This window comes from Elephas maximus, chromosome 19 (assembly GCF_024166365.1).
Source record: "Elephas maximus indicus isolate mEleMax1 chromosome 19, mEleMax1 primary haplotype, whole genome shotgun sequence".
Classification (NCBI taxonomy): Eukaryota; Metazoa; Chordata; class Mammalia; order Proboscidea; family Elephantidae; genus Elephas; species Elephas maximus.
Genome location: NC_064837.1, coordinates 44595058 through 44738508, shown reverse-complemented (window position 1 = coordinate 44738508; position 143451 = coordinate 44595058). Strand labels below are relative to the sequence as shown.

General features: G+C 42.5%; 5 protein-coding genes across 7 annotated transcripts; 3 read left to right on the top strand and 2 right to left on the bottom strand.

The window, feature by feature from the left end:
* The first annotated feature begins 13192 nt into the window (after positions 1-13192).
* Positions 13193-36598, top strand: CALCOCO2 (calcium binding and coiled-coil domain 2). Its single transcript, XM_049858923.1, has 13 exons — positions 13193-13283; positions 21424-21613; positions 25343-25445; positions 25606-25739; positions 26774-26899; positions 27099-27196; positions 28231-28300; positions 28926-29048; positions 29328-29414; positions 31844-31939; positions 33531-33666; positions 34631-34659; positions 35204-36598. The coding sequence occupies exons 2-13, from the start codon at positions 21434-21436 to the stop codon at positions 35381-35383; spliced, it is 1362 nt and encodes a 453-aa protein (XP_049714880.1). The 5' UTR covers positions 13193-13283; positions 21424-21433; the 3' UTR covers positions 35384-36598.
* A 39960-nt stretch (positions 36599-76558) lies between these two features.
* On the top strand, positions 76559-79588 carry ATP5MC1 (ATP synthase membrane subunit c locus 1). Of its 2 annotated transcripts, none has more exons than XM_049861198.1 (5): positions 76559-76635; positions 77221-77268; positions 78183-78260; positions 78683-78861; positions 79372-79588. In XM_049861198.1, the coding sequence occupies exons 2-5, from the start codon at positions 77230-77232 to the stop codon at positions 79484-79486; spliced, it is 411 nt and encodes a 136-aa protein (XP_049717155.1). In that variant the 5' UTR covers positions 76559-76635; positions 77221-77229; the 3' UTR covers positions 79487-79588. The 2 variants fall into 2 exon arrangements, with proteins under 2 accessions (XP_049717155.1, XP_049717156.1); XM_049861199.1 differs by lacking the exon at positions 76559-76635 and adding an exon at positions 76638-76705.
* Positions 79589-86929: 7341 nt separating this feature from the next.
* UBE2Z (ubiquitin conjugating enzyme E2 Z) lies at positions 86930-103741 on the top strand. Its single transcript, XM_049859938.1, has 7 exons — positions 86930-87371; positions 89419-89491; positions 91462-91649; positions 94381-94492; positions 97307-97419; positions 98319-98409; positions 100364-103741. The coding sequence occupies exons 1-7, from the start codon at positions 87049-87051 to the stop codon at positions 100532-100534; spliced, it is 1071 nt and encodes a 356-aa protein (XP_049715895.1). The 5' UTR covers positions 86930-87048; the 3' UTR covers positions 100535-103741.
* A 134-nt stretch (positions 103742-103875) lies between these two features.
* On the bottom strand, positions 103876-114814 carry SNF8 (SNF8 subunit of ESCRT-II). Of its 2 annotated transcripts, XM_049859939.1 has the most exons (8): positions 114656-114814; positions 114253-114303; positions 111875-112013; positions 110808-110912; positions 109943-110015; positions 106878-107019; positions 105915-105989; positions 103876-104106 (listed from the first exon to the last, which is right to left on the bottom strand). In XM_049859939.1, the coding sequence occupies exons 1-8, from the start codon at positions 114707-114709 to the stop codon at positions 103969-103971; spliced, it is 777 nt and encodes a 258-aa protein (XP_049715896.1). In that variant the 5' UTR covers positions 114710-114814; the 3' UTR covers positions 103876-103968. The 2 variants fall into 2 exon arrangements, with proteins under 2 accessions (XP_049715896.1, XP_049715897.1); XM_049859940.1 differs by lacking the exon at positions 114656-114814 and having other exon boundaries at positions 114189-114280.
* Positions 114815-119634: 4820 nt separating this feature from the next.
* On the bottom strand, positions 119635-124049 carry GIP (gastric inhibitory polypeptide). The gene is made up of 5 exons (XM_049861346.1): positions 123964-124049; positions 122523-122669; positions 121651-121740; positions 119971-120072; positions 119635-119644 (listed from the first exon to the last, which is right to left on the bottom strand). The coding sequence occupies exons 1-5, from the start codon at positions 124047-124049 to the stop codon at positions 119635-119637; spliced, it is 435 nt and encodes a 144-aa protein (XP_049717303.1).
* Positions 124050-143451: the final 19402 nt, after the last annotated feature.

Sequence of the window (143451 nt, the reverse complement as noted above, 5' to 3'; positions counted from 1 at the left end):
CCAGCTGCTAATAGAATCTGGTGCGCACAACTATCATCACTACTTCTCGAGGTGGATAGGTGTTAGGGTGCAGCACACACTTGATGACCCAAAATCAGATTCTACTCAAGAATAGTGAACAGACTCAGGCATATATACCTGGCAACAGCCCAAACCAGCTGGTAATAGGTCATAAGTAAGTCAAGGGCTACAACAAACAAGACAGCATAATCTAGTAGCCCATCCACGTATATTGAAAAAAAACAAAACAAGATAAGACTCAGTGAGCAAATATAGAATAAATCACTACTATTTATATCTTAGTGATGGCTCGGACACAACAGTCGATATCAAACCACGTAAAGAAGCAGACCATGACAGCTTCTACAACCCCCCAAACAAAAGAATCAAAATCTTTCCCAAATGAAGATACAATCCTGGAATTGCCAGATACAGAATATAAAAAACTAATTTACAGAATGCTTCAAGACATCAGGGATGACCTCAGAAATGAAATAAGGCAAACTGCAGAAAAAGCCAAGGAACGCACTGATAAAACAGTTGAAGAACTCAAAAAGATTATTCAAGAACATAGTGGAAAAATTAATAAGTTGCAAGAATCCATAGAGAGACAGCATGCAGAAATCCAAAAGATTAACAATAAAATTACAGAATTAGACAACGCAATAGGAAGTCAGAGGAGCAGACTTGAGCAATTAGAATGCAGACTGCGAAATCTGGAGGACCAGGGAATTAACACCAACATAGCTGAAAAAAAATCAGATAAAAGAATTAAAAAAAATGAAGAAACCCTAAGAATCATGTGGGACTCTATCAAGAAGGATAACTTGCGTGTGATTGGAGTCCCAGAACAGGGAGGGAGGACAGAAAACACAGAGAAAATAGTTGAAGATGTGCTGACAGGAAACTTCCCTGACATCATGAGAGACGAAAGGATATCTATCCAAGATGCTCATCGAACCCCATTTAAGATTGATCCAAAAAGAAAATCACCAAGACATATTATCATCAAACTTGCCAAAACCAAAGATAAAGAGAAAATTTTAAAAGCAGCCAGGGATAAAAGAAAGGTCTCCTTCAAGGGAGAATCAATAAGTTCAGACTACTCAGCAGAAACCATGCAGGCAAGAAGGCAATGGGATGACATATATAGAGCACTGAAGGAGAAAAACTGCCAGCCAAGGATCATATATCCAGCAAAACTCTCTCTGAAATATGAAGGCGAAATTAAGACATTTACAGATAAACACAAGCTTAGAGAATTTGCAAAAACCAAACCAAAGCTACAAGAAATACTAAAGGAAATTGTTTGGTCAGAAAACCAATAATATCAGATACCAGCACAACACAAGGTCACAGAACAGAACATCCTGATATCAACTGAAATAGGGAAATCACAAAAACAAATTAAGACTAATTAAAAAAAAAAAAAGCTCAAAACAGGGAATCATTGAAGTCAATATGTAAAAGATCACAATAATCAAAAAGAGGGACTAAGTACAGGTGGCACAGAACTGCCATATGGAGAGGGATACAAGGCGATAAAGGACATTACAAGTTAGGTTTTTACTTAGAAAAATAGGGGTAAATATTAAAAAAAAAAAAATATTAAGGTAACCACAAAGAGGTAAAACAACTCCATAACTCAAAATAAAAGCCAAGAAAAACGTAACGACTCAACAAACATAAAGTCAAATACTATGAAAATAAGGAACACACAATTTACAAAGAAAAAGTCTCAGCACAAAAAAGTAAGTGGAAAAATGACATTGTCAACAACACGCATAAAAAGGCATCAAAATGACAACACTAAACACTTACTTATCTATAATTACGCTGAATGTAAATGGACTAAATGCACCAATAAAGAGACAGTCTCGGACTGGATAAAGAAACACGATCCGTCTATATGCTGCCTACAAGAGACACACCTTAGACTTAGAGACACAAACAAACTAAAACTCAAAGGATGGAAAAAAATATATCAAGCAAACAATAAGCAAAAAAGAAGAGGAGTAGCAATATTAATTTCTGATAAAATAGACTTTAAACTTAAATCCACCACAAAGGATAAAGAAGGACACTCCATAATGATAGAAGGGACAATTGATCAGGAAGATATAACCATATTAAATATTTATGCACCCAATGACAAGGCTGCAAGATACATAAATCAAATTTTAACAGAACTGAAAAGTGAGATAGACACCTCCACAATTATAGTAGGAGATTTCAATACACCACTTTCGGAGAAGGACAGGACATCCAGTAAGAAGCTCAATAGAGACGCGGAAGACCTGATTACAACAATCAACCAACTTGACGTCATTGACTTATACAGAACTCTCCACCCAACTGCTGCAAAGTATACTTTTTTTTCTAGCACACATAGAACATTCTCTAGAATAGACCACATATTAGGTCATAAAACAAACCTTTGCAGAATCCAAAACATCGAAATATTACAAAGCATCTTCTCAGACCACAAGGCAATAAAAGTAGAAATCAATAACAGAAAAACTAGAGAAAAGAAATCAAATACTTGGAAACTGAATAACACCCTCTTGAAAAAAGACTGGGTTATAGAAGACATTCAGGAGGGAATAAGGAAATTCATAGAATGCAACGAGAACGAAAATACTTCCTATCAAAACCTCTGGGACACAGCAAAAGCAGTGCTCAGAGGCCAATTTATATTGATAAATGCACACATACAAAAAGAAGAAAGAGCCAAAGTCAGAGAACTGTCCCTACAACTTGAACAAATAGAAAGTGAGCAACAAAAGAATCCATCAGGCACCAGAAGAAAACAAATAATAAAAATTAGAGCTGAACTAAATGAATTAGAGAACAGAAAAACAATTGAAAGAATTAACAAAGCCAAAAGCTGGTTCTTTGAAAAAATTAACAAAATCGATAAACCATTGGCTAGACTGACTAAAGAAATACAGGAAAGGAAACAAATAACCCGAATAAGAAACGAGAAGGGCCACATCACAACAGACCCAACTGAAATTAAAAGAATCATATCAGATTATTATGAAAAATTGTACTCTAACAAATTTGAAAACCGAGAAGAAATGGATAAATTCCTGGAAAAACACGACCTACCTAAACTACCACAATCAGAAGTAGAACAACTAAATAGACCCATAACAAAAAAAGAGATTGAAACGGTAATCAAAAAACTCCCAACAAAAAAAAGCCCTGGCCCGGATGGCTATACTGCAGAGTTCTACCAAACTTTCAGAGAAGAGATAACACCACTACTACTAAAGGTATTTCAAAGCATAGAAAATGACGGAATACTACCCAACTCATTCTATGAAGCCACCATCTCCCTGATACCAAAACCAGGTAAAGACATCACAAAAAAAGAAAATTACAGACCTATATCCCTCATGAACATAGATACAAAAATCCTCAACAAAATTCTAGCCAATAGAATTCAACAACATATCAAAAAAATAATTCACCACGACCAAGTGGGATTTATTCCAGGTATGCAAGGCTGGTTTAATATTAGAAAAACCATTAATGTAATCCACCATATAAATAAAACAAAAGACAAAAACCACATGATCTTATCAATTGATGCAGAAAAGGCATTTGACAAAGTCCAACACTCATTTATGATAAAAACTCTCAGCAAAATAGGAATTGAAGGAAAATTCCTCAACATAATAAAGGGCAGTCAACAGCCAACATCACTCTAAATGGAGAGAACCTGAAAGCATTTCCCTTGAGAACGGGAACCAGACAAGGATGCCCTTTATCACCGCTCTTATTCAACATTGTGCTAGAAGTCCTAGCCAGAGCAATTAGGCTAGACAAAGAAATAAAGAGCATCCGGATTGGCAAGGAGGAAGTAAAATTATCTCTATTTGCAGATGACATGATCTTATACACAGAAAACCCCAAGGAATCCTCCAGAAAACTACTGAAACTAATAGAAGAGTTTGGCAGAGTCTCAGGTTATAAAATAAACATACAAAAATCACTTGGATTCCTCTACATCAACAAAAGAAAATTGAAGAGGAAATAAGCAAATCAATACCATTCACAGTAGCCCCCAAGAAGATAAAATACTTAGGAATAAATCTTACCAAAGATGTAAAAGACCTATACAAAGAAAACTACAAAGCTCTACTACAAGAAATTAAAAAGGACATACTTAAGTGGAAAAACATACCTTGCTCATGGATAGGAAGACTTAACATAGTAAAAATGTCTATTCTACCAAAAGCCATCTATACATACAATGCACTTCCGATCCAAATTCCAATGTCATTTTTTAAGGTGATAGAGAAACAAATCACCAACTTCATATGGAAGGGAAAGAAGCCTCGGATAAGCAAAGCATTACTGAAAAAGAAGAAGAAAGTGGGAGGCCTCACTCTACCTGATTTCAGAACCTATTATACAGCCACAGTAGTCAAAACAGCCTGGTACTGGTACAACAACAGACACATAGACCAGTGGAACAGAATTGAGAACCCAGATATAAATCCATCCACATATGAGCAGCTGATATTTGACAAAGGCCCAGTGTCAGTTAATTGGGGAAAAGATAGTCTTTTTAACAAATGGTGCTGGCATAACTGGATATCCATTTGCAAAAAAATGAAACAGGACCCATACCTCACACCATGCACAAAAACTAACTCCAAGTGGATCAAAGACCTAAACATAAAGACTAAAACGATAAAGATCATGGAAGAAAAAATAGGGACAACCTTAGAAGCCTTAATACAAGGCATAAACAGAACACAAAACATTACCAAAAATGATGAAGAGAAACCAGATAACTGGGAGCTCCTAAAAATCAAAACACCTATGCTCATCTAAAAAAAAAAAAAAAAAAAGACTTCACCAAAATAGTAAAAAGACCACCTACAGATTGGGAAAGAATTTTCAGCTATGACATCTCCGACCAGCGCCTGATCTCTAAAATCTATATGATTCTGTCAAAACTCAACCACAAAAAAGACAAACAAGCCAATCAAGAAGTGGGCAAAGGATATGAACACACACTTCACTAAAGAAGATATTCAGGCAGCTAACAGATACATGAGAAAATGCTCTCGATCATTAGCCATTAGAGAAATGCAAATTAAAACTACGAGGAGATTCCATCTCACCCCAACAAGGCTGGCATTAATCCAAAAAACACAAAATAATAAATGTTGGAGAGGCTGCGGAGAGATTGGAACTCTTATACACTGCTGGTGGGAATGTAAAATGGTACAACCACTTTGGAAATCTATCTGGCGTTATCTTAAACAGTTAGAAATAGAACTACCATACAACCCAGAAATCCCACTCCTTGGAATATACCCTGGAGAAACAAGAGCCTTCACACAAACAGATACATGCACACCCATGTTTATTGCAGCTTTGTTTACAATAGCAAAAAGCTGGAAGCAACCAAGGTGTCCATCAATGGATGAATGGGTAAATAAATTGTGGTATATTCACACAATGGAATACTACGCATCGATAAAGAACAGTGACGAATCTGTGAAACATTTCATAACATGGAGGAACCTGGAAGGCATTATGCTGAGCGAAATTAGTCAGAGGCAAAAGGACAAATATTGTATAAGACCACTATTATAAGATCTTGAGAAATAGTATAAACTGAGAAGAACACATACTTTTGTGGTTACGAGGTGGGGAGGGAGGGAGGGAGGGAGAGGGTTTTTTACTGATTAATTAGTAGCTAAGAACTGCTTTAGGTGAAGGGAACGACAATAGTCAATACATGGAAGGTCAGCTCAACTGGACTGGACCAAAAGCAAAGAAGTTTCCAGGATAAACTGAATGCTTCAAAGGTCAGCGGAGCAATGGCGGGGGTTTGGGGACCATGGTTTTAGGGGACTTCTAAGTCAATTGGCAAAATAATTCTATTATGAAAACATTCTGCATCCCACTTTGAAATGGGGCATCTGGGGTCTTAAATGCTAACAAGTGGCCAACTAAGACGCATCAATTGGTCTCAACCCACCTGGAGCAAAGGAGAATGAAGAACACCAAGGTCACACGATAACTATGAGCCCAAGAGACAGAAAGGGCCACATGAACCAGAGACCTACATCATCCTGAGACCAGAAGAACTAGTTGGTGCCCGGCCACAATCGATGACCGCCCTGACAGGGAGCACAACAGAGAACCCCTGAGGGAGCAGGAGATCAGTGGGATGCAGACCCCAGATTCTCATAAAAAGACCATACATAAGGGTCTGACTGAGACTAGAGGAGTCCCGGCGGTCATGGTCCCCAAACCTTCTGTTGGCACAGGACAGGAACCATTCCAGAAGACAACTCATCAGACATGAATGGGACTGGACAGTGGGTAGGAGAGAGATGCTAATGAAGAGTGAGCTAATTATATCAGGTGGACACTTGAGACTGTGTTGGCATCTCCTGTCTGGAGCGGGGATGGGAGGATAGAGATAGTTGGAAGCTGGCAAAACAGTCACGAAAAGGAGAGACTGAAGGGCTGACTCATTAGGGGGAGAGCAAGTGGGAGTACAGAGTAAGGTGTATATAAACTTATATGGGACAGTCTGACTTGATTTGTAAACATTCACTTGAACCTCAATAAAAGTTAATAATAAAAAAAAAGAATATATCAAGATCATCAAGTGTCTAAATACCTGAATAGTAATTAAATTAACTTCATAGGTAAATGATGTGAAGTCTCCTACCAAACCATTGGCTTTAATGATGCTAGATTCAAAATAAATAAATTTGTAATGAAGTTAGAAATAAATAATAATAAAATTATGACATAATATTATGTTTTTGCTGTCTAATATTAGGCAAAAACACAAGAGGAAGTACTTAACGTATAAAATTTAACCCAAAGAGAAAGAATCTGGCACTGGATTTTAACAATACGTTCCATGTAATTTATAACATGTTAAATAAACCTTTTTAGCACTTTTCCTTTATAAAAATTTTGTGGCTTCCCAACTTGTCAGGAGTTTATCATAAGTTACCAAGAAACAATAGTTATTTAACAAAAAAATTGAAAGTAAAAACCTTAGTTTTTTTTTTTTTTTCCCCTAAAGCCATGTGGTTTGGTTTCTGACTCAGGAATCTTATTCTAATGACAGATCGAACTTTTCTCTTTGAAGTAGATTACACAAAAGAGAGATTAACTCTTTAACTCAGTAATCAAAGAAAATTTTGTTATTTTAACAGCGAGGAACTGAATTCTTTGTTTTATATGCTGTTTAATATTAAAGCCTTAAAATCTCATAAATTAAACCATTAATCTTTAGTCAGACATATAAAACTTTTGACTATTATCAGTAAATTTATTTTTTCAATAAACCTCTTAAATGTTCTTTGTTGTATATCTCTTATAGTAAAAAAAAAAAAAAAAGTACATCCCTTTAAATGGCAAAAATGAACTCACTCATTAGCACACCCAAATACACACATATATATTTTTCTGGCTTTTTGAAGTTCTCTTACTTGTTTACAGTTGAAGATTGGGATTTACCCAATTTCTGATAACTATAGTAAAACTTTATAGTAAAACAGCAATTTTCCTTATCTTTTGTCTTAAAAGGGTCTCCACCTAGTTGGAAAAAGTCTTTTAAACACTTCCCTGGAGCTGTACGACCCTGGAGAGTAGGGACTGGGGGCTGAGAAGGCCTGATCTTGCCCTGCCCTACCTACCTTTTAATTCTTTGTAGAAGACAAGATTAGGTCATTCTAACTCATTTACATATGTTTAAGTCAACCTAGATGTTTTTGAAAGGCAAAAGACAGCTAATTTCTTTCCCTTTTACTGTTCCGGAACTTTTACTTTTACTTTAAAACAAAATTATCCTTTTTTGTTGTTGTTGTTGTTGGTATTTTGTACACTCTCACTTTTAATGTCCTTTTTCTTTACTCCAGCTGCACTGGTCTCTTTTTAAAGGGGTGTGGAGCCTTCTTGGCTTCTGTGGCCTTGGTCTCCCTTCTTTTCTTTGTTTTCTTGGGGGATGGCCTTTAGCCCGCAAGGCAGCAGTTAGGAAAACTGCCTGGCATTTTTCTCTGTAAATTTTTTTTTTTTCTTTTCCTTATCTCAGAGTAAACTTTGACAGGCCAATTCTATGAAAAAAAAATACTTCCTTCTTTTTCTGAAGCTTTTTCTTTAATTGATCATAAGAAAAGAATTGCCAGTGTTTAAGAATGCACCTTAGGGGTGAATCTCCTGGTATGTTCTCTTGATTTCTCATTCTGTCCAATTAACTGTTCCCAAGAACCTAGGTTTTTATTTTTATAGGTAGTTGATACCACCAGCACTTTTTTTTTTTAGTCCAATGGGAATTTATCTGTCTCTCGCACTGCAGCCAAGAGTTTTCTCAGCTCCAGGAGAGAACTTCTTTTTAAAATCTTAACACTGCCGGAAGTGTTCTCTGTATTGTGATTCAAATCCCAGTCTAGACTGAAAATCTGTTCTCCCCTTACATCCCTTTTCTTCAGCGCAATCAATAAATTCTCAGGAGTCTCTATATGTTCTAGTTAAACCTGAATTTCTTTTCACCAATCAATTTTCATGAATCACACATAAATTACACATAAGATGAACAGACAGAGGGGAAGGAGACAATCTTGCAGTCTCAACCTCCCAGACAGCCAGCCAGGTTATGGAGGTGATCTTGGCAGCCTCAACCTAACAGACAGCCCCGGTCACACATAAGATTCACCCATAAGACAGAGAGTGCTTGGACCAGACAAGGCAGAAAAGAAAGGGGGAACAAGGATGATCTTAGTGAGGTCTAACACATTTTTAAGGAATGTCTGAATCTCCACTTCAATCCTCCAGATACCTCCTATCCCCAATACCAGACAGAGGGGCTTCAATCTCCCGATCCAAACAGAGATGTCTACATCCACGCCCCAGAACCAGGGTGCACCAACCAGAGACAGACAACATCCAGACACACAAAAATGATGGCCGCCACACACTCATACATCTGCCCAAACTCTAGAGTCACCAAGAGTCCCTCCTTGTGATCCTACTCAGAGGTATGGTCATCTAAGATGTCACTGGCCTTAGAAACCAAGGGCCTGGATCCAGATCCAGAAGCCAAGCTGGCCAGCCCTATCTGCCCCAGCCCTGAGTGCAATGGGAGAGAGGGTTGTGGACTCATCTCAGGATTCGGGTTAGGTCTTGCCTTCACCCACCTCTTTGGCACGGTTGGGGACCGGTGGCACTGCAGCAAGCCCAGGTTTGGGGACAGCTTCCAGGGACAAACAGAGTCCCCAGCTTCCACTTGGTAGGAGAACTGTTGATCAGGCCCAGGCCTCGCCATGGGGCCACCATGTCTTAAACTGCTAGAGATTCCCATACAGTCCACCGAATCGTTACCGCAAATTCTTGAGTTAGAGCTGCCTGCCACGAACACCCAATTCTTGAGACAGGGGTGAGGTGGGTGGCAAGAGCTTTATTACATATACTGGTATATCGAGACAGAGGGTAATGATCTCCTCCTAAAGCTGTGTGTCTTGATAAAATGCAGTCCAGCTGGAGTTTTACAGGGTAAAGGGGACATAGGTTTTAGGGACCTGTGGAATGTCCATTCCCTTTCTGTGTAGTTTAGGTGATCATGTCTCAAACATGTTGTTCTTTCCCTGCCGTTATCCCGTCAGCCCAGGGGGTGAGTGGTGCCATCCTGATGAGCATTGCCTGGTTTGACAGGCTTAGATAGATATCACTCGTTTTTCCACAGTCTTAGGGGAAACACTGGTTAATATTTAACTTTTAGAGGAGCTAACAGCAAAATCATACTTGGAGACAGAGACAGGCTAGGGAAAGGAAAAATGGCACAGGTTCTGTTCAAGATATGACTGAGCAGTCTGTTCCTACTGCTCCCTCCCTCCACCTCGTATTTCTCTCCCACACCTTTTTCTGCTTGCCGAGATTTTATTCAAATAAATCAAATGTCACCTCTTCTGTAAAGCTTTCCTTCTTTGCCTCCTGGAAGAAATAATTCTGTGCTCTCATCGTACCGTGTAAATTCCTCTTCTAAAGCCATATCATGTGGTATTATAACTGTATATGAGTTTGTCTTCCGTGAGGGATCAATGGACTCCTCAGGACAATCGCTCAATTCAGAATGCTAGCCGCTGGAATTGCTGGGCAAGTAACTTTATGTCTCTAAAACTCAATTTTCTCTTCTGTAAAATAGGGATAATAAGAGTGCTTTCCCTGTAAGGGTTAAATGAGATTAATTTAAGGCACTGTGTCTGGTGCGGAGTAAACCCCCCAGCCCCTTCTCGGTCTTTGCTTACCCCCATGCCTAGTACTGGGCCTGACACCTAGCAGTTTGAAGATAGGAGTGGAAGATTTTTCCCTAAAGTCCAGATATCAATTCTCATTTCTTCAATATTTAACTATAAAAGGTTACGCTTTCAGCCTTCCCTTGACACTTCTATTGGAATTAAATCAGACTAATGCATTTTTTAAAATTCCATCCTGTTGATTTTGAACCCATTGCTGTCAAGTTGATTCCTACTCGTTGTTGTTAGGTGCTGTTGAGTTGGTTCCAACTCAAAGTGACACTATGGACAACAGAACGAAATACTGCCCGGTCCTGTGCAATCCTCACAACTATTCCTATGCTTGAACCCATTGCTGCAGCCACCGTTTCAGTCCATCTCATTGAGAGTCTTCCTCTTTATCGCTGACCCTCTACCAAGCATGGTGCCCTTCTTCAGGGAATGATCCCTCCTGATAACATGTCCAAAGCATGTGAGACGTAGTCTCGCCAGCCTTGCTTCTAATGAGCATTCTGGTTGTACTTCTTCCAAGACAGATCTGTTCATTCTTTTGGCAGTCCACGGTATATTCAATATTCTCTGCCAACACCACAATTCAAAGGAGTCAATTCTTCTTTGGTCTTCCTTATTAATCGTCCAGCTTTTGCATGCATATGAGGCAATTGAAAACACCATGGCTTCGGTCAGGCACACCATAGTCCTCAAGGTGACATTTTTGCTTTTTAACACTTTAAAGAGATCCCTTGCAGCCTATCTGCCCAATGCAATGCATCTTTTGATTTCTTGACTGCTGCTTCTATGGGTGTTGATTATGGAACCAAGTAAAATGAAATCCTTGACAACCTCAATCTTTTCTCCATTTATCATGATGTTGCTTATTGGTCCAGTTGTGAGGATTTTTGTTTTCTTTATGTTGAGGAGTAATCCATACTGAAGGCTGTGGTCTTTGATCTTCATCTCTAAGTGCTTCAAGTCCTCTTCACTTCCAGCAAACAAGGTTGTGTCATCTGCATATCACATGTTGTTAATGAGTCTTCCTCCAATCCTGATGCCCTGTCCTTCACATAGTACAGCTTCTTGGATTATTTGTTCAGCATACAGATTGAATAGGTATGGTGAAAGGATACAACCCTGATGCACACCCTTCATGACTTTAAACCACTCAGTATCCTCTTGTTCTGTTCGAACGACTGCCTCTTGATTCATGTATATATCGCTCATGAGCACAATGAAGTGTTCCAGAATTTCCATTCTCGGCAATGTTATCCATAATTTGTTATGATCCACACAGTCGAATGACTTAGCATAGTCAATAAAACAGTTAAACATTTTTCTGGTATTCACTGCTTTCAACCAGGATCCATCTGACATCGGCAATGATATCCCTTGTTCCATGTCCTCTTCTGAATCCGGCTTGAATTTCTGGCAGTTCCCTGTTGATATACTTTTGAACGATCTTCAGCAAAATTTTGCTTGCATGTGATATTAATGATACTGCTCAATAATTTCTGCATTCAGTTGGGTCTCCTTTCTTGAGAATAGGCATAAATATGGATCTCTTCCAGATGGTTGACCAGGTAGCTGTCTTCCAAATTTCTTGGCATAGACAAGTGAGCACTTCCAGAGCTGCATCTGTTTGTTGAAACATCTCAATTGGTATTCTGTCAATTCTTGGAGCCTTGTTTTTCACCAATGTCTTCAGTGCAGCTTGGACTTCTTCCTTTGGTACCATCAGTTCCTGATCATATGTTACCCCCTGAAATGTTCGAACTTTGGTCAGTTCTTTTTGGCATAGTGACTCTGTGTATTCCTTCCATCTTCCTTTGATGCTTCCTGCATCATTTAATATTTTCCCTGTGGAATCCTTCAGCATTGCAACTTGAGGGTTGAATTTTTTCTTCAGTTCTTTCAGCTTGAGAAATGCTGAGCATGTTCTTCCTTTTTGGTTTTCTATCCAGGTCTTTGGACTTGTCATCATAATACTTTACTTTGTCTTCTCAAGCCGCCCTTTGAAATCTTCTTTGCAGCTCTTTTACTTCATCATTTTTTCGTTTTGCTCTAGCTAGTCAACTTTCAAGAGCAAGTTTCAGAGTCTCTTCTGACATCCATTTTGGTGATTTCTTTCTTTCCTGTCTTTTTAATGACCTCTTGTTTTCTTCATGTATGATGTCCTTGATGTCATTCCACAACTCATCTGGTCTTCAATCATTAGTGTTCAATGCATCAAATCTATTCTTGAGATGGTCTCTAAATTCAGGTGGGATATACTCAAGGTCATACCTTGGCTCTTGTTGACTTGTTCTAATTTTCTTCAGTTTCAACTAGAGCTTGCAAAGCTGTCAAGTTAATTCCTACTCGTAGCGACCCTATAGGACAGAGAAGAACTGCTCCATAGGGTTTCCAAGGAGCGGCTGGTGGATTCAAACTGGCAACCTTTTGGATAGTAGTTGAATGCTTAACCACTACACCACCGGAGATCCTGTAGACCTTAGCTTCCCAAAATATCTCCAAAAAAACCAGTTGATTAGGCAAAACTGGTGGATTCCAACTGCCAACCTTTTGGTTAGCAGCCGAGCTCTTAACCACTGTGCCACCAGGGCTCCTTAGGAGCAAGCGAGAGATGATTAAATGCCAAAGAGACTCACTTATAAGGTGAAGTGTGATGTGGAGGCAGGAAAAAAATGGAGATGACCTCTCAGTCCCCTTCCAAGGTATAGATCTTTCTCATTCCGGACTGAAAGAAATAACAGTTAAAAAAAAAAAAAAAAGAATAAACAGCTCGTTCTAGGAGATTAAACAGGCTTCTTGGTGTGAGATCGCTGTTTTCGACTGGGGAAAGCACTACAAGTCCCAGCAAGCAACGCGATGAGGGCGGGGCTCGGTGGCCGCTATGACGTTATGGGCGGGGCCAGACGGATCAGCTCTCGGTGGACTTTTAGCCCCGCCCCTGCCGCCTGCCGTGCCCCGCTGTTGTTGCGCCGCGGACGGCTGCTACCCTCGGTGAGTCCCTGAAGTGGAAGGGGTCAGTTAGGCCATCGGGTTCCCCAAATTCAGACTTCCAGTCCTGAGAAAGCGCCATGGGTGGGTAGAGGTGGCTCGGGTTTCGTTTTCATCTCTCACACCTTTCTAGGGCAATAAGTGGGAGTGACTTCATGGAGCCCCTTCCGTGGCTGTCGAGAGTTAGGGGGCAGCCTTCTACCGAGGAAGGCAAGGCTCCAGTGCTTGTGGCCGGTGGGAGGCTCCTTGGGCAAAGAAGTAACTCCGACCGGGTTGAGGGTAGTGACAGCACGGCAGCCGCCCCGACGCGTCATGGCGTCATGCCCCTTCCCGATGGGGCGGAGGTCGTGATGGTCCCCATAATCCCTTTCCTTGATCTCATTGCTGTTTGCGTTGAGGCTTGAGGCGGGCCTGAGTCATCCCAGCTTCCCCTTTGGGCCTCAGTTTCCCCATCTACGAGTAGATTTGGTTCTTATAGCCCCTTTTCTTCAGATCAGACATTCTGTAAGTGAAGGAAATATTCTAGGCAGCCAAGAAGAAAAAAGGAGGTATAGTCACAGGGTTGTTTGGGGCCGATCTCCCATTGCCCCTCCGCATGGCCTCCTTTAGCCCAATTTAGTTTGAGGGCTAATGTCCCCACCCACATTATGATTTCAGCCCCTCCCAGGCACGTTAACTTTCTCTGCCTCTCAGATTCTTTGCTCCTGATCTAAGCCAACAAATGGCCATGGCTGGAGCTGAGTAGAGCAATATGGATGAGTCATTATAACTTATGTCCACTATTGCACAACCCATTTAAAGTAAAAGCTTTTTATGCAGTAGGCCTTTGCAAATTATGGAGGGCACATGATTACGGAATATCCAGATGGCTTACTTTCCCAGGTATTTTCAGGAGGGGCTTGAAATTCTACTTTTTGCAGGCATGACAGCACTGGAGAGTAAAGGACCCTGAAAAACATAGTCGGTAATCCTGAGTTACCTGGCACGAACAAGTTGTATTGTCTTCATGGTCAGATAATACATCTAGGGCTCTTTAAAAAAAATGTGGCTGTGCTTGTTGATATAATATCTTGCTTCCTTGTTTTCTCAGATGAAAAGAGAGTTAAAATGAACTCTCTGACTTAAGATCATTATAGCTGGAAAGGCCCTTAGACATTACCTAACCTGATCCACGTATTTTACCAACAAGGAAACTGAAGCCTAAAATCAGGCAGTATCACTTGACCAAGGTCTCAGCTAGTTAGTGGCATAGCTAAGACAGGCACATAGGTCCCTTGGCTCCTAAATCAGTCTTCTTTCCGCTATACTTCAAATATGGTCACTGCCCATAATACTTCAGGGGTTGGCAGAATCACCCCTTTCAAGGAAAAAGTGGATAATCTTAGCAAAATGGAGACTTACCACACAGCTTTGAGCTTTTCATAGTTTCTTCCACTTGTCTGAATCCGATGTTCCAGAACCATTTTTCTGTTCTCCACCTAGTACAGCTGGCACTGCTTGGTGTGGTATGTGGACTGAGAACCTGCTTAGAAGAAGTTAGGCAGCCAATCCAAACAGTTGTCAATTAATAATATTAAAAGCCTCATGGAAGTATAAAATTTTTCTAAGGTACTCTGAAAAATCTTAGGTAAGGAACTAGAATACATTTGGAAAGTTAGATTAGACCAAGTGCCTCAGTAATTTGAGATAAGTGATTGTGTGTCTTTGCTTTTGCTCCCTGTCTCAGAATCATCTACAAACCCATAGTATCCATTGCCAGTGTTCTTTAAGGGTGGTTATGTGTAAGCATCTCTTCCAGGGCCAGAGAGGAATGGGATTCAAATCAGTTTATCCATTTTGCTAATTGTTTAGAAAACAAAGCAAGCAGGATAAAGGGATTAGATTAAATGTGGGTTTTACTTTTACTTATTTTTGTTCTCCCTGTTCCCAGACAAGGAATTGATTTGCATTTCTCCTTGGCTGCGCAATCATTTGGTTTCCTTCTGTAAACTAAACCAGAGAAGCAACCTATAGTTTTCATTTCTCTTGAAACACTGGTATAAAAGACTAATTAAAAAAGGTAGGCCATTCTTTAAGGTCAAATTTTAGTTATTTCTAATAGTTATTTCTTATTTGTGGTTCCGTATTTGTTGTTAGGTGCCATTGAGTTGGTTCCAACTCATAGCAACCATATGTACAACAGAACGAAACACTGCCCAGTCCTGTGCCTTCCTCACAAAATCGTTGCTATATTTGAGTCCATTGCTGCAAGCACTGTGTCAGTCCATCTCTTGAGGGTCTTCCTGTTTTTCAGTGACCCTCTACCAAGCATGCTGTCCTTCTCTACGGACTGGTTCCTTCTGATAAAATGTCCAAAGTATGTGAGACGAAGTCTCACCATCCTTGCTTCCAAGGAGCACTCTGTCTGTATTTCGGAGACAGATTTGTTGTTCTTCTGGCCGTCCATGGTATATTCAGTATTCTTCACCAACACCATAAGTCAAAGGCATCAATTCTTCTTTGGTATTCCTTATTTATTGTCCAGCTTTCGCATGCATATGAGGCGATTGAAAAATACCATGGCTCGGGTCAGGTGTCCCTTAATCTTCAAAGTGAACATGTCTCATTCACCATACATGAAGGCAAATCTTTAGAAAAATTGATGAGTTGATTTGGTTGAATGTTTTGCATTGTTAGAATCTGAACCAGAAAGTTTTTCAACCTTTTTTTAATTTTCTGCTAAAAAGTCTATCAGTGTAGTTTTTGTGGATTAGCTAGGAGCAAGAGTAGACCTGGCTGTTGTTCCTTTTCTTGAAGAGGACATAGAGGATCTGTACTCTCATAGAACAGTCCTGGGAGTAGAGTATTAGGCTCAAAAAGCTCATTAAATGAAAATGTGCCAGGCTTTCTTAGAAGCCAGGAGCCAGTCCTGGGGACTCATTTTAAAATACATTGCCTGTTATTGCCTGCTTCCTCTGAGGACCCTAATCCTTTTGGAAATTTAACTGAAAAGAAACACTATGTCTGAGACCAAGTAAAGTGCCTCTGACAGTTTTTGGAATCTCTGTGCATTATTTTCCCATGTCGATGGTTTTGTTTTTAAAAATCTGTTTTCCCAGATCACTTCTTATGTGGCCAGTCTTTGATTTTGGGGAGCATTGTTGTTGTTGTTAGGTGCCGTCGAGTCGGTTCCGACTCATAGCAACCCTATGCACAATAGAACGAGACACTGCCTGGTCCTGCGCCATCCTCACAAACCTTGCTATGCTTGAGCCCATTGTTGCAGCCACCGTGTCAGTCCATCTCGTTGACCCTCTACTTTACCAAGCATGATGTCCTTCTGCAGGGATTTGAGATTTTGGGGAGTAGAAGTAAGGAATTCGGTGGAATCCAAGCCCCCTGCTGTCAATTTCGACTCATAGTGACGGTATAGGACAGAGGGGAACTGCCCCATAGGGTTTCCAAGGCTATAATCTTTATGGAAGCAGACTGACACATCTTTCTCCTGCAGAGCAGCTGGCGGGCTTGAGCCACCAGCCTTTTGGTTAGCAGCCAAGTGCTTTAACCACTGCACCACCAGGGCTCCTCTTAGGTGGAATAACATTCCATAATTCTAGGAGGCCTAATGCACCCCACTGCTTTTTCATGAATCAGTAGTTCTCTGGACTTCTAAATTTAACTTTTGCTCTTCTTATGTTTCTTCTTGCTTCTTTGCCTCTATGGTTATTTCCAGAATTCGAAATGGATTGTGCACAGTGTTTCTATAGTGGAAAGGGTGGCTAAAGGAGAGGGACGTTGATGGTCAGATCATTCCAGTTTTCCTCACACATATACACACACACACACAAACACACACTCACTTCTAGATTGCTTTGTCAGAAAGGTAATTTCCCAAAATGTTCTTCTGAGCCCATTTCTGCCAGAGAATTTTGATCACTGGGAGGAAGGAAAGGCTTTAACGATCACTTGACCATAAAAATCAGCTGATATCTATCTTACTTCCAGGAAAATGAATGGAGCGCCTCCTCACTGACTTAGCTCAGATTAGCACCTTTATGCTCTAGGTTTACCCCTGGCCCTTTCTGCTCTCATTTTTGATAAGGAGAGAAGGGAAACCACTGCTGTGCTCCACCTACCTACCTCCTTGACCCCTTCTCCAGTCTTGGCAGAGGAGAATTTTCACCATTATTTCAAGAATGGTCGAGTTAGGAATACCTGGAGTACCATTGGGTGCTGTAATCTCTGAAATAGGAAGCTTTATGAACCCTTTTGCATTTTGGATAATCAAGGTGACAAGGCTGTTGACCTTTCTAGAAAAATGGCTAGGTTTTTAGATAAATGAAAAGAGATAGCATTTTCCTTGGCTGTACACTCAGAACATAAGCTCTTTCATGTCATTTGTATGTATGTGCTGTCCCTTCTTCAAGCTGACTTCAGTTGGCTTGAGATTTGGGTTGTTTTTCTAGTAAGGGCAGAGAGGTTGTACAAAGCCACCCATACCCTTTTTTGATCTTGCCTTTCAGAGTAGCACCCATTTGCAAAACAGCTTGCCAGAGTTTGAGTATACAGAAGGTTGGTAATGGAGTGTGAATTTGATGGGTCCTTAAATCAAATCTGTGCTTTTTGCTTTCTTGATGCCATGCTGTATGAACCAGCCATGCCACCTGAACCAGCCGTACCAAGAGTTGGCACAGCACTTGGGGATTATCATCTTCTCGCCCTATTTTAGAAAAAAACAAAACAAAACTGAGGAATAGCAGCTTCTCCAAGGGTATCCAACAAATTGAGGGCATGGCTAGAAAAAGAACTCTTAGCCCCACCGTTGTTTACCTCCAAAGCCCCTTCCTTTTACATTTTGATGGTTGGCATGCGTATATTATTTTTTCAACAAATAACTTGGTCAGTGATTACTGTGAGTGTGGTGTAAACCGTGGTGAACAAAGTAGCTGTGGTCCCTGCCCTTGCGGCTCATAGTCTTAAGTGGAGAAGAAAAATTATATAAGCCTTACGGAGGGAAAAGGAATTCCTGGGTGGTGCAAATGGTTAACCAAATGAAAGCTGAGTGCACACCACCTCGGGAGGAAAGTGTAGTGACCTACTTCTGAAAAGTCAGCCACTGAAAGCCCTGTGGCACACAGTTCTATTCTGACACACATGGGGTCACCATAAGTTGGAATCATCTCGATGGCAACTGATGGATGAAGGAAAAGAACAGAGAGTAAGGTATGGTACTTAGATTAACTGAGGGGCAGGCCCTGGAGTCACTCTTACCTGAAAGTTCTGTGTAATCCATAGTCAAAAGAATAAAGTCTTATTACAAGCTCACATAAATTGGTGCTCTAGGCTTGAGAGAGGGGACATACTGGCCTCAACATAACTGGAGACCAGTAGTAAAAATAGGAGTCAGTAAGCTGAGACCAGAGCCCTGGTGATGCAATGGTTAAGAGCTTGGCTGCTAACCAAAAGGTCAGCGGTTCAAACCTACCAGCCACTCTGCAGGAGAAAAATGTGGCGGTCTGCTTCCTTAAAGATTTAAAGCCTTGGAAACCCTATAGGGCAGTTCTATTCTGTCCTATGGAGCTATGAGTCAAAATCAACTGGATGGCAGTGGAGGGGTTTGAAGCTGAGAAACGTCCCTGCCTACCTTTCGGTCATCTAAGAGAAACCATTGCACAGGCAATGGCTTATCATAGGGAACGAGACTTGACCTGAATGGAATGTCACCTCCACACTCACACACATACTTAGAAAAACGGATTTGAGGTTTGAGGTTGAGGATGTGGCTAAGCCGTATCACTAAACAAAAGCCAATGCATTTCTTAGTTCTCTATCTCAATCCCAAGAATAGACAGTTCACTGCCCAAAGCTCCCCTGCCCTTCTGTGTGACAAAACTAACTTCTGGAGGAGCTGGAAGAGGTATGGCTGCTTACACTTCAAAATAAAACCAGGAAATAGGTAGGGTGGGGAGGGCTAGAAGAGCTAGTGTTTTTTGATTATTGAACTTTTTTTTTTTAATTGTGTGTATAGCAATCTTCCTTGTTTCAACAGCTGGATTTGTAAGGTATGTAGTATTTGCATATATGCAGCTGTTTCCTCATCCACTGTGCAGTGCTGCAGTATTTTTTAATTTTCCCTGTAAGACCCTGCTTTGATTATCCTGGACCCACTAGGTGTTAAACCAGCAAAGGCATTTAGAAAACAATGCATGTTACTTGTTTGAGGGGCAATGCATGTTACTTGTTTGAGGGGCAGGAAATATCAGATCTCAACAATTGAAAAGACTTGGTTCTTTTCTATATTGTTCTTCCTCCAAAACACTTTCCCTTCGTTGGGGACTTTGAAAGATGAAACATAAGTTATTGTCCCTATTTTATAAACAGCGATCCGAACTTGCTTGTTGTCCTCCAAATGTGGGCTGCGTTTTTCTTTGCTTTTACTCAATGCTGTTTCCTTCACATGGAATGCCACCACGCCCAAACCCACTTGTCAAAATTCTAAGCCTTCTTTAAGGGCTTATCTGAATCTGCTTACTCCCTGAAGCTTTTCTTCATTCCCCTAACCAGTTTCCATCTCTCCCTCTTGAAGATCCCAGAGGCAGATGTTCTTCTCCCTCCATATTAGATTGGGAATCCTTTGAGGGCAAGGATTATGCTAAACCAAAACCAAACCAAACCCAGTGCCGTTGAGTCAATTCTGACTCATAGCGACCCTATAGGGCAGAGTAGAACTGCCCCATAGAGTTTCCAGGGAGTGCCTCGCAGATTCAAACTGCCGACCCTTTGGTTAGCAGCCATAGTGCTTAACCACTACGCCACCAGGGTTTCCAAGGACTAGGCTAGGAAAAGAAAAAAATACCCACAATAATAATCATTAAAAAATCCTGTTGCTGTCGAGTCGATTTCAACTCATAGAGACCCTATAGGACAGATTAGAACTGCCCCATAGAGTTTTCAAGGCTGTAATCTTTACTGAAGCAGACTGCCGCAGCTTTCTCCCAAAATCAAATGCATTACCATTGAATCGATTCTGACTCATGCGACCTTAAAGGACAGAGGAGAACTGCCCCATAGGGTTTCCAAGGACTGGCTGATGGATTCAAACTGCCAACCTTTTGGTTGGCAGCCAAGCTCTTAAATTCTGGCGGCATAGTGGTTAAGAGTTCGGCTGCTAACCAGAAGGTCAGCAGTTTGAATCCACCGGGCCCTCTTTGGGAACCCTATGAGGTAGCTCTGCTCTGTCCTTTAGGGTCACTATGAGTGGGAATTGACTCAATGGCAATGGGTAGTAATCACGAACATGTGTTAAACCCTTTCTCTGTGCTAGACTCTGTGCTAAGTACTTTGTCATTCAATACCCCTTTACTTTGTATGAAGTGCCTAGCACTGATTTAAGGGCTAGACACTTCATATTATTTCAGTTAATCCTTATCCACCCACAAAAAATGAAAAGATAAAAACGGATGAGGTAGGTATTATTATTAACCCCATTTTATAGATAAGGAAACAGACACAGCCAGGTGGATTAAGTAAATTGCCCAATGTCACACATTTAGTAGCTGGTGAAGTTGGGGTCTGAATTTTGCCACTTTGTTTTCAGAACCCACGCGTGTCACCACTGCATGTCAGTCTTCTCTTTCATCCTCATCTTTCTTCCCATTCCCATCCTCAGCTCCCAGAAGAGTACTTTATATATGGAAGAGCTGTTAATTATAGGAATTATGTATGGAATTGAATGCTGAAGCTGAAATCCAGAGAGCTTGGCTTTCTTAAAGTTACAGGACTTGTTGGGATTAAAAATCTAGGTTTTAAGATTCCTGGCTCAGGCCATTGTTCCCCAGGCTGCCTTAGTTAGTTAAGGCATTTAGAGAAAGGGAAGCAAACTAGCTATGAGCAGAGAATAAGGATAAGTGAGGGTGGTGGTATAGAAATGTCCATAGTGAAGAGGTCAGAGATATTCTCAGAAAAGTCTTACAGTAGAGGAAATTGTGAACTGCAAAATGGCTCAAAGTGAAACAGAAAGCAAGTTGTATGACCTAAGTATTTGTCAGACTTTTACTTTTCCTGACTTTACTTGAACGGAATGTTCTCTGGGTGAGTGCCCAGAAATCTCCAGGATTTCAAACAATCCTTTCTGTGCCTTACTTTATCTCATATCTTATAACAGGACCCACACCATGGAAGAGATAATAGAAGACCCCCCCACATCAGCTGTCTTGCTGGATCATTGTCATTTCGCTCAGGTCATCTTTAACAGTGTGGAGAAGTTCTACGTTCCTGGAGGGGACATCACATGCTATTACACCCTCACCCAGCATTTCATCCCTCGCCGAAAAGATTGGATTGGCATCTTTAGAGTAAGTGGTTAACTTACTACCAAGTGATCAGGAGCTGGAGGTGAATCTCATAAGCATGATTTATATTATGTCTGGTCAATTTTAAAATCCTAGATTAAGCTTCCTAACACCCCTTCATGTAACAATGCGTGCTGTTTCGCTCACATTTTAAATTCAGTCTCAAAATAAGGCTTACAAATTTTATGATCCCCAAAGTTTATAATGCATTCACCGACCGATTACAATTTTTAAAAATAATCCTGTTTCGAAATATCCATCTATAACTTGACTGGGAGGGATGGTCCCTTCTTGTGTAATTTCTGTGACTTTAAACAACACTTACTTAATACAGTGTTTAATTTGTTTTAATGTGAATATCACAAATCTGGAAAAGATGTTGAGAAGTTACCTGGTCCAATACCCCACATCCAAGAAATCTGTTCCTGAGTGTGTCTTGCTTCTCTGTAAAGATTTCTAACAAAGTTTATGAGCTCTCTCAATGACCTCTTCCAGTGTCTAATCACCCTGTCAGTTCAAGTACAGAACTGTTATATTTTAATAATCAACTTCCTCTCAACTACTTCTCCTTCTCTTATCCTCCCTCCTCCTATCTCATTGTCCGTGACACACACACGCACACACACAGACATACACACTCCATAATGACAAATATTCCTGTTTGCAGAGACTGGAGATAAAGGTCAGATTTAAGTAATTTACACTGCTGAGTTGCAACGTCAGTGACCTTTGATTTGACACCCCAGTATGTCATACGCCTGTTTGCCAGTGCTGCTCATTCTGAAATCAGACACCATTCTTCACTGCACTGTGAAGGAGCTGTTCCTTACTCACATCTCTCATTAAATTCCTTTGCCTTAATCGTTTGAAATACCACGCTCCTTTGTGGAGCTATGGAAGCCGGAGGTGTGTTAGACTGGTGTTTGGAGGTAGGAGTAGTTGACAACTAGAGGGACACTGGCAGGTGTCATGACAGTTCTGAGTCTGTAGGATACTGAGTCATCAGACTGAAAGACGTTCTAACACAAAACCAACACAGCAGACTCGGAAGGAAAGAAGATGATAGTTGTTTTTTTTTTCCCTTCCCTATATATAGCAAAGCATCTTAGCACTGTCCAATAGAACTTTCTATGATGGAACTATACTTTCGCTGTACAATACATCTGCCTACTGAGTACTTAAATGTGCTAGTTTAAGTGAGTAACTGTATTTTAAATTTTATTTAATTTTAAATTAATGTGGATAGTGGGTACCATATTGGACAGTGCAGGTATAGATAATATAAAAACAAATTATTTAAAAATTACTTCCTAGACTTTGAAATTTAACTTTTTATTTCTTGCGACATGGTTATATTTCTGTTTTACTTAGACCAAGTGTTTGTATTCCCCAAGCACACAGCAATTGCCAGTCAAGACTTCACCATAAACCAAATGAAAATCTTGTGCTTTTTAAAAACAAATATGTTTAAAAACATTAAAAAATAAATAAATAAAGCATCTTTGTTTGGAATGCATTTCAGATTGTCATACCCAGATAAAGAAATAACGGTTAATCCAAAGAAGGATCTCTAATGTTCATTGTCCATAAAACCATTAACTTCAACACCTACCCTGAAGCCTAAAAGTTTTAAGACGTTTTCAGACTACATAAGAGAGATTACTGGTGGCCCAGTGGTTAAGAGCTCGGCAGCTAACCAAGAGGTCAGCAGTTCGAATCCACCAGCCCCTCCGTGGAAACCCTACGGGGCAGTTTTACTCCGTCTTACAGGGCTGCTATGAGTTGGAGTCAACTCGACTGCAACAGGTTTGGTTTTGGTAAAAAGAAAACACACCTTTTTTTTTTTTTTTTGAGACCATGATATGTGTGCCAGGCCCTTGGTGAGGTTTTGTGTGTGTATATGCATGTGTTTTCCAACCTTCACGGCACAGCAGCCCCATGAGATGGATAGTGTTATCTCTTGTTCACAGATGACTAAAAGGAATATACTCAAGAGAAATGGTAACTTGCCAAGGTCTCATAGTAAGTGGTGAAGCAGCATTTGAACTCAAGTGTGTTTGACTCCCAAACCTGGGCTTTTTCTCTTACATTGCGCTGAATTCCTTTGAATGAAAGAATTAAGAGTTGACTGTAAAGTTTTGTCCTTCGTATCTCACATTGTTCTTCCTGTGTAGCCTTAATCAGGTTCCTCAACTCCTTACCACCCTTAATGCTGATAGTTCCTGGCACACCTAGTGGGCACTTAGTAAATGTTTTTGAATGTATGCATATGCTATATCTTCTCAATATAGAGAAAGCCACCACCAATCATAGAGCCTAAAGTGGGTGGGAGTCAGGTTTCTTTCCTTCAAATCAGTATGTAATCCTGTGCTCTGTGCTCTCCTTTACCAGGGCATTTAAATATTTTCAAGGTTTCAAAGAGGGGAAATATCACGCTACAGTGGCAGGCTGAGACTAGAAGAACCATTTTTGCCTTATGTCTGCTCTAGTGAAGAGCCAAGGCCAGAAATTGCAGGTGGCTAGAAGTTGTTTTTTTGTTCCGAGGCAGCAGTAATTCTGAGGCCTTCCCAAATGATATTTCGGTCACAGTGCATTAAGAAACTCCAGGTTGTGAATGAGGACTCCATAAAATTCCTGCTTCCTGGACCACTGCAGGCTGCAGTGGCTCAGAGATGCATACAGCAGTGGGGTGTGTATTCAATGAGACACTAAAACATGCCCTAGTATGTTCCGATGAGCTTTCAGTGTAGCCTTTTCAACTTTGCTCTGATTTCTTAATATATTAAAAATGGAATTTATTTTTAGTTCTTTTTCTTCCCACTGGGCTCAGGCAGGGTCAAAATATGGCAATAAATGTAATTTTGCTTCTCATTTGCCAAGTTCTCCCTTCAAGACACAATGGCTCCCTTTCCATTTCCTAGCGTGCTCTCATCTTCCAGATAAGATTTGAGCTTTCTTACATTTCATGAGAAGATTTTCCACTTCGCCAGCTTTCCGCTCCAAGGCATGCTTTCCTTTGTCCTCGTGTCTTATGATTTACTGCATTCAGTACCTAGATGGGGCTTTTACGACCACCAGATTGTTGTCGCTATCTTTATTACCCAAAAGCCATCATATTAAGCATGCATTAAGAAAAACATGGAAGAAAGAAAACAATATTGACCTGGACTCTGTTATCTGGTGCCTCATTATCTAAGACTCCCTGCTTCCCCCTACCCCCTACACACACATACATTATTCAAAAGAATGCATTTTTTAAATGGAGTAGTATAGCCATGTTGGTATAGGTGACAAGGCTGATAGAGGACACACTAGTAGAGAGTACAGGCCAGAGTGCTTTCTGATATAGAAATTCCAAGAACACTCTTTGAAAGAAGATAGCAGGATCGAGGTTCACAATCCCAGAACCTTTTTCCCCCAATGACTCAGTTCTGTATCTGACTTGGAGATAGAATTTTTGGAGCATTTATACTGGGTATTGAGTAACTAGTCTTCATTTTCTTTTAAGTCTGGTATGCCAATTTTTAGTTGTACCAGCCATTTTACCATATGTTGTCATAAATCAAAAACAAGATTTGATCCGTGGTATGTGAATCTTGACGTAATGAACCCATTCTGTTGTATTTCCAACATGTACAAATAAAAAGTAAATGTGTTTTAAGCAGAGATAGCCCTGATAAGATTTCCCCGAGTCCTTTCAGGTGCTGAGCAAGAGTGTTCTTATCTTTGCAGGTGGGATGGAAGACAACCCGTGAGTATTACACCTTCATGTGGGTTACCTTGCCCGTTGACCTAAACAGCGAATCATCCAAACAGCAGGAAGTCCAATTCAAAGGTGAGAAAAATACTGGATCAGAGGTGTTGGAGACGGTCAGCAGAAAAGGCTAATTAATCCTCTTGACCTTGAGCTTTCTGAGACAGATAAAAAACTCCAGATTTTTAAAAATTTTCTGAATAAATCTTATTTTGGATTAAAAATCATGTTGTGTTTTCAGCTTATTACCTGCCCAAGGATGATGAGTATTACCAGTTCTGCTATGTGGATCAGGATGGTGTGGTCCGGGGAGCAAGTATCCCTTTCCAGTTCCGTCCGGAAAATGAAGACGACATCCTGGTTGTTACCACTCAGGTCTGTAAACATCTCACCTCAGTCGCTTTCTGCCATTAGGATTAGCAATTCCAGAATAGAGTAAAATTAGTAAGTCTTTTGAGTCAGATAGTGTTGGGAAAAATTTATGCAGTACCCACTCAAACCCACTCAGAAATGATTTCAGAACCTTAATAAGAATCATAACAGTAAATGATCTCTTCCTTCTCTAAAACATTTGACTCATTACCATTCACTTATCTTCTTAACTTTTCCAGTTACTTAATTTTTGTCATGGAAACCCTGGTGGCGTAGTGGTTAAGGGCTATGGCTGCTAACCAAAGGGTCGGCAGTTTGAATCCGCCAGGCGGTCCTTGGAAACTCTATGGGGCAGTTCTACTCTGTCCCATAAGGTCGCTATGAGTCGGAATCAACTCGACGGTACTGGGTTTGGTTTTGTTTTTTTTAATTTTTGTCATATGTACATATTGCCACCACAGTAAATTTAGCAGCTCCTTTTTATTTATTTATTTATTTTGTCAGTTCCCTTGAGGATAGAAGTACCAAATATTCTTTGTATCTCTCTCAGTTCTGACCCAGAGCCTGTCATGTATTAGATTCATTTACTTAGTCATTTAACAGGATACCTGCTTTTCATTCAGCACGATGGTAGGCACTGGGGATGCAATGAAAGATTAAAACACTGTCCCTGGCCTCACGGACCTAAGTGCAGTAGGAGAGACAAACAGTACTAAGTGTCTGCAAGAAGAATCGACATTGCCTCCTTCTTCTGTTATTTCCCCTTTTGATTTTTTATGGCCTTGATTTTTGCTTATCTGTCTTTTGTGGTAATGACAGCCTTAATGCTGTACTTATACACACATACCTGTATTATACCCTTAATTACACTAAGGAGGTCCTTCCATTTAGGGTACACAGGTATCACTACAGTGAGTGGAAATCAGCCAGACCCCCTCCGGCCCTTCTCAGCCTATGGGAATTTTCTTTCAGAGGGACTTAAATATCCATTGAGCTGTAAAGGGTCAAATCTGAGTTTATGGAATGCACTTCCGTAGGGAGAGGTGGAGGAGATTGATCAGCGTAACCAGGAGCTTTGTAAAGAAAACCAGGAGCTGAAGGACAGCTGTGTCAACCTCCAGAAGCAGAACTCAGACATGCAGGCTGAGCTCCAGAAGATGCAGGTATGGCTGCTGGTTAAAGGAGAAGTTGAATGCCAGAGGTCAGAATTGAACAGGGCCTCTTGTCTAGCACTGTTTTCTATTTTTGCTTGCAATTTCACCCCCTTACACTAATAAGTACTTGTTGACTGCCTGAGATACTAAAAAAAGCTCTTAGAACTGATTTGTCCCGTTGATGACTTTTTAATCTGTTTCCTTTTAGGGACTACAGGAGGAGCTAGAAACCCTAAAGAGCATCAATAAGAAGTTGGAACAAAAAGTGAAAGAGCAGGAGGACTCTTGGGAGCTAGAGCTGCTTCAGTGAGTTAGTCTCATAATTCTCTTCCTGTTATGACCATTATAGGTGTGGCTCTTCCTTTGAATCATGAGCTATTTGATTCTAGATTAGAGAATTTAAATCAGAATGGGAAGGAGAAATGACCTGAATTCAAGTATTAACTTTGTTGTTGTTGTTACATGCAGTCCAGTCAGTTCCAACTCATAGCGACCCTATGTACACCAGAACGAAACACTACCCAATCTTGTGCCATCCTCACAATCACTGCTGTGTTTGAGCCCATTGTTGCAGCCACTATGTCAGTCCATCTCATTGATGGTCTTCCTCTTTTTCACTGACCTTCTCCTTTACCAAGCTTGATGTTCCTCTGTCCTGATAATGTGTTCAAAGTACGCGAGATGAAGTCTTGCCATCCTTGATTCTAAGGAGCATTCTGGCTGTACTTCCGAGACAGATTTGTTCATTCTTCTGGCAGTCCATGGTATATTCAGTATTCTTTGCCAGCACCGTAATTCAAAGGCATCAATTCTTTTTTGGTCTTCCTTATTCATTGTCCAGCTTTTGCATGCATATGAGGCAATTGAAAATACCCTGGCTTGGGTATTAACTTTAAGGATTAAATATTTGCAGTTGTTGGGGTCAAGGAGCCAATACAGGACTGTAGAAGAGACTAACCCACCCATTGACATCAAGTCGATTCCAGTTCATAGCAACCCTATAGGACAGAGTAGAACTTCCCCGTAGAATTTCCAGTCTTCACAGAAGCACACTGCCACATCTTTCTTCCAAGACCAAGCTGGTAGGTTTGAACTGCTGATCTTTTGGCTAGCAGCCAACCGCTTAACCACTGGGTCACCAGGGCTTCTATAGAAGTGACTAGTAGATTTTAAAATAATTCTGCAGGGTTAAAGCCAAGCAAGCCTTAAATCATTTAAGGCCAGGGGCAGCTGACCAGGAAAAACAACTATTGCTACTTCTTTGGATTCAGTGGCCAGGATATGTAACATCAGATCCTGGGATGAGCATTTGTTTCACATAATCATTTCCACCTCCACAGACTCAAAGAGCAAAACCAGAAGATGTCTTCAGAAAATGAAAAGATGGGAATCAGAATAGATCAGCTTCAGGTAGGTAATGCCACACCTCTGTCAAAGTATATTTTCTTAGCCTTGCCAACTGCCACCACTTCTTGGTGGCCCAGGAAGATGCATTTCATTGTGTCAAGTGCCTAATGGTATACCTTTCAAGGCATAGGACTGCAGTTTCAGGTTGTGTGTTTTCTGTTTTTGAACCAAACCCCCCGTCCCTTGCCTTTTTTTTTGAACAGTCATGGTCCTCAAGGAATTGATAATTTGTTCAACTTATATTTATTATGAGCTCTTAAGATGGATAACAATCATCTATGCCAATGATTTTCAAACTTTTTTTAGCTACAAATCTTCCAGGCTAGTCTTACTTAAAAGGCTGGAATGTAAAGCAGAGTTAGCAGCAGAATTGCTCTGACATTTAGGAAGCTGTGCCTTAAAGACGGACTTGAAGGAGTGATTCAAAGAATTTTACTCAAGTCTTAGATATTTAGGGTATAAGATAATGGGGTTTCATGGAGCTGAAAAATGAAGGAGTTCTAAAAAGGATCTGGCAGTTGGGAGTTGCTGGGGAAGCACCTCTTTGTTACTGTTCATTAAAAAAGCATTGTTCCTGTTTAGTTTTCCTTCTCTTACATTGTGTTCATATTCACTATTTTCGCTTTAGGCCCAGCTGTTAATTCAAGAGAAAGAAATGGAGGAGCTTATTCAGGGAGATCAAGATAAGACCAAGCAACTGGAGCATCTGAAAAAGGAAAATGACCAGCTGTTTCTCAGTTTAACTGATCAGGTAGAATCATGGAAGAAAATAACGTTTTTAGGCATTTGCAAGAAAATACATCTATTATTGTTTCTTTATGTTTACTCGGATATCACTGGCTCTGGGAAGGGTCTCAGAGAAAGCCATCTGAAATGAGGTATCTCATGGTTTTTCTCAGAAACTGAAAGAGGGCTTGTCTCTCCCTCTACATCCTGCCTGCCCCATTAGCTCAGCAGGCCCTTCCTTGGCATGTATCCGGGTGGGGAGATGTTTGCCCAGCAATGAGATGGAAATCGGATTTTTTTGCAGAGGAAGCATCAGAAGAAGCTTGAGCAGACCATGAAGGAGATGAAGCAAAAGGAAACCACGGCAACAAAGAAACAACAGGAGTTAACGGCATGTTTGTCTTTGAATGCCTATGGGAAGGGGCGTAAAGAAAGGGACGAATAGGGTCTGTTTTCAGGTGATGGAGAGGATAAGTAAGACAGATTAGAATAGCGTTTGCCTCTGGGTGTTTTGCTGGCTGCCCAAAAGGAGAGAGAATCTGCCATTTACAAAATGTTTTGGAGAAGTGGGCATTTCTAATGCATGATGATGAATTATAAAGAAATATTGAAAGCTAAACTTCATGATAGCTTATAGTAGATATAGAATCACCTTTATCCCCTCCTTATGGAGCTATTGTGAGGGCAGACAAATGACTGTTGAGCTCTACAACAGGAAAGTCTGACAGTAAATTCATAGCAAATTTTGTCATAATTAATAATAGCAATTATCATTATAGATTATAATAATATAGTAATGAAAGCCTAGTTGACTAATAATTTCTCATTGTTGGAAAAGAGGCCTCAGGTTAAGACAGATGCCTTGAAGTCTCATTTTCCGAATTGACGTAAGGCCATGAGAAATCCTGATGTCTGGAGGATAGCCAACTATTGGGATTGTCACTCATATGCATCATTCATTCATTTATTATTCAGTCAACTATTGAGAGCCTACTGTATGTATAGTTTTAGCATAATAGTAAGGAGTAGAACAAAGTCAGCCAATTGGCAGCTCACAGGTTAAGTTCAGCCCCCAAAATTGAAGTAGTTACCAACATTTAAAAATGGGAATGTGTCCCTTTTAAAAAATCTTTATCTCCAGCTTCTTTTGGAAAGTCGGAGGATCTGGCAACATTGAACCCACATTCCCATGCAGCAACAACTTCTGGAGTTGATGAGCTGCTGTGCCCTTTAGACGGGTCATACGTTCTCCATTTTGCTGCAGTCTTCACTGTTCTGTTGCATCCATCTCCTTCACTCAATTACATTACATGCCTGGCCTTTATATACACATTTGATTTTGTGACCTCTGATACAGCAAAGGAATTATTGTTTTAAATAATATAGCCATTCAAAGGTTTGAACCTCCTTGTGGCTCGTGTGGGTTTCCTTAGAATATTTTTCAAGACCTGAGGCAATTCTTTATTCCTCATGTGTCTTCCAAAAGGCCTCTAACTATGAGGATTTTGTATCTTACACTTCAGGAACCTAGAAACAAGAAAACAGCAGTGGAAGAGCAGTTAGTACAAGAGGTGGAACACCTAAAGGCAAAGGTAGAGGCCGGGAAAGCCTGTTTCTTAGAGAAGTACAAAGAGTGTCAGCGACTCCACAAACAGATCAGGCAGCTCAGGGCTGCTGCACTGGTAGGTGACAGAGATAAGGGGCCCAGGAAAGCAAGGGGTGTGAAGGTTTGTGGCCCTTAGACCTACCCCAGAGGATCATACACCCTTCTTAGGAAGAGAACTTTATCTTTTAGCCAAAAAAAGGAGGGAAAGCATGTAAGGCCAGAAACTAGCTTGGGGACCTTCATTAGTTTTGGCCCCAGTTTAGCCATGGGTGTCAGGGAAGGTTTTTGTAACCATTGAAGAGGCTTCTGTGCAGACTCAGATAGCCCTTTCTTATTTCTGCCTTTTGAGGAAGTGAAGCAGGACCAGCAGAGCCAGCAGCAGCCAATGGGGATGGGGAGCAAGGAGCCTGCAGTCAGCACTGTCATCGGGTAGCCCCTTCTCGCATTACTACCCAAGGGTCGGCTAGAAGCGCACAGCAGTTTGGGCACCAGCGTTCAAATAAAAAATCTTGGAAAAAAACCACAAGCAGTAGGACTAGCTTAAGTGTTTTTGTGAGGTATGCGCATGTGTATACATGTAGGTAGGAGACGGGAAGCAGTGAAGCATGCATAGGACTTCTGGGGCCATAAAACTAGTCAAGCCAACCCATCAAACTGGGGAGCAGGACACCATCATACTGGGAAGTAGAAGACCCAGTCTGCGTTCCTTGTAGCCCTGGATAAATGCCTTTCCGGGCTCCTTTCTCCTCAGTGTAACTTGAATCCAGATCTCAATCTTCCCACTGTGGGAGAAGGTCACACCAACCTACCCTGAAGTGCTTCAGGCTTCCTTGAGTGAGGTGTTTATTCAAAACAATAATGGTTGTTTTCATGGTTGGGTGGGGTTAAACAAGGCTCCATTTATCTCTAATTCTGATAAACCAGTCTTAAGGTTTTCCCTAAACTTGCTTTTTCTCAATTTGGTCTTTTATACTCCCAGCCAAACTAAAAGAAACTGGCATCTAGATGCCAGCTGAGGCATTTTGTTAAGCTACTTTTCTATAAGTCAGCGCCCCCTCTATAGTACCACTCTTCCCTGCCCCTTTCCCTCCCCACCCCACCTCAGTCCCACCCCCTTGGCAGGCCAGAAACCTCTACATTCTCCATGTTTTTCCTCACCTTGGACCCAGATTGCAATATGTGATCCTAATCCTAGTTTTTTCCGTTGTTGACAGGACCAGAACTTTGACCTGACAAGAAGACTGAGTGAGAATGAGTTTATATGTAAAACTCTGCAGAAAGAAAAAGAGAAAACAGAGGGAGAAAATGATGTAAGTGTATGAACCTGCTGCTGTCGAATCTATCCGCACTCATAGCAGCCCTATAGCACAGAGTAGACTGCCCACTTGGGGTTTCTAAGGCCGTAATCTTCTACGGAAGCAGACTGCTACATCTTTCACCTGTGGAGCGGCTGTTGGGTTCGAACAGCTGAGAGCTTTGACCAGTGCGCCACCAGGGTGAAAGAGGATAGAAAGCGCCAAGGTCTTAAGGGGAAGGGGCAGAGTATCTCAGAAATACGAATAAAATAAAAAGTGAAATAAAAGGGCGCTTTTCTTGGACAGTGGGTAAAACTGTTGCTCCTAAACAAAGATTAAATTTAATCTTGTTTGCTCATCTACCACAAAACCCTCTCTGTTCTACATATGAAACTTGTTTGGTGTGGCTGTAGTCACCTTGAAAGGAGTAGTTTTTTGTTGTTATTGTAAAAATATAATGAAAGGAGCAGTCTTGATGAAAACTTAACTTCTACTTTTAGCTTGACATTTATCATACGCGTGGTCTTTGTGGGCATAATATCCTATGTCACTTTCATGCTAGCTGGGGACCCATTTCCTTAAGCACAACTTTTTCCTTTTTCTCTGCTGCCAAACCAGAAGTAGAAGGGGTGGTCTATACCAGTGCTGGACCCATGGTAAAAAAAAAAAATAATAAAATAATAAATGTTATGCATGCTTTCATTCATTCATCAGTTCATTCATTCATCCAACCAGTACTTTATTATCTGCTATTTGTTAAACACTGTTACTGATTGATTGATTGAGGACGATGGCAGCAAATAAAGTGGTTACATTTGAAATCATTCTCCTGCTCTTGCCCAGCATCAGAGATTAGGTGTTCATGCATTCTTGCAGCTACTAGATCTATCCCTCCAGAACTACCCTCTGCTATACCTCCAAGCAGTCATTTCTATTTTGATCATATGCCAGCGTATTACAGTATTGCAGCAGGCCTTTGAGATCTGTTCTGGTCCTGTCATTCTCATTCTTTCAACCTAGATAAGTTTGTCTTGAGTTTGAAATCCCTGTTTTCCTGGGTCAGTCTGAGGGTGCATGGGAGTGGTGGTACAAGAAGAAAAAGATTTGATATTTGGAGACTTTGTTGAGAACTGTAGTAAAGCCCTCTTAAAATGTTAATGGGGCCGTTTACTCATTTTCTTTTTTTCTAAGAAGGGAAAATTATATTAGATGAATGTTCACATTATATACAAAATTGTTCTAGGAAGGAGATTGAAAGAAGCATTCTGCTCTCAATAATATACAACAGTTTCAGTTTTAGTATAGCTCCACCCTCATATGTGCAGGAAGCTTTTGTACTCCCCTTACTTCAGCTGGTATGTATTCAGAGATTTTCTGTGTTAATCGAAATAAAATTCAGTAAACATATTTAAATTCAGATTTTAAGAACTCACATCTTTGAAATATTGAGGCTGCTACTTCCCCTTTTGAAGTATTATGTATCATTTATCCGGGTTTCTCCAGTGCCACATTGAGAACTACCTGTAATGAGCATCCCCAGCTGGTTCCTGGTGATCATTCTTTGTTCCTGCCTTTCAACATATCTCTATAAACGCTTTATCCTTAGCTTTTGAAGAGGGAGAACAGCAGATTGCTGAGTTACATGGGTCTAGATTTTGACTCTTCACCGTATCAAGTGCCCGCTTCAGCTCAAGGAGGTGCGCAACAAAATCCAGGACTTGTGTATGGAAACCCATATTGTGGTAAGACAGCTTTGCCATTCTTGCTAGAAGACCCCTGCCTGCATGCCTTTTCCCCACTAAATTTTTTTTTGAAGCTGAGATGCTAATTAAGACCAATTTCATTATTAAGACTTGCTGGGCAGAAACTGAGGACCCAATAGAAAGATTGCCAGGCTTGAAGTGTTAATTGAGAAATAAATCTGAATTCAGAAGACGCAAATCAGATTATTCGCCCAGAGGCAGCAGACACAAATTGAGTCCCACGGCTATATTCCAGATGTATAAATCAGAGAAATGTCTTTATGTAGAAGATATACACATACAAAGCTGAGGAAGCTAATTAAGCTTTGGAAATGGAAGCACTAGGGGCAGGTTATTCCACCCAGGAACTGGCAGTTATGGCAGCCACCCCGACGGCCTGACTAGGGGAGCAGGAGTGTGCTCCAGAGAGACTCGTAGTTTGGAGGACAGGAAATGGGGTTGAAAAACACTCTTGCCACTCATTTGGGGTGAGATGTGCTTGCCAAACAGAGAGCTTTTCTATCTTGTCTCCAAAAGCGATGTGAGACCTTATTTGGTTTTTTGGATAGTTTAAGGCAGTAATTTTACCTTAAGAATCACAACCAAATCTTTGCAGAATACAAGTAAATTTTTTTCTTTAAAATTTCATTTGAAAAATGTGTGTTTGCATGGATGTAGTCTTAAAATCTATTCTCAGACTATTTCCTTGTATTGTTCTTATTAAAACCTTATTTTTCCACCTCTGAAAATATGTTTTTTTATTATTATTGTGTAACGTGTACATGGCTATTGAAAATGCCATTTCATTATTTTTTCTTTTCTTTCCTCTTTATCATTGACCCTCGTCCCCTCTATCAGAAATAGATGGTATATACAGAGGCAGTGGGGATAAACAGCTGGATTGTTAGAGAATCTAAGGATGATATACTTTTTCATTGAATGAAACCTTTTTTATTTCCCTCAGGTATCCAGGAAAGTTCTTACCCCAGCGTGGTAAGTATTTGACTCATGAGATTGACCACATCAAATCCTAGAGAAAATTTCACTTCCTGCTCTAGGTCATGGGAGAACCATAGGGAGGAGGAGACTGGTTCATTTTGATAACTCCAGAGGTCAGCCGAATCAGTTTTTTCGGTGCCCAAAGCTGAGCCAGCCTGTCGAGGTGGGCAGAAGAAAGCACAGTTCATCCATCAGCATTCTGTGCAGGATCTCCGACTGTTACGTTAAGTTTGGTAGCATGACTGGGGGAGAGGTATGAACTAGGCATCTAGTCAGAAAACGTATGTCCAGTACCCCTTCCAGGCTGGAAGCCATTTTGACTGCTTCAGCAATATCAGACCCTTTCAATCCTGGGGTTAGAGAATGCTCCAGTGAGTATCTTCATATGTGAATTCATACATTCCTCCACTAATTTTTGAGCACCTACCATGTGCCAATCAGTATGCTAGGTGCTGAAGATACAGTAGGAAACAAGATAGGTCTGGTCTCTGCCATATAGAGCTTACAGCTTTGCTGATCTCTTTGCTTTTTCTCCCAGGCCTCCATCAAAAAATGCCCCACCTGCAACGTGTACTTTACTGATGGTATGAATCAGGAGGAACACACCTTCGAGCAGCATGGGCAGGTCCTTTGTTTGGATTGTCCAGTTTGTGACAAAAGCTTTCCGCTAGACCAGAAGCAGATCTTTGAAGACCATGTACTCTGCCACTCTCTATAAGTGCCTCTTGGATCTATACTGTAGATAGATTCTATAGAGCAGAACCTATCACTTCTATGAGTTGTGACTCAAGATCCTGTCTAACCTGAAATCATTAGGGCTTTATTCAGCCTTGCTGTCCCTAGAGGTGGAGTCATATTGCTTATCTGAAGGATAGTGTTAAAGGCTGTTATTCTGCCCTTGTATGTTGCTACCTGTTAAGTGAAATAGCTCTAGCTATGTCAGCCTCTCATCTATGGTGCCCATTCTTTGAGGGTCTCCAGCACAAGAAGCCTGGGATGGTACTGACCTGGCTGTTCACAACAGGCCGGACATGAATACTAAGTGATTAAGTTCTCCAACTTGTCCCACTGCTATTCAAGGTTAAGCCTTGAGCGTATTTGTACTCAGTCCTCAGTTCTAATCCTGGGGTTCATCTGGCGTCTTTTATCCAACTGACTGCATTAGACTAGCCAAAAATTGTACGGTAGAGAACTTGGACATCCAATTTGGCTACCAAACTTTTCTCATCCTGATTTCCCAGCTCCCAGCAGAAACATCATATTCCTGAACCATGAACAGGAAATGTTATTTCAGTCACAGAAAGCCTTCTTTCTCTCTGGATAGCCGATTGGCATTTTCTACTCTGATCTTTCCTATGCACATAACTTTTGGTATTATAAGTCCTTTCTTATGGTTAGTAAGAGTTGGAAACTGTATGGGTTTGACACTTTTTCTGAGCAGATGAATTTAAATATGGATGAGCCAATAATGAGGCAAACATTGTTAATCACTTAAATACAAAAAATAAACTAGTCCTTTATTTTAGGGACTTTGGTAATTTTAAATAACCTTGAACTTATGGTCTTTTCTTTTTAAGCACATGAGAAAAGTGCGATCAAAAGGATTGTGGGAATCAATGATTTCTCTTCACCCGTCTTAACTGTTCAATACGAGTATGCTGGCAGTTATCTCAAGGTGGGGCAGGGGTGATAAAGAATTAATTTGAGAAATCTGGAGCCCTGATTGCTTGCTCTGACTATCCATGCTTTGGAAGGGCAGTGTGGATTTTGGCACCCTTTGTGAACTAAGTTGAGTGCCCTCATCCAAGATTGCCTAATTGAACTATAAGAAAGAATTTTCTCTTCCTTCCCTACCCCCCTGCACAGGGACTGAACAAATGGAAGTGACTGCCAGACATTCAGCCAGCTAGTCACTGAAGAGACTTGTACAAAAGCTTTTGAATCATACAAAACATGATGTCATGAATAAGGTTGAGTCAAGTATAGCTCTGCATTCCTTCTGAGGTTTTCCCTGATGTGACTGGAGTTATGCCCTAGCCTAATTGTATTATCCCAGCCACAGCTCCTTGCCTTTATTTCTTTCTTTATAAAATGAAGGTGAAACTGTGTTACTACTCCTGTATCACCATGTCAGTAAGATATCTCTTGGATTCATAAGCCTTTTGCCCTCTTAAGAATCAGATGTGACATGCCGACAAACTAGAATAGAAATATAAATGGAAGGTGGTGATACAGGAGTTTTTTCTGGCAGATCCTCTTCCACCAGTGAATTTCTGTTGCTCCTCGCGCGGTCAGTGAAGAATCACAGCTTCATTTATTCTGTACTAGTCAGCTCTTAATTATGCATGTCATAGAGAAGAGCGGTGCTGCACGCAATCCAAATCCATGAATCCCATCTTCTGGTGAACTAATCACCCCTTCTGCCCTTGCCACCCTGATGACCACCAGCTTACCGTGGTTATCAACAGCCGCAGGAACCGATTAAAAAAAAAAGAAAAAGTTGTGTTAATAACTCTTTTTGCTGGGTATAAAACAAAGCATCTTTAGCCATTGTTCATTATCCCCAGCTGCTCTTACTAAGGCTTCGAAGGGGGAAATAAGACTCCAGGCAGCTACTAGTAGTAAGGAAACAATCATTATTAGGTAATAATCCACTGTCTATCCCAGCTTCTTCTATGTCTCTTGCACCCACATCTTTTATAGTTGTAAAATACCTGTAAAAAATAGCAGGAAGTTATGGGAATCTTTTGCTTATTATAGCAACAAGGTTTTTCTTTCCTAATTCTTTTTTTTTTTTTTAATATTAAAATGTTTTTGTATTACTTGGGGGGGCAGTGGAAAAAGTCATGTTGACTGGCAAAAAAAAGCTAACCTAAAATCAGAAAAGAGAGTTGACAAGATATTCAGTAAATCAGGGCCCCTAAGAACACCTATAGCTTCAGGCCTTTTCCCTGGTATTGCTAAAAATAGGGATGAACTGTGACTGCCTTTCTCCTGTGAATTGAGTGATTTTCTAAAGTGGCAATGGATTGCACTGAGCTAAGCATACTCTACCTGGTCTCCCAGCAACAAATGCTGATGAGATGATAGGCCAGGGCTAAAAGATGTAGTCTATTACCTATGAAAAAAGCAAAATGGACTCTACGTAGAGATCAAACCGAGAGATACTCACCTACTCCACTGAGTTAACCAACAATAGGCCATAAGGTCAGGGAAAATAACCTACCCCAGTGCTCTCCTACTCGATTTCATATAAACATTAATGTCTTTACATTCACATAGTGCTTTAAAGTTTAGAATGTGCTTTATATATTCCACGTATACCTCTAGTAACTCCCTGAAACAGACAAGGCAGCTACTAATTCCCATTTTTATAGATGAGTAAATTGAAACATAGAGACATAACTTGCTAAAAGTGAAAATAACCCAAATGTCCATCAGCTGATAAATGGATAAATAAAATATGTTATATCCTTACAGTGAAGTATTAGACAATAAAAAGGAATGAATTACTGGTATGTTGCAACATGGGTGAAGCTTGAAAACATGTGAAGTGAAAGAAACCAGTCACAAAAGACCACATATTGTATGAAATGTCCAGAATAGGGCAATCTAGAAACAAAATTAGTGGGTGTGTAAGGCTGGGAGGTTGGGAGGAATTGAGTGATTGCTAATAAGTTTGGTGCTTCTTTTTGGGGTGATGAAATGTTCTAAAATGGTAGTGGTGTTTGCACAACTCTGAATATATTAAAAATAATTGAATAGGATACTTTAAATGAGTGAATTGTGTGCTATGTGAATTATATCTCAAGCTGTTACATTAAAAAAAAAAAAAAAAAGCTTGTTAAGGCCATGCATTGGCTCAAGTACAAATCCAGAGCAAGTTCAACACTGTTGAACTTGGCTAGAGTGCTTATTTCCGTACAATCCATTGCCATAACAGTATTGGGTTGCCTCCCTATCTTGGGCTGGAGGCAGCACAATGGAGTCAAAATTAACAGGGTCAAGGCAATTAATGGTAGCCCACCATTTGGCCAGCAGCATTAGTGGTCTCTGGGAATATCTATTCTGTAGAGATGGATGTACCCAATAAAGTTGGGGGAAAGAGTCACCAGCCCACAATTCCCAGGTAATCACATTAAGAGATCTAGCCTCTTCTGCCTGATGTGATTACTTTCTCCCTGTAGAAAGAAAGAATATGACACTCCAGGGGACTAAGTTTATTGTTTACTTGGTCAATCAACATTTATTAAGCACCCGCAGTGTGCAGGCCTGGATTAAAAAAATAAATAGAAAACAAGTTCTTCCCCTGAGAGATGTACAAAATTAATGGAAACATTCTGTCTGCCCTCAGGGAATTCCCAAACTGCTAAAAGAGAGTCCTAGGTTTCAGGGCTCTCCCAGTCTGAAGGTGAAAGGAGATAACCACCCACAAAGGCAATTTAAGGATATTTAATGAAGATAAAGGGAGTCATTTTGCAAAGTGAGGGATTTAGGGGTTATGGACTGTAGTGTTAATTAAGGTGTGATTAAAGTCCAAGTTAATGATGACCTTCCAATAAGAGTGTGCTTTGGAAGAGGTAGAGGGACAGATTGGCAAAGAACAGAGACTGTATCCTGAGGATCTCTGCAAAGGAAGAATGCGAAGAAGAGGGTCCAGAATGCAAAGGATTTCTAATCAAAAGTACTAGGATATAAAAAGAAATCAGTCTCTGTCCTAAAGACTACAATCTGGTTGAGTGAAAAAGCTTATTAAGACTTGGGTCACATCTAACAAGCTCACTTGAGGGGGAAAAGGGACAAGGGTGGTGAGAAAGGATAGTAGTTTTACACATATAGGAGTGTCACAGAATTCCAGGCTTCAAGACTCCCAGCACTGAGTCTAGAGCTCTGGGTAACGCTGACACCCTCACCATCCCTCATCCTGCTTCTCTCTGCCTCTGATCCAACGTTTCTCCTTCACTGTAGGCTGGCTTTCTCTGCCTCCTGGACCACGCGATGTAAAATGGCTGCTGCCAATAGCTCTGGGTTTTTAAGCTACATTTGTCTAGCTAGGGTGAATCAGTGCTCGCTAGGCGGTGGGTTATATTGTATGAACATAGTTATTCTTACTGTAGTTGTGAGGATAGTGAGGGTCAGAGTGTATGGGGAGAGGAAGATAACAGACAGGAACATAACCTCTATGAGTGTGCAACAAATAATTACAATATGTGACAAACACTGGGGATGGCAGGGTGAGATTTGAGTGTGATATTGAAACACGAGTGGCCCTGAGGTAGAGAAAATTGGGAAAGACACTGTGGAGGGCACAGGATGCAGTACTACCCAGCCACAAAAAAGGAGCGACCTATTGCTGCATGCAGTAACTTGGCTGCTTCTCCAAGGAATTACACTGAATTTAAAAAGCATTAAAAAGTTATATATTATATATTCTATTTATATAACATTTTTGAAATTTCAAAATTACAGAAATGGAGGACAGATTAGTGATTGCCAGAGCGGATGGGGGAGGAAAGTGAGTGTTATAAAAGGGCTACAAAAAGGATCTGGTATTTTCACTGTGGCGGTGGATACACAAACCTATACATGTGATGAAAGTGTATAGAACCAAGTCTACACACGTTAGTGAGTACAAGTAAAACTGGGGAAATCTGAATTAAGATTGGTGGATTCTTTCAATGTCAATGTCTTGTCTCTATGAGACCAGTAAGTATGGTCTTGTTTATGAGTTTGAATTTTGTTCTACATTTCTCTACCACTCTGTCCATGACCTACTACTGTGATCCAAGTCAGAGCGGTTGGTGGTGGTAGCCGGGCATCATCTAGTTCTTCTGGTCTCAGGCTAGTGGAGGCTGTGGTTCATGTGGTCCATTAGCCCTTTTACTAATTATTTCTTTGAGTCTTTGGTTTTCTTCAGTCTTCTTTGCTGTGGACAGGAAGAGACCAATTGTTGTATCTTAGATGGCCACTTGCAAGCTTTTAAGACCCCAGCCACTACTCACCAAGGTAGAATGTAGAACATTGTCTATATGGATTATGATATGCCAGTTGACCTAGATGTCCCTTGAGACTATGGTCCCTAGCCCTGAAGCCCAGTATCTCAGTGCTGGGAGGTGTGTGGTTATGGCTAAGTTTTCATGACTGTGTCCCATATGTGCACTATTGCATAACGAGTGTATTTGCAGCATGTACACACACACACACACACACACACGTGTGGGTGTGCTTCCAACTGCCCTCTGCCCCATTGATCTTACATATCTACCTGTGTATCCACTTGGACATTATTGTTTGTTATTACTGGTGTTGCAGAATTGTCTGTGTATTAGTATTTACTGTTGTTGCCCTTTGCGTACCTTTCAGTGTCTTCCTTAACCTTGATTATGCTGTGCTGACTTCCCCCATATTATGTATTAGCTCCCCCTTTACCGAAGTTGGTACATGTCTACTATCTGGTTAGTGCCCCCCTCCCCATCCCTGATAACTGTAAACAAATGTTTCTGTCTGTGTGAAAACCTTTTCCTGACTTTTTATAATAGTGGTCTCATACAATATTTGTCCTTTTGCGATGGACTTAATTTCATTCAGCACAATACCCTCCAGGTTCATCCGTGTTGTGAGATGTTTCGTGGATTCATCATTCTTTAACATTGTGTAAGTAATCCGTTGTGTGTATGTACCACAGTTTGTTTATCCATTCATCCATTGATGGGCACTTAGGCTATTTCCATCTTTTTGCTATTGTAAATAATGCTGCAAACATAGGTTTGCTATGTCTATTCATGGCATGGCTCTTATTTCTCTAGGATATATACCTCGGAGTAGGATTGCTGGATCATAAGGTAGGTATTTCTGTTTCTAGCAGTTTGTGGAAGTGCCATACTGTTTTCCAAGAGCTTATTTTTTTTTTTTTAAAGCATTTAATGATTTGTGTGTGTATTTGTGTGTGTGCGCCTTCCCTGATTTCTAACATAAGCATCCTATCTCAATCCTTTCTGAGAATCTGTCCCCAGTTAGGGAGACTGAGTTCTGGACGTTGGCGAGGCTCCTCTCGGTGAGCACATGGGAGTGTGGAGTGTGACCTCCGGACCCGGACCTGGGGCTCTTTCTGGCACCTCCTCCCACGGAAGCTGCTGCACCGGTTTGGCCTGTGCAAACACTAGGCACTTTTCACTGGGTCAATATTTTACATCCGTAGTCAGGGTCTAATCCATCCTTAACATCTGCTCCCTGAGATAGTGTCCTCTGCCCTACCACCTTCAATTCCTGGTAGTTTCTGCCTCAAAAAGAGGATGTCTCCAACCCTCCCAGGGCAGATCTTAGTGGTTCTTGGTGCTTATCCATTTCTCCTTTACAAGCCCTCTAACCTTTGTCTGGGCCAACAATCTCCCTCAAATTGTAGGGGGGCAGGAGCCCCTACCATTTTGAAGTTTTCCCTGGTTACCAACCAAGCAGGGTCCTGGACACACAGGTGCCTGGTAAACTCTTGTCTCTTAATGGAATTTAGTGATTCCTGCCTAGTCTTCAGCCAGCAAAATCTAGTCCCTGCCATTCTCTTCTGTGCTTTTATAATTAAATGGTCAATCCCCCAGCATCTGCTCAGGGGCCGCCTACTCTGTGGCCCAGAACACGTTCTGATCCAGTGTCCTGCTTGCCACCCAGTGCTTCCTGACTGCTGCTTCCTGCTGTTAGCCTGTGAGAGCCCTGGGGATACACATGCATTTGAATAACTTCTGAAAATAGACCGGGGAAGAGAAAACCAATGCAAAAATGTGAGAAAGTATACTGCAAAGAATAACTGGAAATGATTATTTCCAATATTTGTACTCTTCCTCCCCACCATTAGCTGGAAAATGCAATCAACCAGTTGCATTTCTTTTGATGTATGCCTGTCTTGTTCCTCTCATCAGCTCTCCAAGACCAGCTCCCCTCAGTGCAAGTCTCTGGTCCCAGGATCATCATTTATTTTGATATTATTTAAGCCCAGCATATACTCAGTACTTACTCTAAATAAGTGCTGTTACTATCCCCTTTTATAGATGAGGGAGCCAAGGCTTTGTGAGGATAAGTATTTGATGAAGGTCACATAGCTACAGGAAGCCAGGCTGGACCAGGGTTTAGCTTTTAATGATGCGCTTTTGGGGAAACAGCAAACCCAGCTGTGGGGGAATGGGAGGGGTCAGCATGGCGCCTGAGGCTGACTTCCACCCAGCCATTCCGTTCTCTCTGCAATAAAGTTCATAGTCCAGGAAATTCCCTGCAAATAGCACTGACTCTTAAACTTGCCTGAAGATAAGAATTACTTGGCCAGAGCCTCCCTCACCACTTGCCATCCTTCTCAGTGATGCTTTGCTGGTAACCAGGCCTTCCAGCTTAGTCTCAGGACCAGTATCCCTTGAGCCCATTCTGACTCATGGCAACCCCCTGTGTGTCAGAGTAGAACTGTGCTCCATAGGGTTTTCAATGGCTGTTTTTTTAGGAAGTAGATCACCAGGCCTTTCTTCCAAAGCACCTCTGGGTGGACTAAAACCTCCAACCTTTTTGTTAGCAGCCTAGTGCATTAACCATTCACACCTCCTGAAGAGGCCCATGCTAGCCCATCCCCCATCACTAGGGCCCCACCCCTGCTGCCTCTTCCAACCCATCCTCTCCCTTCCTTCTTTTCAGGAGCTTTTTCAGTTCACCTACCACTCAGCCAAAGAAAAGCAGCTTTTAATGTTGGGCAATGTAAGAGTGTGAAGCCCTGGAGAGATTTGGGTAGGGGTCTAGGAGGTACATTTAAAACAGAAATTTACTCAGATCCAGGAAACCAGTATAAATGGGGGCCTTGGAAATGCAGGTGCTCCATTTCCTGGTTATAAACCAAAGGCAAGGCCCAACAGAGGATCTCAAAGGGCACTGATCATAAACCGTCCTGATTCAGGAAGCTGAACAGACCTGCCCATCACCAGGTCATCTGGTCCAGGCTCCTGTCTCCAGAAGTTACCGCCCCTGAAATGAAAACCTCTCTGGGGAAGAAGTCGGAGGAGCGTTTACAATTGGCCCCAGGGCTTCACATCTTTTGTTACTGAGAAATTCTTTCAGTAGCCAAGGGCAATCCCTGTTACTACCTCCTGAACAATAGAATTGTTTTTGTTGTTGTTCCCTCTCTGCTGTTTAATAATAAAAAATAATACCTCCTTTTAATTTGGGTAAAATAATAGGTTCTGAGTGCTTGTATTATAAGCATTGTCTTGAGCACTTTAGGAGTATTTGGTCATTTTAATCCCTATTATAAGCCATTAATAATTAATATACCCACAGAAACCCAGTGCATATGAATAATAATTAAAGGTATCAATAATGTACTGATTTTATATATGGGACACTGAGACTTAGAGAGGTTGAGTAAATTACCCCAAGGCATAAAGTAACAGAGTTGCCCTTTGAATTCAGGCAGCCTAACTTCAGAGTCCGTGCACTTAATTGCTAATGCCTATGTCTCCATATAGTCTTCCTTTCTCTAAATTGAATATTTCCACTTCCATAAGCCTGCCCTCGTTATTCCCATTATCTTGACTTTCATTATCCCTCTGAGTCAGGAAACCTAGAACTGGTCACAAAGACCTTGAATAGACTTGCATTAGCAATCAGAGCCATGGAAGGTTTCCCCTCTATCACTTAAGATGCAGACCAGCCATTCCCCCTGTACAACTCAGGTCCTTCTCAACAAGGTGTTTCCCAACCCTGAAGATCAGTGCTAGCCATTCAGGAGAGATCTGGCAGACGAGTGGTCACAAGGGAAAAGGAACCCCTATTTGCAATGCAGCTATATTTGGTAATTAAAAACCACCTTGACAAAATGCTTTTTAAGGAAAAGATGTTTGGGGAGATATTATGTTGTCAGTTGTTTTGATAGGAATTCAGCAGAGAAAAACACTGAACTGTCTCCTGTGGTTGGGTTTGCCTTTATATCCATCTCCCTCACCTCACATGTCACTGCACCCCTCCCTCCCATTTTCTACACCACTACTTCTGTCACTAGCCCTGAGTTCTGACAGCTCCATTCCTTTTCCCTTCATAGAGCAGACAGGCCAGTAGAGCATGATCATAAAGAGCCTACACTCTGAAACCAGACTGCCTAGTGGCAACCTTACTTTACCTAACTTCTCTTAGCCTCGGTTTCCCCATTTGTAAAATGGCAATGATAATTATAGACCCTACTCCAGCTAGATATCTGAGTTAAAACGTATAAAGCATTTAGAAAGTGTCTGGCACATTTATCGTATGCACTCAATAAATTTTCCACTCTGCCACTTAATTGTTGTTAGGTGCCTTCCAGTCCGTTCTGACTCATAATGACCCTATGTACAGGAGAAGGTAACACTGCCTGGTCCTGCGCCAACCTCACAATTTTTTCGATGTTTGAGCCCACTGTTGCAGCCACTGTGTCAATCCATCTCATTGAGGATCTTCCTCTTTTTCGCTGACCCTCTCCTTTACCAATCATGATGCCCTTCTCCAGGGACTGGTGCTTCCTGATTACATGTCCAAAGTAAGTGAGATGAAGTCTCGCCATCCTTGCTTCTAAGGAGCATTCTGGCTGTACTTCTTCCAAGACAGATTTGTTCATTCTTTGGGCAGTCCATGGTATATTCAATATTCTTCGCCAACACCATAGTTTGAAGGTGCCAATTCTTTGGTCTTCTTTATTCTTTGCCCACCTTTCACATGCATATGAGGCAATTGAAAATACCACAAAAATACCATGGCTGTATTACTTACGGTGCAGGTTAGGTCTCAAAATGACATCATTGCTTTTTAACACTTTAAAGAAGTCTTTTGCAGCAGATTCGCCTAATGCAATACATCATTTGATTTCTTGACTGCTGCTTCCTTGGGCGTTGATTGTGGATCCAAGTAAAAGGAAACCCTGGACAACTTCAGTATTTTCCCTGTTTATCATGATGTTGCTCGATACCACTGAGATGTTTCAACAAATATGCAGCACTGGAAGCGCTCACTCATCTATGCCAGGAAATTTGGAAGACAGCTACCTGGCCAGCCAACTGGAAGAGATCCATATTTGTGCCCATTCCAAAGAAAGGTGATTCAACAGAATGCAGAAATTATCAAACAATATCATTAATATCACATGCAAGTAAGATTTTGTTGAAGATAATTAAAAAACAGTTGCACCAGTACATCGCCAGGGAACTGCTAGATATCCAAACCGGATTCAGAAGAGGACATGGATGGAAGGGTATCATTGCTGATGTCAGATGGATCTCGGCTGAAAGCGGAGAATACCAGATGGATGTTTCAGCCCTGAAATTGAGCAGGCCACTTTGAAAGAGGGTGTGATGGAGTGATTAAGAGCATTGCAGTCATACAGCCTTGCCCCTGAGTTCTGTCTTTCAACAACCTTACTTAACCTCTCTGAGCCTCAGTTTCCCTGTCTGAAAAATGAGCTTAATAGCACCTATCGCTCATCAAGGTTATAGAGACAATATATGTAAAGGGCTTAGCAGTGTCTGGCTTAAGTAAGTAGTCAGTACAGGGCCCTTGTTATTGTTGTTATTATTAACTCCCTGAACTTCAGTCCTTTCATGTGTAAATGAAGACAAATACCCCTAGAATTCTATAAGGGCTTAAAAGAGATGCCATCTAGTTTCCCTTCTCTTCCCTCCAGTTCTTTTAGGATGCTCTACCTACTGCCTGTGAGACACTGACTCACATGTGAGGGCTCACTAGAAATGCTACCTTTCCCCAGAAGCCTTCCTGGACCCATCCACAGCCCTCCTGCCCCAATGCTTTAGAGCACCTGACTGCTTTTTACTTGAATTCAAAGCTAGTTCTGTTCTTGTCTCATGTCCATTCCACTCCCTAAGCCAGAAGTCCCAGGGGACAGAGCCTCTTCCTATTCATTCTCTCCTCAGTGAATTTCTTAATTTAATTACTTACGTAAATGAAATACCATTCCTCCCCATGGTACCTTGAGATCAAGAAAGATGGTGGTAGAGACTACATCAGCCTGAGACCAGAAGAACTAGATGGTGCCCGGCTACAACTGATGACTCCCTGACAGGGAACACAACAGAGAACCCCTGAGGGAGCAGGAGAACAGTGGGATGCAGACCTCAAATTCTTATAAAAAGACCAGACTTAATGGTCTGAGACTAGAAGGACCCCAGAGATCATGGTCCCCAGACCTTCTGTTAGCCCAAGACTGGAACCATTCCCAAAGCCAACTCTTCAGACAGGGGTTAGACTGGACTATAGGACAGAAAATGATACTGGTGAGGAGTGAGCTTCGTGGATCAAGCAGACACATGAGACTATGTGAGCAGCTCCTGTCTGGAGGGGAGATGAGAATGCAGAGGGGGACAGAAGCTGGCTGAATGGACACAAAAATAGAGGGTAGAGAGAAGGAGTGTTTTGTTTCATTAGGCAGAGAGCAACTAGGAGCATATAGCAAGGTGTACATAGATTTTTGTATGAGTGACTTTATTTGTAAACTTTTACTTAAAGCACAATAAAAATTAAAAAAAAATTTTTTTAAAAGAAAGAAAGGTAGTTGGGGACAGCCTGTGCTACTCACTGAATGTTATCTTTGCTTAGCTTCAGGGCCTCAGCAGGACGAAGGGGGACTGGACCTGTAGCCTTCTGACCCAGCATGCCTGATTTAACCAGCAGGATCCTGAGCCTCTGGCGGGGAGTCTGGGGTTCATTTAACCCTCCATTCCTCTTACTCCCTCCTAGAGCCTTTTCAAGAGCATCAAGTGCCCTTGGCACTTTAGGAGTGCCCACGTCATATAAAAATTAAAAAATGCACTTGCACGATATATCATTTATACATAACTACATACAAGCAGAATTGAATTGAAGTTGATTGGCTGATATGTTTTGTTTTGTAGCCTTTACTTAAATGTTTATGAGTTTCCATTTGGCAGTTTTCTTTTTTTGTTTTGAAACCAGTAACTTTTTCCCCAGGTTTCCTTCATGTCTAAGGGACAAGTCAGCAGGCCTTCAGTGCCTAAGTTAGCTTGGTTAGATTGCCAGGTTCCATAGCTTGTCAGCTCCAGGGCCTTACCCAAACTGCGCCCACACTATCCACCTGTCTAGTCCATCTATCCATCTTTTCATGTCTATCTCTCTATCCTGCCTGAAGAAGAAAAGAGGTAACTGAGCTGAGAGGGGTGTGGACAAGCCAAGTGTGGTGTGAGATTGCCCTCTAGAGATTGCTCCAGGAAAGTGCAAGTGGGGAGCTCCGCCTTCTTTCAGGCTGGGATCAGCCCCACCACCACTTACTCACATTTATTGAATGCCTACGGTATTATCAGGCACCACATAGGTGCCTTGAGAACGAAGGGTAAATACAAAGAAGAGTAAAACACACTCTTCTCTTCCAGGAGGTCACCATTTTGTAGAGGCAGCTGCAGACACGTAAACACATAGTTCCGTACAATGACTATCATACTAGATGTGTGTACCAAGTTCTAAAAGAGCACAAAGGGAAAGGGAATATGCCTGGAGCCACAGGGGAAGGCATCACAGGGAGGCGACACTTAAAGCTGGGCCTTGAAGGATGAGTTAAGTGTTTTCCAGGCAATGCTGGAAAGGAAAGTCATTCTGACCAGGTGGAACAGCATAAGGAAAGGCAATGCCCTGTGAAAGTGCTTTCTTGTTGGGGCCCAGTGAGATGTATGGTGTAGCTGGAGTGTCCATAGTACAGAAGAATGGAAAGGCCATCTAGACAGGCAGGTAGGGCCAGATGGTGAAGAAATTCCTACTCAAAAAAAGAGAGACCTGATGTTCTGGCTAGAAACCTGTGCTAAACAAGAGGGAGGCTTGACCTAGCCACTCAGAGAGTCCCAGTGTGAGGGGAAATCAGGAATACCCAGGACCATGAATCAGATTCTGAGACCAGCAGCTGTATCTCAAATTGGATTCAAATGAAGACAGTAGTGCTGAGCAGGTGGGGGATGGGAGGAAGCAAAGGGGCAGAGAGGAGGTTGGGAGAGTTTCCAGGGCACTTCTGTCTTCTGTACTCTCCTGTTTCTGTGATCATTTCCTGCTCAGCCCTCTCATTTCCTGTCTGGGCTGGAATCCCGGTTCCACCACTACTAGCTTGGACACCTCGAGCTAGTCACAATGATTGAGAGCCAGTTTTCTCATCCTTAAAAGGGAAATATAATAATAGTACCCACATATTAGGGTTGTTTGAGGATTAAATGAGATGAAAGTATTGAAAGAACATACTTAGCACAGTGCCTGGCATATAGTAGAAGTTCAATAAATGTTAGTAAATTCCCCAGGATTCCATTCTTGACTTCCTTGTCTTCTGTCAACTCCTACTCCTTAAATTATCTTATCTATTTCTTATAGTTTTAGCTCTCATCTATAGTCTAATGCCTCCCACATCTCTCTCATCTGAGATCCAGACCCACACACACAGCACCCATCTTCAGGAACCTAAATCCAACACCTGAAAAGAAATATCCCCTCTGCCCCCAACCAATCTTATCCTATGTTGTCTCTGACTTGACTGATGACACCATACAGCCACCCAGGAAACCAGAAGACTACACTAGACTCTATCTTCTCCCAGCCCCACAATCAGTCACTTCCACTTCCCAAGCATCCTAGAATCTGCTCCTTCTCTCCATTCTCACTACCACTGGGTTAATTAAGGAAAAGCATTCTTTATCTTTCCTGTATCTCTCTCTTAGAAGCCCTCTAATCAACTTTCCTTCATATATCATTAGCCAAACTTGGGACCCATGTAGGGTGACCAACCATCCTGGTTTGCCCGGGACTGAAGAGTTTTCTGGAACATGGAACTTTCAGTGCTAAAACCAGGACAAAAACACAGTTGCCATTGAGTCGATTCCTACTCATAGTGGCCCTATAGGACAGAGTAGAACTGCCCCATAGGGTTTCCAAGGAGCACCTGGTAGATTCGAACTGCCAATCCTTCGGTTAGCAGCCATAGCTCTTAACCACTATGCTACCAAGGTTTCCAAAACCAGGACAGTCCCAGGCAAACCAGGACAGTTAGTCATCCTAGTCCCATGCTGTAGTGAATGTGGATGGTGCCCTGCTCATAACTGTTGCCAATTTGAAAGAAATTGAGCCACTTAGCTGGAGAAGTTACAACACCACCATCACCACTGTCCCTTCTTAGGGACAGCCTGTAGCTAGTAATTAACAGACAGGAGGTACAAAATGCTGGTCCCTTGTTGCAAATTGAGAGCAGCTCTGTGATACAAATCATACTCCAGAGCTCCCCATGGACTCAGTCTGAAGCTAATCTCAAAATGAGACCATGTCCTTACTTACCTTTCCTCTGCTTCCCTTATTTCCCTTCTCCTGAGAGCACTCAGCCCACTAATCACTTGCACAAGAATCCCTGGTACACACTGATTAAGATTAGAGTTGCACAGCTGATTACTGTAATTGCTGTCAATAAGTTGTAGACCTGTAAAAAGTTGATTTGGGAAAAGTAGTGTGATAGATATATTTACAACAATGACAAAAAGGAAAAGAGTAGCTGCTTAGGCTGCTTATAAACAACCAAAAACCTCTGGAATTTGGTTCTTTGTCTTGGAGGTTTTGGGTCATGGTTTCATGGAGCATCCCAGTTAATTGGCTGAATAACATGTTTAGTGCTTCTGTTCTACCTCCTAGTTTGATACATAGTGCCTGGGGTCTTAAAAGCTTGCAAGTGACCATCTAAGTCACAATAATTGGTCTCTGTTTGCCTGGAGCAACAGAAAAGAAGGAGAGACAGGAATAGAAAGAGGATGTGAAATGTGTGGCTAATTACTTCCGTGAACAACTGCCTCCTTTGCCATGAGATCAGAAGAACTGGATGATGCCCGGTTACCATTACTGAACATTTTGATCAAAGATCCTATAAAAGAATTCTGATCGAAAGGGGGAAAATGCAGAACAGAATTCCAAATTCTAATGGATTCCAGACTTCCTAGAGCCATGAAAGTTGGATGAACCCCTGAAACTATTGCCCTATGATAATCTTTAAACCTTAAAACAAAAATATTCCCTTAAGTCTTCTTAAAATCAAACAACAGTTTAGCTTAACAACTAAAAAAAAAAAAAGTCTGGCTTGAGCATTATGTTCTTTTAAGAACTACCTATACGAGATCAAGGAAACCCTGGTGGCGTAGTGGTTAAGCGCTACGGCTGCTAACCAAAGGGTCGGCAGTTCAAATCTGCCAGGCACTCCTTGGAAACTCTATGGGGCAGTTCTACTCTATCCTGTAGGGTCACTATGAGTCGGAATTGACTCGATGGCACTGGGTTTTTGGTTTATATGAGATCAAATTGACAACAGCAACTTGAAAGTTTAGATAGGAACCTTAGGGGGCAATGAATTCATGTGAATGGGAGAGAAACAACTCAGAAAAGGAGGGTGAGAATGGCTGCACAACTCAAAGAATGTAATCAATGGTACTTATAGAAAGGGTGGAATTGGTGTATGTTTTGTTGAGTACATTCCCAACAACAACAATGGAAAAAAAAAAAAAAGAATCCCTAGCACAACCCAACCTAAAACACTTGGCCGTTACTAATTCAATGGCAAGGTAAACGGAATTGCCATTATCCACTCAAGGATGGCACCTTGGAGTTGGAGCAAAGTCAGCTTCTGCTGACACATCTGGCAGTGTGGAGGAGGAACACCTGGCCCAAACCAGTGGTTAATTAAAAAGCAAGAAGAGGAAGAAATGGTTATTAGTAAGGCAATCAAAGCAACAGAAGTGCTCTGGCAAGTAACATTCTTGGAGAAATAACTCTGGCATATCTAGGCTACTCAATGTGTAATGAGCAAGGTTTGGGGTTTTATGAATGTTGAGTCCCAGCTTTTGCTCCCTGTGAAGCCAACCAGTATTTTAGCAATAAATCCCAATTTTTTTTAAGTTTTGAACAAAATGCTCATTACTTCTTTATTTTTTTAATATTTTATTGTGTTTTTGGTGAAAATTTACATAGTAAATTAGGTTCTCATTTAAGAATTTCTATACATATTGTTTGAATCGGACAATCACATAGTCTACTATGCTGGGAACGACAACTTGAAGAGGAATGGTGTCGCATTCATTGTCAAAAAGAACATTTCAAGATCTATCCTGGGGTACAATGCTGTCAGTGATAGGATAATATCCATACGTCTACAAGGAAGACCTGTTAATATGACTATTATTCAAATTTACACACCTACTACTAAGGTCAAAGATGAAGAAATTGAAGACTTTTATCAGCTTCTGCAGTCTGAAATTGATTGAACATGTAATCAAGACACATTGATAGTTACTGGTGATTGGAATGCAAAAGCTGGAAACAAAGAAGGATTGGTAGTTGGAGAACATGGCCTTGATGATAGAAACGATGCTGGAGATTGAATGATAGAATTTGCAAGACCAACGACTTCTTCACTGCAAATACCTTTTCCACCAACATGAACGGTGACTATACACACAGACCTCACCAGGCGGAATACACAGGAATCAAATAGGCCACATCTGTGGAAAGAGATGATGGAAAAGGTCAATATCATCAGTCAGAACAAGGCCAGGGCCCGACTGTAGAACAGACCATCAATTGCTCATATACAGGTTCAAGATGAAACTAAGGAAAATCAGAGCAAGTCCACGAGAACCAAAATATGACCTTGAATATATCCCACCTGAATTTAGAGACCATCTCAAGAATAGATCTGATGCATTGAACACTAATGACCGAAGACCAGACGAGTTGTAGAATGACATCAAGGACATCATCCATGAAGAAAGCAAGAGGTCATTGAAAAGACAGGAAAGAAAGAAAAGACCAAGATGGATATCAGAGGATAGTCTGAAATTTGCTCTCAAACACTGAGCAGTTAAAGCAAAAGGAAGAAATGATGAAGTAAAAGAACTGAATGGAAGATTTCAAAGGGCAGCTCAAGAAGACAAAGTATTATAATAACATGTGCAAAGAGCTGGAGATAGAAAACTAAAACGGAAGAACACGCTTGGTGTTTCTCAAGCTGAAAGGAACTGAAGAAAAAATTCAAGCCTCGAGTTGCAATAGTAAAGGATTCCATGGGGAAAATATTAAATGATGCACAAAGCATCAAAAGAAGAGGGAAGGAATACAGAGTCATTATATCAAAAAGAATTAGTCGACGTTCAACCATTTCAAGAGGTAGCATATGATCAGGAACCGATGGTACTGAGGGAAGAAGTTCAAGCTGCACTGAAGGCATTGGCGAAAAACAAGTCTCCAGGAATTGATAGAATACCAACTGAGATGTTTCAACAAACGGTTGCAGCACTGGAAGTGCTCACTCATCTATGCCAAGAAATTTGGAAGACAGTTACCTGGCCAACCGACTGGAAGAGATCCATATTTATGCCTATTCCCAAGAAAGGTGATCCAACTGAATGAGGAAAATATCAAACAATATCATTAATATCACATGCAAGCAAAATGTTGCTGAAGATCATTCAAAAGTGGCTATACCTCGCCTACACTCAAGAATTAAGTTAGATCATTGATTAGAATACTGTAAGATCTTAGCCATTGAAAGAAGGTATTGATTCACTCACTCATTTAACAGATATTCATTGAGTACCCACTCTATGCCTGGTACTATTCTAGGCACAGTGAACAAAACAGGCAAAGAACCTTGCATTCAAGGAAATTAAATTACAGGATGGAGAAAGATAATAAATAATGAACATAACATGTAAATTAGTAATAATTAGCAAATTATTTACGTAATAAATTAGTACGTTAGAAGGTACTAAGTACTATGGAGGAAAAAAAAGAGCAGGATAAGAAGTCTGGGTAGAATGGGGAAGTGGTGGCTGCAGTTTTAAATAAGGAGCTTAGGGTAGGCTCCATTGAAAACATGAGATCTGAGCATGAAAGAAACAAGGGAGTGAGCCAGGTATATATAAAGGGAAAGAGAAAGAACATGCCTGGTGTGTTCAAGCAACAGCCAAAAGGCCAGTGGCAAAGAGGCAACGAGACCAAGTCACATAAGGCTGAAGGACTATGGCTTTTACTCTGAGAGAAATGAGAAGTCATTGCAGGATTTTGTGCAGGGAAGTGACATAGTGTACTTACAGCTTAGAAGAACCACTCTGGCTGTTAGGTTGAGCATAGACAATAAGCACGTAAAAGGGAAAGTGGTAGGAGATCTGTGCAGTAATATAGGTGAGAAAATGAAGGGGGCTCGGGCTACAGTGGTAGCACTGGAGGTGTGAAGTGGTCAGATTCTGAACATATGTTGAAGGTAGAACCAGTAGTTTCCTAAGCATGAGAAACCAGCTTTGCTAAAAAAAACCCAAACCACCGGTCTCTCCAAAGTATCTCTCACTGAGCCCCTTCTGAGGGACAAATGTGAAATTGCCTCCCCTTTTAAAGGATTCCACCATAGCTGAGGAATGCAGCAAAGGTACAGGGCTGACATTCCAAGGCAGATTAAAGAAGAAAGGGTCCCGTCAGACACCCCAACCCCCATGATTCAACGTCCATACCCTGAGGCTAAGGCACTTAATTGGAGAGGAACTGGTATGAATGAGCAGAGCCAGTAGGCATGCCCCACTCTGAATCTTTACCAGGCATGGGAATGACCAGTTTTACCAAAGAAAGACCAGGTTCCTGGTTTGGGCTTTTTAGCACAGATCCCTCACAAACGTCATGATCAGGCTGATAAGGTTTTATGGGGCTTGCAGCATAAAATATAATGCTAGCAAACAGAGGTCTGAAATTTTCTTAAACAAATGTTGCAGGGAAACTAGGTCCCCAACCTGTATTTACAAAGGATACCAGCAATAGTAGGAAGTGGATCACTCAGCTTGCACAAGTCCCAGCAGGAGATCCTACCCATTGCTCTTCTTTGGAGCACTCCTGAAAGATGCTTGTTACACAAGGGCAGTTCTCAGTGCCACTTAGACCCTAGTGGCTTTGTTAACAAAGAAACTCATTCCACGGCCCAAGAAATGATTTACACAACGATGCCCCCTATGAGATTTGCTGGCCGTACTGGCTTGAACAGCACCTAAAAACAACAATTGTCTACCTGTACAGTCCTATCTGGCAAGATACAGCACAGCCCCTGGACCAATGGGCAAACATGGTGCTTTCCTAGTGGCTCCCCACTAAACCCTTTTCTTGATGGTATCTATTGTGATCGCCCTTTTTTTTCCTCTTCCACTATTGTGTGAAGTGTATATGAGTAGTAATTAATGGTAGATACTGGTAATCGGAATTAAAATTTGGAAATTGTTATGGTCAGTAATACATAGGGAAAAGTCCTTTATACGTAAGCATGAATATATGTGAGCATGAATATTTTGTGTTAAGAAAACCTCACTGAATCAATAAAATTAGAAGAACACGTCTTGGTCAGCAAAATTCTGGGAGATGAGAAGTTTTTAAATCATAAGAGAGAAAGGAAGGAATTGGGCTAGAACTTGGAAGAACTTTGTGCAGAGACAATGACTGAGAGCCTTCGACTGAAGGTCTAAGTTGTGGGCAAAATGGAATGCAATAAACCTAGGTGTTTGTCATGGATTGAATTGTGTGTCCCAAAAAATACGTGTCAACTTGGTTAGGCCCTTATTCCCAGTACTGAGTGGTTGTCCTCCATTTTGTGATAGTAATTTTATGTTAAAGAGGATTAGGGTGGGATTGTAATGCCTTAACTAAGGTCACATCCCCGATCCAATGTAAAGGGAGTTTCCCTGGGGTGTAGCCTACACCAACTTTTTTTTCTTTTTTTAGTAATTTTTATTGTGCTTTAAGTGAAAGTTTACAAATCAAGTCAGTCTCTCACACAAAAATCCATATACACCTTGCTTCACACTGCCAATTACTCTCCCCCTGAGACATCTCGCTCTCTCCCTCCACTCTCTCTTTTCATGTCCATTGCGCCAGCTTCTAACCCCTTCCACCCTCTCATCTCCCCTCCAGGCAGGAGATGCCAACATAGTCTCAAGTGTCCACCTGATCCAAGAAGCTCACTCCTCACCAGCATCCCTCTCCAACCCATTGTCCAGCCCAATCCATGTCTGAAGAGTTGGCTTTGGGAATGGTTCCTGTCCTGGGCCAACAGAAGGTCTGGGGGCTATGACCACCGGGGTCCTTCTAGTCTCAGTCAGACCATTAAGTCTGGTCTTATGAGAATTTGGGATCTGCATCCCACTGCTCTCCTGCTCCCTCAGGTACCAACTTTTATCTTACAAGAGATAGAACCGAAAGGAAAGGGAAGCAAGCAGAGAAGGGGGACCTCATACAACCAAGAAAGAAGCACGAGGAGCAGAGCACGTCCTTTTGACCCCGGTTCCTGCATGGAGAAGCTCCTAGTCCAGGGGAAGATTGATGACAAGGACCTTCCTCCAGAGCCAACAGAGAGAGAAAGCCTTCCCCAGGAGCTGACACCCTGAATTTGGACCTGTAGCCTATCAGACTTTGAGAGAATAAATTTCTCTTTATTAAAGCCATTCACTTGTGATATTTCTGTTATAACAGCACTAGATGACTAAGACAGTGCTCCAAAGAGTTTGTCACTGCACCTGCATAAATGAACCAAATGTCCATGAATCTGTACTGCCTCCTTGAACCATCTGAGATCTTTGCTGCAGGGAAGGAAGCCCAAACGAGCACAAGGTGGGGGCAGTTGGTAGTTATATTTATTATTTAGTTCATAGATGACAGGATTATATCAAGTCACACCTAGATAAGAATGAGCCTGAACAAGAAGACTAGACATCACTAGGAGATTATGTGCTTGGGGAAAAGCTGCCTCATGATATTGCCTCTGGATGATTTTTCCTTTGGGAAGAAGATGTGTTGTAGTTGTACTTGAAATGGTTGATGCATGCTAGGTGGGTTCATCTTAGGTTGTATTGGAAGAAGGATGTGTGTATGTGTGTGTGTTATGTGTGTACTGAACAACCATGGAATGTAGTGGAGACCTTTTTGGAGTGTCTGTCTGGCTATGAGTGTTTATGCTGTCTTCACTAGATAGCAAAAGCCAAAACTAAACCCACTGGCGTAGAGTCGATTCCAACTCATAATGACCTTATAGGACAGAATAGAACTGCCCCGTAGAGTTTCCAAGGAGCGCCTGGCAGATTCCAACTGCCAACCTCTTAGTTAACAGCCGTGGCACTTAACCACTACGCTGCCAGGGTTTCCTCTTCACTAGATACTGCCCCCTAATCCTTGGTATGGATTCCAGTAGTCATACTAGGAAGTTTATTTTTTTTAGTGTCCAAATTCATAGTTTTCATTTCTTATTAAATTACATTGTGGTCAGAAAATGTGGTCTGTGTGATATTGATTCTTTTGTATTTATTGAAGCTTGTTTTGTTGCTTAGTGAGTGGTCAATTTTTATAAATACTCCATATGTTCTTGAAGAGAATGTATACTCTTTAATTGCTGGGTACAGGGTTCTATGTAAGTCCAGTAGATGGATGTATTAACTGTGTTGTTCAAATCTTCTATATGTTTGTCAATTTTTGGTCTGCTTGATCTGTCAATTACCGACATGTTTTAAATCTCCCACCATGGGGGTGAATTTCTTAATTTCTCCTTGTAATTCTGCCAATTTTCATTTGATGTGCAATGTCTTAGGTTGGTTTCTCTAGAGAAGCAAAACCAGTCAAGTGTATAAATATATAGAGAGAGATTTATATCAAGGCAGCAGCTCATGTGATTGTAGGGGTTGGAACGTCCCAAGCCCTTGGATCAGGATAGAGGTCTTTCCCAATTCATGGAGCCTTAGAAGCTGGTGAACTCAAGATAAACAGGTCAGAGAGCAGGGCTTCTGTTCACAGGCTGTGACGGTCGAGGAATCCCCGAGGTCAGCAGGCAAGACAGCAAGATTTCTCCTGAGTCACGGAGCTGCAGGGGCTGGCAAACCCAAGATAGCTAGGTTGGGGAGCTAACAGGCAGTGCTCACAGGCAGTGAAGATCGGCAGATCCCAAGATGGACAGGTAAACTGTTAGCTCAAGTCCCAAGAACCAGTCGTAAGACCAGAGACAGCCGCTTGATCCAGAACAAGCCAACAACCTTTGCAAGGCCAGCAGAAAGGAAGTAGGTGGTGGAGGGCAGAGAGATGAAGGCTGAGGGGATGGAGAACCACCACAGGCCCCACCCACCCAGAGTACCACTGAGCAGATTCCATCATGTGGGTAATCACATATCAGATTTCGACAGGAAAGTGATCACAACATTATACAACTGCCAAAACACTGAGAATCGTGGCCCAGCCAAGTTGACACACACTTGTAACAATTGCATGCATGTTTCAGATGCATAAAGTTTAGAATTATTATATTCCTTTCATGAATTGGACCTTTTATTAATGTATATATGACCGTCTTTTCTGTAGCAATGACTTTTGCCTTAGAGGATACTGTGCCTGATATTAATACAGATATCTCAGATTTCTTTTGGTTAGTATTTTCCTGGTATTTCTCATAAATAGCACATGGCTTGAACTATTTCAGCCAACAGTCCAAGCTCCTATTGAAGGCCAGCTCCTCTTGCCCACTGCTCCAGTAATCCTCCCTTCTCCCTCCTTTACCATCAATTTTTCCATCTCTGTTGGTTCATTCCCATAAGCATAAACTCATGTTGCTATTTTTTTCCCATCTTAAAGCAAAATTCTCATCCAAAGACTTCATTAAAAGAGTAAAAAGATTACCTACAGACTGGGAAAAAGTTTTTAGCTATGACATTTCTGATTAGCATCTGATTTCTAAATTCTACATGATACTGCAAAAATTCAACTACAAAAAGACAAATAACCCAAATAAAAAATGGGCAAAGGATATGAACAGGCACTTCACTAAAGATGACATTCGGGTAGCTAACAGATACATGAGGAAACGCTCATGATCATCAGCCATTAGAGAAATGCAAATCAAAACTAAAATGAGATTCCATCTAACTCCAACAATACTGGCATCAATCCAAAAAACACAAACTAATAAATGTTTGAGAGGTTGTAGAAAGACTGGAACATTTACACACTGCTGGTGGGAATGAAAAATGGTACAACCACCTTGGAAATCGATATGGCGTTTCCTTAAAAAGTTAGAAATAGAACTACCATATGATCCAACAATCCCACTCCTTGAAATATATCCTAGAGAAATAAGAACCTTCGCACAAAAAGATATATGCACACCCATGTTTATTGCAGCACTGTTTACAATAGCAAAAACATGGAAGAACCAAGGTGCCCATCCATGGATGAATGGATAAATAAATTATGGTATATTCACACAATGGAATACTACGTATCAATAAAGAGCAGTGATGAATCGTGAAACATTTCATAACATGGAGGAACCTGGAAGGCATTATGCTGAGCGAAATTAGCCAGCTGCAAAAGGACAAATATTGTATAAGACCACTATTATATTATTATAAAAACTCGAGAAATAGTTTAAACAGACAAGAAAATATTCTTTGATGGTTACAAGAGAGGGGAGGGAGGGAGGGAGAGAGGTATTCACTAATTAGATAGTAGGTAAGAACTACTTTAGGTGAAGGAAAAGACAACACACAATACAGGAGAGGTCAACACAACTGGGCTAAACCAAAAGCAAAAAAGTTTCCTGAATAAACTGAATGCTTCAAAGGCCAGGGTAGCAGGGGCGGGGGTTTGGGGACCATGGTTTCAGGGGACATCTAAATCAATTGGCATAATAAAATCTATCAAGAAAACATTCTGCATCCCACTTTGGAGAGTGACTTCTGGGGTCTTAAACGCTAGCAAGTAGCCATCTAAGATGCAACAACTAGTCCCAACCCACCTGGACCAAAGGAGAATGAAGAACACCAAGGATACAAAGTAATTATGAGCCCAGCAGACAGAAAAGGCCACATAAACCAGAGATTACATCAGGCTGAGACCAGAAGAACTAGATGGTGCCCAGCTACAACCGATGACTGCCCTGACGGGAAATGCATCAGAGAACCCCTGAGGGAGCATGAGAGCAGTGGGATGCAGATCCCAAATTCTCATAAAAAGACCAGACTTAGTGGTCTGACTGAGACTAGAAGGATCCCGGTGTCATGGCCCCCAGACCTTTTGTTGGCCCAAGATAGGAACCATTTCCAAAGCTAACTCTTCAGACAGGGATTGGACTGGACAATGGAATAGAAAAAGGTGGTGGTAAAGAATGAGCTTCTTGGACCAAGTAGACGCTTGAGACTATGTTGGCATCTCATATCTGGAGGGGAGATGAGAGCACAGAGGGGGTCAGAAGCTGGCAGAATGGACATGAAAAGAGAGAGTAGAGGGAAGGAGTGTGCTGTTTCATTAGGCGGAGAGCAATTAGGAGTATATAGCAAGGTGTATATGAATCTTTGTATGAGAGACTGACTTGATTTGTAAACTTTCACTTAAAGCACAATAAAAATTAAAAAGAAAAAAAAGCTAGAAATAGGACTACCATATGATCCAGCAATCCCACTCCTTGGAATACATTCTAGAGAAATAAGAGCCTTTACACAAAGAGATACATGCACACCCATGTTCGTTGCAGCATTGTTTACAATAGCAAAAAGATGGAAGCAACCAAGGTGCCCCTCAATGGATGAATGAATAAATAATGGTATATTCACACAATGGAATACTACGCATCAATAAAGAACAATGATGAATCTGTGAAAGATTTCATGACATGGAGGAACCTGGAAAGCATTATGCTGAGTGAAAGTAGTCAGTTGCAAATGGACAAATATTGTTTAAGACCACTGTTATAAGAACTCGAGAAATAGAAACAGAGAACAAAATATCTCTTTGATGGGTACGAGAGTGGGGAGGGAGAGGGGTATTCACTAATTAGATAGCAGACAAGAACTACTTTAGGTGAAGGGAAAGACAACACACAATATAGGAGAGGTCAGCACAACTGGACTAAACCAAAAGCAAAGAAGTTTCCGGAATAAACCGAATGCTTTGAAGGGCATCAAAGCAGGGGCAGGAGTTTGGGGACCATGGTTTCAGGGGACATGTAAGTCAACTGGCATAATAAAATCTATTAAGAAAACATTCTGCATCTCACTTTGGAGAGTGGCTTCTGGGGTCTTAAACGCTAGCAAGAGGCCATCTAAGATGCATCAATTGGTCTCAGCCTACCTGGAGGAAAGGACAATGAAGAACACCAAAGACACAAGGTAATTATGAGCCCAAGAGACAGAAAGGGCAGCATAAACCAGAGACTACATCAGCCCGAAACCAGAAGAACTAGATGGTGCCCAGCTACAACCGATGACTGCCCTGACAGGGAACACAACAGAGAATCCCTGATGGAGCAGGATAGCAGTGGGATGCAGACCTCAGATTTTCATAAAAAGACCAGACTTATGGTCTGACTGAGATGGGAGGGACTCTGGAGGGACCTTCTGTTAGCCCAAGACTGGAACCATTCCCAAAGCCAACTCTTCAGACAGTGATTGGACTGGACAATGGGATAGAAAATGATACTGGTGAGAAGTGGGCTTCTTGGATCAAGTAGACACATGAGACTGTGGGCAGCTCCTGTCTGAAGGGGAAATGGGAGGGCAGAAGGGGTCAGAAGCTGGCTGAATGGACACGAAAATAGAGAGTGGAGAGAAGGAGTGTGCAGTCTCATCACGGGGAGAACAACTAGGAGTATATCGCAAGGTGCATATAAATTTTTGTATGAGAGACTGACTTGATTTGTATACTTTCACTTAAAACATGATAAAAATTAAAGGAGAAATTCACTTGACCCACTTCCTCCTTTAGCTACTGCTTCATTTCTCTGTTCCACTTTACAGCAAAACTCCTCAAAAGAATGATATTCACTGTCTAATTTCTCTCCTCCCATTTTTATTCTCTTATTTTTCCCATTCTCAGTTTTTCATTCACTGTTTTATGTTATGTTTTAAAATAATCTTTTATTATTTCAGAAGCAAAACACGAGCATTGTAGAAAATTAGAAAATATAGGTAAGCAAAAAGAATGAAATGAAAACATCATATTCTCACCATGTAGAAAGAACCAATGTTAATAACTTAGTATTCCAGTAATAACTGGATCTTTTATACATATGTAGTTTTTAATGTATTGGGCTTTTAAAAATCAACATGAGATCCTATCATATGATTTAATAACGTCTTTTTATCAATTAATCATCCCTTTTTTTTTTTTTTACCTTTCCATATCTGGATTTTTTCATCTCATGTGATACCTAAGACATATTCAAAATTTTCCAGTTATCCCCAAAATGTCCTTTACTAGTATCTAGTGATATCCATATTAGTATCTATGGTCATACATTGCGTCTCCTCTTCTAGCACAATCCCCTTTTTTTATGGCACTAGCTGTTGTAGGGACTAGCCCAAATGTTCTACCTTCTGGATTTGGCTGGTTGTTCTCTTGTGGTATTGTTTAGCTTGTTCCCCTATCCCCTGAATTTTCTATAAGCTAAAAGTTAGATCTAAAGGCTTAATGGATTCAAGTTAAATAAGTGCGGGCATATATATGATCGCTGAAAAAAAAAAAACAAAACTCATCGCCATTGAGTCAATTCCAACTCATGGCAACCCTGTATGTTACAGAGTAGAACTACTCGGTAAGATGTTCTTTTTTGTAATCTTTACAGAAGCAAATCACCAGGTCTTTTTTTCTGCAGTGCTGCGGTACCTTTAGATTAATAGTTGAGTGCAAACCATTCTGCCATCCAGAGACCTAGATATATAATAAACCCAGAAAAACTCAAACTTGTTGCCATTAAGTTGATTTCAACTCATAGTGACCCTGTAGGACAGAGTAGAACTGCCCCATAGAGTTTCCAAGGAGTGGGTGGTGGATTTGAACTGTCGATTTTTTTGGTTAGCAGCCGAGCTCCAGATATTTGTATGACACATGACGTTAAATACTTCATATCACATCTCATCATAAGACATGATACATAGCAGCACACCAATTCTGACGGTGCTATTGCGCACTGGGTTAGGGTGAGGACAGGCTAATCCCTCCATTGTAAATTATATCTCCCCCTTGTGACTAGAAAATAATCTGTATGGTAGTACTTTGGCACTATATGAATGCCTAGTTCCCCATCTGATCATTCTTGTGATGGTTTTAAACCAATTAATAATCCTTGCCTGAATCAATCATTTCATAAAGTTTGCAAAATGATGATGCTCTAAGTCTAGATTACTCTGTAAAGTTTTACTTTATCAACTGAATCTGTTTGATCATTCCTAAAACACTGTTCCTACTAGAATGGCAAGATAAATGCTTAATTATTTTCTTTTAATTGCCAGTTTTGAAAGTAAGTGCTAGTAAAAATAAACACATAAAATGATCAGAAATGACTATGTTCTTAAACATACTCCAATCAGCTTCCACCCTCACCGACCCACTGAGACTTCTCTTGTCAAGTTTGCCAGTGACCTACAGGTTGCTACATCCAGAAGTCAAGTCTGATTCTCACCTGACTTGATCTATCAGCAGCATTTGAGACAGTTGATCACTTCCCTCTCCTTGAAACATGTTCTTCATTTGGCTTTCAAGACACCACCTTGCCTAATTATCCTCCTATTTCATAGCCATTCTTTCTCAGACTCCTTTGCTAGTCCTCATTTCCCTGACCTCTTTTAATATTGAGGGGCTATAAGGCTTCCTTCTTGGGCTTCTCTATCTACATTCATTCTTTCTTTTAAACATGTGTAATGGATAAAATTTTTCCCCCAAAAAAACATGTGGAAGTCCCATATATATTAAATATATGAAGTCTCTTCTATATTCAAATTCTTACTTGTCATTGTCACTTGAAAGCCTAAGAGTCACCTCAAATAGTCGCTTAACAAGGAAAAATTTAAATCCTAATTTCCACCTCTCCCCCAAAAAAACCCTGTTCCAATCACATTTGTGAATGTGTACCAGTCACATTATTCCAGCTTCTCAGGCTAAAAACCTTGCAGTCTTCTTTGACCCCTCTCATTCTCTCATCCCCATCATCTACCAACAGCAATTATGTTGTCGCTACCTTTAAGATAAAACCAGAATGCTAATATTTCTTTTTTTTTTAATTGTACTTTAGATGAAGGTTTATAGAGCAATCTAGCTTCTCATTAAACAATTAGTACACATATTGTTTTGTAACATTGGTTACCAACCCCAGGACACGTCAACACTTTCCCTTCTCAAACTTGGGTTCCCTACTACCAACTTTCCTGTCCCCTCCTGCCTTCTAATCCTTGCCCCTGGGCTGGTGTGCCCCTTTAGTCTCCTTTTGTTTTATGAACCTGTCTAATCTTTGGCTGAAGGGTGAACCTCAGGAGTTATTTCATTACTGAGCTAAAAGGGTGTCTGGAGGGGCCATGCTACTGGGATTTCTCCAGTCTCTGTCCCGCCAGTAAGTCTGGTCTTTTTTATGAGTTAGAATTTTGTTTTACATTTTTCTCCAGCTCTGTCCAGGACCCTCTATTGTGATCCCTGTCAGAGCACTCAGTGGTGGTAGCCTGGCATCATCTAGGTGTGCTGGACTCAGTCTGGTGGAGGCTGTAATAGTTGTGGCCCATTAGTCCTTTGGACTGATCCTTCCTTGTGTCTTTGGTTTTCTTCATTCTCTCTTGCTCCAGATGGGGTGAGACCAGTGGAGTATCTTAGACGGCCCCTTACAAGCTTTTAAGACCGCAGATGCTACTCACCAAGGTAGAATATAGAACATTTTCTTTATAAACTGTTATGCCAATTGAGCTAGAGGTTCTCTGAGACCATGGTCCCCACAGCCCTCAGCCAGTAATTCAGTTCCTCAGGGACTTTGGATGTGTCTATGGTGCTTCCATGACCTTGCCTTGGACAAGTAGTGCTCGCTTCCCCAGTATTGTGTACTGTCTTACCCTTCACCAAAGTTATTGTCTATTTAATGTTTTTCCATCCTCACCGCTCCCCTCCCTCATAACCGTCAAAGATTGTTTCTTTTTTTGTGTAAACCTTTTCGTGAGCTTTTACAGTAGTGGTCTCATACAGTATTTATCCTTTTGTGTAATTCACGCAGCATAATGCCCCCCAAATTCATTCATGTTGTGAGATGCTTTGAAGGTTCATCATTGTCCTTTATCTTTGCATAGTTCTCCATTGTGTGCATATACCACAGTTTATCTATTCATCTGTTGATGGGCATCTAGGCTGTTTCCATCTTTTTGCTATTGTGAATAATGCTGCAATGAACATAGGTGTGCATATGTCTCTTCGTGTGACGGCTCTTTTTTTTCTAGGATATATTCCTAGGAGTGGGATTGCTGGATCCTATGCTATTTCTATTTCTAGCTTTCTAAGGAAATGCGGTACCCTTCTCCAAAATGGTGTACCATTTTGCATTCCCACCAGCAGTGCATTTGTTATTTTCTGTTTTTTTTTTTTTTAAATTCCTGCCAGCCAGTAATGCTGCGGGGTGAGATGGTATCTCATTGTGGTTTTGATTTGCATTTCTCTAATGGTTAGTGACCCTGAGCATTTCCTCATATGTCTGTTAGCTACTTGAATGTCTTCTTTGGTGAAGTGTCTGCTCATTTCCTTTGCTCATTTTTTAATAGAATACTAACATTTCTTACTGCTTCCACTGGTATCACCTTGGTCCAAGGGACGCCATGTCTTATCTAGATTATTACAATACCTTCCAACTTCCCTGCTTCTACTCTTGCCCCAACTCCAATATTTTACTATCAGAGTGATCCTTTTAAAACGTAAGTCAGACTATGTTACTCCACTACCTTTTACTCTAATGGCTTGCCACTTCACTCAGAGTAAAAGCCAAAATTCTTACAAGGCCAACAGTTACAAGGCTCCCCCCTTCTCCCATAACACCGCCACTATCTCTTTAACTTTACCTCCAATGACTTTCCCTGTTGCTCCCTCCACTCCACCCAAACTGGTTGGTTGCTGTTCCTAGAACTTGTTAACCATGCTTTTGCCTCAGGATCTCTGCACTTGCTGTTCTTTCTGCCTGGAACACTTCCTTCCCCCTATGCCCCCATAGCTGCGTAGTTTACTCCCCTTCCTTCAAGCCTTTGCTCAAATGTTTCCTTCTTGGCAAAATTGTCTCCATTGTAGAGAAATTATTTTTTCTTTATGGTATAAACCCTCCCCTAGTGCCTTCGAGTCCTTTATGGTAGCTTTTAAAATCATTTCTTTGTGGAGGGGCCTGTAGCTTCACTGTAATGGGAATAACCCCTTGCCATCAAGTCCATTCCAACTCATAGGGACCCTACAGGACAGAGTATAACTACCCCGTAGGTCTTCCAAGGGGCAGCTGATGGATTCCAACTGCCAGCCTTTTGGTTAGCAGCCAAACACTTAACCACTGCGCCACCAGGGCTCTAAAATGAGAATAGGTGTAGTTTTTTTTGTTTTTAAAAAATGATCCCTTTTGGAACCTGCCGAAGTTCCTAAATCTGAGAATTCATATCTTTCATGAGTCTGGAAACTTCTCGGCCATTATATTTTCAAATACTGCCTTTTCCTCATCTCTCTATTCTTTCTTTCTAATATTCTCATTAGATGGGTGTTAGTTATCATTCTGCCGTCCATGTCTCTTAATCTCTTTTCCATATTTTTTATGTTTTTCCCCCCAATGCTTTATTCTGAATAATTTTCTTGACCTATTTTGCAGTTTCTAGTTTTTCCTTCAGCTGTGATTATTGTTTAACTCAGCCATTAAGTTTTTTTCTTAATTTCAATTACTATATTTTTCATTTTTAAAAGTTCCATTTATTTCTTTTTCAAATGTCCAAGTTCTCTTTAATACTACCTTATTCTTTTCTTATTTCCTCTTTTATGTCCTTAATCATTCTAAACATACCTAGTTTATAATAGCAACACTTACACGACACTTACTATGTGCCAGGTACTGTCCTAGGCACTTTATAAATATTAATTCATCTGATCATCATAACAACCCTGTATAAGGAAATGAAAACATAGAGAAGTTAATCAGCTTGCCCAAGATCACATGAATGGTAAGTGGAGCGCCTGGACTAGAATCCAGGCAATTTGGCTTTAGGGTCCATACCCTTAATCACTACACTTCATTGTCTCTTTTATAGTAGCCATCGGTTATGGATTGAATCGTGTCCCCCAAAAATGTGTGTCAACTTGGTTAGGCCATGATTCCCAGTATTGTGTGATTGTCTACCATTTTGTAATGTGATGGGATTATCCTACTGTCTTAGTAATCTAGTACTGTTATAACAGAAATACCACAAGTGGATGGCTTTAACAAAGAGAAGCTCATTCTCTCACAGTCCAGTAGGCTAGAAGTCAGGGCCAGCTCCAGGGTAAGGCTTTCTCTCTCTGTTGGCTCTGGAGGAAGGTCCTTGTCATCAGCCTTCCCTTGGTCTGAGAGCACCTCAGTGCAGGAACCTCAGGTCCAAAGGATGCACTCTGCTGCCAGTGCTGCTTTCTTGGTGATGTGAGGTCCCCCCGTCTCTCTGCTCGCTTCTCTCTTTTATATCTCAAAAGAGATTGGTTTAAGACACTATCTAATCTTGTAGATCTCATTAATATAACTTCCACTAATCCGTCTCATTACATCATAGTGATAGGATTTACAACACACAGGGAAATCACATCAGATGACAAAATGGTAGACAATCATACAATACTGGGAATCATGAACTAGTCAAGTGGACAGATATTTAGGGGGCACACAATTCAATCCATGACAACTATGTATTGCAAATCTTAACCTGTAATGTTAATGAGGCAGGATTAGAGGCAGTTATGTTAATGGTGCAGGACTCAATCTACAGGATTAGGTTATATTTTGAGTCAATCTCTTTCAAAATATAAAAGAGAGAAATGCTCAGAGAGGAGAGGGACCTCATACCAAGAAGGAAGCACTGGGAGTGGAGCTCATCCTTTGGATCTGGGGTCCCTACGCTGATAAGCTCCTAGATCAGGCAAAGATTGATGACAAGGACCTTCCCTCAGAACTGACAGAGAGAGAGAGTGTACCTTCCCCAGAAGCAGGCATCCTGAATTTGGACTTCTAGTCTCCTAAACTATGAGAGAATAAATGTTTGTTTGTTAAAGCCATCCACTTATTGTATTTCTGTTACAGCAGCACTAGATAGCTAAGATACCATCTGAGAGTTGTGCTATCTGAAATTCTTGCTAATTTGTTATGTCTGCTGATTCTTGCTCATTGTGGATTATTTCCTTGTAGAACTCATTTCTCACTGGGCATTTTCTTGGGGGAATTCTGTATGAACCCAGATAAGTTTAAAATTTTTTTCAGCCCAGGGACATCCCTGGTTCAAAATGACTTTTAATGCCAGTTCATCAGCTTGGGCATTCCTGGACCACAGGGTATAGATTTTAATCCAAAACTGACATATAATCCTGTAGTTACGAATTCTCAGGAAAGCTTCTGTTTCCTACCCAGAGCCAGGAATAGGCAGACAGTCTTCCTTGTTCCCAAGATTCTTTTTTTAAAGTCTACCCTTTTCCAAAAGGTGTAGCCTTTTGATGATCTTAGCTTTGTTTGGTAATTTCAGTCCCACTCCCTACCTTTACACAGACACCAAAACCTTCTATTCCCATAGGGGATTAAAGCTCAAGCCACTTAATTTCCAAAACTGACACCCCTTTCTTTATCCCACCATATTCCCAGCCATGGCAGCTTAAGTGTAATACTACATGTTTACTGATTTGGTTTTAAGTTCTTTCTTTGTTTTTGATCCCTAAGGATTTTCCTTACTATCTTGTGAGTTCAGTTATGCATTCAAAAGCAAGCGTGTATCCCCATGAAACATCTCTCCTCCCCCTGCTTAAAAAACCCCTTTTGGGACATCTAAGTCAATTGGCATAAAAAAATTTATTAAGAAAACATTCTGCATCCCACTTTGAAGAGTGGCGTCTGGGGTCTTAAACACTAGCAAGCAGCCATCTAAGATGCATCAATTGGTCTCAACCCATCTGGATCAAAGGAGAATGAAGAACACCAAGGACACAAGGAGATTATAAGCCCAAGAGACAGAAAGGGCCACATGAACCAGAGACTACATCATCCTGAGACCAGAAGAACTAGATGGTGCCTGGCTACAACCAATGACTGCCCTGACATGGAACACAACAGTGAACCCCTGAGGGAGCAGGAGAACAGTGGGATGCAGACCCCAAATTCTCATGAAAAGACCAGACTTAATGGTCTGACTGAGACTAGAAGGACCCCGGTGCTCATGGCCCCCAGACCTTCTGTTGGCCCAGGACGGGAACCATTCCCAAAGCCAACTCTTCAGACGTGAATGGACAATGGGTTGGAAAGGGATGCTAGTGAAGAGTGAGCTTCTTGGATCAGGTGGACACTTGAGACCATGTTGGCCTCTCCTGCCTGGAGGGGAGATGAGAGGGTGGAGGGGGTTAGAAGCTGGCGAAATGGACACGAAAAGAGAGAGTGGAAGGAGAGAGCAGGCTGTCTCATTAGGGGGAGAGTAATTGGGGGTGTGTAAAAAAGCAAGGTGTATATGGGTTTTTGTGTGAGAGACTGACTTGATTTGTAAACTTTCACTTAAAGCACAATAAAAATTATTTTAAAAAAACCCTTTTTATGTTTGTACTTGTTGTTATAGTACAACAGCTGATAAAATTTGGTAGGGGAGGTGTTGTTTTTGTCTGTGGGAAATTTGTAATTTGGGTATAATATGGAATACATTTTATTTTAATCGTCAAAAACAAGCCTATAGATTTAAAAATATGTTGTTTTTGTTGTTAGGTGACGTTAAATCAATTCCGACTCATAACAATCCTATGTATAACAGAATGAGACACTGCCCAGTCCTGTGCCATCCTCACAGTCATTGCTATGTTTAAGTCCATTATTGCACCCACTGTGTCAATCCATCTCATTGAGGGTCTTCCTCCTTTCACTGGCCCTCTATTTTACCAAGCATGATGTCCTTCTGCAGGGACTGGTCCCTCCTGATAACATATCTAAAGTATGTGAGACGAAGTCTCGCCATCCTTGCTTTTATGAGGCATTCAGGCTGTATTTCTTCCAAGACAGATTTGTTCATTCTTCAGGCAGTCCTTGGTATATTCAATATTCTTTGCCAACACCATAATTCAAAAGCATCAATTGTTCTTCGCTTTCCCTTATTCATTGTCTAGCTTTCACATGCATGAGGTGATTGAAATACCACGGCTTAGACCAGGTGCACTTCAGTCCTCAAAGTGACATCTTTGCTTTTTAACACTTAGAAGAGGTCTTTTGCAACAGATTGGCCCAATGTAATACACTCGGCCCTCTGTATCTGGGCGTTCTGCATCCTGGGTGCAGCCAATTGCAGATTAAATATATGTATATACATATATATATATATATATATATATAAAGTTCCAAAAAGCAAAACTTGAATTTGCCACATGCCCAGCACTACACTGAATCCACACAAAATTAAATGATGTGTAGGCCTACCCTGCTGTAGCCGCCTTCCATTCTCAGATCCTCAGCCTCTCTCCAGCACTCGTTGTTTGAGCGTTGTTTGCCTCACTTCTCTGTCTTTTGTTACTTGTGTGCACCCTTTATTTCTGTGAAAAAAAAATGACTCCTAAAAAGCAATTAAGTGTATGGTTTATTCACACAATGGAATATTATGCGTCGATAAAGAACAATGATGAATCTGTGAAACATTTCATAACATGGAGGAATCTGGAAGGCATTTATGCTGAGTGAAACTAGTCAGCTGCAAAAGGACAGATATTGTATAAGGCCACTAATATAAGAACTCGAGAAATAGTTTAAACAGAGAATATTCTTTGATGGTTATGAAGGGGAAAGTGGGGGGAGATGGGTATTCACTAATTAGATAGTAGATAAGAACTACTTTAGGTGAAGGAAAAGACAACATACAATACAGGAGAGGTCAGCACAACTGGAATAAACCAAAAGCAAAGAAGTTTCCTGAATAAACTGAATGCTTTGGAGGCCAGCGTAGCAGGGGCGGGGGTTTGGAGACCTTGGTTTCAGGGAACATCTAAGTCAATTGGCATAGTAAAATCTATTAAGAAAACATTCTGCAACCCACTTTGGAGAGTGGAGTCTGGGGTTTTAAACGCTAGCAAGCAGCCATCTAAGATACATCAATTGGTCTCAACCCACCTGGACCAAAGGGGAATGAAGAACACCAAAGACTCAGGGTAATTATCAGCCTATAAGCCCAAGAGACAGAAAGGGCCACATAAACCAGAGACTACATCAGCCTGAGACCAGAAGAACTAGATGGTGTCCAGCTACAATTGGTGACTCACTGCAAGGGAACACAACGGAGAATCCCTGAGGGAGCAGGAGAGCAGTGGGATGCAGACCCCAAATTCTCATCAAAAGACCAGACTTAATGGCCTGACTGAGACTAGAAGGACCCCAGAGGTCACGGTCCCCAGACCTTCTGTTAGCCCAAGAAAGCAGGAACCATTCCTAAAGCTAACTCTTCAGACAGGGATTGGACTAGACTGTGGGATAGACAATGATACTGGTGAAGAATAAGCTTCTTGGATCAAGTAGACACATGAGACTATGCTGGGATCTCCTGTCTGAAGGGGAGATGAGAGAGTAGAGAGGGTCAGAAGCTGGCCAAATGGGCATGAAAGAAATAGAGGAGGGAAGGAGTGTGCTGTCTCATTAGGGGGAGAGCAATTAGTAGTATATAGCAAGGTGTTTATAAATTTTTGTATGAGAGTCCTACTTGATTTGTAAACTTTCACTTAAAGCACAATAAGAAAAATTTTTAAAAAAGCAATTAAATGGTCAAAGCAATCCCTCAACAGCTAAGAGGGAGCATAAAGTACTATTTATATAGCTCGTTTACATAGCATTTACATTATATTAGGTATTATAAGTAATCTAGAGATGATTTAAAGTATACAGGGGGATGTGCAAGTAGGTTATATGCAAATACTGCACCATTTTATATAAGGTACTTGAGCATCTGAGAATTTTAGTATGGGGGGGGAGGGCCTCTGGAACAAATTCCCAATGGATACAAAGGGATGACTATACACTGTTTGATTTCTTGCTGCTTCCATGGGTGTTGATTGTGGATCCAAGTAAAACAACATCCTTGACAACTTCAATCTTTTCTCCGTTTATCATGATGTTCCTTATTGGTCCAGTTATGAGGATTTTTGTTTTATGTTGAGGTATAATCCATACTGAAGGCTGTGTTCTTTGATCTTCATCAGTAAGTGCTTCAAGTCCTCTTTGCTTTTAGCAAGCAAGGTTGTGTTGTCTGCATATTGCAGGGTATTAATGAGCTTTCCTCCAATACTGATGCCCTGTTCTCCTTCACATAGTCCAGTTCCTTGTATTATTTGCTCAGCATACAGATTGAATAAGTATGGTGAAAGAATACAACCCTGACACACAACTTCCCTGATTTTAAACCACGCAGTATCCCCTTGTTCTGTTCAAACGACTCCCTCTTTGTCTATGTACAGGTTTCTTATGAGCACAATTAAGTGTTCTGGAATTCCCATTCTTCTCAACGTTATCCATAGTTTGTTACGATCCACACAGTCGAATGCCTTTGCATAGTCAATAAAACACAGGCAAACATCTTTCTTGTATGCTCTGCTTTCAGCCAATATCCACCAGACATCAGTAATGATATCCCTCGTTCCCCATCCTCTTCTGAATCTGGCTTGAATTTCTGGCAGTTCCCTGTCAATGTACTGCTGCAATCATTTTTGATTTATCTTCAGCAAAATTTTACTTGCTAAAAACATACTTGTCATATTTTATGCAACATTTCTAGGTGTTTGTAGCAAGAGAATTTTCAGAATATTTGGTCTGTGGTATTGTCAGACATGGAAGTGCAGCAGTCATATTTGTACTGTCCCCTAGCCATGGCTGATTGATCTAACATTGTCTATACTAACTCTCCTATATGTTCTCCTACATTTTGTTCAGTCTGCCTGAAGTAGCCTCATGCACTCTCACCATCTCACTTGATATAGCTAACTTATATTTATCCTCAAAACTTAGCTCAGAAACCATTTTTTTCAAAAAGTTTTTGGTTCTGTCCAGATGGAGTTAGCTTCTCCCTTCTTTAATTAGTTTTATTTTGGTATTTATTAACAATATATTTTTGATCATTTGTTTACATATTTATTTTCTAATTTTGAGTTTCTTTAAAATTTTTTTTTTTTTTTTTTTTTTTTTAGGGTGGTATAAAAATGGCATGGCATCAGACCTCCTCTAACTTCAGGGGTAGGAGACAGTCAAGATATGCATCAGCCCAAGGCTGATTCCTATGAGGTGGAGGTCAAATGTACCTCTACCCTCCAACCTTTTTACCGATTCTGACAACCAGTCATCCCTCCCATGGCACTCTCCACTTCTCTGCTGGGTTCAATAACTGGTTATAATGGCCACACAGAACTTGCAGACTATAGTCACGATTATGAGTTTTATTAAGGAAATAACAGGTTACAATTCAGTAGGAATGACTCAGGATACAGTTCTTCGATCAGGACAGCTGCTTCTCAGCCATACCCTCAGGCATGCCTCTCTCTCAGTCCTCAGCTCTCAGGCTGACATCTGCCCCTCTTGGGCAAGTGTTAAATGCTCTTTAACTCTGCCTATAAGTGCCCAGGGGCACCCCACTCCACCAGGATGTCTTCTGCCTCAAAGGCACTCAGCTCTCTCACATCACGAGTTGGTGAGCCTAGTCTACGGGTTCCATGTTGCTTCCATCTTGTGCCCTTTTCAATATTACAGCTTTCTCTCTTTCTCCTGGATCTAGGAGGTTCTCATCACAGGGACCCCAAGTCCAAAGGATGTGCTCTGCTCCCAGCTCTTCTTCTTGTTGTAGTGAGGTCCTTCTCCACCTTTGGGATTGGCTCCCTTTAAGTCTAGCAGATGGCAAAACTGACCAATCCCCTACAATGGTTCCAAGTACTGTATTTGTATAGTTCCACCCCCACTTGGGTTTCATGCACCTTATTTGCATTATTAGCAGGCTGTCCAATCCCCTTGTGGGTCACAAGCACTTTATTTGCATAGTCACACCAAATTATTTTATGGGAGTCACAAGACCATGGCTAGAAGGGCTATATAAAGTAATTCACTGCACTACAGCACAGACTGTTCTCATTCATCTGTGTACTCCCAGCACCAAGGACAGTGTTTGGTACATTTTTTTTTTTTTTTTACATACTAAGAGCTCAAAAATGTTTGTTGAACTCCTGAAGAGTAAGGACCTGGGCTTGAAAGAAAAGAGAGAAGATCTGAGATAAGACTCTAGGTGGAAGACTATAAGGTTTTGAATGGAGAGTCAGAAATGTCTTTGGAAAGAGGCACCTACTGGTGTCTTGTCATCCACAAGTTTGTTTCTTGTCTCCTTCGTCAAAGCATTTCTGCCTCCTCAGAAATCTTCTGAGTTCCCGGGGAAGTTGTTTGGCTACCTCAAGCCAGCTGGTATACTCCCAACTACCTTACACTGCACAACCTCTCCTGGTTTACCAGGATTTTCTACTTCAGTAATAAAAAGAATACTCACATATACCATCTCATTTAGTCTTTTATTCTCATTTATTCTTTATATCAATGGTGTTAAAGAAGGTATAAGCCCATTTTCTCCATGAAGACAGTCTTAAGGAGATTAAGGGCTTTGCCCAAATCACATAGCAGCAAGTAGCTGTGCCAGGATTTGAACCCTGTTTGTTTAACTCCAAAATGTACATTTTAAACTTGGCACTGAACTGCCTGCCTCTCAGTAGGTCATAGGAAAATCCTGACAACTCTGGATGTAGTTACGAATAGTGCTATGTGACAAATATTTATGTGAAAAAAACATTAATATATTTAGACAAAGTCAGGGAGTCAGGAATGATCCTCATGGAAAAATAACTTGTTCTAGTGTAGTAACAGAAAGGGAACTTTCACTGACCACCAACACATGCCCGGTATTTATTTTACCTAGTATTTCTATAAGACAAGTATTATTAATTCTATTTTACAAGTTCTTCAGTTTTAGGGAGACACAAGAGCTTGGTTAAAAGCTTGTGGTTTTCAAGCTTGAGAAAGATATTCTGTAACATGGGATAATCTGTAAAATGGGGATAATAATACTTAACCTCAAAGGGTTGTTTTAAGAATTAAATAATATAATAGGTGAAAGCACCTAGCTAGCATAGTGCTTGCCATATGATGAGGCCTCGACAAATAAATGGTAGCTTAGAACACTTAGGCCAAGGGAGACTTGGTAATCTGCTCAGAGTTACATATATCCAGTTATATGGCCAAAACCAAAAACCAAACCCACTGCCGTCGAGTCGATTCCGACTCATAGTGACCCTATAGGGCAGGGTAGAACTGCCGGTGTTTCCAAGGAGCGCCTGGCAGATTTGAACTGCCGACCTCTATGGTTAGCAGCCATAGCACTTAACCACTATGCCACCAGGGTTTCCAGTTATATGGCAGAGAAACTCGAATCTGTGTGGTGTCAAAATTCCACACTCTTTCCATTATACCACGCTGGCAGGACGTTTCAAGTCTTCTTAATCTTAAAATGTTTTTCTAAGAGTCCAGAGTTCTGGCTTTCAGATTAGCATATATTCAAAAATTGAAAAGATGAAAACATAAATCAACCCATTACACCATCCAGAGTTAACCGTTAATATTTTTATTTTCTTCCAATCTTTTTCCATGCATTTTTTCTTTTTCACAATGCTATAGTTTTACATTTTTCATGTCTTGTAACATGAAAATTTTCTCAACATACTCTTCAAAAACATGATTTTTAATATCTGCTTATTTCATGAAGTGAAGATACCATAATTTATTTAACCATTTACCATTGGTTGAACATTTACTTTTTTCCAATGTTTAATAAACTCTGAACAGAACCTTTGGCTGTATTCCTGGTTATTTCCTCAGGATAAATTCACTAGAAGTTACACTATTGTGTAAAAGAAAATGAAAGTTTAAAGGCTCGCAATTCCTCGAGAATTTCTGGGTCAAAAGGGCTGGATTATTCAAAAGCTTTCAATTAGTCTTGCCAAGTTGCTTTCAAGAAAGGTTTTTAATTCATATTCTCACTGGCAATAGAAGAAAGTGCCTGGATCACATTAATAAAAAGAACTCTGCACTTCTGATAAGTGCAAAGTGGTGCGTTTTAAACTTGTATTTCTTTGATTAGTAAGGCTGAACATTCTCTCTTGCAATTTATATTTCTTCTTCAGTGAATTGACTGTTTCTATATTTTGCTCGTTTTTCCATCGGAGTGTTTTACCCTTAGAATGTTGTTTTTACAAGATAAAAAATACTTTTAAGAAAATGATCTGGCTGCTGGTCCATGACTGCTGAACGCCCACAGAGGCCGATAAGAGCAGCCTGCCCCACTTCCGAACTTTCAAGCCCAGCAGGTGATTCTTACAAATCGCTTAAGTAGGAAACTGCTGCAAAGGCGTTGGCTTTGGAGAGGAACGTCTCGCGGGATCTCAGTTTTCGTAAGGGGTAGGTTAGTCTCCGACCGGACTACAAATCCCAATATGCAACGCGCCCCAAGGCCGGCGCGCTCGAATGAAGGCTCAGGGCCAAGGTCAGGTGTCTGCCTGCGTAATGCATCCGGCCATCTCTCCCACGCCTTTTTGCTCAGCTTCCACCTTGGTCGCCATTTTGTGCGGGAGGTTACGGAACCTCTGTGTCCTGCCGACTCTATGGTCGAGCATTTCGGGACTTGACCAATCTTAAACTAGATCTCGGAGTAAGCCCCGCCTTTACCCGCATGGAGGCGGGAATTGCCACGAAGCTCCTGTGGAGAGAGAGGAAGAAGTTGCATAAAACCAATAAGAAAGGAGGAGTCGGTGACGTCAACCAATGGGGCACGGGGGGAATTGCGGCCAATGAGAGCGGAAGGACCCCAGGACACGTGGGTGGGGTAGCTGAGCGCTGAGACTCAGAGCTAAAGCTGAGAGGTGAGTCAGTCACCTTGAGGGGGCCGAGCGCTGCGGTCCGAGCAGGGGCAATAGGACAGTGGGAGTGCAGGTGACTTGGGGCCAGGAGCCAGCGACCGCAGGGTTGTGGGCTGGGCTATGTGAAGGGGCCTTTGCCCCCAGGACCGGCAGAGGCGGTGGGAGTCTGTCGCCTTACTAATTCATGTTAGTTACCAACGGTAATGAGCGATTGACTGTCCCGGCTGGGGCAGACTGAGGACAGCTGTGTAAGTTGGGCAGGACCCTTCACGGCACCTGCCCAGTATCTGCTTTAAGCCTTCTCGGGAGACCATCCTTTTTCGCAACGTTTTTCTCCTGGGGCTTCGACCTCTTTTTTTCCTGTCCTTCCGCTCTCCGTGACCTTCTTTGCAGACCTGCCGCACTGAAGGTGGTGGACCAGGGAGTTCGCGCTGGCCCTCTGACCTCTAATGCCCTCCTTAGCTGGGGCACGGTGTAAGGAAGAGCGTGGCCCAGGGAGGACAAGCGGGAGTAGAGGGGACGACCAAAGGTCGCCATTGTCACCAAACGACCAGGCTCTCAATGAAACTTCTTTTTTCCCCTCTATAGACTGAAAATATGCAGACCACCGGTGCATTACTCATTCCTCCAGCTCTGGTAAGCTGAGGCTCCGGGGTGATCTGTAGAGCCTGTTACGGGAGCCATCGAGGTTTAATGAATGAACTGAGAGGCGCTTGGTATCCTGATGATGTTGGCTCTTTGGGGAAACTATAGAATGTGATGCAGGCAGTCCCTCTTTATTTGGGACTGTAGAATCAAGCAGGTTAAACCAACTACCTTGGGTTTAGAATGTTCTCAGAGAGTCTGGGTCTGACCTTTACCCCAGTCTGACTTGGCCTTAGCCAGGTAGCCCACTAAAGCTGTGGTTCTCAATTTTGGCTACCCGTTAGAATCATCTGGGGAGTTTTTAAAAAATCCTAATGCCCAGGCTGCACCCTGGACCAATTACATCAGTGTCTGGGAATGAGAGTGGAATGCAGGCTTTTGTATTTTTTAGAACTCCCTAGGTGATTCTAATGTAAAGCCAAGCTTGAGAACTACTGCACTAAAAAATATTCCAAGAAAGCCATGTTACAGAAGGTTCTGCTTAGATGGCTGTTTCAGGAGCCTCACCAGGTTTACTGGCCCACCCTATCCAGGAAGCATAGCAGTTAGTAAATTTTAGCAAAATAAAATTTCTTACCTCTGGTTCATTTGAGGTGCATAGGAATTCCACGTACCTGGTTTGATATTAGCATGAATTTTTGTTTCATTCTGGGATACCAACTGAGGCTATGCCTGTGGAGGTGAACTTTGGTACATGGTTTTGAATGGTGAAGGTCACCACTGCTGAATACACCAGGGTCTCAAGACAGCTGTCTTCCTTGTGCAGGCCTATCTGGTAGAAAAAGGAATAAATTAATTGACCTTGAACACACTGAACTTTTTCTGTTTATGATGTTTATAGTCATTTTTGGCAGAAGCTCAACAGCTAAGTATTTTTGTTTTTTTGCATGTCTGTGATTTTATAGGTCCGCTTTTGTACCAGGGGTCTAATCAGGCCTGTGTCTGTCTCATTCCTGAGTAGGCCAGAGATCTCATCTAAACAGGTAAGGCAGTAAGGGCCCTGTTCCGAATTTCCTCAGTTTGGGTAAATTGAATTGCCTTTAGGCAGAAGTCGTAGGAAGAGAATGTGAACTGTTCTTATAGTCTCCTAAGATGATCATTGTAGGTAAGAAACTTGCTAAAAGTGAGGTTTCCCTAACCCACAAAGTTTCCCTAGCCCTGTCTGAGAATACACTCCAAGACTGATTCCCAGCATACTTTGCAATCAGAGCATGCGGTACTTGCCAGGCAGTTTGCCAACAGTTTCACAGAGTGCAGGTGGGTGGGGTGAGGGGGGTGGAGTCCGTCGCCTGTCTTTGTGCCTCACTATCTCCTTATGCTCACTCTTCCTGTCTCTCCCTTTTCTCTCTCTCCCTCACTATTTTCCTCTCTCTTACCTTCCCTCCACCACTACCTCTCCTTCTAGCTTTCCTACAGCTGCTCCCCACTCCAGGTGGCCAGACGGGAGTTCCAGACCAGTGTTGTATTCCGGGACGTTGACACAGCTGCCAAGTTTATTGGTGCTGGGGCTGCAACAGTTGGTGTGGCAGGTTCAGGGGCCGGCATTGGGACAGTGTTTGGCAGCTTGATCATCGGCTATGCCAGGTAAGTTTTCGGGGTGGCCTAGAGTATCCCTCACCATGAGTTCTACCCTATTTGGGGGACGAGGAGTGGCTTCCTTCAGGAGACTGGAGGTTGATTTTATTTGCTTCCTGTTTTCTCCAGTGACCTCAGAATCAGAATTTAAATATGTGTCTGTCTAACCTGGAAACCCTGGTGGTGTAGTGGTTAAGTGCTACGGCTGCTAACCAAAGGGTCGGCAGTTTGAATCCGCCAGGCGCTCCTTGGAAACTCTATGGGGCAGTTCTACTCTGTCCTATTGGGTCGCTATGAGTCGGAATCGACTCGACGGCACTGGGTTTGGCTCGGTTTTGGTTCTGTCTAACCTGGCTCACTTAAATTCTGCTTGACCATCCAAATCCCCTGGAAATGTGCAGGATAGGCCCTCTCCCGGTCATAGCAGTCCTCATCCACCTCACCCTCCTTGCCCTCCACTGCCAGCATGACCTCACCCCCTCTTTTCCCTGGGCTGGCATCAATCTCTGTCCCTGGCAGGAACCCGTCTCTTAAGCAGCAGCTCTTCTCCTATGCCATTCTGGGCTTTGCCCTGTCTGAGGCCATGGGGCTCTTCTGTTTGATGGTCGCCTTCCTCATCCTCTTCGCCATGTGAGGCTCCGTGGGCGTCATCTACCCGTCCCTACTGCTTCGGCTCCAGGCCATGCCCCGTGCTGGAGTATGCTGACCTATACCATTAAACACAACGTTTCTCTAAATCCATATGCTTGTGCCTCTGTCCTTTTGCCCTTGGGGAGGGCCTTGGTGCAAAGGAAGGGAGAAGGAATTAGGTCAGCCAGGGGTGACTAGGAACTCCTCAGGACTGAGCAGTAACACAGCCATAGCTGTGAGAGCACATGGGTTCTCTCCATCTCCCAGGAGGAGCATGGGTTTGTCCCAGTAAGGATAACTGATGCTTTCTCCCCATCCAATTTAATGTTAGTTTGTAGCATTTTGAGGAAGCTTAACTTGCACAGAGCTCAGCACCAAGAGCTTTACATTTGTTATCTCCACAACTCTGTGAATTATAAGCACAACTATTAACCCTATTTCCAAAAGAGAGAACTAAGGCTTAGAGAGGCAAAATAACTTGTCCAGGGTCACAGAGCTGGTCAGTGGCAGAACTGGGGATTCCCCCTCCAGCCAGCCTAAACCTTTAACTGCTGTGCTGTCCCACCTGTTTTCATTTTGGTCCCACAATTAAGGTGACACAGATAGGGAGACTTGGTTCCAAAGAAGTTGTAGAGCAGGTTAGAGGTGGAGCTAGGTCTTCCTCTGCTTGGATTTAGCCCCACTTGTTTTATTTTCATTATCAAAGATGCTTTCTTAGAGTACTTAAATGTTCTTGGGTAAAACAAATAAGATACACAGTCCCTGTTCTTGGGTAATTTATGATCTTAGCTTTGCTAGAGACAAAAAGAGTGTTTTCTGAGGTGACCCAACTAATGAATTGCCTAGAAAGCTTCATGCAGCATCTTCCTTGTGGTCTCACAAGTTTGTGTACAACGGTCTTCCCCCTGCTTGGCTAACCCAAAAAAAAAAAAAAAAAAAAAACCGTTGTCACTGAGTCAATTCCGACTCATAGTGACCCTGTAGGACAGAGTAGAACTGCCCTGTAGAGTTTCCAAGGAGCACCTGGTGGATTGGTGACCTTTTGGTTAGCAGCCATAGCACTTAACCACTATACCACCAGGGTTTTTTACTTTGCTAAAGTGGGCCTGAAATCCCAGGTAAGATAATGCTAAGTTGATATAACAATAGCTGCTGCGTCTCTAAGCCCCAGCAGGGGCAATCCATGGACAGGGAATTAATGCAGTGGTACTGGGGGATGGAGTCAGTGTCAAGTTGGATGATTTTAAGAGGAGTAATAATTTACAAGTGGAAGCCATTTTGTGAAAGTCTTCTGTTTCACAACTTATTGCAAAACATCTATGAAATAGTGAAACCAAGAACATTCCCAATTAGTGTTAAGAACACCTTCTAACTGAAAGACAGCTAACAAAGAGGATTAAAACATTCCAAAGGATGTGCCTGTGAGAATGGATTCAGTCTATATGCAATTGAAAGACAATCATTCAGGTGTTTTGGTTACTAAGCACCTTCCTCAGTTACTAAGCACCTTCCTCGGAGCTGTGGGGAGAAGAACAAATGTAAGATCCTTGCCCTCAAGGAACTTGGAACATCCAGACAAATAGAAATAATAGTGAACAATGCCATTTGTTATGTGGATACAGAAGCTATTTGCTGTGAAAATTCCAAGAGGAAAACCAAGGAGGCTAGCATTAGTTGTAGTAATATTGACTAACATTTGAGCACTTGTATGTCACGGGTGGTGCTAAGCACTTCCCTGGACTAACTTAATCCAACGAGATGTCATTTTATAGGTAAGGAAACTGAGGGAGGCTTAGGAGGCATCCTGCCTAAGGTCACATAGCTGGTTAATAAAGCTGGGATTCCAGCTCCAGAAACTTATTATCACTGCTGACTCTTCTGACGTTTGTAGAGGTTCAGTGACTTGTCCAAGGTCGTACAGCAGGCCAACAATTCCAGTTCAAGTCCGTCTGGTATTCATCCAACAGTCACGGTCCTTATACCACAGAGTTTCTCAACCTCAGCACATTTGGGGCCAGATGATACTTTGTGGTGGGTGGCTGTTCTGTAGGATGTTTAGCAACATCCCTGTCCTCTACCCATGACATACCAATAGCAACATCTTTCTCCTCCCCTCCCTGCCCAGTTGTGACAACCAATGGCCAAATGTCAGATATTGCCAAATGTTCCTGGCTGGGGGACAGAATCACCCCTGATTGAGAACCACCAGTCTACCATAATCTGTTGCTTGTCCTTTAAGCCTCTATACCTAAGTAACTTCTTCAAGGTTGCCATGCAAGCCAGGGATAGAACCTGAAGTAGAGCCCAGGAATCTCAGAGCCACAGGGAAGGAATGGGACTGAGGCTGAACTGGCAGCTGAGGAATTGCCAAGGGAGCAAGGGATTAACTAGTAATGCTGTTATGCAAACGGAACTCCATAAACCTTTGCGCTGTCAGGCTGCCATCCTTGCTGCGTCACTACCCTCTGGTGATTATCAAGGAACACCCCTCAGGAAAGGTGGTTGCCTTTTCTTTCCTGTGAAGCTCCAGTAATCTAGTTTTTGCCGAACAACTGGTAAGAATTTTCTTTCACTACAGGTTCCAGACACCCTTGGAATTGTTGGGACTTAAAAACCCAAACTAGCAGCATTGGGAATGTGGTTGGTGGACCCATTAGAGCCATAGAGAGTTGGTGGTGGGGGGGTTGCTCTCCCAATCCCAACCTGGCTAGTTAGTCCCATAACTTTACCTGGAGGTTCTTTAGGAACTTGGACTGGCCCATGGATGGGCCGTTTTGCTTAGTGCTAGATATTTGTGAGTGGATATGGAGATGCATTTTTCTTGGGAGAAGGTCCATAGCTTTCACTATATTTTCAGAGGGGTCAAAATCAAACCCATTGTTGGTGAGTCTATTCCAACTCATAGCAATAGCAACCAAAAAAACAATCCAACTACCACCTTAAGAGTTCAGCACCGAGGCAAAGATCATGGCCTTGGAAGTCAAGACAGTACAAAGTCCAGCCCTGCTACTTCCTAACTGAGAAGTTAATTGTCTCGCCTGAGCCTTGATTTCCTCATCTTTAAAGAGGGGGATAAGTACAATTTGTAGTGGTTGTGACAACAAAATGAGATTATGTAGGTAAACATGCCAATAATGAGATAATACATGTATAATATACATGTGCAGTATTAATGAGACACATATATATGGGTGGTGCAGTGGTTAAGCACTCAGCTGCTAACCAATAGGTTGGTGGTTTGAACCCATCATCCACTCAGTGGGAGAAAGATGTGGCAGTCTACTTCTGTAAAGATTTACAGCCATTGAAACCCTGTGGCACAGGTCTACTCTGTCCTAGAAAGTCACTATGAGTCAGAACCAACTTGACAGCCATGGGTTTAGTTGAGTTTGGGTGACATACACACACACACACACATATTAATGAGATATACAAATATATGTATTATTAAATATATTTTTACCTAGAAGCCTCAAAACGCCCAGTCCAAGTTCTGATTTCTTCTCTTCACCCAGGATTTATGATCTTGACTGGGAACTCAAGTTTCATCTCTCTCTGCCATTGAGCCTAAGACAAAAGACAGCCGTGGAGGGGTAAGGGGACACAGGGCTCTGAGGAAGGGGAGGAGAAGTATCTTCTCAGAGAATATTTTGTTACAAGTTGGAGCATAGTAGTGACCTGAACTCTAGGGCACTTGCCAGCTCTTGTCCTTGGGGAAGGGCAGTTGCCTAATTGCCATGAGCAGGATGCTACCAAACTTCATTGCACCAAGGGACCTCCTCAAAGCAGGGCAGTCCTGTTGCTAGGGGAGGAAGGAGAGACGTTCCTGTAGGAAGACTGCTCATTTCTCACCCATCCTCAGAGGGCATGGGAGTGGCTCCAGAAGGCATACTCTTACCCTCTGGTCAAGCTGCCAGTGAGATGCAGTTGGGCGCTGCCTTGAGAAAGTCACTGAGCACTGGACTGAGTAGTGCCAGCTCACGAGGTTCAGCTAGCCTCTCTCTGGGCTTTCCTTTCTCCCAGCTTAAAGGCCTCCTGGAGGTGTGGGTGTTGAGCTGGTCCTTTTTAAGCCACTCCCATCCACAAGCTATGGAAACCCTGGTGGCATAGTGGTTAAGTGCTACGGCTGCTAACCAAAGGGTCGGCATTCAAATCTGCCAGGCGCTCCTCGGAAACTCTGTGGGGCAGTTCTACTCTGTCCTATAGGGTTGCTATGAGTTGGAATTGATTCGACGGCACTGGGTTTGGTTTGGTTTTATCCCCAAGCTCTTCAGTCGACCTGCAGGTTCTTTGTGCAAGCTTGCCTCTGCCCTGTCTGAGGGGAGGAGGAGGTGAGATCCTAAAGATCCATGCCCAGGGAAGGGCAACTAGCTACCTTATCCTTAATTCTATTCTGTTCACCATTTATACAACACCCATTGAATGTCAAGTCCCAGGGGTGCAAGGATAGGTGCCCTGCACTTCCTGCCCTGGAGGAGGTCACACCTAGTGGCCAGACAGATGAGTAACCAAACTAAAATAAACTAAAATAAAAAGTAGTAGGTGTGAAGAGTCAGCCATGAGAACCAAAAGAAGAAATAATTTAAAATGACTAATTATTAAATTATTAAATTTTTTAATTATTAATAATAATACTCCTGGAAGTGTTTAAGCTTGTCAGAGAAAGTCATATCCCAGCCAGCTTTGAAGGATGAGTAAGAATAATAAGAGTTAATAATTATTGGACATTTACTCTGGCCTGGCATTGTGCACATTCATTATCACACTCTCTTTACTTAGTACCTGTTGCCATTGATTTAATTCCAACTCACAGCGATCCTATAGGACAAAGTAGAACTGCCCCATAGGGTTTCCAAGCAGTGGCTGGTAGATTGAAACTGCTGACCTTTTGGCTAGCAGCCAAGCTCGTAACCACCGCACCGCTAGGGCTCCCTTTACTTAGTACCTGCTATTATTTTCCCAGTTTTACAGATGAGGAACAGAAGCTCAGAGAGGTCAAGAAATTTAGTGTTTCCCGTGGTAGAGGGAGAGTATTCCAAGTACAGAAAATATCGTGAGCAAAGGCCCGGAGGAAAGAAGACACATGGACAAGAGAGGTGCTGATTGTCTGTGTACTACTTGCCACTTTACAAAACACCTTAGGAAATGTCACACTGAATATCAGAAGAACCCTGAGAGGTAGGAGTTATCACCATTCTGGGAAAGCAGACAAAGGTCAAAGAGGCTAAGAGTGGAGTGCAAATTAGGAGCTTAAACCTCCTTCTTCTGAAGATCAGCTAAGTGTTTTGTGTTCATGGCCCAGAAGTCAGGAGGAGATCCACTGAGGAATCCACATCCTCTCACCCCATGGTCCGCCTTTTGGGAGTCTACAGTCTATAGCCATGGAGGAGCTATGGAGTAGTGTTTTTCCATGTGAGAAGTCACCTGACAAGTTGGGCTTTGAGCACTTCACCGAATAAATAAAAAAAAAAAACCCGCTGCCGTCGAGTCGATTCCGACTCATAATGACCCTATAGAACAGAGTAGAACTGCCCCATAGAGTTTCCAAGGAGCGCCTGGCGGGTAAATAATACCCAAGCAAAATTCTGGAATCCTTTAAAAATGAATGAAATATATAGTTTGAATCGGCAATAGACACATACTTAAAAGGTATGAGGTATGTACTCTGTAGCCCAACTTGCTGGCAACCAATCTATCCAGAAGCAACCACTGTGCCAGTGTCTCATGTATCCTTTCAGAGATATTCTGGTATCTTTATTATAGACTGATAAAACACTGTGCCGATAAAACATGAAATCCATGTAAGATACTACATTAATTCATTCTGCTTCGTGTTAAGTGCCAAGGCTGTGCTGGGCCCTGTGCTGGATTCATAGGTAACATACGGTCTAGAGCCCCAAGGGTTTATATTGTGTATTTGTGTGTTTGTGTTGGGAGAGGGGAGCAGGACGCAACAGGTACCAAACAACCATTAGTACAATGGCCCAAACCAAACCCGTTGCCGTCAAGTCGATTCTGACTCATAGCGACCCTATAGGACGGAGTAGAACTGTGTCAGTTTCCAAGGAGCACCTGGTGGATTCAAACTGCCAACCTTTTGGTTAGCAGCCACAGCGCTTAACCACTACACCACCAGGGTTTCCTTAGTACAAGGTACTATATGATAAATGTGGGAGAGTTCCAAGCAATGATGTCCCACATAGTGGCTAGAACTTCTCTAGATTCAGACAGAGTTGGCTTACAGCCCCAATTGTGCCACTTGCTAGCAGTGTGACCCTGCGTAAGTGACTGAATCTCTCTCCGTAAGCCTGTTTTTCCATCTGTTGAAACAAATAATAGTACTTCATAGCCCTCAAAAAATGTTGGCCATTATTATTCAGGTCCATGGTCCTTTATTGGAAATCCACAAAGCTCTCAAAACTGGACATTTTAAAAACAAATTTGGCAGCAAAATGAGATCCAAAGTGAGACTCTTCATACAGTTTAGTATGAATATTCATAAATGTATCCAAATTAGTGTGAGTATTCATACACTTGGCTGCAGGAATATCAATATATTTGGTTACTGGGTGCTGCCCCAGGCCCTACTGAAGGTGTTACTCTAAATTTTGAAAAACATCTGGCCTCAAGGGTTTTTGGGTAAGATTACAGGCCTGTATTCTTGCTGGGAAGAAAAGGGAAAGCTCTTTTTCATCTCAGTAAAGTCTTGAGGAATCCTCCCAGGATATACACTCACAGCCCCTTGTCCTATGTATATTGAAGGATTTCTGGGAAGAGTACTGAGCTTAGTGTCAGGAGGCCTGGTTTTCTTCCCTGTGCTACCACTAACTTTCACCAAGTCTCTCTGGGTCTGTTTCAATATTCCTATGGCAACGCCTAGAGCAACAGTGCTTGACTGTTTAGTAGGCCCTCAATAAACGTGTGAAGTCTCTTTAAAATGAGGTGGCTTTTCATTTTGATTCCGTCCTAACTCTCGGTCCTGTTGCAGGCATGGTCATGGCAGCCTGCCTTTGGTGGGTGAGGGTACAGGAAGGAGGGATAAATCACGGAGCCTTTTGGACAGGAAGTCACCTAAGTAAGTCACCTCATTCAACCCTTAATCTCCCTGAAAGGAACCTGGGTCGGTCTCCAATCGTCCCCCACGGGCATGTCTGAGGCACATTCTCTTTAAGGGGTTGAGGGATATGGTTCTCCCTTCCTCCCTTTTCAACACTTAAAAATAAACTATTCCATGGAATTGGGCTCTCAACTGCACCTACACGTCCTGACACCCCTCAGAACCCATTCCCGCAAAGCGCGGGACCAACGCGAGCCCTAGACCCACGCTCGGCCCGCTAGTTCCTACCCCCTCCCACCCTGGAGGACCGTGGGTGGACGCTCTTGCAGAGAGCCTCTCGCTGGTTGGGGCGGGGGTGGGCGGAGCCAGCGCCGCCAGCGCAGCTCGGGTGGTGGAAAACCAGGGTGGGGACACTCTGGCCCAGCTCTCGGTGGTGCGGGAGCTGGAGGGAGCAGCGGCCGCTCTGGTCGGCGGACGTGCTGCCGTGCAGTCCCGGAAGCGAAGCAGCGATGGCGGAGAGTCCGACTGAGGAGGCGGCGACGGCGACGGCGGGGGCCGGGGCGGCGGGCCCCGGGGCAAGCGGCGTTGCTGGTGTAGTTGGCGTTAGCGGTAGCAGTGGCGGGTTCGGGCCGCCTTTCCTGCCGGATGTGTGGGCGGCGGCGGCGGCAGCGGGCGGGGCCGGGGGGCCAGGGAGCGGCCTGGCTCCGCTGCCCGGGCTCCCGCCCTCGGCCGCTGCTCACGGGGCCGCGCTCCTTAGCCACTGGGACCCCACGCTCAGCTCCGATTGGGACGGCGAGCGAACTGCGCCGCAGTGTCTACTCCGGATCAAGCGGTGAGCCGGGGTTTTTCCTCCCCTAGCCCCGAGCTCAGGGGCTCGACCTTCCCTGCCCCCCACCCTTTTCCACTACAACTCTACCTCTTCCCGCTGCCTCGCGCTTCCCTCGCGCCAGCCCAGCTCCAGGGCCCAGATCTTGCCGAGCCGGAGCGTCGGGATCCGTGACCGGTCTCTTCCCTACCCCATCCCACAAATCCCACAAGCACCAAACCCCCCTCCCGTAACCAAATTTCGACCCTATTCCTGGGCAACTTCCCACGGGCCCTCGGTCTGTCCCGGATACCCTCCCCCACACTCCCATACCTCCCGCCCGAAACCCGACCCTTTTGCGCTTCAGTAACACCCCCTCCCGCCCTCCGCGCCGCCCAACTCCCCCGTTTCCTACCCCAACCTTGCTGTACGCTGCCGGGAGGCCCCACCCATCTGCCTCCCCCCCCCCCCCGCCCCGTCTCCTCCCGAGCCCCGTTTGTAACACACACAGAGATTGTTTTACCCGGCCCCAGACTCGAGCCAGCCGTTCTTTTTACTGGCCATCTCCTCAAACTCCGTCCCATAGCCCTCTCCCCATGCCTAGATGACTTCCCTCATGTACCCGCAATCGTTCCGTGAACCCCCTTTTCAGTACCCTGAAGCTGTCCACTCTCACACCTGTCCAGGAACTCGGGCCTCCCTCCCCTCAGTCTTACTTTGGTTTGTAATATACCACTCAGGACCTTCTTTCCTGTATTTTTTTTCCTCTGGCTCATTTGGTTTATTTTTTCTGAAGCAAATATACCCAATTCAAATATAGGAACAAAAGCCTAAGTCCTTTCAGTGCTTATTTCTGGGATGGCTGATTTTAGATCGTATCATTTAACAGCCCTAAGCATAATACCTGTCGCATAGTGACTTTTAATCCTGAAACCACATTCTGCCTGTTCTTATGCCCCCATCACAAGCATCCTCATCCAGGTATCCTCATCCCCCCACATTCCAAGTGCCTTCAGATATCTACTTTTCAAAGTTGTAATAAAAATTAAACAGTACAATGTGTGTAAAGTACCTGGCATAGTGCCTGACACAGGATGCTTATTGTGATTTCTAATGTGAGAACCTCAGCACTCCTTCCCAACTCCTATACACCTTCAGCCGTTTCAGTCTTCAAATCCTGATACCCCTTGGAGTTTAGCCAATATCTCCTACCTCTGCTGTGCCACCTGTTTGAACTTTTTATGTTCCTAGCCACCCATACAAGTCCCTAGTCTTTTCCGCAACTAGAGCGTGCTTCTTTACATCCTTCCTCTCAACTGCTCTATTCCAGTTTGTGAGACATGACTTTGTTGTTGTTAGGTGCTGGTGAGTTGGTTCCAACTCATAGTGACCCTGTGTACAACAGAGCGAAACACTAACTTTAACCCCTTGAACATGACTTAGATGCTATAAATCTATAGTAGTCATCTTACAGATATGAGGTTCTCATCAATTTCATAGGGTCCCCCCTCCCCAGTCTGAAGAGATTGCTACCCTGTTAGTCCCCTGGGCAAGAAAAAGACCATTACAGTCTTGTTCCCTGCCAGCTTACTTGCTTCGTATGATCCCCTTCCCGACAAGGGTCACTGTGTGGTTATGGAATTAGTTTTTTAGTGGAGTTGATTACGTCTTTCTAGTTACTAAAAAATCTTCATTTAGCATTCTGTGTAGTACCTGGGAATCTCGGAGGTGGGGAGTGAATGAATTGCCATGTGGGAGGAAGTGAGAGTCAATGGGATGCAGCTTTTCCAGGGTGACATCAGATGCCAATGGGATCTCTGATTTTTTCCCTCATCTCTCTACTCTCTCCCTGAGGAAACAATGCCCCTTTGATAATAATTTGCGCTCTGCCTGCCTGACAAGTACTCAGCTGAGGTTTCTCAGCCAACAAGACAGTGCCAACATTTGTGGTACCAAGCACCACTTTCTCGAACCCTGGCCTCATTGATGTGATAACAACTGTCCTGCTCAAGGGATTCCCCTTTTGTCTCCTCTCCCTCACTCCCTCCCTCACCTCCTCTTTGGTGTTATACAGGGATATCATGTCCATTTATAAGGAGCCTCCTCCGGGAATGTTCGTTGTACCTGATACTGTTGACATGACTAAGGTATGTAACTTGGTGGGGGTTGGGGGTTATTGGGAAATTGGGCCCGTAACGTTGGAAGAGCCCAGAGAGGTTATGCAGCTCACCTCTCTGGTTATATAGATGAAGAAATCAAGACCCCCAGAGGGTAAGTGGCTTGCCCAAGGTCACAGTAAGGCGAGCAGAGGCTTGAACAAGATCCCAGGTGTCTGTTATTAGGGTGCTCGTAGGTACTGGTTGGCTTGGAAAATTCCAGTTTATGCCTGTTATCTCAGCATAATTATTAATAGGGCACTTTTTCACTCCCAGAAGTGCTCCAATTGGATGATAGATTATGTGGTCACCATATCCATTGTACCATCCAGCTCTTTCCCCACTCCCCACCTCGCCACACTTGACCTTTAAGTATAGTGCTATAAATCAGATGCAGGGAAGGCTGGGGATGAGGCCAAGCTTGGCTGAACAGTGTTTGCAGTTAAAGGGCCTTGTTTAGGCTCCTTTCCTTACTGATTGCCTTTGAATATCCTTCTACCCCAAAGACCGTTTCTCTCTTGTCCTCCGCAGAAACACAGAGAAAGCTTAGTGCGTGATGTCGAATTCCTCTGGCATAGATACCTAGGTTGCTTTGTCATTGAGTGCTCTACCCTCAGAAGTGAATTTGCACTTAAACTGGTGTTGGGAAGAAATCGGATTTCTTAAATCTAGTGTTGTTTAAATGAAAACTCTCTAAAGTTTCAAATTTCTTACAGTAAATACTCAGATTTTGTATTGTTGGTGTGTCTCAGTTGTTTTGAATAGATTTCCCTTTAAATTGATTTTTTCTTTTTAAATCTTTTTTTTATATAGTTGGAAATGTTTTCCTGGAACATTTTGTCCTCAGTTAAGTACCAGTGTTAATGTGACAGTCCCTGGGGTCCCAGAACTGATGCCAGGTTGAGACCAGCTGAACTTGCTATTCCAAATGTTTGAGGGTTAGAATATAATGTAGGGTACTGCCAGGGCGAGGTACAGACTATAGACTGGGGCATCGGACCCCAATGTCCTTTTTCTTCTTGCCGTTCGGTTTCTGAGCAGACTTAAGTGCCTAGGAGCCTTTGTGTTAAGAAGAAATGCAACTGATTCAGTTCAGATTTTTCTTCCTTTAGAAAGGGAACTCTTAAATACTGTTAAGTAATTATGGCTGGAGGAAGGGAATTTAGTGTTCTAAGGACTGATTTTTTTTTTTAAACCAGTAGTACTGGCGAAAGTTTAGGGAGTGGTCTAGTGGCTCTGAGTGGACCCTGAGTTTTCCTCATTTTTGTTTGTATTTTTGACGCAGCTGGATACTGCCTGAACCCCATCCTTAGACTTCTCCACAGTAGGTTTGATCCTCTGGGGAGGAAACAGATACCATAGACATCCCTCACAACCCTCAGCTCTGCACTGTTACTGGCGCTGTGGCCTCCAGTCCCTTTCCTCTTTCCATTTATCTTACCTTCCCTTCGTACCACATAAATGTAGAATGGAGTTGCATCCTACGCAAGTCTAACCTAGGTAAATTCAAGCATACATATTTAGTAAAAATACGGACTTTTTGGAACTGAAAATGCTAGAGTTGTATTTTAAGGTATATGCTATATTATGTTTTGCACATTGGTTTTTTATCCATTTGTTATACATAGCACTGAACAAGGAAGTCTGCATAGAAACTGCTTTAAGGGAGTTTTAGAAGGGATACTCAAGGGTAATTTTGTCTCAATTCCATTTTTACCTTGGGCTCTAACTTTAGAATGTAACCCCTGAATAAGATGGCACTCCACTGAAATGGAATGTATTAAAATTCCACACATGCCTTTTAGTGTAGTGAGGTTAAGGATGTTCATTCTGCATAGTGAGGATATGGAAGGTGGATATCCGACTGAGGGCCCTGCTTCTGGTGTGGGGAGTAGGTTAAAGCCAGGAGGGTTGGGGTGGGACATCACCTCACAATTTTGAGATGGGGTTTTATTTTGCAGATTCATGCATTGATCACAGGCCCATTTGACACTCCTTATGAAGGGGGTTTCTTCCTGTTCGTGTTTCGGTGTCCGCCCGACTATCCCATCCACCCACCTCGGGTCAAACTGATGACAACGGGCAATAACACAGTGAGGTTTAACCCCAACTTCTACCGCAATGGGAAAGTCTGCTTGAGTATCCTAGGGTAAGAGGAGACTTCTAAGTGGCCAAGTTGGTTGTTAGCAAATAAGTATTCTAGGCCAGCCTTTATCAACCAGGGTTCCCCATCTGAACCACAGAATGCAGTAGTGATCGGAGTGACTGTTTCCTCAATTCTCCCCAGGATGGTACACAAATAGTACCATTCTAGATGCAAAAGAGAGAAGTGAATTCATTACTTACAATGGATGCCGTAGGAAAGTGGTTCTCAAAGCAGAGAATTTACAGAGATGCAGATGCTGGGGGCTTCATCCTAAACCGAACCCAAACCAAACCCAGCCCAACCCACTGCCATCCAGTTGATCCCAACTCATAACGACCCTGTAGGATAGAGTAGAACTGCCCCCATAGGGTTTACAAGGCTGTACATCTTCACTGAAGCAGACGGCCACATCTTTTCCCAAGGAGAAGGCGGTGGGTTCCAGCTGCCGACCTTTTGATCGGCAGCTGAGCACTTGAACCACTGCGCCATCAGGGCTCCTTTACCCTAGACCTGCTGACTCTGGAACTCCGGGGAGTGGAGCCTAGGGGTCTGTTTTCACAGGCCCTCCGGGTGACTCTGGAGCTCACCCAGGTGTGAGAACTGTTCCCTTAGGGCCTTAGGGCTTAATTCTCTTCTGAACAGGCTGAGAAAGGCTGCAGATCTGTGCCATTCAAGACTGGGGGTGTCTTCTGAGTCTTGCAGAGTGGCTTTAGAAGTGGTGATGATGATGACGATATCATGACATTTTTTAACAATTGAATGAGAAATATCTGACGCTGAAAACCCCATGTGTGAAACACGGAAGTTTTGAGTACATCTTGTTTCTCGCTGCTGCTGTGATTTTGCTTTGTGCTTTTCCCATCCTTTCCCTCCTGCCTCTGGGGGTTAGCGATTCAGAATGGGAATGTCTTCTAGCATGTTCTGGGTTGGTCTTTTTAGCATATCTGAATTATTCTGGGGTGAAGAACAAGTGAAGGTTGAAGTTTAGAAAGTTGCCAAAACTGGTAATACTCCTTCTCCTTCAACGCATTTCCAGATTTGTGTGGGGAAAAGGCAGCTGGAACAAACTGGAGACATGGCTCAGTGTTTTAGAACTCTGTCAGATCCAGGGACCTGTTCTGTGATTGTGGCAATCAGGAAGTCCTTAAAGTTGCCCTAGAGAAATCTCTCACCTCATTAGGGTACATAATTGCTGATAGGATAGTGGTTGGGGCCCTGATGGTGCAGTGGTTAAGAGGTATGGCACGATACAGCTGCTAACCAAAAAGGTCAGCAGTTTGAATCCATCAGTTGCCCTTGGAAATCCTATGGAGTAGTTCTACTCTGTCCTGTAGGGTTGCTATGAGTCGGAATTAACCTGATGACGGTGGGGGGAGGATGATGGTATATGTGATTCATAGTGGTATGTGTTATCCACGGACGTGAGGAAGCTTAGGCATTGCTTCTGTATGAAATTTGTTTACGAAGGTGTTTCTGTAGTAAGTTCTCCCTTGTCAGGGCAAATAAAAATATTTTGAGCAGACACCAACTCACAATGGGAAGAGGAGAGACAATATAGTGGGGTAAAGGTGGCCAGAAGTATGTTGAGTGGAAGAGGAGAAACTACTCTGAAACTGAATTTTTCCATGAAGAATCACAAAACAGGAAGTTCTCATGGATTCTTAGTTGACTGTATTAGCTTTATCAGCCTCTTCCCCCTCTCTGCCCCCAAAAAACTATTAGGCTAACTTAATGACAAAAGAAACGAGCGTTTACCCTGTTGCCTTGAATCCCTGAATGTGTGGAACATTACAGAGAGTAAGGTCTAGAGCTCCTGGAGGAGCAGGTGGAAAGGCGCCTCAGAGCACGCTCGGATGAAGTTACTGTTACGCATCACTTACTTGGGCTTTCCTCAAGTACAGCCCGGAAAGGGAAGTGGTCAATTAACGTGAACAAGCCCATTCTGGTTAGGGTATATTCAGCTTCCAGCTGAGGTGCTATCTCTTTAGTTAATTAAGCTAAAAATAAATACTATTAATATTCAAGCTCCCCCTCCCCCCCAACACTTGATCAGGTTTATGAGAGAGGAGTCATTTTGGTATTTCTGTTTATGTTCAGGATGTTTTCCATGTATTTTTTTCAGACCCTCCACAGTCTGGAAATTCTCTTTATTCTCTTCCTGTCCTTTGTCAGAGCTCTCTAGTCTTCAGAGAATTTAACACTCCTTGAGGTCCTGATTTAGAACTGAATTCCTGATCGACAGCCCCACCACCTGGCCTCTAACCAGATGGCTTCAGTCACCTGTGTGCTTCTATGCTCAACTGTTTTGCTTCACTAAGTTCATCACCATGCATAAATAAATAAGCTCTTTGAGATCCACGGAGGTTAAAGTTAAGACTGCCTTAGGAGCTGTTTTCTTAACCTTATTTCTTTCATTTCGGTTGTGGTGACCTTCTCTAGCTACTGTTATTTTTCTGGCCCAAGGAAAAGCTCTTCAAAGTTATCTCCCTTGCCTTACCCTCTTTTCCTTTGTCCTACTTCTTGATATGAGGATTAGGCAGTTGACTGATTTCTGGTGAATTAGGGTGAGACAGAGGCTGGGAAATTCCAGAGTATTAATAGTGAAAGAGAAACCTTGAGTCCCCTGTGATGGTGTTGCCAGGTTCCACAGTACTTGTTCACTGGCCTTTCTGAAGTAGCCTTTCCTGTCTTTCTCTGCCTCACTCTCTTCCCTTACCTGTGATGTGTTTTGCAGTACGTGGACGGGCCCTGCCTGGAGCCCAGCCCAGAGCATCTCCTCCGTGCTTATCTCCATCCAGTCCCTGATGACTGAGAACCCCTATCACAATGAGCCTGGCTTCGAACAGGTAAGGCCAGGTGGGCCCAGCTGTGAGGTGTTGAGTATTGGGTCTTAAGAGACCCGAGAAGTCTGCTTGAGAGAGTTTTTTTTTTTTTGGGGGGGTGTGGATGGGAGGCTGGTTAGATGCATGAGAATGGTCTGTAACCCCTTGGAATAAGAGTTATTTCCATTAATTTGAATTAATCTGTAATGTGAGTCAGTGGAATCATTTGGAAATTAACTCTGAGCCTGGTTTGGGAGGTGTGCAACCAGTGGGTTCTTTGTATGCCTCCGTTCTCCAGTACCTCCTGAAGGTGCTCCCTAATGACTACTGCCAAGCCAGCCATTCTTCTGGGGTTTTGGGGTACCATCACCTGCAGAGCCAAAAGTGTCTTGTCGTTAGCTAGGGCAAGAATATTTTAGTCGACCCTGCTGAAGAAAGGGCGGAGGAAACTAAAATTTTGAGTGGCATGCTATGTGCCAGACACTGCAAAGTATCTCATATATAATTTCTTATTTAATCCTCACACTGCTTCTGTGAATAAATGTTACCCCTTTTTCAAGTGAGGCAATTAAAGATCAGAGAGGTTAATTAACTTTCACAAGAGCACACAGATAAGGGTAGCATCCAGGATTTGTGCTGAGGACTATGATTTCAAAACCCAAGGTCTCCCACTGTTCCAAAGTGCCTCCCTGACCTACTCATGAGCACAGGAAAAAAGTTCTAGTGATAGTCCCAAAAGATAGTAACTCAAAGTAGATGATTAAAACATATGATTTATTTATTGTTACGCTACTGAGGTAACACTGATGTTGATCGTTCTATAGATCTGAACAAGGGGAAATTTAAAAATGAACACAGATTCTTCTCAAACCCTCCTTTTTACACAAACAGCATATCTGATTTCAGGAGTAGGTAGTAATGGAAATGGACCTTTTTGGCTAAACAAGAAGCTGAGGTTTAGGTCTTTCCTTGTTTGGAAACTGAAGAGATGTAACTTGAGGGTTTGGGGTCTTTTTTGTTGTTGTACTTTAGGTAGAAGCTTACAAGTCATGTTAATCTCGCATACAAAATTTTATACGCGTATTGTCATGTGACACTAGTTGCCATCCCTACAGTGTGACAGCACACCCCAGGTGTCCCATGTCCAGCCAGCCAGCTCCTGTCCCTTCCTGCCTTATTCTGCCTCCAGAGAGGAGCCACCCATTTGGTTTCGTGTATCTGCTTTAACTAAGAAGCACACTCTTCATGAGTATTATTTTATGTTTTGTAGTCCAGTCTAATGTTTGAAGAATGGTCTTTGGGAATGGTTTTAGCTCTGGGTTGACATAGCGTCTAGTCTTTTTATGTGAGCTTGAGTTCTGTTCCACGCTTTTCGCCCTCTCTGTCAGGGACTCTCTTTTGTGTTCCCTGTCAGGGCAGTCCTTGGTGGTAGCTGGATACCGTCTAGTTCTTCTGGTCTCAGGCTGATGGAGTCTCTGGTTTATGTGGGCCTCTTGTCTCTTGGGCTGATATTTTCCTTGCATCTTTGGTGTTCTTCATTCCCCTTTGCTCCAAGTGGGTTGGGACCAACTGATGGCCGCTCTCAAGCTTTGAAGACCCCAGAAGCCACTCACCAAAGTGGGATGCAGAACATTTTCTTAATAAGCTTTGTTACGCCAGTTGACCTAGATTTCCCCCAAAACCATGGTCCTCAGTGGGGTCATTTCTTAATATTCCCAAATGTTCTTGGTTCACAGCACCCTTAGTGTCTCTATAAGTTTCCCAGGCTAAGAGAAATACCTGACTGTTCCATTTATAAATAGGTCCAAACAACTTATTTTTTCCTTAAATAACCAGTTACTTACTAACGGGACGTGTACCCGTGTTGGGTATTGCAGTTTCTAAAATCTTGGAATCAGATTGGATCCTGCCACCCTCACCCTCGTTTCCTGCCCCGTGCAGATTTTCATACCCTGCTTCCTTTGTATCACAGCAGCGGCTGAAAATTCAGTTTCACAAAGATGTCATCAGAAGGCATATAGTCCCATTTAATATGAAATCTAAAAGGTACCCCAATCTAGTAGTTTGTGTGATGTTCAACAGATGTTGGGTATTTCTCAAGTTTAAAATAACCACACAATGCCCCTATGATATCGTTTGGAAGCCCCGGTAGGAGGTCTACACTGTCCATCATACGTTCATCATTCGTTTGCATCAGACTTGTCAGCTGCTCTGCAATCATCTGGTGACCCCATGCACAGTGGGGTAAAACGCTGCCTCGTCCTGCACCATCCCCATGATCGGTCGGGTATTGAACCGTTGTGATCCATAGGGTTTTTGTTGACTGATTTTCAGATATAGATTGCCAGGCCTTTCTTCCTAGTCCATCTAGTTGAATCATTGATGGGGCCCTTAGACATGTAAAGGAGTTCATCAAGGAGGCATCCTTCATTTTTTGTCTAAACCCTCCAGACTGAGTCTCCTAACATCATTTATGCCCTTTTCACCATCATGCTGAAATTTGGGATCAAATTATATTCATGGTCTTCTGCTTAATTCTTTGCTGACAGGCATTTCATTTCAGGTTCAGGAAAATTTGATGGATCTCGTTTTCTGGTTTGAGGTTAAATGACCTGTAAAAAAGGATGGGTATTGGTATATATGGGGGAGGCAAATTGTCTCAAAAACAGAAGTGTTGCTCTTCATGGATCCGCCATGTAGTGGGAAAGTATTCTCTTCTTAGTTGATGTGCTTAGCTCCTGGGACACACCCAATACCGGTCTTGAAATCTCCTCCCATTTGCGTTTTCCCTTTGCCTAAACTTTGTGCTTGGATACTATGGTATCTGTCACATTACAGGAGAGGCATCCAGGAGACAGCAAAAACTACAATGAATGTATTCGGCATGAGACCATCAGAGTGGCCGTTTGTGACATGATGGAAGGAAAATGTCCCTGCCCTGAACCCCTACGGTATGTGTCAAGAAGTCCTCTTATGATATTCTTTTTGGAGATTTAGCTGGTTTGCACCTTTGAAGAAGTGCCCTGGTGATGCAGTGGTTGAACACTTGGCTGCTAACCGAAAGATGGGCAGTTTGAACCCACCAGTTGCTCCACAGGAGAAAGGCGTGGCTGTCTGCTTCTGTTAAGATTACATTCTTAGAAACCCTATGGGGCAGTTCTACTCTGTCCTGCAGGGTTGTTATGAATCAGAATTGACTTGACAGCAATGGGAGGCACCTTTGAGGGCCTTTGGGGTAAAGTTCAGTACTGGGGACCAGAGGGAGATAGAGAAGAAGGAAAAAATGTGGTCCGTGCTTTTAAAGAGCAGGTGTGCTGAGGGTTACCAAAGAGGGAACTGAGAGAGTGTGTCTGTCCTTAAAGCAGTGCCAAGCCTGATGGGAATAAAGTACATGCCCCCAGAGAGCCCCAGTATAATGAAGGCCTGGGCATATTAAAAACACTTAACTGGTTTTCAGCCAAGTGAGGTGTATAGCACCTTCATAAAACTCTTAGCATTAAAGTTTATTTCTTTCTTAGTGTTAAAACTAGATGAACAAAATCAAACTCCTGGGAGAATTTTGTGTAAGGTTTGGGCCTAGGAATGGCCTATGGAAAACAAATCAGATTGAGCAAGTCAAGATTTGAAGTTGGAATTCAACTGATCAGTATTATATCCTCTCTTGTTTTTATCATCTCTAAGGTATGAGGAAAATCAGTCATGGGTAGACAGCCGTTCCTTTCTCCATTTTTCTTTTAAAGGTCATTATGGGAGAGCAGTTCTGGGCTTTGAGAATCTAGCTGCTTAATTTGGCATTAAGGTTAGGTGGTGAAGGGGTGACACCTTCCCTTCTCTGCTTCTTGTTTTCCAGGGGGGTGATGGAGAAGTCTTTCCTGGAGTATTACGACTTTTATGAGGTGGCCTGCAAAGATCGCCTACACCTTCAAGGACAAACTATGCAGGTAATGCAGCCCCTGCTGCCAGTTCCAGAGGTCCTGCAGCAGACTGAGTTAAACTCCTCCAGAAGGGTGAAATCCAAGTCTCATAGAATGTCAGCACTAAAAGGAACCTGTGTCATCTGAGGAACTGAGGCACAAAGAAGAGTTGGTTCTCATTTCTTGGCATAAAGTAGGTGCTCAGATGAATAGAATCTGAACTGTCCTGCTTTCTAGGTTGGAACTCCTTCCCTTTTTGGTCAGTAGTCTTTTTTAAGCTAAGAACATTTAGACCCCTCAGAATCTTAGGGATTGGAAAAGTCATCTATTGGGATTGATGAAATCTCTTCCATCCCTAGCTCGGGGGGTGCTTACAGAGGAAGAAGGTTTAGGGAAACGATGGATGGATGTACACTGTCATATGTTGAAAACATAGATGGTATGTTTTCCAAAGACGGTAACTACTTACACATCCCCTGTCTGTATTGGGGACATGTGTTTCCACTTCCAGCAAGCAGGTGGAATTTAGGCTTGATTGAAAGAAGAGATTCTTATTAACCAAACAGGTAAACCCAAATAGATCTGGTTCGTAAGAGAGTGAGAATCCTGTCCTGAAGAGCAGTTCTTATGTCTTTTGGATCATTTACTGGTGGTCTTACTTAGAAATGGAAGTGACTTAGTAATCTCTAAGGCTCTCTCCAGCTCTTCTTGGGCTGTTTCCCTCACCCACACAACACCCAACAGCAGTAGGAGATGTCCTACTTCCTCAGGTGTTGATTGTAGATGGTAGCCTCCCTGTTCTTCCTTCAAGGCCTTCCCACCCATCTGCCACATTTAAGCTCAAAGGTCAAGGCAAGCTCAGGGTGAACTTGTTTCCTGAACCCTTGGTATTATAGAAGATGGTACATACACTAGTTAGTTCCCCATCAGGACTTCTCATTACAGGTATCCAGCAGTACTACCAGCCTGTAGAGGAACAGTAACTCGTGATGAGGGAAGGCAATGGAAGGGCAGCATCTTGGGAGGAGGGGAGTGCGGGAAATGGAGCCAGGGATGAAAGAACGAAGATTTGGAGAATTGACAGCTTCAGACTAAGTGTGGAGTTCAGCCTTTGGGGAATTTAATCCTCATGAGGGAAAAATGGGAGCTGTAGTTGACTGTGCCTTGCATCCACTGGCACCTTGATCATGAGGGTAATGTGTAGGCAGAAGTGCGGAAGGGAATCTATGTGAGAGAAGAGAAATCACTGCTAGGGAGAAAGTCTGCGCTTATGTAAACCCTGGCCACGCTACCTTGCTGCTGTATTCCCCTTGCAGCGTTTTATACTCCTTTTTTTTTTTTTTTTTAATATCCTCCATCCCAACCATAGTTATTTTTGAGACTTTGAGAACAGTTCACCCCTTTCTACAAAAAGTTTGGCGATCTTTGATCTACAATGATAAGGATTAGGGTCGATGTTTGGTGGCCCCGGAGGGATAACCAGAGACCTTGACAGGAGTGGGGAAGAGTACAGGTGCTTATCTGAAAGAACTCCTGAGTTCTAGACCTGCCTATGACCTTAGAAAAACAGATTACTCTTTGAGTATATCGAATAAAGGATAAATTTTCCCTTGTACAGGTTTATGCGGTTAATTATAAAACACAGATACTTAGTGATTACAGCTCTGGCGCCGAATTTCCCTTCCCTGCCTACCTTCCCTTCACAGCTTCCCTCTTCTGCGTATTGGTTTGCTTTTGAGGAATGCAAGAACATTTTGATCTTGGCCCTATGCCACACCTACTGTTTGGGGTAGTAAATGTGCCATAATAATCCTAACTACAAAGATTGTTGTCTGGTGTTAGGGACTATCTATGCTATCCCCTTTTCTGTTGCCATAGCTCAGAAATGAGCATGCTTTTTCACATGGACCCAAGGTACTTTATTTGGGGTGAGGCACCCAGACGTGAATCTTCCATCCCCCTTGTCTCCTTTCCCCCACAGGACCCTTTTGGAGAGAAGCGGGGCCACTTTGACTACCAGTCCCTCTTGATGCGCCTGGGACTGATTCGTCAGAAAGTGCTGGAGAGGCTCCATAATGAGAACGCCGAAATGGACTCTGATAGCAGCTCTTCTGGGACAGAGACAGACCTGCACGGGAGCCTAAGGGTTTAGACCCTGCTCCCCTCTGCCCTCCCCCCCAATCAAGAGTCCCAGCAAAGTCCCTTCCCCCCACCCCAGGGATGGAGAGGCACTGTGTATCTCCCTCCAAATGTGACATCATCCTGCAAGATGGCAAGAATCAAGCGAGCTCGGATCCCAGGGTGTGGGAGTGGGGAGGCAATTCCCCATCTGACCTCCTTGGCTCCAAGCAACTGGGGCCATGTTCATCCCATATCAGGGGCCAGGGTACCTATACAGGAGCACCTAGGGCGAGGGCCTCTGGCAAAAAGAACAACCAACACACCTCTCCACAGGGCCAGCTCCTTAGGGATAGGTGGAGGACAAATTGCAATTCCAAGAGGGAGTGTGCCCAAATGGTTTATGGGGATATCTGGAAGGGAGCTTGGGATGGGGGCTGTCTGTGACACTTAAGCAGTCTGGGTGGTTGTCTCTCTGTCTGTCTTCAGTCTTGAAGCAGGGCTTCCCAATGCCCTTTTCCTCCCTGCCTCCCTCCCCCATCATTTCCTACAGGCCAGCATAACTTTGTTTTTCCTAATTTATAGTCACTGTTCTAGACAGACCAAAGAGAAGGAACAGTGGTGGCATCTAGGCTGCTGATCAGTAAGCTTTACCTAGCACCTGAGCACCTTTCTCCCCTGTCCCCATTCCCTTACCCTTTTCTAGGTTTAAGACAGGAGGTCAAAGTGACTGGGACTGAACCAAGGTCTTGGTAAAGCCTGCACAGGCGCCATAAGAAGCTGAAAATACTGTTTGTTCCCGCAATCACTGATTTGAAAAGTTCCCAGCACAAGCAGCTGCTGTGTGTATGGGATTAGAGCCACTACATAGAATAGTCTCTTACAGATTTTCATAAATACTAGTCACAATGAGGGCATTTCTCTTGGGGGGTGGGGTACAGGGGGAGACTAATGCTAGTCCTATTGTATTTTGTTTGGCTGTCCTTGTGTTTTTTCACCCCAGCCTGTAGTCACCCCCTCCTTACTCCAGCCCCCAGGGACTTGTAGGGAACAAGGGTAGCCAATGGCAGAAGGGGATCTGGGCTGGGATTCTGAAGACTCCTCACCTTCCCCCCGCCCCTTCCCCTTTTTCCCTTCCAGCTGCTCTTTGTCACTGGCTCTGATGGGTGTTTGCCTGGCTATGTTGCTTCTCTGTCTGTACTTAGCTGCAGTGATCCTTTAGCTGGTTGGCTCAGAAAAAAATGCTTTAGGTGCCCTGTAATACTGTAATATACTGGGCATCCAGGGAATCCATTCTTCCCCTTTTTGATGTGTTCTGCCCATACTTTCCAGATTCTTACTGTGTTATGGCTCCCAGTGGGGTATTGGTGATCCACATGACGCAAGGCCTGTCAGTATCCAGCCACCTGTAAGGGAGAGGATAACTTTCACCTGCTCTACCCGCTGCTATGAAGGTGTCTGCCTTGTGGATCATGGGGTCCCCCTGGGGGCAATTGGGGAGGGGGAAATGGACACAGAGGAGAATGTCCTACTTGGGAGGGCAGGAAGCAAAGAAACTGGACAGGGAGTGGACTTGGGGAACCAAAGGTTATCTTGGATACCCAAAGGTTGGGTCTCTTCACATGGAGACTTAAAAAGGGACTCTGCTTGAAATTTCCCTCTTCCATTCCTGGAGCTAGCCCAGGGCCTAGAAGGATGCCCTTGGTCTGTAGGTCCAGTGTTGTCCGTCATCCACTTAAGTGTTCACTTTCAAGTGACAATCCTCTCCTTGGCCCTGCCATGGGCAGAGCATGTCTGGCATCGTGGCCTGACTTTTACACGCCCTAATCTCGAGTTGAGGAAATATATGCACAGGAGTCAAAGATGTCTTTATATCTGACTGTACATAAATGAAGTTTTTTTTTTTTTTTTTTTTCCTTTTTGGTGCAATAAAGTTTGTTTTGGCAGAAGGAGGAAGCGCCTGTGGGTGTGGGAGGGTTTGTGTAAGGGAAGAATGGAGTCTTCTCAGATACACCTCTCACTTGGGACTGAAACTATCAGGGAGAACAAAAGTGCTCAGTGGATTGTCTGGAAGCTGAAAACTTGAGTTACACGGTATGGGAGGAAAAAGGATTTGGTGACAAGAGCTTCTCACCAACTGGTAATGGAAGGACCCATACATTATTTTTGAGTTTACAGCTCTGGTAGAGTCCATGAGAGGGATTCTGTGTTAGCCTCAGTCACTTCCAAGATGATGATTACTAAGCTTTGAGAAATAAGCCTGTCCTACAAGGACAGAGGTGGGCTTAGACTGCTAAGGGAAGGGTGTCTTACAGATAATCCAAGTCACTGGATTTGCAAATTTTTTGTACCAAACCAGTCCCTTGGGAATTTTGCATTCAGACTGAAGATTCTGGGAGCCTTAAACTCCAGCCTCCTAGCTCATCACCACCTCCTCTACTTTCTGTAGGAGGTTCTTTCTGGTCCAGAGGCTTTTCCTCCTGGCCAACCACGTGTAGAACGACCACAAAGTGACCTTGCCAGCTTACACTGCAAAGCATTGAGAGGGAAAGCGTGGGCTCTGGAGTGAGTAGACCTAAGCTCTAGCTGTTGCTGAAGCTAGGTGGCAGCTAGTAAGTTACTTAGATTCCTCACCTGTGAAGTTGAAAGATACCCACTTAATTTTTAAGGCAGTCAAAAAGATTAAATGTGTATATAAAGCCTGGCAGAGTAGGTGTTCAGTAAATGATCTCATTTCCCACCAAGGCCAGGGGACCTGGTAATCAGCATAGGCACTAGTAGGAACTTTGAGAAATATAATGTTGACTACTGGTAGATACCGCTTGCGTTCCATTGTTTTGTTTCCTCCAATCTAGCCACCATTTAACACCGACTTCTACTTCCTCCACACTTGGCCAAATCTGTCATAACCTGTAGCCTCTACAGAGGAAGCTGCAAAAGACTGCACAGTATTTACTGCTCCACTAGGGTCTGCAAGTTTGGGATAAGGAACATTTTATAAGAGGCTTGGATTAGAGGCTGTAATTACCGTCCCACAGCTACAAAGAGAGACTAGACTGTCTAGCCAGGAGACAGGCTTCATTCTCGGCCCAGCTCTAGAATGGGCCTACCTGTGGTGTAGAACAACCACAAGAATGTCCTTGCCAGCCTGTACTGTGCAAGGCATGAGCTTGTAGATTGCCTGGGGAAGTCATTTTAGATGTGTTCTCGCCATCTATGTTACTCAGGTTACCCTTACTCGATCAATGAGGTTTTCTCCAGTAAAGATGCAATGTGAAGGCACTTTAAAAAAAAAATTTTTTTTTTTTTAAATAATGAGTGAAGAGTATAAGGGGAAGAAAGAAAAAACTTGGAACTTTTTTTTTCTACTTCTGCTTTTTTTTTAAAACAAAATTGTTCAGGTTTTATTCACCAAGAGCTCCTCCCTCTTTCCCTGCCTGCTGCTGTGCCCCTTCCACACTCTCAGAGTCAAGGGAGGGCTTCTCTGGCCTCCTCAGCTGTAACCTCCTGGGAGTAGAGATCAGTGAAGAGAGCTGGCAGCCAGTAGTGTGCCTCCCCAGGGGCCTGCAAGTCCAGCCAGGCCAGCCCTTCCTTCAGCAGGTGCTCCTGGAGGGAAAGGCAAGGAAGAGGAATTTGAGAAAGGGGAAAAAGTTTCCATGGACAAAATAGGGAAGAAAAGTTATCCCCAAACCTATTTTGCTGTCAGTGAGGTTTTCAAACTAAATCTACCTGAGTGCCTTTACACATTTACACAAGCAAACTAGTTCCTTTGCCTGAGGTGTGAAAAATGCCCAGTTATTTAATATGTGCTGTTAGTCCTTGAGCAAATCACTGACTCCATTTTCCCTGATGCAAAATGGAGACTGTGTGTGGTTCTAGCTATCTTTGATTTCACTTTACCAGGTGACTGGAAGATGTGGGGAAATCTTTTTGCAGACATTAATAGGAGGACCATGTTAGTATGAGAATGCACACAGCTCTTAGAGCTGGAAATACGCTCGAGATAGGTTGGTGCTGCCCAGTATCGTTAAATAGGTATTTATGTTTTCTCCATTTTACAGATAAAAATTAAGTCTAGAGAGTAATATGGATAGGAAAGGAGGTACTGAAGGCCAGGACTCCTATCCTCTCGTGCTGTTCCCTGTTCACAGTGTGAATTTTTCATTAAGCTTCCCCACCCTCCAAAAAACAAAAAAACACCGACTCCTGTTGAGTCAATTCTGATTCACGGTGGCCCTATAAGGACAGTGGAACTGCCCATAGGGTTTCAAGGCTGTAATCTTGGAAGGATGAAGCAGACTGCCACATCTTTCTCCTATGGTGCTGCTGGTGGGTTTGAACCACCGACCTTTCAGTTAGCAGCCGAGCACTTATCCACTGTGCCACCAGGGCTCCTATGGTCTTTCCTTAAACCAAAAAGAAAAAAACTTGTTGCCATCAAGTCAATTTCAACTCATAGTGACCCTATAGGACAGCAGTACTGCCCCACAGGATTTCTAAGGCTTTAAATCTTTTACAGAAGCAGACTGCCACGTCTTTCTCTTGAAGAACGGCTGGCAGGTTCAAACTGCTGACCTTTTGGTAAGCAGCCGAGTGCTTAACCACTGCACCACCAGGGCTCCTCTTGATCTTTCATAAGTATCATGAAATTTATAAATATAAAACTAGAATATGCAATATAATACTTAGTGTATAATTAAAAATTAAAAAAAATAATTATAATTAGTAAGTCCCTTCACTCTGCACTAACAGTGTTACTTCCAGTACAAACGATACACCTTCTCCTCACTATCTTGTTATCTGCCACTTTGCATTTATGACAATAGTAAAAAGTCTACTATCTGACTATTTTGCACATTAACGACATACATCTGGCAGTAAGAAACGCCAAGGTGCAAGGCAAGAGTAACACTGGCTTTGATGGTTAAGGTTATGTATCACCTTGGCTAGGCCATGATTCTAAGTGGTGTGGCAGTTACGTAACGATGTAGTCATCTTCCATTTTTTGATCTGATATGGTCATCCTCCATTTTCGTGTAACACCAATTTCATGTAATGACCTGGTCTTTGGAACCTAACCATGTCAGTAACTGAGGAGAGGGTGTATTAACAATCTGGCCAGCAACTCTAGGCTCAACATATCCAGGAGGGATGCCAGGTAATGGTGAGTCCTCAGCTGCAGCAGTGGCCTGTTTTTACATTCACGCCAGGATTAGAAGCCTGCTTTTATGAGTTCTGCCTTCTCAGTGCCATCTTCAGAGGAATGCTGGTGTTACTGCTAGTGTGGCAGCAGTAGCGCTCAAGGCAAGAGGCCAGCAAAGTGAAGTTGTAGCTCCTGCTCTGTGGTACCTATCCACCCACTTCCTCCTCCCACCTTAGGCCCATCTTTTCGGGGCCATTCCAAAACCACATACCAGCACTTGCCGCGCTCGCTCTGTCTCCCATTTAAGACTGGCTTTGATTTCACTGACGGTCACATAGCCGTTTTTCTGAAGGAAGGAAGAACGGGGATTGAGACAGTTGAGAGTATACTTTCCCTTAGAACCCGGCATCTGCCCAGGGACAACAGATTTATCCAGATAGAAGGAGAAACTGTCCTTGGCCTAAACCTAAGAGAGCATACAAAAAGATGTTTAAGAGGTCCCAGTAGAGACTGAGAGGTGACTTTCAGGGTGACCGAGGTAGGCTGGTGGATTCGTTCTTAAGAACTGGGGTCCCAGGTACTTAAATATTAAGTTAGACCCCTCAGAGAACTCTAGAGTATGACAAGGGATGATTAACTGATAAAGATGAATGGTGATAAACTATTAATAATCTAAAGTACTTAATCTAAATATTCAGCCCTTGTCCTGCCTTACCCTACCCATCCCCCAATGAAGAAAAGTCCCTCCCTTATTTGGTTTAGTTCTGTAGAACAGAATTAAGAAAACTGAACATGCCTTCCCTCAATATATGATGAGAATTTTGGGGAAGGTGGTATATACTTAAGTCATGCAGAAGGATGGCAAACTAGGTTAAACATTTGTTTCAAAGAATCCATAAAACAGTTTAAGAAGACATCACAGAGTCTGTCTACTCAAGGAAATATAATTAAGTTAGTTGTCTGCATGTCTGTCTACTCCACTAGACTGTAAGCTCCTTGAGAGCAGGGACTGTATCTTATTCATCTTTCTATACTCTACAGCCTAGCCCAGTGCTTTGCACTGTAGCTCCTCAATAAATATCTGCTAAATAAACACAGGTCTGAGTAGTTTATCCTTAAGCCAATCTGCACAAAAGATCTGAGTCATGGGGAGAAGGTAAGAACTGCTCCAGAATCCCATCCCAGACTGTCCCTTACACACACACACACACACACTCAGAAGGCACACCAGTACCTCTGCCAGCTGCAGCACCACAGTGTGATCCATATTGAGCTCAGCTGGAACCGACTGAATGAGGTAAGTGCCGCCCACGGGGATGATACTGAAGCCGGTGCCAAGTGCCTTTAGTTTCTTGATGGCCCTGATCAGGTCGTCTCTGAGGTGAGGAAGAACTGCTTAAAGACTTCTGGCAGACCAGACCTAGCAACAATGCAGTTTCAGCTCTGCCCTGGGCAAGGTCCCCTGATAAGACTCAAACAGCTGCCCAACACTCAACTACATCAGAAAAGGACAGGGTTAAAGAGCACCAAATGATACTTGGGTATTTGAGGGTGATGGTATAGGAGTTAAGCTCTCCACTTAGGGACACAAACCATTCTAACACCCATACGGAAGTAAAAAAAACATGCCTACGGGAGCCCACTAGGCAATGTGAAGGAGTGAACTCAATGTGAGATAAAAGGGAATAGTGTAAACTATGGGAAACTATACAACAATACATGTCCATTCTACAAGGATCAACCCAGCCATTTGGAAATTCAGGCCAAGTACTGCCAGATTTTGACTTTTTTCCAGAGGCAGGAAAGCTGGATTTTCAAGCGAAATCCCAATTCCTTAGTTGACAACTTGCTCAAATCACAGTAAAAGAAAACCCACAAAACACTATGTAGACCATATATCTCTGCAGACAGTTATAACCTCTGCCAAAGCCCAAGAATGGTGTCACCTAACCAGTGAGGGAAAGGGAACTTTTAGGAAGATTAGAATGCTTTCTCCAACCCCCTAGAATAGCCAATTAAAACCTGTTACAAATGCACTAATTCACCCTCTTCATGAGAATTAATCTGCAATGAGTATGGCTAGTCGTCTTTCATCATCACTTTCTCTTTGATTATTCCAGGTCTCCGTGATCTCATACTAGACTGGCTCCTTGTTGTTGTTGTTGTTAGCTGCCGTCGAGTCGGTTCCAACTCATAGCGACCCTCTGCACAACAGAACGAAACAGTGACCGGTCCTGCACCATCCTTACAATCGTTGTTATGCTTGAACTCATTGTTGCAGCCACTGTGTCAATCCACCTTATTGAGGGTCTTCCTCTTTTCCGCTGACCTTGTACTCTGCCAAGCATGATGTCCCTCTTCAGGGATTCATCCCTTCTGACAACATGTCCAAAGTATGTCAGACGCAGCCTCTAAGAAGCATTCTGGCCGCACTTGTTCCAAGACAGATTTGTTTGTTCTTTTGGCAGTCCATGGTATATTCAATATTCTTCGCCAACACCACAATTCAAAGGCGTCAACTCTTCTTTGGTCTTCCTTATTCATTGTCCAGCTTTCACATGCATATGATGTGATTGAAAATACCATGGCCTGGGTCAGGCGCACCTTAGTCTTCAGGGTGATATCTTTGCTCTTCAACACTTTGAAGAGGTCCTTTGCAGCAGATTTGCCCAATGCAATGCATCTTTTGATTTCTTGACTGCTGCTTCCATGGCTGTTGATTGTGGATCCAAGTAAAATGAAATCCTTGACAACTTCAATCTTTTCTCTGTTTATCATGATGTTGCTCATTGGTCCAGTTATGAGGATTTTTGTTTTCTTTATGTTGAGGTGTAATCCATACTGTGGTCTTTGCTCTTCGTTAGTAAGTGCTTCAAGTCCTCTTCACTTTCAGCAAGCAAGGTTGTGTCATCTGTATAACGCAGGTAGTTAATGAGTCTTCCTCCAATCCTGATGCCCCATTCTTCTTCATATAGTCCAGCTTCTCGTATTATTTGTTCAGCATACAGATTAAATAGGTGTGGTGAAAGAATACAACCCTGATGCACTCCTTTCCTGACTTTAAACCAATCAGTATCCCCTTGTTCTGTCTGAACAACTGCCTATTGATCTATGTAAAGGTTCCTCATAAGCACAATTAAGTGTTCTGGAATTCCCATTCTTTGCAGTGTTATCCATAGTTTGTTATGATCCACACAGTCGAATGCCTTTGCATAGTCAATAAAACACAGGTAAACATCCTTCTGGTATTCTCTGCTTTCAGCCAGGATCCATCTGACATCAGCAATGATATCCCTGGTTCCATGTCCTCTTCTGAAACCAGCCTGAATTTCTGGCAGTTCCCTGTCGATATACTGCTGCAGCCATTTTTGAATCATCTTCAGCAAAATTTTGCTTGCATGTGATATTAATGATATTGTTCTATAATTTCCACATTTGGTTGGATCACCTTTCTTGGGAATAGGCATAAATATGGATCTCTTCCAGTCAGTTGGCCAGGACACTGTCTTCCATATTTCTTGGCATAGACAACTGAGCACCTCCAGCACTGCATCTGTTTGTTGAAACATCTCAATTGATATTCCATCAATTCCTGAAGCCTTGTTTTTCACCAATGCCTTCAGAGCAGCTTGGACTTCTTCCTTCAGTACCATCGGTTCCTGATCATATGCCACCTCTTGAAATAGATGAATATCAACTAATTTTTTTTGGTATAATGGCTCTGTGTATTCCTTCCATCTTCTTTTGATGCTTCCTGCGTCGTTTAATATTTCCCCCATGGAATCCTTCACTATTCCAACTCAAGGCTTAGGAGCTACATATAAACCATCCTTCTATCTTTTCTCAAATTGGGGTTACAAATAGAGGCTGATAAACCAGGTCAATTTATACCCCATTATCTGACCTCACCCTTCTCCCCAGTCTTTCAAAGTACCTACTCTAGTGTCCTTTGCCTCAAATAATCTCAAGAGTATATGCAGCCCCTTCATATATATGAAAAAAAAAAATACATATATGTGTTTTTCATATATATATGAAAAAACACATAGAAAGAAATACACCAAAGTGTTTAACAGTTGTAATCTTTCAGTTGAGAAATACAATGGGCAGTTTTTGTTTTCCTTTTTATACCTCTCTATTTTCAATGTTTCCTGAAGTGAAAACATTTTTTCTGATTATAAAGAGTAACAAAGAATAATTTAAGCTAGCCCAGACATATAAGGAGTGGAGAGAAAGGATTTCCATCTGACTTTTAAAGATCTCTTTCTATCCTCTAAGGGGTTAGAAGGCAAGACCTACTGACTGACATCCTGGGCGAACTTGCCCCTTCCTTTTAACACTTGTTGATGTAGTTCCTCCAGAGTTATCAAACCTGTTGGACGGGGGACAGAGAGCAGATGAAGAGGTTACCTTTATGGCTGCAACCACTATCAAAATGAACAGTCATTACTTCCAGTAGCCTACAAGTAGCATATAGTATTTAGTTCCTAAATTTCTTTCACCTCTCTTCTTAGAAAATAACTGGCTACATATGAGAAATGCGTTCTGAGACCCTATTAGGACCTTCAGTTGACAGAATGAGACCTATGAAAACCTAAAAACAATTTTAAAATCTGAAAATGTTTTTATAAACGCTTTTGAAAAACTATATTCGTTCAAAAGTTCTCTTAATGTCAAAGCTGTGTCTGTGACTTATAACTTGTTTTTAAATTTGCTTGCTCTTTCTCTCTTTCTTCCTCCTTAACGTCAACGCAGACTGTTCAACGTGCTTATTAAGATGACTGGATAACCATTTTTAAGGTCATATTTTGGCAAACTTTGACACTCAGCTGGCATCACCATACCTCAGAAAATCACAGCTGGCACGTGGTAGATCAGGGAAAAAGGCCTATTTTCTACTTCCTTACTATTTTCTGTAACGACTAGGGGCTACACCTTCCTGTCCAAGGATCTTTGGAGAATAGCGACAATTATTCAGGTAATTCCATTTACCATTGGCCATGGAGACCTGCCACGGGCTCAACTCCACGGAAGCTAAGATGTAAATACCCAACATCTAAGACCTTATAGGCCTGTAGACTGCAGGATGGAAAGGACAACCTTTCAAGGTTTTCTCCTGCTCAGAGAAGTCCAAGCCCAGACCACAGGACCTAGCCAAACTCACCTCCATTCCGGTGCTTCAGGGCCAGGCACACTTCAATAATCTGGACGCCCAGCTCGTAATAGAAGTCCCCCACGCCCAGCATTTCAGACCAAAATCCTTTTCCAGCTAAAAGGCAGAAAAATACAAGGCAGGATGATTCATTAATTTACATTCCCTCTTTCCTTTCAAAGCTGGATTAATACATCTATCCTAGTCTTCCTCTGACCAACTCTAAATCATTCTGCTCCATTTGCTATTCAAGATCCTTGAAACACCCTGACTCCTGGCAACTCCTGCTAATGAACAGGCTCAGACGGTTCCACAGGATGGCAATCTAAAAGTCATTTCTACATGGCTGAGATTGTACTGAATGACTATGGTTGACTTTTCCCTCTTAATTCTGGTTCAGGATACCAAAAAAATAATTTTCCCTTCCCAAAGGATTCAGTGAAACATAATGGGAGATGTGGTCTAAACAAGGCTAATAATGGAAAGAATATGCAGACGTGGCATTCAAAAATCCATTGAAGATAATATGCTATTGAGTAAAAACTACAGGTTAGAGTAGTAACTATAGTATGATCCTATGTATGTAAAAAAAAGTTTATAAATATGAGGACGGTATCTGCAAAAATATATCTTAATCTGTTAACAGTACTTATCTTTGCAATTATGGGACAGGATCAGGAACCTTCATCCTTAGTATAACTCTTGTTGATTGACTGCATGATAACACGCTACTTTTATTAAAATTAAATGTTTTATTAATATTAAAATGTTTTCTAATAAGGAAAAAAATATCCAGAAAAAAAAATCCACTGATGATCATTCCAGTGGAGATCATGTATACCAGCTATTCAGCCTGCACTCCAGCCTCCTCACCTTTCTCATCAGAATGGTCACTGACTTAGCCCTCCTTCTAAAAACCAGTTGCCATCAAGTTGATTCCGATTCATGGCGACCCCTTAAAGACAACATCCTCTGAATCTCCCTGTAAGCACTTCTACACAGGGTGCCCAAACACTGGTGATGACCACTAAGTAAGCCTCTATTTCTCAAAAACCCTATGAGAACGGTGGACTCCTTACAGGCCAGGGGATCCACTCCAATGGTGGCACACATGTCCTGGAACTGCACCCGGAACTCAGGATTCTTCCGGATCTCCTGCTTGTGTTTGCTGGCAAATTCCTCCAGGTTGGTCTTGAACATATCCAACTGCTTCGACATCTAAAAAATGGACAGGGAGATGTTAAGGGCAGCCCAGCCAGGTAATAAGCAGTTACCAGCAATAGGTCCCTGACCCACTGGCAAGAAAAAGGCTGCTGTTTCTGCAATTATAAAATACACTTTTTTTCACGTGTTCCTGTTCTAAAATCAGGATGTGTCCAACAATCAACATGCACATCTAATGTGGTGCTTTTCTTTTTTCAGAAAACTTATTAAATTGAAGGTGTACATAATAATCCATTTGTCTTCAAAATGAAGGAATGCACTGTTCGCACCATGGGAAATCTTCAGCCACTGGAAAAAAAAAAAAAGGCTGCATGGGAGAAAAATGAACCCTAGTGTGAACTGAGAGTGCAGTGGTTGTTTAACCTTTGAGTCACAGACCGCCTTGGGGGTCAACTTCAGATAAAGAATCCCAGAGGGGACATCTAGGTCAGTCGGCATAATAAAATCTATTAAGAAAACATTCTGCATCCCACTTTTGAGAGTGGCTTCTGGGGTCTTAAATGCTAGCAAGCAGCCACCTGAGATGGATCAATTGGTCTCAACTCACCTGGAGCAAAAGAGAATGAAGGACAGCAAAGACACAAGTTAATTATGAGCCCAAAAGACAGAAAGGGCCGCATAAATCAGAGACTACATCAGCCTGAGACCAGAAGAACTAGATGGTGCCTGGCTACAACTGATGACTGCCCTGACAAGGAACACAACAGAGAACCCCAGAAGGAGCAGGAAAGCAGTGGGATGCAGATCCCAAATTCTCATAAAAAGACCAGACTTAATGGTCTGACTGAGACTAGAATGACCCTGGAGGTCATGGTCCCCAGACCTTCTGTTAGCCCAAGACAGGAACCATTCCCAAAGCCAGCTCTTCAGACAGGGATTGGACTGGACTATAAGATAGAAAATGATACTGGTAAGGAGTGAGCTTCTTGGATCAAGTAGACACATGAGACTATGTGGGCAGCTCCTGTCTGGAGGGGAGATGAGAAGGCAGAGGGGGACAGAAGCTGGCTGAATGGACACAGAAATAGAGAGTGGAGAGAAGGAAGTGTGCTGTCTCATTAGGGGGAGAGCAACTAGGTGTACATAAAAAAAGTACATAGCAAGGCGTATATAAATTTTTGTATGAGAGACTGACTTGATTTGTAAACTTTCACTTAAAGCACAATAAAAATTAAAAAAAAAAAGAATCCCAGAGGCTGGGTATAGGTCTACTAGATTTACAACTTCATTTATATTATTCCTTCTCTTTCCCTAATTAACAAGGCCATCTTCTACCCCACCAAAAGTAACCACTCCTGGCCAACATCTTCTCATTTTCCACATAAAACCATTAGAAACCACCACATTCTTATACTCACCACTTCCAGTTGATTCCTGCACGTTATCTCCCATAGGAGTGGAGCTTTTTGAAAGCACCAGTAACTGACTCATGGTGACCCCACATGTGTCAGAGTAGAACTCTGCTCCCTAGGATTTTTCACTGACTGATTTTTTGGAAGTACACAGCCAGGGCTCTCTTCCAAGTTGCCTCTGGGTGGACTCCAACCACCAATCTTTTGGTTAGCAGCCAAGCACATTAACAATCTGCACCACCCAAGGACTCCCTGAAAAGCACAGCCTGCGTCTACTATCTTTTCTCAGTTCAAAGACCCATTTTCCTACTTACCTGACTCTTCTTCTTCACCAGTCGCAATAACTGAGTAAGCCCAGTGCATGTACATGAAAAGAGTCAGAGAAGGAAACTGTGCACAGGAGCCACACTCCCATCAGTCACACACCCTTCTGGTGCATGCCTAGAGGTAACACTGGTGGTGGAGTGCCACAGGTTAGGCAAAATTTTCATTTTATTCTGAGGCGTTTAAAGTAAAAGCCCCAAAGACATAAACCAAATGGCTCTACCATTCATTACTTTGTAACCTTGGATAAACTACGTAAACCCTCAGTGTCCTCTCAATTCTAAACTGTCAATAACAGAAGTCCTTCCTCATGGGATTGAACAAGGTAGTGTACATAAAGAAAATGTACAAGTGCCTGTGGCAGTATAAGCATGAAATCACTCAAAGATGCCAACCATTATTATTAGCCAGTTACCTAAAAGATCTCAGCAATCTAGAACTCAAGATTTGCCAAACGCTCTATTTTTAGTTCAATCCAAACAATCTAACTTACTAAAGATGTCCTGTCCGGCTCTGTCGGGTCTCCCTTCCTAACTGGAGCCCTCCAACCGACTCACCTGGGCCAGCTGGTCCTCAGCCAAGACAGTTCCTCGCTCCTTATACTTGGCCTGCCAGAGAAAGAGAGCCGCATAAGTTTAGAAAGTGGGCACTGGGGGCTCCCACTAGTGCTGCCACACTTGAAGTCTGAAAAAAGGTGTGCCTCTCTGGTTTTTTAAGGAGACGGATAGAGTGAGGAGGTAGAATAGGCGATACACCTCCTCTAGTCAAACACGGGGACGTGAGGGGTAAAGGGAGGCTGGGTTCTGGGGGTGCTGACACTCCAGTCCCCCGGGAGCTCGAGAAATTCAGTTCTCCCAGACTGGAGAAGCCTGTCTTAAGCTCTGGTAGGAGGTGGTTTGCCGAGGAAATTCAGTCTCTCGCGGGTAAGGGGTGGCTGCGAATCGCGTTTCTTCTACTTACTTCGGCAAGCTTCTTCTTGGCGATGGCACCGGCTCCCACCCCGCGGCGATGCATCCCGGCCCTGGGCCCCCGGGCCGTTCGGCTGCCGGGAACCCAGGTCTCCGCGTCCCGGGATCCACCGGCGGCCCCTCAACGCGGAAGTCCCGGCTGCGTCATCTTCGCGCGCCGGAAACTATGCGCCCAACTTCCTGCCGCCTGGCGGAGGCTCTCCCGCCGCCGGTGGCCCAGGGACTCCGCCTTTGTCATGTAGCGACTCCCCAGTGCCTGGCGGCAGAGAAGGTGCGGACGTCGGTGCGCATTCCAGTGCCTCACAGATGGGCCTGCGGAAGCGGAATCCTAGGCGCGGCGCATTCCACCCACCTGGGCGCCAGGGGCCCTCACTTCTCGCCGCAGCTGCCCCTTCACGGGAGTCTTGCCTCGGGCCGGAGGAGATTCATGGACCGCTTATTACGTGCCAGTGCTGTGTTGGGCACCGAGGGTTCCACATTGAGCATAAAGCAGAATCGGTCCTACTCCAACAGTTTATCTGTGGGAACCACCTGCACAGATTGATTTGCCAGGGCTTTACAGTTAAGATTGGAGACGCTGGTGGCGTAATGGTTAAGAGCTACAGCTGCTAACCAAAAGGTCTGCAGTTCGAATCCACCAGGCGCTCCTTGGAAACGCAATGGGGCAGTTCTCTGTCCCATAGGGCCGCTGCGTTGGAATCACTCGGTGGCAATGGGTCGGTTACCGTTAAGAAGCTCGACTCGAGTTGGATTGGCTGGCTGAATTGCTTAATTCCACTACTTAACCGTCCAGTGATTTTAGAGAAGTTCCTTAATCTCTGTGTTTCATTTTCCACAGTTGTGAACTAGAATAACAATACCTACCTCATGAAGTTATGAGAAGACGTATAATAAGATATTTATTGCAATGCCTGGCATATTAAAAAAAAAAAAAAAACCGTTGCCATCCAGTCTATTCCAACTCGTTGTGACCCTATCCCACTGCACGGAGTCGATTCCGATTAATAGTGACCCCATAGGGTTTTCAAGGCCGACTTTTGATTAGCAGTGAATAGCCTTAACTACTGCTGTGCCACCAGGGCTCCCGTAGTGACCCCATAGGACAGAGTAGAGCTGCCCCCATAGGATTTCCTTGGCTGTATCATCTTTACTGAAGCAGATCACTAAGTATTTCTCCTGTGGTTCTGCCAGGTGGGTTGAACCACCAACCTTTTGTTTAACAAGTTTTGTGCCACTAGGGCTCCTTATGAATAATACTACCAGAGAGAATTTGAGTAAAAGAATAAAAGACGGGAGCAGAGGTTGGTGGCAGAAGATTTAGTTGCCATTTTGGACTTTTAAAGGATGGTAGAAGGATGAGCCAAGTGAGCCTGGATTTCATGGAGCAGCCCTGGACTGCCTGCCTGTGGATCTTTATGAGAGCCAGAAATTACGTTCTATTTTGCTAAAGTCGCTGTTATTTTTGTGTTTTTCCATTATTTGAAGCTGAACTCATCTTAACAGATGCAAGGATCAAGGCAGGGAAATGGTTCAGCCCCTCATAGTCATGCCTTCATATTCACTCACATAAACCTCAGACGCTAAGCTCAGATAGCATAAACTTCTTTAGATACAAATTTACTTCCTCACACACAGATTTGTCCTCTCCAACACATATACTAGCCTTTTTAGACACCCTTTCACACACATTTAACTCCTCCAGTATACCTAACCATCCTTTTAGGCAAAAACACACTGGCCACTTACATACACACACTGACCTCACATCCTTATATTTGTACCCCAAGTGAAAAAATTTGGTCCTTTAGGTAATGACTGACTTCATGTAGACACACCTGCTTCCTCCCTCACTCTTTGTTTCATACCCCTTAATGTATACACACTGAACCCCTCACTCATTCATCACCTCAGATTTAGCTGGTCATTCCCACTCACTCCCCTAGGTATATGCATTGGCTCTCAACACGCCTCATTGCCACACTCAGGTAGACATTCTCATCCCCTAGTTCAGATATACTTCTCCCCTTTCATAATTTTACCAAAGTTATGCTGACCAGTGATATGCTGGTGAATGTTTAACAACCGCATCTCTGGGTTGGAAAGGGAAGAGCCTTGATTGGTAGAATTGCCAATTTCCATAGTATAAATGGGAATTCCAGAACAATTCATTGTGTTCATGAGGAGACTGACATAGATCAAGAGGCAGTCATTCAAACAGAACAAGAAGATACTGTGTGGTTCAAAGTCAGGAAAGGTATGTTTTAGGGTTGTATTTTTTTATCATACTTATTCAATCTGTATGCTGAGCAAATAATCCAAGAAGCTGGGCTATATGAAGGAGAACATGGCATCAGGATTGGAGGAAGACTCATTAACAATCTCAAATATGCAGATGACACAATCTTGCTTGCTGAAAATGAAGAGGACTTGAAGCAACTACTGATGAAGATCAAAGACCACAGCCTTCAGTATGGATAACACCTCAACATAAAACAAAAGTCTTCCCAACTGGACCAATAAGCAACATCATGATAAACGGAGAAAAGATTGAAGTTGTCAAGGATTTCATTTTACTTGGATCCACAATCAATACCCACGGAAGCAGCAATCAAGAAATCAAATGATGTATTGCATTGGGCAAATCTGCTGCAAAAGATCTCTTTAAAGTGTTAAAAAGCAAAGATGTCACCTTGAAGACTAAGGTGCACCTGACTCAAGCCATAGTGTTTTTAGTCACCTCATATGCATGTGGAAGCTGGACAATGAATAAGGGAGACCAAAGAAGAACTGACACATTTGAATTATGGTGTTGGTGAAGAATATTGAATATTCCGTGGACTACTGAAAGAACGAACAAATCTCCCTTGGAAGAAGTAAAGACAGAATGCTTCTTGGAAGCGGGGATCGAGAGACTTCATCTCACATACTTTGGACATGTTATCAGGCAGGACCAGTCCCTGGAGAAGGATGTCATGCTTGGTAAAGTAGGTCAGAGAAAAAGAGGAAGACCCTCAACGAGGTGGATTGACACAGTGGCTGCAACAATGGGCTCAAACATAACAATGATTATGAGGATGGTGCAGGAGCAGGCAGTGTTTCGTTCTGTTGTATGTGGGGTAACTGTAAGTCAGAACTGACTCAACGGCACCTATCAACAACAGCAATGTGTTTATGTGTTTAAAGATTAATGTCTGTCTCTGTTGCTAGACTTTAAGCTCCTCAAGAGTAAAGTTAGTGTCTGTTTCCTCCGTTGTTGTATACCCAGTGTTTAGTGCAGCCCCTGCTATATTAGGTCTTCAATGAATGTTTGTAGAATAAATAGGTGAGTTAACAGAGTCAAATATCCTTTTCATCGGGTGGTGCACACTTATAGATACACACAGACAAACATGCCCTGTGACTACTTAGTTGTTGTTGGTTGCTGTCAAACCAATTCCGACTCATGGTGATCCCATGTGCGCAGAGTGGAACCACTCCACTGGGTTTTTAAGGCTGTGAACTTTCAGAAGCAGATCACAAGGTGCCTCTAGGCAGGTTCGAACCACCAACCTTTTGATTAGTAGTCAGGCACTTAACCATTTGTGCCACCCAAGGACTCCCAGTGTTCAGCAGGTATTTGAATAAGTTCTAATGATGGACACAGAGACTTATTTCAGCTTAAACTTTATTAGCTTGGCTCATTTTGGGTATCATGGAGTGGGGCTGAGGGAGGAGCTGAGTAAGTGAAAGGCAGAGTCCAGTCTTGAGCTGGGTTTGGTCAGAGTCACTGAAACCTGGGAAGAGTGGGGAAAAGGAGGAAGACATGGTACAGAGGAAGGTTCAGTATTGACTTGGACTCAGCAAAGAAAATTTATCCTGGTGTTGATCTGTGTTAAACCTCTCCTACCTCTAACTTACCTTTTTAATTATAAGTAATGACAATAATCTGGAATATACAGAGACTATTCCCCACCTTTCTGTGGAGTTTTTCACATACTCTCCTCTTCTCCTTTGGTCTGGTCACTTTCCTCTCTCCTTCCTTAATCCTTTTATAGGAAACCTTCCCAGATTTACTCCCTCAACCCCTCCCTAGCTTCCCAGTATCAAAGTCTGAACGTTTTGGTTTCTGTGCCTTGCTGTCTGCATCTTGAATGAATGTCCTGTCTGGATGGATCTCTCCATAGTATTTAGCCGTCCTTATGTTCTGGGAGATGAATAGATAGATTGAAGGATATCCTAGCTGGTAAAGTAGCCTGCCACGTTTTCCCCCCGTGGAGCAGCTTGTGGCAGAGGCAGATTATCCAATAACCGAGGTAAGCGCAGGTTTACTTGTGCTTACTTACCAATCTGTAGTAAACAATTTCACATTTTTTCACCACATCAAAGATTCTGCTTCTAGGTATGGCTGGCATCTGTCTCTCTCCCAATCCCACAGCACCTTCCTACAGAATCAAAGCCTCTTTTCAAATTTACCATCCCTGACGGGGCAGATGACTCAATATGCAAGGTAAGCATGGGCTTACTTGTGCTTACTAATCTGTAGTGAGTAATTTCACATGGGTTTCACCACACCACATCAAAGTGAAACTCTTCACTACAGATTAGTAAATAAACACAAGTAAGCCTGTGCTTACCCTGCTTATTGACTAATCTGCTCCTGGCTGGTGGGTTCAAACTGCTGACCTTTCAGTTTAACAGCAGAGTGCTTAACCACTGGTCCACCAGGACTCCTAGGGAGAAAGATGCAGCAGTCTGCTCTGGTGAAGATCACAGCCTAAGAAACCCTATGGGGCAATTCTACCCTGTCCTGTAGGGTCACTGTGAGTTGGAATTGACTGGACAGTAATGGGTTTCTGTTAAAGTGGCTTGAAGAGGCCACTGAGGCCAACAGTGGCTGCAGAGAAGGACAAAATTCTTCCAACTATAAAGGTTCTCATCACCTGGAAGGTGCCATGGGCCAAGGGTATAAACGGAAAGGTGAGAATAGGAAGCTTAGCGCAGGCTGGCAGGAGAGGTGAGAGCAGCGTCTCACTAGGGAGAAGTTGGAAGGAAGTACAAATAGTAACAATAGCTACTAACATTACTGAGCTCGTATTACTTCTCAGATGTCTCCCTAAACTCTTCACTTGCATAATCTTATTTAAACATCCGCACAATCCCATGAGGTGGTTTTAATAGCCCCAATTTTTATGAAAGCACTGAGGTTCAGAACGTCTAAGTGATTTGCTAAAGGCCACACAACCAAGGGGTGCTGGAGCAAAGACCTGAAGCTGTGTCTGACCCTAAAGTTCAAGTTCATAGCCATGTACAACATGCCCAAAGCCCCACCTGAGCCTGCAGAGCTCCATCTGATCTACCATCCAGGCCAGCAACTCCTGAATCAGCAAATCCCTTAGCAAATCTTCATCCCTGGGTGTCTTGGGTAGGGAGCTGCAAAGGAGGAAGCCTTTGTCAGACCATCTTAGCCTGGGTCCTAGCCAGAAAGAGTAAGCACAGGGGCCTGGGACACCAAGGGCTGTGGTGGGGTTGGGGAGAGTCAACCCAGCTGCATCTCAGTTATCTCAGCTTTCAAACCTCAGCTACCTTTCTGGCAGCTGCACCTGGCTCTGCCTGCCTGGGGAACGGGGCTGAATTAAGGCATGTGAGGGCCCTAAACACTGATAATCTGTGGTGCCCCCTCCTCTGCTTACTCACATTCCAAGGGAATATGTGAGTTAGATATATACATGTGTGTGTGTGACTTAGCTACCCATGATGTAATTTCTTTTTAAATGCGGTTGTAATACTAATGATTGAACAGAAAAGTGACATATGCCATTGTAGCGGAATGAGACAACCTGGATTATAAATTTTTTAGTGGATGCAGGGTACTCCAATTTTTACTATAGACCACATTTTCTACAAAAAGAATATTCCGCATATCCTACAACAAAGAAAATAAGTCAGTGAACTTAGTCGTTTCAACAATCAACGTAAAATTCTGTTGATCTCCCACAACAAAAAATTGACTTTCACCAATTTTGTTTTAAACGGCCCATACTTCAATTTTGGTGTTTGTTTCATAATAAATGATATAATTATAAATGAGCAAATGGAAAGATGTCATAAAAGAAAATTTAAGTCAGAAAACCAATATTACAAATTATTCCATTTTTAGATAGATCTTTCATCTCTAAAGTGTTATAGTTAAAAACATTTCTTTCTATTCTTTGCTCTTGTAAATTCTTCATTGATTTCATCACTATCTACTTCCATACATAATAAGGATAATGAATCAAGTCTTTCTTGAATCATTGTGTGCTTGCTTTTCCTTGTGTCCCGTCTGCTTGGCATCTGTGGGTTTTTGCTTTGGACAACTGGTGTCTCTGTTTTGCTGATGCCCTAAGCACATGCTTACCTGGCTTATTGGGCAATCCATCTCTACCGGGGAAGGTGGGCTTTTCAATACAGGTAAAGCCAAACAGAATTCTGGTGTGAGAAAGCCCACTCATCCACCTTGAAAAATATTCCAGAGTGCATTCCCCACACCTGAAAGATTACTCTGGGAACATTCACTCTTTAGAATGATTTGTGCCACAAATTCCTCCCTTTCCTCAGAGAGGGAGTAACTGATTTCAGGGAACTGTCTTTGGGATGGTCTCCCTCTTCCACAAACAGCCTTCCTGAGGTTTGTCAGGGAGAAGTGGGGAGGCCACTTCCTGAGCACCACTCCTTCACTGTCTCTCTCTTGACTCAGTGACCCTGTCTACATACAAAGTCATCAATCTTAGAAACCCTGGCCCAGAAGCCCCTCCCAAAGCCCCTCCCCCACCCCTCCGAGGCTGCTTCTTTAAGCCTGGGTTGACCTCCAGAAGTTTGCTCAGTGAAGCCCCCTCTTTGAACTCTTGACTGGAAGGGGTTGCTTATCACAGGCCCTTGCTCTGCCCTGGAGTCCAGGACAGGCAACAATGAAGTAGGGGCAGGTCAGAAGTCAGGAGGCCCCTTCCCACCCCTTTTCCCCCAACTCACCTCTGCTTCTCCCTTGCCTCCTCATTCCTGTTAGATTGAACGGCCAGCTCTAGGGCCCGGGCCTCCCTCTGGGTGATGTTGTGTTTCCAGCTGGTAGGATAAAGATTAGGGAGTAGATGGGGCTGAGATTCCAGGCCTTCTCTAGTCCAGGGACTCCTGAATCTTTTTGTACCTCAACCTTAGGAGAAGGGCACTGCACTCCTTGCCTTTAGCTGCCCCCGCCAGTGAACAGCTTTTCAGAATCTACCACGCTGACCAAACAGGGAAAGAGATACAGCAAAGAGAATGAAGAAGGGGGCAGTTATCCCATTTCTAAAATCTGAAGTTGCCACCACCAAAAAGTCATTGGAAGCAGCTCAGTTCCTCCTGCCTTCATCCCCACCCCCCTGGGGATCCTCTGTGTTCTCCCACACATCTACCTGACACCTCTTTAGAAGTAAAACCAAAAACTAGTTGCAGTGGAGTGGAGTCCAACCCGTAGCAGCCCCATGTGTGTCAGAGTAGAACTGTGCTCCATAGGGTTTTCAGTGGCTGATTTTTCTGAAGTAGATTGCCAGGATTTTCTTCTGAGGTGCCTCTGGGTGGACTCAAACCTCCAACCTTTTGGTTAGCAACCATTTATACTACCCAGGGACTCCTTTAGAAGAATTAGAAATCACCCTACTTCTGCCCCCAGACTGGCCTGCTGCCCCAGTCAAGATCTGGCCAGGGCCACCATGGCCAAGACAACTCCTCGTCATTGTCTAAGTGAAAGATGCAACCTGGAGTGGTGCATTCCACCCCCATGTGGCCATGTATGGTAGCCTGGTCTGAACATAGGAAGGTAGAGCCCTGGGAATGTGGAACAGGAGAGGGTGAGCACAAGGACTCACTCATTCTTCTTCCCCTTCTGGGCCAGCAGCCAGTTCACAAAGTCTTGTTGGCGGATCTTGTCCATGGCAATGCTGTAGTCACTGATGAAAGTCCCCTCAGCATATCTCGGGCCTCGAGGTTGAGGGCTGCTGACCTTAGGGTGGGGTCTGAGAGACAGGGAAGGGAGAGAGAGGGAAGATCAGGATGCCAGAGTAGTAGCAGAGAGGGGGAAAATCACAATGCTGGGTAAAAAGTTGTTGCTAACAGGAAGCAGGCATTTGAAAGCAAACCAGCCCATTTCTTGGGAGCTGGTTAATTTGGAGACTCCTGTTGTCACTCCATCAACCCCCTGGGGATTTGATCTGAGGCTCAAGGGTCCATCCTCCTGCATCCTGAGTGGGTATGCCTCTGGATTCTGGGCCAAGGGGGATGTGGGTTCCTCTCATTTCAAAGGACTGACTCACACAGTTCCTCCCTTTACTCCTCTTGCCCTGGACCTTCCTGATTCCATTCTTTGGTTTTCTTTCCGTCACAAAAATAGTGAACTCTTATAAGACAGCACTTGCCATGAGTCAGGAACTCTTATTAGCCCTCTAATACATAAACTCATTTAGTCTTCACAGCACCCTTATATGGTAGATACTACTTATTATCCCCACTTTATAAATGAAGAAACCAAGATGCAGAGAGATAAATATATCTTAGAGCATAAGTGACAGATCCAGGATTTACCCCCAAGCAGTATGGCCTCAGGTCTAAATTCTTAACATCTGGGTGATGCTGCCTATCCGTGTACACATCCCTGACAGCCTGTGCCTGAAATTTACATGCGTGTATCGTTTGTTCTTGCAGAAGGTCCATCTCTTTCCTCAGACATGTCTCCCTTGGTCCCTGAAACCACCATCAGAGCCCCCTGCTGTATTCACTCATAATACTCTCTACTTGTCTTCATTAAAAAAAAAAAAAAAAAAAATTTTTTTTTTTTTTTTTTTTTTTTTAATAGGACTCATGATATTTTGCAACATGCCTCTGTGGTTCTTTGTTCCCTCTTGGATCTATATGCCCCATGAGGACAGGAGCCATTTGTGGACTCTCATTGACATAGATCTCCTGTGCCTAGCCCACAGGAGGCCCTCTGTAAAATTATATTGAGTACATGCAAAAAGAAATGCTTAAAGCATTCCCTAGGAAGGGAGATTTTGTCATCTTCTTCAGACCCTTAACCACCAAGAAATCCTTTCAGATATTTAACCAGTCTCTCCTGCTACCACAGTAGCTCATAAAACCCTCTGGTTCTGGTCTCACTCTGCACTTAGACTGCTGAAAATCTTTCCCTTGAGTCTCTTTCCTCTTGGCCTGGGATCCCTTCTTCTCTCTCTCTCTCACTCAACAGAGCCTAGAACCCAGTCATCCCCCAGCCCCCTCCTCTGCTGTTGATCCCTCCCTTCCCATCACCCCTACCTGGAGTGACCCTTCTCCTTCTCCCCTAGCACCACTGCCACGAGCAGGGATACTAGCAGCAGAGACAAGATCTTCATGGTCACCATCTTCCAAGGATTATATCCTGAGCTGAAGACAAAAGGACCAAGATAAGGCAGACAGTGCTGTGCTGAGGGAGCAGCTTGTATAAAGATGGTTCTGAAAGCTGGGGAGGGGCTGAGTCCTGGGGTTTGGAGCTTTTCTAACAGACTGAAGCAACACCTTGGGAGGGTGGCGGGTGTTGGGCATTTGGGTTAATGACTAGAAAGGACTTGAAGCCTGGCCAAGAGGGGCGTTTGCTTTTTTGTTTATAGATAGGGTCTGAGTGGGGTGGGAAAAGGGCAATGAGGGAGAGATCCAGGGAGGATAAAGCAGTGAAGACCTGTGTGCTTGGGCACTCTGCCTCCCCTCTGTCCCTGGCTCTGGGACTGAACTTCATAGGCATGTGGTTTGGCAAGATTATCTCCTTAGAGCCCTTCGAGGTTCGTATCAACCAGCCTTCCTACTCTCAAATTGGCTGCCGTTTAAATCACTGTAACCCTCTTGCCCTAAATGAAAACTACACATAGAATCATCCCAGTCTCCCCTTCTCAGGCTTAACCATCAGGGTTGTTCTTCCTGCAGTCTGAGCTATACCTTCCCACCTTGGGCTTGACCCATTTCATCCATGGGTTTTCAGTAGAGATAAAGTACAATGGAGAACTTCCCTCCTAAGCTAGACTTAGAGATTTGTGAGCTGCAGGACCCCATCTTCCCGCCTTGGCTACCTGAATGTTAAAGAAACCATCAAAGAGAACTTCTTATTTCTTATACAGAGGAAGAGAAAGTGAAATGTTAGGAGGCTGAGCATCTCAGGGTTACCAAGGTCCCCCTCCACCTCCTCTCCAGGTCATCCGATCCATCCCCTCTCCCAGGTTTTCTCTTACCAGACTTCCTTTCTGGCTCTTCCAGGAGAAGGAAAGGGCGAGGGTCTCTTCCTCCTACCTTCTGGCTCTTTAGAGCTGCGTCAAGAAAGCCTACTTCAGCTCTTTTATATCCAGGCATCCGAGACCAGCTGATTAGCCTAAAAGCATCTTATCTCAAGAAATTAAACCCACAGCTCCTGCCACATTAAGTCCATTTTACACATAATAAAGTTGTCCTTTCCACCTGAACTGCACTAATTGGTGATTAACATTTTGGGTATCTCCAACTGCTGTCTGCGGCCTGCCCAGGAGTAGGGTACCCTAAGTGCTCCCTTACTCCTTCCCTCTCCTCCGTTCTGGGCACAGGGCCCAGTACACACACACCCCCACCCCCCGCCCCCCACTTCATTTATAGATGCCCTTAGTTAGAAAGGGCTTACTTGCTGAGGGCTGGCTTGGGGTGGAGTGGGCACTAGCTGGGGGGCACTCCTACAAGTTAGTAAGTCTACTTCTGGGTGGGAAGAAGTGGGGCCACAGTAGTCTGAGCCCTGGGTCTGGACAAGGGCCCGTGGGTTTGGCATTGTAGCAATGTCTCCATCTGGGGCAAGGTCCTAGGTGGCTGGGAAAAGGAACCGGAGAATCAGAGGACAGAGGTCAAGGGAACATGAAAGCTGGGGGTTTTCTGGTGGTAGATGGGTGAACTGAGAACTTATACTCAAGCTGTCTTCCTGCTTTGGGCAGGACAGAATAGAGAACAGGCACATTCATACCTTGAGAACTTGGAGAAAGATGGAGGCAGCTACTTGACCTATCGGTAAAGATAAGATTTTTAAGACTCAATTCCTCCTTAAACGCCCTGCTCTTCTATATGAGGAAAGTATGTGGTCCTGTCTCCTCCATCATACTGGGGACCCCTGAGGTGAGGTGGTACTGTACCTCACTATCAGATTGGTGGGCTCTCCAAGACAGAAGTTATATCTCCTTGATCAGACTGGGGGCTCTCTGAGGGCAGCGATGTCAGCCAGGGTTATATTCTCCGCATCACCCTGGGGCTTCCTAAGGCTAAGGGCTGGATCTCCCCTCTCAGACTGAAGACTTCCCGAGGTACTCCCGTTGCCTTTGCCCAAGTACTTACCACATGGCTCCGTCCACAGAGGCTATCCGTCTAGGAGGGACAGGACATAGACTGCATGTTTGGCAGCCCACCCTTCTCCACTCACAATGGGTACCACTGAACCATGAACAACTGAGCTCATGCCCTGCCTATTAGCTCTAGGGCTTAATACCTGCCACTTTCCCTTCCAGGTGAACTCCCCAGCCTGGGAGCAGATCCAGCATGAAATTAAGTGCCTGTGTGGGATAAGAGGTAACTGGACTAGGAGGGTAACTCACCTCTGCTTCCTAGAAACCTCCTCCCACCTATCCACCCATTTCTCTCCATCCAGAAAAATTTCTCCCTGGGCAAGCTCTCTAAATTCCGTATCCCAGCTACAAACGGGGCAGAGCTGAGACATCAATTCAGATTTGATCTCCAAAGGGGAGGTGGGGCTGCTGGGATCCTGCTTCCTGTTGAGCAACACAGGTTCATGGGCTCAGAGAGTTTGTGTCAAAAGTCTTCAGCCCCCCAACCTGGGCATCCATCCGTGCCTAGAGGCAGAAGATATCCAAAAAGAAGTGGACAGAGTTCCTTGGAACCCCTAAGTGATGCCAAACCAGAACCTTCTGGTGATGCCAGAACCTTCAAGGAAGGTTCTGAGATGAGTCGCAGCAGCTCTGAGCCCTTGCCCTGGTAACCTGTGGATTTGTTCCGGGGGATGGGCTGCTCTGAAGGCCAGTCGTGTTTGAAGCCCCTACTCCACCCCTTCTTGCAGGGGACTTTTCTGCAGCACCCCCCACTTCCAGTTATCCTTTGACCTTTGGCCCTCATGCCCTGCTGAGGACACACAAGAGAAGAATGCGCCTGGGGGAGGGGCAGGGGTGGCTGGGGGAAGGGATGTGAGAATGGCCGCTTAGCCCAAAGTTCCTGTTCAAGTCTGCAAGTTCTACACACCCCGGGATCAATGGAGCAGTGTGGGGAGATCCAGGGGAGAATATCAGAGAAGCCACATTCTCAGGGGTGCCCACGACCCTTCCCTTCCCCTCAGGGCATGCATGTTGGAAGGCAAGGGAATGGAAAAAAGACCTTGGGAAGCTTCTGAGGGTTAGAAAGACCTGCTGGACTTGGTCAAAAGAGTTAATAAATCCAACTGACAGCCCACTCAGCCTGTCCAAGCCATGATGAGACATGCCACCGGGCTCCAGTTCCGCTTCACGGAATTTCCAGGATCTGAGGATTGGAGAGGACACTGGGGATGGGGAGGCAGGAGGAAGCCCCGACAGGTCTAAAGCCCAGATACAAAGGCTGAGGGACCAGACAGGTAGAGAGTGTGCAGGGTTGGGGTGTCTGAGGAGGCATGGAAGTCAGGGAATCAGAGGGTAAAGTGTGGGCAGGGAGTGATGTGCAGTCCTGTTGCAAGAGAACCCAGGGTACTCTTCCAGCCCCTCCTGGGTACTGAGTCAGGGACCCAGGAATGAGAACTGGACTAGCAGAAGAGCATTCCAGTTCACAGTGACTCATCTCCTCCCCTCCCCCTTCCAGGGCCCTGCAGGTCCACAGGAGACATTCCAGGGTGGGCTTGGCAGCCAGGCCAGGGTGACTCAGAGGACTGGCTGCAGCCTCCCCACCATGGACTCCGCTTTTGAAGTCCACTTGGTCTTCAACCTCACTGGCTGACTCAGAAAGTAGACGTCCCTCTCTAACCCCTCTTACACAAGGTGGGAGATTTATTCTCCTTGCCCTCTTGTAAAGGAGACAAAAGGGGGCATGATGCTTGACAAACATTGCTGTCATCTGGTCCATCCTGATTCCTAGAAAGAATACCTCCAGTTTTCTTTCCCAATCACATAACAAACAGTCCCAATTCCAAACATTTTTGTCCATATCACCCTCCAGCACCACGCAGGTCAAGATATATACTTTCCAGAAAGATCTTCAAAGAAAGAATATATATACTACCTACACCTTTGGCTGGCTATCTGCTACAAGGTTTCTGTTTAGAAGTCCCCTCTTAGTTCTAACTGCAATCCCTCTTGCTATTATAAAAGTCTACATTGACTGCTTTTGTTTGTCAGGAAAATACCTCAAGCTACTAGTAAGCCTAATCCATGGGAGGAAGATTGCAGTGAAGAGTTAGAACTGGGAAGGGGTTAGAACAGGGTTGTCACTTCCCAGGGAGCCCTGCTAAAAAGAGGGAAGGAATTCCTTGTGCATTTAGGATAAAAGACCAAAGGGCTGGACCTCCCAGAGAGAGCAGCATTCCTGAGCCCCTCGGTCTCCCTGGTGGGAACACCATCCCAGGGGAAGATAGGAAGGGGTAAAAAGGGAGGGATTTCTTCTTTGCCTTATCTTTGCATGGGCTTATGAAGGATGGAGCAGTTTCCAGAGTCCTAAGACAACAAAACCTGCCCTGATTCATAGGTAAGTGCAAAGTTAGTGTTTATTAACTTGAAGGCATCCTGCAAGTGTTGACTGGTAGTATTTTCTAGAATGACCTCCCCTGTCTTACTCTAGTAAAAAAAAAAAAAAAAAGTTGAGATTCATAGTGACTCCATGTGTGCAGAGCAGAATTGCTCCATAGGGTTTTCAAGACTGTGTGGCTTTTCAGAAGCAGATCACCAACCCTGCCTTCCGAAGCACCTCTGGGTGGTTTTGAACCAACAACCTTTCAGTTAGCAGTTGAGTGTTTAATGTTTGCACCACACAGACACTCGTCTTCACTCTATAGTGAGAATTAAAAAAGATGAGGTAATAAATCTGGACTGACTTAGTCCAGCAGCTGGGACATGGAAAGCCATGTAATTCCATATTAGGAGCCAGGGCTTTGGAGATAGACTCACCTATGCCTACTAGTAGGACAATTTAGAGCAACCTGCCCTTTTTGTGCTTCAGTTTGACATTCGGGAAAATGGGGATGGAAGAGTTCCTATACCTCATAGTATTGATTTGAGACTCGTGTGAAATACCTAGAACAGTGCTTGCTATATTAGTTTTTCTTTTGCTATGTTAAAATTTTTTTTTTTTTTTATGTAACAAAGTACACCAAATCTCAGCAGTTTAAAACTACAAACACTTGTTACTTCACACAGTTTCTGAGAATCAGGAATCCCAGAGTGGCTTAGCTGGGTGATTTTGGCACAGCATCCCTTGTGAGGTCCCAGACCAGCTGTCGGCTGAGGCTGTGGTCTCTGAAGAGTTGGCTGGGCTGTAGGATTTGCCTCCAGGCACCCTCACGTGACTGTTGGCAGAAAGCCTCAGTTCCTCACCATGTGGGCCTCTCCATAGGGCTGTTTCTGGCATGGCTTCTTCCCCCAGAGTGAGCCACAAAATCCTGTAAAACCTAGTCCTGGAGGTGTCATGCCATAACTTCTGCTATGTGCTATTGGCCGCACAGACCGAGCCTGGTGAAGTGAGGAAGGGGACTACACAAGGGTAGTACCAGGAGGCAGGCATCACTGGGGACCATCCTGAAGGCTGACTACCACATACAGGCGATTCTCTTTATTTTCGGTAGTTATGTTCTATAGAGTTGCCACAAACACTGTATTAGCACATACTGAGCCATTGCTCCCAGGGGAAATATAAGGTTAAGTTCCTGTGAGCCTCTGGTCTCAACATTTTTGTATACTGAACAATACATAACCTTGCTTTATGCGTGTTTCTGTTTAAAAACTGTTTAAAGAAACCTTATTTAATATATATTGTTGATCCATTAGCATTGAACTCACGGCCAACAGCAGTGTGACTCATGCCTGAATGAAGCTTATCTAACAACACATGTACTTTTTCCACAAGGCACATCACAGCCTTCTTGTACATAGGAGCCCTAGATAGCACTTTAATGTTATGCTTGTGGGCCATTCTAAACAACAAAATCACCAACAAGAAGCACAAAAATGTGAAAAATGTGGCACTAGATAGCCTGCAAAAAGGACATGTGTTTACAGCTGAAACAAGAAGGCTATATAACATCCTTGGCTGGGAATGTGCGCATCAGGTGACTCAAGTTTCTTGCCATTCTGCATGTCTGTGAATGACCACAGAAGTGCCACAAGCATTGATTTTGGGGTTACAAATAATTTTTAGCGAGTAGGTGATTTTGCAAATACACAATCCATAAATAATCAACAGCCCTAAAAAAAGTTGGCCAGCATTGTTATTATTTTAGGAGATACTTGATTTGTTAAACATTTCTTTTCATCATCATAAACTCTGGGTGTTTTATATCTATCTATCTGACTTCTCTTCTCTCTGAGAATTGAGATGATTTGAGGTACTGAGGGGAGATGAAGTGAGTAATTTCTCTGATAGTCCACAAAAACTAGCAGAGTATAGATATCAGAATGAGAACGGGCGCTTGAGTTGCATTCCAAGAGGGTACTTGCTCTTGGGGATACCTACTTGGAGCTGGTTGTATGGGGGTGTTGGGAGAAGGTAGAGTATACTTGAGTGGGTCCCGGACTGAGAATGAATTTATAACAGTGAGTCTGGGGAAATCATGCTTTTCCCAACCGATGGGCCAACCTGGGAAGTCACCTTGATATCAAGAAGTTCTCATCCCTGGTTGCACATTGCAACCAGGGAATAGGGCTGCCAGATAACTGCAGGATATCCAGTTAAATTTGAATTCCAGGTAAACAATGAGTAATTTTTTGGTATAAGTATGTATTAAATATTGCATGGGACACACTTGTACTAATTTTTTTTTTTACTCTTTATCTGAAATTCAAATTTAACTGGGCCTCCTCTATTTTTATTTGCTAAATCTGGCAACTCTATCTGGAACACTATTTAAAAATCTCAGTGCCTCAGTGCCATTCCCAGACATTCTGATGTAATTGGTCAGGGATTTTCAAAGACTTTATTTGGAAGTAATTTCAAATTTACAGAGAAGTTGCAAGAATAATACAGAGAATTCCAATATATCCCCTACCTAGATTTACTTTTAACATTTTGCCACATTTGTTGTATCGCTTTATCTGTCTGTCTGTCCATCTGCCTGTCCATCCGTCCGTCTGTCTTAGTCATCTACAGTTGCTATAAGAGAAATGCCCCAAGTAGATAGATGGTTATAACAAAGAAAATTTATTCTCTTACAGTCTAGTAGGCTACAAGCCCAAATTCAGAGTGTCAGTTCCAGGGGAAGGTTTTCTTTCTGTTGGCTCTGGAGGAGGGTCCTTGTCATCAATCATCCCCTGGTCGAGGTATTTCTTAGCAGAGGAACATCAGGTCCAAAGGACACCCTCTTCTCCTGGCTCTTGTTTCTTGGTGGTATGAGGTCCCCAACTCTCTGCTTGCTTCCCTTTCCTTTTATCTCTTGTAAGATAAAAAGTGATGCAGGCCACACCTCAGGGAAACTCCATGTACCTTGAATCAGGGATGTGACCTGAGTAAGGGTGTTACATCCCACCCTGATCCTCTTTAATATAATCTAATCTTGCCTCATTAACCCCAGGCAGAGATTAGGATTTACAACACATAGGAAAATTACATCAATAACAAAATGGAGGACAACCACATAATACTGGGGATCATGGCCTAACCAAGTTGACACATATCTTTGGGGAACACAGTTCAGTCCATGACACTATCTATTTTCTAAACATTTGAGAGTAGGTTTCATACATCATTTTCTTTTACTGTCCACTATTTCCATGGATATTTTCTAAGAACAAGGATAGTCACTCATGTAACCACAATAAGTACAGTTATTAAATTTAACGTTGATATAAAGAAATTTAACACAGATATAAAGCTTTTTTTTTTATTTTTATAAAGCTTAAAGTCCATATTCCAGCTTTTCAATTGTCCCAAAAATGTTCACTTGGGCATTTTCCCCTTCATTATTAGATCCAGTCCAGAATCCCGTATTGCATCTAACTGTCATGCCTCTTTACCCAGTTCCTGTCAAGTTGATTCCAACTCATAGTGACCCTATAGGACAGAGTAAAACTGCCCCATAGAGTTTCCAAGGAGTGCCTGGTGGATTCAAACTGCTGGCCTTTTGGTTAGCAGCTGCAGTTCTTAACCACGACACCACCAGGTTTTCCCATGCCTCTTTAGTCTCCTTTAATCAGTTCCTCAACCTTTCTTTGTCTTTCATGATATTGACATTTTTAAACAGTACAGACCAATTATTTCGTAGAATGTTTCTTGATTTGGATTGGGCTGATGTTTCCATCAGATGAGATTCAGGTTACGCATCCTGGAAAAATGAAGGTGTGTCCTTTTCAGGGTACGGCACCTGGAGGAAAAAGACATCCGTCTGCCCCTTACTGGTGATAATTTTGAATACCGTCAAGGTCTTGTCTCATTTCTCCACTGTATAGTTACTATTTTATACTTATATCTAATAAGCAATCTACAGGGAGACACTTTAAGACCAGGCACTTACAGTGTCTTCTTGTAGATGGCTTATTAGATATAAGTATCTGTTCCTCCTCAGGCTTTACCGATAGATTTAGCAGCCATCTTTGCTTGAACCAATTTTTACTATGGTGCTGGAAAACAGTAACTTTCTAAGCTTATCATTCGCTTCACAGTTTGGGGGCTTATTAAACAATGTTATTGAGGTATAATTGACACAATTAGTCACATATATTTAGTTTGAAGTGTACAACTTTATGTTTTGATATATAGCTTCTTCCATGAAACTATCACTACACTCAAGATAGTGAACATAGCTACCACTCCCAAAAATTTCCTTAAGCCCCTATAAGCTCCCTCCCTGCAACCACTGATCTGCTTTCTGTCACTACAGATTAGTTTGCATTTTCTAGAGTTTTATATAAGTAGAATCATACAGTATGTACTGTTTTTTGTTTGGCTTCTTTCACTCTGCGCACTTATTTTGAGATTCATCTATGTTGTAGCATGATCAATAGTCCATTCTTTTTTAAGAGCTATGTCTGCTAACCAAAAGGTCAGCAGTTCGAATCCACCAGGCTCTCCTTGGAAACCCTATCAAGCAGTTCTCCTCTGTCCTACAGGGTCGCTATGAGTCGGAATCAACTCGACGGCAATGGGTTTGGTCTTTGGTTTATCCTTTGATTTTACGTATATATCATGGTTTGTTTATCCATTCACCCGTTGATGGACATTTGGGCTGTTTCTGTTTTGGGCTATTACAAAGAAAGCTGCTATAAACATTTGTGTACAAGTCTTAGTATAGGCATACACTTTTTTTTTCTCTTGGGTAAATATCCAGGAGTGGGTTATATTTAATTTTTAAGTAACTGCCAAGCTGTTTTCTGAAGTGGCTGTAACCTCTTATGTTCCCACTAGCTGTGTATGAGAGTTCTAGTTCCTCCATAGTTGATTATCAACACTGGTTATGGTCTGTCTTTTACATTTTAGCTATTCTAAATTTTTTTTTTTTTTTAAGAGGTGTGGAGGAAACCCTGGTGGCATAGTGGTTAAGTGCTGCTGCTGCTAGCCAAAGGGTTGGCAGTTTGAATCTGCCAGGCGCTCCTTGGAAACTATGGGGCAGTTCTACTCTGTCCTATAGGGTCTCTATGAGTCGGAATCGACTCACGACACTGGGTTTGGTTTGTTTTGGTTTTTAAGAGGTGTGGAGTGGTGTCTGATTGCGATTTTAATTTGCATTGCTCTGATGACTAATGATGTTGAGCAACTTTTCACGTGCTTATTTGCCATCTGTGTAGCTTCTTCAGTGAAGTGTCTGTTCAAACAATTTGCCCATTTTCTGGGGGTGGTGGTATGTGTGTTTTCTTATTATTGAGTTTTGAAAGTCCTTTGTACATTCTATATACAAGTCCTTTATCAGACATATGATTTGCAATAATTTCTCTCAGTTTGTGGCTTGTGTTTTTATTAACAGTTTCTTTTAAACAGCAGAAACTTAAAATTTTTTAAATAAAGTTCAGTTTATCAATTTGGCCTTTTATAATGCTTTTGGTGTCACATCTAAGATATCTTTGCTTAACCAAACGTTCCAAAGATTTTCTTCTAGAAGTTTTATAGCTTTACATTTTACATTTAGGTATATGATCCATTTTGAGTTAATTTTTGTATATGGAGCAAGGTATGGATAGAAGTTTATTTATTTAATTTTTTGGCACATAGATATCCAATTGTTCCAGCACAGTTTGTTGAAAAGACTCTCATTTCTTCATTGAGTTGCTTTTGCACTTTGTTGAAAATAAGCTGTGATAAATGTGTGGGTTGCACTGGGGTTTTTAAATGCTCCCAAGATTGAAAGCATTGGTATAAAGACAAAAGCAAGAACTTGGGTTCCAGGCACACCTGTGTTAAAATTCTGGTCTTGCCACCTATCTGAGGCACAGTTGACCTATAAAGAAGAAACAATGATACCACCCACATCAGAGTATTAGCCACGTTTTACAGTGCTCGCTCTCTGTGTCTCTTCTTCCCTCCTCCACTCTCTTCTGGGGAAAGTGCTAGAACTGGGAAAGCTAATCTTGAGTACTGTTTCTCAATCTGCAAGGCTCTTATATTCATGGCTCTAAGAAGGAAGCAAGATGCATGGTATCCATGAGCTATTTTTAGCCAGTTAGGGCATCTAACACAAATCAATTGCTCCAGGTGAATATAATACAAATACTGGCAAATTCAAATGCCAAATCCCTTTGCTTTTGGTAGAATTAATATAATGTCCTGTGCTTTGTACAGAGCAGAAGCTCTGCTCGTCACTCAGTATGAAAACAATTTGTTATTACTTGATCAAAGGAATTTGTTGATAGGCAACATCTTTCAAAACATTAGGGTCATGGAGAAATAATAAGGAAGGTTTTAGGTGGTGAAAATAATGGAAACCACCACTCACTTAGAGAAAGAAAGCAACATGGATCTTACCCTGTGGTTTCCAGTGTGATGGAAGGTGTGCTCCCGCAGTATGGACTTCCTGGACTGATGAGGGAGAAGTGGGCTTCACCCTTGGAGGACTGCAGTGAATGCAAATGGAAATGCCTCAAAGAGTGGGAGTCCAAAGGTGTAATGTGTCTGTAGGATCCAGAACTGGCTGGGCAGGTGTGAGTCTGTGTGCTTGCTTCCTGGTGTTTATCATTCTGGCCCTAAGTTTTAGCACATACTGTCTCAGTTTATTATGACCACATGTATAATTAATTAGACCTTTAGCTAAAGTCAAGCCACATCCGTGATTGATCAGGATGAGTTCCAGTTAACCCTCAACTCTGGTTGCTAATGGAAGGAGAATTTCTGGTGGCATCAAATCTTGGAACAGCTCAAGATCCAAAACTAAACCCTGTTTGGTTTGTAAAGATATTCTGGGATGATTTATACAGCTGGATATTTATTTGACTTCTTAAAATTTTGTTATAAAAATGTAATAGACTCTGGAAATGTTGGAAAATATAGAAAAGGAGGGAGAGTTACTAATATTCTCAACTACCAAAAGAGCCCTGTGAACAGTTTCTTTCTAGACTTTTTATCATTTTAATTAATTTTTATCATAAAATTAATGACATTCTAAACATTTGCATTTATCATTCTCTTGCTTTTCTTTAAAGTTTTACATCTTATGGATTTATCTCTAAACAACGTATTGCTTAACTTTTGCATATTTTTGAACTTATATCCCGCAAACGGAACTATTGTACAGACATACATATACATATTTCTGCTACTAGGTTTTTAAAAAAATCAACATTGTGAGATTTATCCATGTTGAAAGTTTATTGCTGAAGTTCATTCATTGTCACTGCTCGCTAGTATTTCATTGCATGGTTTACCAGCATTTATTTATCCATCTTCCTGTTGATAGACGTTTGTATGGTTTTTAGGTTTTTGTTATTATAAGCAATGCTGCTATTGTATATTCTTGTACATGTTTCCTGGTACCCATGTGCAAGAAATTACTCATGGGGTTATTTCTAGTCTTTTATACGTAGGTAGTTTTTTTTTATTATTTTTTAAAGATGGTTCTAATCATAGCCACTCAATTTAGTGTTGTACTTTTTTTACCTTATTGCATAGAATTATCCCCAAATCATTCTAAACAGTTTTGAATACCATTTTTAATGGATACATAATATTTCATCAAGTGGCTGTGTTAGAAATTACTGAATATTCCTCTATTTTTGAGCATTTATAATGTTAATGTTTTCTCTTGATAGATATAAACACATCTCTGTTGAATTTTTTTATATATTGGATTTATAACTCTTTTATATATTGGATTTTTGGCAGAAAAGTTACCCAAAAGTCCAATTTCTAAGTCAAACAGTATGAATATTTTTAAGGCTCTTGTTGCCTTGAAATTGTTCTCCCAGTGGAATTATTCTCTCATGGGAATGTTTTATTTCTTTACATTCTTGCTAGCAATGAGTATTATAAGTTTTTAAACATTTTGTAATTTTGATAACCTGGTTAATTTTTGTTTTAATTTAGCTTGCTATAAAAATCGGATTGGCTGATTTGGAAATGAATGGTGGTGATGGTTGCATCTCATGATGAACGTAATCGATGACACTGAATTGTACCTGGAAAAATGTCGTTTTATATGTATATACTCTTTTTTTTTACCACAACAAAACAATTTTTAAATCTTGATTTGCCTTCTCTTCTAGTGTCCATAGTTGTATTGATAGCTAGAACATTCAGTAAGCATCTGCTACGAACTGGATGCTGTACCCAACGATATGGGACTCACTCAGAGGGAAGACTTTCTTGGGTTGACATTTTACCTTAAATGACACACAAAATAAATCTTTACCTGGTTAGTGGGGCACAAGCTACATTTCTAGAAGTAAGAACCCAAGAGAGCTCTTAGCAGGAGGTACATGTGGGCTGCCTTCTTGATACTGTCATCCTTGCTGTGTGGCTGGCAGCAGGGGAGACCAGAATGCCAAAGGGATGTGCCAGCGACTGGTGGTTGGCAATGACTGCCTGAAGCTCTGTGTTGAGAATTCTAAGGCTATCTGACCAGATACAGGGGAAAGAGGGTGCTGATCAGTTAACTCTTCTCTCATGGACACAGGACAGGATGGGGAGTGACAAGCCTAGAGATGCCCCTTGTTGCTTTTTTTTTTAAAAATAGTAGTTAAAATATAGATAACAAAACATATGCCATCTCAACAATTTCTACATGTATAATTTAGTGACATTGATTACATTCTTCAAGTTGTGCACCCATTCTCTCTATCCTTTTCCAAATCAATCTACCACCATTAATATAAACTTGTTGTTGTGTGCTATGGAGTCACTTCTGACTCATAAAGATCCTATAGGACAAAGTAGAACAGTCCCATAGGGTTTTCTAGGAGTTGCTGGTGAATATGAACTACTGACCTTTTGGTTAGCAGCTGAGCTCTTAACCACTACTCCATCAGGGCTGCAACTTAATGCCCCCTAAGCAAAAACTTCCCGTTTCCCCCTCCCTCCCACCTCTGGTAGCCACTCATAATCTTTGGTTTCTATCTGTTTATTTCATAGAAATGAGATCGTACAGTATTTATCCTTTTGTGAGGAATCTATTTTGCTCCACATGTTTTCAAGATTCATCCGTGTTGTGGCATGCATCAGAACTTCATTTCGCTCTGTGGCTGAATAATATTCTATTGTATAGATATACCACATTTTGTTTATCCATTCATCTGTTGATGGATGTTTCTGTTGTTTGTACCTTTTGGCTATTGTGAAAAGTCCTGCAGTGAACATGGCGTATGGGTTTCTGTTTGTATTCCTGCCTTCACTTCCTGGGTATACACCTAGGATTGTTGGCCGCTGCTCTTTATGGAGACCAATCAGACTTTTGACGGAGCTGTACCCTGGTGGCGTAGAGGTTAAGTGCTACGGCTGCTAACCAAAGGGTTGGCAGTTCGAATTCTCCAGGCGCTCCTTGGAAACTCTATGGGGCAGCTCTACTCTGTCCTATAGGGTCACTATGAGTCAGAGTCGACTCTATGGCACTGGGTTTGGTTTTTGTTTTTTTTTGTATTTCATTTGATGATTATGGTGTATTACATTTACCCAAGAGGAAAAAAAATAGCACCCACTAAATGAAAATAGTGCTTATCTGATCACGCTGACCATGTCTTCTTTCAGATCCTATCAAAAGATACTTACTCAATATATTTTTATTGAATACCTATTAGCACTATGTTAGACTCCCTGTGTGATACATGTATAGTTTTCGCCCTGGAGAATTTGATACATAAAATGCTAATAACACAATTAAGTAGCAACGTAAGACAGAAATGATACAAAGAAGTAAAAGTGTCCAATGAATGTTCAAACAATAAATGCTGGGATTTCAGGGGTGGAGGAACTCTCAGGTGTCAATCACCCTGCGCTGTTCCTAAAAATGTAAGGAGTTTCCCGTTTGGGTGTGTAAAATACTTAAAGCATCTCAGTGTCCTTCCACTTTACCAGGCAAAAGTTTGAATGATAACAGGTTAGTGGCAACGGGGGGAGAAGGAAAAGGAAAACAAGTGAAGGAAAGGAAGAAAAGGATACAAAGTTCTGGATAGGTATATTGATTAAAAAGAGGAAAGAAATACGTTGTGGGGCAGAGGTGCAAGAGAATAATAAAAGAGAAAAGAGAAGCAACAAAGAAAAAAGAAAAATCGAAAAGAGGGTAAAGGGAAAGGGGGAGGAGGAAAGGAATTGACAGTGTCGGGAGTAGGAAGAATGGAGGAACAAAAGGAGGGAAACGAGGAAGAGAAAGGGAGGGTGGGGGAGGGGCAGAGAGGAAGAGGAAGGTAGGAAAAGAGAGGGGATCATGAGCCTCATTTCAAAGCAATTTAGAAATAGCTCTAATATTTGTTTCTTACACGTTTTTAAAATACACTTTAGAAATTTAAAAAGGTATAAACACTCATTCCATATTTTATCACATAAATGCTGACCAAATATTTTCATGTTATGTTTAAGAACAGCAATTAAGTTGTCTTAACTATAATTCTTAAAAATTTTTAGGGGGGTTTTATGGGAAAGGTGGGTGGATCAAGACTCTTTCTAGGGTGTTAATCCATGAAAACCAGAAGCCATTTCTAGAATTGTATCTCAGTTAGTTAAAGAACCAGTTTTTTTAAAAATAGCATATGGGTTACTTAGGCTGGGTCTCTTTTCTCTGTAAAATTGGTTTGTATGTGAAGACAAATTGAAGTGTTTTTAATGACTATCTTGCTGGTGAAATATTAGGAGAATATTAGTGAAATAATATAGGTATGAATTAGAAACAAACAAAAAACTATAGCCACATTCTCCTTAAGAACTCTGAAATATTTGAGGCAGCTTCTGAAAACAAAAACAAAAACACCGTAAGTAGAAACAGGAGTAAAATCAACTAGTCTTATCATCAAGAATGAAATTTTTAAAAGCAAACAAAAATAATTTGCTTTCCAGCTAGAAAAGTTTTTAGTCTTAAAAAAACATAGGTGCTACGTAGCTAAAATCAAATTAACTTCCTGCTGTTTGATGTTGTAATTGATTCATTTTGAATTAAAACCATTTACACATTAAATATTTAAATATTAGATGATATGAATTTCAAGTAAAAATTTGTCTTATTACTATTTCCACCTTAATTATATTTAGGTATGAATCCCTTCTGTTTTTTTGCTTTTAAATTTTTGTTTTATTTTGAAAAATAACATTATTTCCTCATCTTTTCTTGAGTTGTACAATTTCCCCAAATGAACCTGTGATCTATTTTGTATTTTGTGCTGAAGAAATTGAACAAAGTTGTTCCTTACCTTTTTTGTTGTTGTTCATTATCTTTTTAACCAAATGATTTCTGGAGTAAAACATGCAAAAGGCAGTGATAGTATATCGTGAGGAATGTTATTGACCATTTTTTCCTAAATTTTACTTATTTTGTTGTTGTTGAGAATGTGCACAGCAGAACATATACCAGTTCTACAGTTTCTATGTGTACAATTTAGTGACATTAATCCATTTTTTTGTACATGTGTCAATAGGGGTTGGAGTGGAGCAGTTTAATTTACTAACAAATTGAATTTGGAAACATCCATTTAAAAAGTAGGTTAATAAAATAAATTATTCCTTTTCTTACCCAAAAGTTTCTGCATTGCAAATTGAACCAAAACAACAACAACAAAACTGAGCATTTTTGTCACACACACTGTGTGACCCACAGAAAAAAAATGATTGTCCTTAAAGCTCTTTTCTCCCTTTGATTCCCTTTTATCTTGAGTAAATACACATTTCTTTCTAAGGTTTTTAAATACTGGACACTTTTGAATGAAAATTTGAAAGTGAAAAATTTTCTTTTCTGCACAGAGTTCTCTTACATTTTATGAGATATCCTAAACACACAATCATCCTCATTTACGTGACAGGAGAAAATGCTGCATGTGCTTTTAAACTGGGACTAATTTACACTTTTTCAAAGTTTGAAGGCATTTAAAAGAAACACACTAATATTTCAAGTTGCAGGAAGAAACAAAATGTCCCAAGTCAGTAACAATGAAGAAACAAGCAAACAACAACAATAAGAACAAATAAAAAAATAAACAAACAAAAAAATTCCTTTGCAAACTTTAAAATCAAAGTAGCCTTATGTCAGGAAATGTTTATTTTCCTTTTTTGAGATTTCATAGCAACTATAATTTCAAACTGATTATTACTCATTAGAAAATAAAAAATTTAAAAAACTTATAATGTATTTCCCTCCTAACTGCTTCGCAGTTTTTTTGTGTTCTCTTTTGTAAAACACAGTAAACTTTTAAAATCGAAGTCACTGATAAATGTGAGATTTTAAGTGAAGTATAAAAATTTTTTTTTTTAAATATATTCTGAGGATTAAGACAAAGGAACTAATCCAAAAGAGGAAAAAGTTATATGTGGAAAGTGTCGACTGCAGCATTATTTACAAAAGTAAAAAATTTGATGCAGCTTTTATATCTAAAAAATAGTGGTTAATAACTTCCATACATCTACTGAATTGAATATATGTGTTCACTAAAAATTATAGTTATGAAAACTTTGAGGCAGCATGGGAAATACTTATGGTACAACAGTAAATAAAAAATTAGGATATAAAAATAAGATTACAAAATGTAAAAATATAATATTGGTATTTGTAAAATATTGGCAAATACTGGAAAATTTTAAAATAATTTTGCATGACAATGGTGTTGCTGATTTTTTTTCACCTACTTCCAATTTTTAAAGAGTTGTTTTATTCTCTTAAAAATCTTTTTCCTTTTTCCATGTATTTGTATGCTCACATTGGAGGAAAACGGATCAGAATCCCATCTTTAAAATGGAGTCAAGTTTCAATGTTTCTGAATTCAGAGGGTTGAGGAGGAGGAGGAGGAATTATTGATATTATTAAAGGAAAAAAAAATGTATCCTGCAGCTATATTTTTAATTCTCTCACAAACCAAATTTAACTCCAAATTTAATCTTTGTCAAAGAAGCTGTATGGGAAAAAAAATGAAAATAAACACAACATTTGCTAGTTGCCTCTTAAAAAAAAAAAAAAAAAGGAAGATAATAAATCTTAGCACCCCAAGTCTGCTCAGTCCTGTCCAGAGCCTAGGGATCTGAATCTTGACAAGAGAGAACCCTTCTTTCAGGTTAATTTTAGTGCTGGGCTCACTCAGAGGGAGAGATGAGGCACCAATTAGCATCATTCAGTGGCCCCCCCTCCCCCCACCAGCCTAAAATAGCCAGGTCACTGAGGCAAAACTGATTTGGGGGTTAAAAGGGTCTGTATCTCACTCCAGCTGTCTCCTCTCCCTTGTGTTCTTGCAGCCTCTGATTATACACACAGAAACCATTTTTTGGAGGGGGGGGGTGGGGGTGGAGAGAAGGATTAGAATTCAATGAAACAGCTGATTTTTTTTTTTAAAGGAATACTCAGTTTCAATTTAGCAATCATTGGTAAATTTTTAATTTAATACTTTAAGATTTTTAAATAGCAGGCTTTCAGTAAATTTATATTTTCTCCTTTACTGTGATTCATTTCAAATACATTTTAAAAACTTATTTCTGCTAACATTTAGATTTCTATTGTATTTTTTAAATGGAAAAAAAAAATCAACCTAAAAGGGCACTAAATTCAATGATTACTTTAAAAATTCTTGTTTCCCTTTGAATCTAGGAGTGTAAAAGGGTGGGCTGCATTTTACAGTTTAATTCAAGGCCAGGAAGGAGAGGCTTGTGTGGTGTAACTTGCTTTTGTTTTGGGGCTAAGGAGATAGAGCCCCGGGGGAGAAAAGTTGAGAGGTGCTGCCATTAATACTTAATGATTTAAATTAAATGAAGGGAACAGCAGTCAAACTTTCTTGAAACTGGGATGCCATGTCTAGTGCTTTCTTCCTTGTTCCCCAGTATAACAAAAAAGATTTAAAGAAATCTGGGCTCCTATCTAGGGAAAGGCCAAAGAACACACCAGCCTTTCTCAGACCATCTTTTAGCCTTTTCAAAAGTTCACACACACATCTCCAAGAAAAGTCCCTGGGCAAAGAGGCCTTCACATTGGCCAAGATAAATTCTCTTTTCTGGACTTTTAATTTTCCTCTGCATTCTATATGCTCTGCAGTTTGTATGAGCTTCTTTTTCACTTTAAAAATGTTTATTGCGTGCCTACTATGCGGCAGGCACTGCTTCCCAGCTCGTTGGTTTATTTTCAAGTTAATGTTTGTTATCAGAGAAAGTGAAGAGGGTAGGGAGAGGTGTGGGGGGTGGACTGGGACACAAATGTCTCCCACTTCCTAGGGCAGAAAACATTCTTTTTCTGCTCAGCAACTAATAGCTTATAGTATTTTTAATTTCAGTTGCCCCATGGAAAGAAAGACATCACAAAAACGAAAATTCGAGAAACACGTGGCAGGCTAGAACAAAACGCTGATTTGGAGGGTGGTTCTTGAAGGTGGTGGTGGAGATAGCAAAACCGAATTGGAAGCCCCCACCTCATCCCCAAGCCGGTCCCTGCCCGTTTCTTTACAGCGCGCCAGGAAAACGGGTGGGGGGGGATAAAGGTGCTGCACGTTATCTTTTAACTCCCGACTTTTTGAACCGTATAAAATCATCCGGCAGAAGAGCGGTGAGCCGAAGTCGGAGTCCGCTCACTGATTGCAAACGAAAAATAATAACAATAAAAAATTCAAGGCATTCATATCGGTGTAGGCAACACGTGTTGCGGGGCCGGGCCCGGGCCGCAGGCGACTGAGACAATGGGGTCGGGACGGGGGGAAGGGGAGAGTTGACCCCCTTCCTCACCTGCCCTCGCAGCACGTGGGCCCCCGACAGAATCGTCTCCCTCCTGCAGCAGCCAGAGCAAGACCCGAGTTTCCGCCCAGTTCAGGGTGACTCTGGCTTTCCTGGTGTCGGCCCCCACTCTCCCCCCCGCCCCGGTTCCCTGACCGGCGAGCCTCTGGGGTCCCGGGGCCGTGCTCTCCACCACCCCCTGGCGCCATCCCAGCCCCCGCCGCCGGGAACTCGTTGGCCTCGCCCCTGGCCCGGGATCCCGGTTCTGCGCGTGGCCCGCGCGTCCCG

Coding starts and splice junctions, on each gene's coding strand:
- CALCOCO2 (XM_049858923.1), top strand. CDS start 21,434: ATGGAAGAGATAATAGAAGACCCCCCCACATCAGCTGTCTTGCTGGAT. Junction 21,614..25,342: donor ATTGGATTGGCATCTTTAGA/GTAAGTGGTTAA, acceptor TTATCTTTGCAG/GTGGGATGGAAGACAACCCG. Junction 31,940..33,530: donor AAACAGAGGGAGAAAATGAT/GTAAGTGTATGA, acceptor CTTTATCCTTAG/CTTTTGAAGAGGGAGAACAG.
- ATP5MC1 (XM_049861198.1), top strand. CDS start 77,230: ATGCAGACCACCGGTGCATTACTCATTCCTCCAGCTCTG. Junction 77,269..78,182: donor TACTCATTCCTCCAGCTCTG/GTAAGCTGAGGC, acceptor GTGATTTTATAG/GTCCGCTTTTGTACCAGGGG. Junction 78,862..79,371: donor TTGATCATCGGCTATGCCAG/GTAAGTTTTCGG, acceptor TGTCCCTGGCAG/GAACCCGTCTCTTAAGCAGC.
- UBE2Z (XM_049859938.1), top strand. CDS start 87,049: ATGGCGGAGAGTCCGACTGAGGAGGCGGCGACGGCGACGGCGGGGGCC. Junction 87,372..89,418: donor TGTCTACTCCGGATCAAGCG/GTGAGCCGGGGT, acceptor GGTGTTATACAG/GGATATCATGTCCATTTATA. Junction 89,492..91,461: donor ATACTGTTGACATGACTAAG/GTATGTAACTTG, acceptor TTTATTTTGCAG/ATTCATGCATTGATCACAGG.
- SNF8 (XM_049859939.1), bottom strand. CDS start 114,709: ATGCATCGCCGCGGGGTGGGAGCCGGTGCCATCGCCAAGAAGAAGCTT. Junction 112,014..114,252: donor CTGAGGACCAGCTGGCCCAG/GTGAGTCGGTTG, acceptor TCCATTTTTTAG/ATGTCGAAGCAGTTGGATAT. Junction 110,913..111,874: donor TGGAGTGGATCCCCTGGCCT/GTAAGGAGTCCA, acceptor TCTGCCTTTTAG/CTGGAAAAGGATTTTGGTCT.
- GIP (XM_049861346.1), bottom strand. CDS start 124,049: ATGGTGACCATGAAGATCTTGTCTCTGCTGCTAGTATCCCTGCTCGTG. Junction 121,741..122,522: donor CAGAAGGGGAAGAAGAATGA/GTGAGTCCTTGT, acceptor TTATCCTACCAG/CTGGAAACACAACATCACCC. Junction 120,073..121,650: donor GAGGCAAGGGAGAAGCAGAG/GTGAGTTGGGGG, acceptor CCTCCTTTGCAG/CTCCCTACCCAAGACACCCA.